We start from the raw sequence: 144,179 nt of genomic DNA, 5'->3' as shown, positions 1-144,179 counted from the left end.
TCAACTGTTTTCGGTTCTTAAACATTCTCTGCTTTCAAATATTCGGCTTTGAGCGTTCCTGTTGAAGGTAAATCCATAAAAGCGCTTCGGACGCATGAAATAATTTAACGTGTTTTTTTCATTTTTTTGTCTATTGTAAGAGGTTGGAATATTGTTCCAGGCTGTTTATAATGTGTCACAATATTAGCAGTATTATCTATTCAAAAACGTTAAAACGCTCGCTAGATTTCTTGATCTGGCACCGTTCGAAGGCCAGGTTGTCTCTGCTTCAGTAATTTTCACACTTTCTCTCCTGTAAAACACCAGCTGGACGTCTTGGTTTAGCAACGTCTGAAGGCCAGGTCGTCTCTGCTACATTAATTGTTACTATTGCTCTCCTGTAAAACACTCGCTGGAAGTCAGAGTTTAGCAACGTCGTCTCTACTACAGTAACTTCCGTTGTATTCTACAGTACAACATAATCTTATCAAACCGAAAGTATAAATAAACAAAATGTAAACAAATTAGAGGCAATAGTAGTTTACCGATGTTCAAATCTACTTAATCTACTAAAAATATTCTTATTAAGATACAAAAAAATTTGGGAAACACATTTCCGAAACCGTGATCGTCGACAGGAGAGGGATTTCCTGCTATACATGCATCACTCGCCATACAATGAAATGGTCTCTTGAAACATCTTGATGAAAGTACATCTGTAGTCATTAAAAATCTTCAATTCAACTTACAAACAACACCCTCATTGGACAAAGTAGAGACAATTTCTGCAAGTTTTGAGTTAAAACTTTTGATAAAAAAAGGCCCTAATTGGACATACTACAGAGTTTTTATATCATATTTCCTTTGTTTCACGGATTTGAAGGATTATTTCATACTTTCAATGTATGCGAGCCAATGCTGTCATAAAATACTATTAAAAGCTATTATTAAATAACTTCCTCATTGCTTTAACACAATGCTCGACAGTTCATTTGGACTGGAATAAATATTATCATTGATTTTCATGTCATCCTCAGATCCTTATTTATTGATGCCCAATCATGAATCTCAAACCGGTATTTACAGTATTTGATCACAGCTTTATTACGAAACTACTCAATTAGAAACACATAATATCTAGATGAACAATTAAAATATATAGAGAGATTGATAACTATCATTATTATACCTTACATATATTACAAACAATTCTTTTGGGTAACACGTTAACAGGTGACATCGAATAATTCGGTTAATTTTCATTTAATTGCAAGGAAGGACGAATAACCCATCCAATCTACACCAGCGGTGAATAACCCTATTATTCACCGGCGAATAACCTTTTGAGTTTCTTGATTTGTACAAGAGTTATCTCCTATGAAATGACGTCACAGACGTAAATAAACAAATTGCAACGTTCACGTTACAAGAAGCCCACCGAGAGACGAGGAAATAAGCATCTGGACAGGCAACTAGTGCCGATGATATCTCTTATAAACGGTCCTTTTCAGGGCCATCAATATTTTACAAAAAGATTCTACCTTTGTTGTGCATACGAGAAATTCTAAGACACAATTGTATTTTCAAACGCCAGCTTGTGTTTGTTACTAAAGTAGAATACAGTAAGTGTTGGAAAGGCCCTTCCACTGTTAGTTCGGTATAATAAAACAATTGTGGCCCCTTAGAATCGATGAATATCCAAAATTGTCAACCTTTAAAAGTTATTTCACTTCGGGCTGCGCCCTCAGTGAAATAACTTTCTCGTGTTGACAATTTTGGATATTCACCTTTTCTACGGGCCATAATTGTATATAGTTTCATATTCCAACATTATATCCTTAAAAAAAGATGCGCAATTATCTCAAACCGTTATTGGCAGTATTTGACAACAGCTATATTACGAACTTACACAATTATAAACATATATTACTAGATTAACCATTATATAATAGATAATTAAATGACGGTAGTCAGATATAATATTGGCAAACTACTAAAAGATAACTGTATTGTCTACATAATAAACTATATAACTAAGTATTTACAATAAATAAACATCAAATTAAGTCAGCACTTCTGTGTTCACAAGAGTTATCATTAATATTGTCATATTTATATATTAAATGTTTACAAAACTGAGTTGTTTGCAATAGTAAGGTTTCTACCCCAGGAATATATTACCTTAGCTGTATTTGGCAAAACCTTTCAGAATTTCGGGTCTTCAATGCTCTTCTTCTTCGTCATGACTCCTTGCATATAATCTTTGAGTTCTACAAACAAATATGTCAACAATTATTTTGGTGTTTTTTTCTTTGTTCATGCAGATTCGCCATGACTCTTTACAACGACGATATCGATTAACAAGGCAATGCTGGAATAGAAGATCACACATGGAGAAAACGATAACTTTCACGATCGTTTTAATGATTGGTGAGTCAGATTTTAATTTAAGTGGCTGCATGCATACTGTCAGCTTTCACAATCGTTTTAATAAATGGTGAGTCAGTTTTTAATTTTAGTAGTTGCCTGCATTATATCTGCTTTCACAATCGTTTTAATGATTGTTTATACACATTTTGATTTAATTTTGTGCATGCATGCATGAAGTCTGCTTTCACAATTGTTTCAATAATTGTTTAAACACATTTTAATCTAATGGTTGCAGGCATAATGTCTGCATGTTGGAAATCTGAAGTGATAACACACATTATTTTGTTACTAACCAAAGAAAGATAAAAAGGACCGGTCTTTTTTGTGGACAATTTTCTGTTTGGAAACCACAAAAAACCGGTAATTATTTTTGCATCTGAAAGTACGATGTGAGAATTGTAAATGGCAACAAGAACCAGACAAGAGTAGTATGTCTGAAAGTTAGGTCTACTGTGATGACATGCGTATTGTTGGATTGTCACTGGAAAATAAGGTTGTTTGGCAGCGTTTTTTAAACGTACACGGTGCGTATCATTTATCAAATACGGGGCGTACCCGTACAGCTTAACAACGATGAACTTTAGCAAGCTTAGGGTTTCATTACCGGAATTTAAGTTGCAATATATATATATATCAATATTCCCTTACCCCGGATCAATCCTTTGGTCGCAGAAGTATACAAAAATTAGTAAATACAATGTTTAATTTTCGAAAAAAAGCTACAAATTTTCAAATTGTTTGATTAATTTCTGCTTAACGGTCAGTGGAAACACAATATTTATGTATTTCACGTTGACTGTGAAATATACAGAATCGAAAATATTTAAAACATGTAAACAAAACTTATCAGATAAATATGTGTTTCAAATATCCAAACATCGATAACTTCAATGAAATGCAATCGATGTGTCCACTTACATCAAACCTACAATACGGGGCACTTGTTGACGAGATGTCTAAATACTGTAAACCAACTTATTTTCGCGGATACTTTATTTCGCGTTACGCCTTTTCTAGTCCACTTCGCGGCGATTTAATTTCGCGATTTTCTAATTTATTTGATGTAGTTAAATAGGGAAAGTTCCGAGTTTTACATATTCGCGTTATTTTTCTACTCGTGAAAGTCGCGAAAATTAGGTGGTTTATAGTAGTTCATCTACAGTGATAACTAGCCTGTCAACACTATTGTTGTAAGTTAGAACTTCGCTCGTTGTAATTGCGTTAGACTCCGATCTTAATTGGCTAGGATTGCCAGTTTTCATACTCGGTGGTTCTTTCGTGATACTGCGGTTTCCTAAAAAAAAAAAAATAATAAACAATCAAACGGATTTAACGTTTCTGTGTTGAGGTGTTTAGATGAAATTTTTAACTATTTCAACAACATCTAAACTTACAAATTGTAAACACTTTATAAATTTCGTGAGTCCGAAACGCTTTTCTAGATTTAACAGGAACACTCAAACCGAAACATTTGAATATCAGGAATGTATAAATTGTTACGTAGAAAGGTAAGGAGCCAAATGACAAAAAATTGCCAAAAATGGAATCGAGATAATAAAACATAAGTTTGGAATTTAACTTGTGGACTTCAAAAATTTATTTACGTCAACGCTTTATGATAATTTTATTTACACATTCCTTATTTGTTTGTATTTATAACTAATTTTACAAAAACCAAAAACAAAAACCAAAATTGTAACATATCAGGTCCTTTCTTGACTTAATAGTAACCCCTAACCTTGTGTCCGTGCACCCAAAAAAGCTGTTTGTTTTATTCTGTCCCTTTTTGTTTATCTGTTGCAAAAATTATATATTTGCATGTTTGCCTTTAAACCTGTGGGAATAAGTATTCCTGGTGAAGGTTACTTCAAGTGAAAGTGTGTTCAGATCATATAAAATTCTTCAGCTAAAAGTCTTTGTTCTCGTGGAGAATATTTTCGAACCATCAGGCATGTGTCATTGTGTGTCTTATCATGATGTCAGGTGTCTGAGATATTTTCGTATTTATACTAATTTTATTTTGAATTAGAATTACACAATCGTGATTATGTAGTAGACCCTTTTGTTTTATACAACATAATGTGACATTGTCATTGATTTATGATAATGTCATTCAAAGTGTTCGAGCATCACCGCTCTTCAACACTTTGTACTGTAGACCATTCATTGGATACTAACAACCGTTTGCCCTGCCTTCATAAATTGATTGACACCCTATTGGCCATTTGTTGTAATGAAGAGAACACATTTTAACAGATTTATGTCGTGTGCACATACATATTATGGGAGATGGTATTTTCGAGTAGCTTACCCAACACAATGAATTTGCTAACATAATGCGAAATGTTTTGAATATGGAAAGGAACCAGATACTGTATTTACCAATTTTCATATTTTATTGAATTTGTTGGGGGTTTCCTGCACTTGGTAGAAGGACATTTTTTGTTATCTCACTTTTCTTTCAGAGTTCTTCAAAACATTTAAATTATGACGATCCTCGGAATAAATCGGCGATATATAGAATGTTTAGCATGTTACTATTGTCTTGCCGGCATAAAAATCACCAAAAAAAAAAACAGAACACGGCAAAGAATATAGTTTTTTTTACAAGAGTTTGCCCCGTTTTTTAAATATGTGTATGTATTTAAATTTCTTGAAGAAGAATAATTAATTCATCAGAATATAGAACAAAGAGGGGCGGAAGGACCTTTTTCAGGACGTCGGGATTGGGCCTATATTTGTGCTGGAATTTGGGATTTACACTTACGGGAAAAGAATGCTTTATTTTTTCGGGAATTCCGGATTCAGAGTTTATTGTTCACGGAAATTATGATCCCCCCCCCTCATAACTCCCCTCAACAGACAATATTTTAATGTTGTTAAAAAGAAAATCATTGTGTATGAGGTTTTGAAATTGATAAATATTTTGAAATCGTACCAAATAAAAAAACTTGCAAATAGGTCATATTTTGTATTTCTTTAAGTAGAATGTCTAAAATGGCCGTACACGACATTCCAACACTTTGTCTACAATTTCATGTTTAACGTTACTAAACACTGTTATTACTGAAACAATTAGAAATATCAATAATGACTTTGTAAACTTTTGTCAAATATCGAATACTAGTGCCCAACCAAATCTCTAAATATATCTGTTTGGAGTATTTTCCACATATTGTCTGTTATCTGAAGACAGTTCATAGGACATCAGTTTCATTTAGGCGTGGCAATCTATCACTTTTATCCAATCAACTTTCCTATATGACAAAGATTGACGTGCGATAGTAATAGTAGGACACATTAATAACATCAAAAGGTAATGCACTTTATTGTGGAACTTGTGACTCTGTGGGAATGAGTGTTGAAGGTGGAGGGTAGTTCAAACGAAAAAGTGTTTAGAATATCTGACAAAATTCTTTAGCTAAAAGTCCTTTGTCTGGTAAAGATTATTTTTGAAATATTACTCATATGTCCTTTTTTATTCTTATCATGTTGACTGTGTCTGAGATATTTCCGTATTTAATTGACTCTTAAAGCATGTGACTCTGATTAAGTATATCCTTAAACAAAATAGTTGAGATAAATACTCTCTCTTTCCTCTTTTCGGTCAGGTTTGATCGTCTGTTCTGAGCCAACAAAACTAATTATTTATTATTTATTGTTGCTTACTAAACGTCCTCCTCCAACAACAGTTAACCATAATAAAACACCTGTGGTGATGTAAGTACAATATTTCTGTAATATAGGAACATGAGGGTCTTGTTGAGGTTTCCAGAATAGAAAATAATGGGTAAAAAGTGCAGAATAAAGAACAAAAAATTATGAAGAATAGAGAAAAATAGACAAAAAAAAACACCAAAAAAAAAAAAAAAAAACCAAAGAATAGAGAACAATGAGGTGTTAAAATATAAAGAATAGAGAATAACAGTCAAAATTGCATTAAAAATTAACGAATACATATATATTAATCTGGAAGTGAGAAATATTAACTTGAAAGTGAGAAATTTCAAGTTGGTAATGATATATATAAACCCGGAAGCGAGCAATATAAATTTGCTAGTGAGAAATTCCAACATACATGTAAAAGTGAAAAATGTCAACTTGAAAATTAGAAATTTTAAAGAAGGGTTTTTTAACTTTATGTCTTTTACGACAACATTTTAAAACAAATCACTATCTAGTGCCATAAACCTGAAATACAGTGTTACGTTGTTGACCTAATATGTGCGTTAATATAAATTCTACTACTGCATCGAGGGTGGTATGATTTTGTCAACTCTAGACACTGAAATTTTCAAATTTAACTGTCCAAAGGGGAGAAATATCTTATTGGACGAGATTCGGAAGTAGAATCTGTTTATCTGATGATTTTAGACGATGTAATAAACAATCTTACTCCCTCATTTTCATTGATCTGCAAAAAGATGTGTTCTTTCTATGGAACGTTATCAATCATTGTCGACTTTCTTTGTTACTTTTAGTCTTACTCGGTTAATTCACAACGGAAGAAAAGAAGACGGGATTGTGCCTACGACATTAGACAATATTAGTGGTCGTCTGTGACATACATATTCCATAACGATCAACCAACTCCGTCGTCTTCTGCTATATGTATTTCCTACCATACGAATGCAGATATAGAAAATAATATGACTGTCAGAAAAAAGGATTTAATCAGTTAATTTTCAGATCCGATTACTATTCTGGCGTCTTAAGAATGTTTGTTGCTATTGTAATTTTAATCTTTGTTAGATATTCGGAATCTCCTGGTTTTATAAATGTAATGCCATCGTTTATTAGTAACATATAGTTGAAAAAATCCAACTTGTAATGTTTTCATTGCCTTTAAAAGAAAATAAGTGCCAACGTTAAGTGCATGACAAATCTGGAGAAAATTATTTCCCGCCAAATTTTCAATGAATCATATCGCAAAAGAACAAGGACACGGACCCGTAATTGTTTCGGCTTTTTTGGTTCTGTTATTTATATACTATCAATTTATAACAGTCTTTCAAAAAGCTTGTGGTTTTGAAACAGAGTAGCAAACATCCTTTATATCAAATTTCTGTCTTTGGTTCTAATCTAATTTTTGTCATTTAACTGCTAGATGAAATGTATGTTTTTTTTAGGTTTAATGTCATTACATTTGTTAGGTTTTGGTGTATTTTATCGTTTCAGTTATGCCAATATATATTGATACCCTTTTTAACATGAAATTTTACTTTTTTCAGCTGCGTTTTCCTTGTCTTGGTTTCCCTATGCCATCGTCTGTCTTTGGAGTATTATTACAAGTTCAGAAGACATTCCTGTTGGTCTTGCTGTTTTTCCAGCAATTATAGCAAAGGTATCCGTCGTATGGAACCCATTGATCTATATTGCTAGAACAGAGCAATTCAGATGTGCCATGGTGAACACAATTCCATGTTTTAGAGTCGTCTCTGGTATTATTTGTGATAACAATAATTTTGCAATAGAAGACATAGAAATACCAGTGAATAATGAAAATCGAATTACAGTTGTAAGATATTCGAATCAGTTTTCACCAGGAGAGGATATGCTAGAATATCAACTTGGTCAACTTGGTCCTCCAAAAGTTGAAGTAAGAAGAAAGAATCAAAATGACATAAAAAGTCCTAAATGTATTCAAAACAATGTCGCCACGTTATTTTGCTCTGAATCAAATATTTCAGTAGACCAAAATAATGATGCCATTTCACTGTCGATTGGAAATTGTAATAAAGACGATGACAACAAATCTGAAGCAGACACAGACCATTTTAAAGTGTTTCATGTGCCAATCGAGAAAACTTTAGTGATTGAAAGTGGTGTGTAGGGGGATTAATATAGTTGTTTGTTTAAAGTAACTCTGCAAAATCATCCCAAATATCTTCATTTTAGAAAATTCTAAATTCTGATTTATGTGAAAGAGAAAAAGCAGTTTACGTAAATAAGAGGCGGAAGATACCAGAGGGACATTCAAATTTATAAGTCGAAAATAAACTGACAACGCCATTGCTAAAAAAGAAAAAGACCAACTGACAAACAATTGCACACAAAACACAACAAAGAAAGCTAAAGACGTAAGGCATTTTTCACAACGTATCATAAATGATTGGAATAGCCTACCAGTTGAAGTTATTTCTTCAAAAACTGTGGAAGCTTTTAAAATTAGTATAGACCGTCATTGGGAGTCAGTAATGTATCAGTTCATTAATTGATTAGGACACAAATAGTTTTTCTATAACTTTTAATTGTGTGAAATATTGCACCAAACCATGCAGGATTGATGTGTGTGTCAGTTATAAAAGTGTACCAAAATAAGGTGGGCTAAAAAGGATAGGATCCTTCCATATGAGCCCCACAACGATATTACAGGTATGTTACAGATAATTTTTGAGATTCATATTGAAATGAATGCAGTATGAAACATAAAGAAATCCATATTTTTAATCGGTAGGGAACATATTAAGAAAAGGATCAGATGTTAAAAAGAAATTAAAACATCGATAAAACACACAAGAATTTAATATAGTCCCTCTCCCAAAATGTAAAAAAAAAATAACTCAGGACCTCTGCTGTTCTAGGTATGGCCGCTATATCTTTTATACACTTAAATGCAATTGTAAGACATTATCGATCAATATTTCTAAATTCTACTAATTATAAGTATATATTGGATCAGGAATAGCTGTTATCAAAGTTTGAATGTTATTTAGTGCTTGTTAGTATTGAGGAATTTGTCAGAAATCTGCTTTTTTTAACACAATCGTTCGTTGTGATTTCCCCTGAATTAGTCGATTTATTTGTACTTGACTCTTAATACTTTCAGGTTTGGACATTGCGGACAACATGGTATCCTTGCATAAGTATATATTATTGCTTTTAGCCTTCATTGGGTTAAGACGTATCTCCTTTCATTTTTACTGATACCGGTAAAGGATACTTTATATTATACATGTTATATACTGTGGATTCATTTAATTTCGTCAGATGTTCTTGGATACCAAATCGTTTTGATTAAGGAAAACATATGTTATCGTGGATATTTGAGGTCGTGGTTTTGCTAAAGTCTGCATTAAAACTACAAAATTGTGTACTTTGTTGGAATTTAAATTCTTTATACCTATGCCCACTAGATTGACGCCATTGATAACCAACGAATAAAATTGCAAATTGTAATCAGTAATACCATCAACAGAACTGCATCGGAAAATTGGCAGATTTCCCAATGGATGGATGAGGAAGTTTATCTCAAGAAGACCAACATTCTAGCTTTTAATAAGTCTGGACGTAAATCAGACATTCAAATTAAATATACAAATGAAATAATTAAAATGTTCAAGAATGTGTATATTTAGGAATTATATTTACTGCCTCTGGTTCTCAAATATGGGGTAATTTCCCTCCAAATAAAATTGGAGATAGTGAGAAAAATAATATATTACTAAAGAGGCTGATTATCTCGTTTTATAAAAGCCTTCACACTCCTGTGTGTAAATATGTATTAGGCGTAAGTTAAATCCTTAAATGATCAATGTATTGGATATTTTTTTTGCCATGGCGTTGTCAGTTTATTTTCGACTTATGAGTTTGAATGTCCCTTTGGTATCTTCCGCCTCTCTTGGAGGTAATTTACCTATATAGTCTATTTAATATATTCAAATATTGGTGTCATATAGTTACAATTGTTAACAAGGCCAACGCTTTGCTACTTGAAGCATTTTATATGTCTAGTCCGCTGGCAAAAAAAAAGAAGACTGGGACGGATGTATGAAAGACATATCTAAATATTTTAACCTGAAAGTTTTATTCAAAAATCCAGAAAAGTTCAAAATCAATTTTATTACTCATAAATTAAAAATAATCTACGTTCTAAATGAGTTAACATATATTCAGTGATAAAGACAAAGCAAGAAAAAGAAGTAAATAATATAAAAAATATTTAAAAATAACTTTGCTTTTGAATCCGATCTCTTCATCAGTAGTAGGAAACATATGCAGTTATCAACAAAATTAGAAATCAGTGATCTTCAACTTGAAATTGAAATGTAGATGGTGAGCTCCACTTATTAATGAAATGCAAAGGGTATAGTGTAGAGCGAGATAAATATTCTAATATATAAGAATTTTTTTCCATAAAACAACTAACAAAATTGTCTAAAAAGAATACATTTATTTAGATGATCTCATCGTAGGATTAATCTGTAATCATGAATATATACCAAACTCTATTTAAATTATATCAAAAGCAAACGGAAATATTGGAAACAATATCAAGCAAAGATTTATTTTATATGTATTGATTGATTGATTGATTGATTAATTAGTGTTTGACGCAACTTTTTAACATTGTCATAAAGCGGGAGGTTTGGCATGCCATGAAACCAGGTTCAACCCACCATTTTTTTCTTAAAATGTCCTATACGAATTCAGGAATATGGCAGTTGTTATCAAATAGTTCGTTTCTATGTGTGTTGGCGTTTGTTTTTGTTGCACTTCGGTTTTCCTGTTGTTCCTTTGTTTTCCTCTTATAGTTGATGTGTTGCCCTCGATTTTGGTTTGCAACTTGGATTTTTTTTCTCTAAATCGATTTATGACTTTTGAACACAGATATACCACTGTTGCCTTTATTTATTCAACACTATTGTGCTATTTCCTGGCGGTGAGTTTTTATTGTTGGAGGAAGCCGGAGTGCCCGGAGAGAACCACAGACCTTTGGTAGGAACACTCACAATCCTAGTCAATTAAGATGCGAGTCGAGCGCACCTGCCACGTGTGGTAATCGAACTCATGAACCTCAGTGTTGACAGGCTAGTGATACAGTAGTTCGACCACAAAGACCACTCGTCCTTATTTTATATGGAATATACACATATATTGTTGTCTGTTGATCTGGTGTGGATGGTTGTCTCATTGGCAATCATACCACATCTTATTTTTAATTAGATATCTGGATTTATTATGATCGCAGTGCGATTAATAAAATTGGGACGTGAAAGGTAAATAATTAGATATTGTTTTTAAAGCAAATTGATATGTGTTTATTTTGGTATTGTATATCCTTAAATGGTTATTTATTGTTTCATTTTGTCGTTTCAATTAACTAATCAGTGTTCAAATGTTTTTAATCAAAGATTTTAATTTTGTTTAAAATTTTATCTTGTTATGAATGACAACTTTGCTCAATAAAGGGCGCTATAGTTTGTGCAATATTATAACTTCTATCTTGTATCTTATCGCTAAATCCAACAAAATATGCACACTTTCATATACACTTCCAGTTGTTTAAAACCAACCGTCCCTGCCAAGGGCAGCATTTGGTCATTTAGTGATTATAACAATTTCTACAAATTCCGTTAACACAAGGTTTATTAAAATTATTGTAATGAAATGTGTTTGTCATTAATGACAGAAATTTGTAACTAAAAGAGGGACGAAAGATACCAGAGGACAGTCAAACTCATAGATTGAAAAAAAACTGACAACGCCATGGCCAAAAATAAGAAGACAAACAGACAAATAATAGTACAGATGACACAACATAGAAAACTAAAGACTAAGCAATACGAACCCCACTAAAAACTGGGGGTAATCTCAGGTGCTCCGGCAGGGTAAGCAGATCCTGCTCCACATGTGGCACCCGTCGTCTTGCTCATGTTATTACAAAGTCGGTAAATAGTCTAATTCGGTAGGTCACATTCGTGAAGGGGGAACGGGATTGTAGTTACTACATAAGGAACATATCCGATATCAACTGTGAAACGGATATTCCATAACGGTCATTCAACTCGTGATGACGTCCGTAAAATTTACGAAGTGATGATTTCAACTGCACCATTTGGAACTCTTGGTTTAAAAATAAAAAGGTCACAATTGGGAAGCTGAAATCATCTCTTTTATCGTAAAGTTTTGTTTTCAACCGACCCTCATAGTCAATTTCTAGATATAAGTCCTAATCAAATAGCAAAATCAAAAGCTCAAACACATCAAACGCATGGATAACAACTGTCATATTCCTGACTTGGTACAGGCATTTTCTTATGTAGAAAATGGTGAATTAAACCTGGTTTTAAAGCTAGCTAAACCTCTCACTTGTATGACAGTCGCATCAAATTTCATTATATTGACAACGATGTGTGAACAAAACAAACAGAAACAATAGGTAAAAATGTCACAAATAGGGGTACAACAGCAACACGAACCCCACCAAAAACTGGGGGTGATCTCAGGTGCTCGGGAATGGTAAGCAGATCCTGCTCCACATGTGGCACCCGTCGTGTTGCTTATGTTATTATAAATCAGGTAAATAGTCTAATTCGGTAGGTCACATTCGTGAAAAGGGAAGGGTATTGTAGTAACGACACAAGGAACATATCCGATATCATCTGTGAAACGGTTATTCCATAACGGTCAACCAACTCGTGATGGCGTACGTAAAATTTATTCAGAAGAAAAATAAGCTTAAGCAGAAAAAATAATTTTTTAAAGCATTAATGCCACATCATATTGTGACATTGCTGTGGCTTTAAATTTATTAGAACATTTCGAACTTGTTAATGACTTATATGGTTCAGACAAATTGGTACCGTTAAAGTTATTAGACATAGCCAAAAAAATTTTGAAGGCTTTCGAAGAAAACGAAAAACTACAAATAGCAAATTGAAAATACGCAAACTTTTACCATGTTTTAACCAGACGTTTTGGAGTTAATTTTAGATATTAAAAAAAATTAATACTGGAATGTGTAAATATCACAGTAATCTACAAAAAAAGGCTTTAATGTACATTAGAGAAGGATAGCTGTTTAACGTGCAGTGACACATTAAATGCATATTCAGGATGAGAACATGATAATGTAATATTAAAATGTAACCCTGTGTTCTTTTAGACCGACACGGTGAGCCGGATTTTTAAAATGCTAGTTCACAAGATAAGAGTCCGCAGGAAGACATGTCACCTTATCGTGACATATTATTCTGATTCTGACTCCGAGTTGACTAGTCTTTGATCATGCTCCTAAATGCCGCGTTCTTAGCGGAGAAACAGAAAATACCAATGTTCAAGTTTTTGGTTTTACCCTGACGGGGTTCCAACCTACGGAATCCCGAACTCAAGGCGAACTCTCTACCACAAGACAACTATACCAAGGAGAATAGAAGCTGCGTTATCTTTAATTCTACCGAACTTGCCCTATGTAACCTAACAATGTTTTCTAATCTAAAGATATAGATTGAGAACGCTTTTAAATAAATTCACATGTCGTTTTGATAAGAAAATATTCATTCTTTCAACAGATTATTTAAAAAAGAGCTAAAACAATAAAAAATTTATATGCACCAAAGCCTTACATGCACTTCAGATGGCATAATTTGAAAAAAACAGCTTGCCAATTATCCAAATTCTGCTTAAATAAATTTGGACATGATTAATTTTTTCTTTCAAATGAATCAGAAAACCTCGAGTGCACTAGGTAAATCAGCTTTCAAAAGAATTTAGAAAGAATTAATTAATCACGAATAAGTGATCAATGCGGTAAATTGGAACACCCTCAAGATCTTCTGCAAAAAATAAACAGTATGTTTGGCGAAATAATTTCATAAGGTTAAATGAGCAATGTTTATTCTTTGAAGATTGGGGAAAATGTACCTTTTCTTCAAAAACGATTTTGTTTTAGATTTAACTACTAGTAATCAATCTTAACTTTAGCATAAGTCGGAGTCAAGCATTCTGATATCTGCTATTATTAACTTAATACCAAAACACTGAACAATAATTTAAACATATATCACTGTTCTTAAAACAACAAATGCTTATTAACGAAACTTGTTACGACGAAGTAGAGAACTAAGGAAACGTAGACGATTATACAGAAACAAATCAAACCAAATAAACATATAGGAGTCATAAAAACTTATCAAAGATATCAGGCTTGAAATCTGGTTCGCCAGACGTGTGCATAAATATAAATTATACTTGAGGAAACTTCAATTCCAAGAGTAAAACATTGTTATAACTTCATTTTACAATAATTACATTACATATATGTTTCATTATAATACGTTATTTTGATTGGCTAACAATAATCTCGCGTCATTCTGAAATTAACTTTCATTTCAAAATGAAATGTAACATTCATCATGTTCATGATGACACGAGCTTCCACAATAAAGTACACAGTCAGGTAAATAAAAGAAAAACTTGATAGAAAACGTGTTTTCATTATCCTAGCAAAAACAATTTAATGTAATTAATGTAATTATAAGTATTGAATGCTTCTTTTAGTAATTTTATAGGGTTGTAAAAGCGTTGACCGTGCGCACAATTATAGAATGAAACGCTTCCGCGCTTCATACACAATGTACTACGTTCAACGCTTTTACACCCCAATAAATTTACAAAAAGAAGCATTCAATTCTTAAATAAACTGAGATATTTGCAATTAATTGGTTTGATATTTCCATTCACTTTCTTATTAACGAAGTTGAGAACTCATATCAAAATATGCGTGTTATCTTTGAAGATTAAAACAAAACGATGAACATTTTTATCTCTATTGCAACTACAATGATATCATGACTTTAAAGTAAAGACAAATGAAATTCTTAATCGCTAAGGGTTTAATAAAATCAATCTAAATATGGATATTCTTAAGATCCATTTTGGTATATCATCTCTACAAACCTCTGTATTAGATTTTCAAATATTTTGGCCTCGAGAATTACTGAAGAGACTTTTATCACGTTTATTGTCAAGTTGCGCATCTGGTGCAGTAAACATGGTACCCGTTATGTTATTGTAGTAGGATATCAAAGTCATAATATTTCTAAATATTTTCTTACTTAATTTTTTTATTGACGATAATCTTGTTCTCAACTACAAATCGTATTATATCTCTGAATAAAATATTTATAAAAACACGGAACTCCAGGATAAATTCCAAAAAGTAGGATTTCAATAAACCTGACAATTCAAACGCTCGACTGTATCAATCAACGAAATACAATTGAAATACTTTCATATTACTGACTTGGTACAGACATTTTCTAAAGACAATGATGAGTTAAACCTGATTTTAAAGCTAGCTAAACCATAAACTTGTATAAAAGATAGGCGAAAGATACCAAAAAGATAATCAAACTCGTATGTCGAAAACGAAATGACAATGCAATGGTTAAAAACGAAAAACGACCAGGAGACAAACAACAGCATACACAACACAATATTAAAAACTTAAGAGAAACGCGAAGGATACAAAATGGACATTCAAACTCATAAGTCGAAAATAAACGGAACAACACAAATCGCACTTAAAACAGGGTGATTATCTCAGGTGTTCCGGTTGGGTAAAGAGATCCTTCTACACTTGATGCACCCGTCGTGTTGCTTGTACAAGTACAAACCCGGCGATAGGTCTAATTCGGTAGGTCACATTCGGGGAAAAAAGAACGGTAATTGGTTACACATGACAAATGCAACATATCTATCGTCAACTGTGAAACAGATATTCAATAATGGTTTACCAGCTCGTGATGACGTCTTTAAAATTTTCGATGATTTCAATTTCACTACTTGGAACTCTTTGTTTAAAAACGTCCTTGTAAGCTGCAACCCTCTATCGAAGAAATCCTTATAGAAAATGCAAGCTCTGGAATATCGTATTTACTGGGAGATATATTCCCATATACAGGCGCTGCTGGAACGGTTGTATAACAGTTGTTTATAGTTCGTTATAGTGACAAAGTTGGGTGAGCAATCCAAATAGACATGATTGGTAAACGTGACAATAATAAGGATCCAGCAGCCAAAACTATGAAAACATACATCACAGACATACAAACACAAATGATTTAAAAATTCAAACACACATACTAATAAATATGACAAAAACGCCATAAAAAATATGGTTTTTATTTTTGATAGTACACACAGTATTGAGGAACATAACTTCAAACACACTTTCTCAATAATTTGAATCCAGCAGTCAAAGCTGTATAAGAACACAGCACAGACATACACAAACAAACGACTTAAAATTTTCAACAAACATGCAAATAATTCTGACAAAGACGCCAATATTGAACGTGTTTGTATTTATATACAGTATAGTAACACATTATGTCGTATACATTTCCCGATGAAGAACGCATTTTAAATACAAGGAAAAATAACGAAAACAACACTATAAAAACCTCAATGTAGATATAGTTGGATTATCTATTAAGCCTAATCTCTTTATTCTTATGTTTTTGTTATTGTGGCATTTTTATTTAAATTGTGCAATAAGAATGGATAATCCTTTCTGTTTATTTGTTTTATCGACTATTTCCCGTGATTTAGAAGGGAACCATTACATTGCAAATATGTATGGCAACTTCCGCAAGGAATATGTTTCATATTCGTAAAATTTATTGAGTGTCAATTCAGAAATGGATTCAAATTAAATACATAATCTTTACACTTGAAAATGCTTTTTTTTTTACGTCATTTGGTCTTTGGTTAAAATTTGTCTAATTGGCATTTATACCACATCTTCTTATTTTTATCTTATTTGGCAATTACGGAGTCCGACACATTTCTGAACCATTTTTTGTAAGCTTTAATCTAAAATGTGAATTCAAGGTTTTGCATTTATAGAAATTATTTTTTGTATGTTCCTGTAATAAATCACCAACGTGACTATATACATCTAAATAATGATTTAATTTAGTGCACAATTCAAGTGAATTAAAGTAGTACAACATATAACTTTGATGTATTTGTAGAAGCAAAACAGTGTTGTCGATTTCCCATTATAAAATTAAATTAATAATCAATTATATGAATGAAGTAGTACAATTTCACATAAATTCAAATATGAGATTCGAAAACAAGTTTGGAAAAACTTTAATAAATCCGTCTCCCGAAGATGAGATTACAGTATACATGCGCAGTTCTTTATGATGAAAAATTTCTTACAAAAAAAGTTTTTCACCAATTTAAAAGTCCAACTTTTACCCTACGACTTAAATACTATTGCAATTAAAAACAAATGCATATTCGAAAGTTAAATAAAAACAAATTCTCGCATCTTCATATTGTTTGATTACCGGATTGATCTCATACACGTGTTATCTAAGGCCGTCATTCCGTTTATAAAGGTCTGTTGTATTGCAATTGTTTTGAGTAACATTATTAGAATAATCAACTCATCTGAGTGATGAATTGATCTGGATTTATAGATGAAGAGTTTGAAGATTAGTTTTAAATCTAATGTCGTCATCATCATGTGTTCGATATATTTCCAAAAGGGACCAGTTTATATAAATATTAACCTTTTCGAATATGCGTATACATTGGATTATGGTATCGTTTTTCTTGTTCATGTTCATATTCTCCATTGGTTATAACTGATTGTATTCCCCTAGAAGGTTTAAATATGTCCTCAAACCATTTGTTAGTACTAAATTTGTATCATTCTCAAAATTACAAAACGCTTTGTTGATGTCTTTTATAACGATGTTCGGTTTGTATAATTATCAGAATTTTTAATTAGTAAAAAGTGGTTTTGGTGTCAGATATTTGTTCGTTGTTGTTTAATTTTTTTACAGATTGATTCAATCCAGCGTTTTATGCCTCTGTCCATTTAGGAAAAGCTTCTTGTACATGTTGTAACCTTTAAACGAAGATGCCAACTGTGGTTCACGTTTATGTACGATTAATGTTTATCTCTGATCTCCTGGTATTTAGATATTATGATTAAAAAATATGTAAACACAATAAAAGTTCTTATTGAACTAAAATATAACAAGATGATATTTAGTCTTGGGCTTATTGGTTTATTTTAATCAGCAAACTGCCTGTAAAATCACAAAACGTATTCTTATTACTCCTCAATTACAATAAACATAATTATTCGAATAAAATCTTATATGTTGAACATTTTAAAAGTTTTGTAATAGCATTTTGAATTTGAAAAAAAAAAATTCTACATTTTTTCGACCTTTATTGTTATTTGATCTGAAAAATAGCTTATCAAAAAATTAGTTGTGGTTACATCACAAAACAGTTTTCTCTACTGGTGTTAGAAGGGCATTATCATTCAAATTCGTGTTCATCGATTTGACCGAAATTATCATATTTGAGTTATAACATGCTGAAACGTATATTCAATATACAAAAAAATTATTGATTAATTGTTGGTTGCTTAACGTCCAGTGGCCATTATTTCATTCATGTTAAAAAGAATTCAAACAGTACAATTAACGATGCAAGGACTCGTTACAATGCATTAGAATTATGCGCGTATTTGAGACTAGACGCCATATAATACAATATAAACAGACAGCCAAGCACGTGCAATGGTACAATGACGATTTTTCTGATCTATTTGATTTCATGTTATAGATTTAATATATATTCATATTATCGTTGTACCTAAGAGAATTTTTTTGTGGACCGGATGAGTCAAACAAATGGTTTTTCTTGTGTCTTTAAACTCGTTCTTTTTGGAATGGTGAACCTTTATCTTAGATACTTACTATTATTCTGAAGAAACAAAACCACAACGAACACTAGAAAATTGTAATATTTTACAAAATTTGTTTGCAACGTTTTACAAATATCTCTAAAAGGGTAAATAGCCTTCTCGACCAGCGAACTTTTCTCCTATGCAACGATATACAAACGTAGATCAGCAGACTGAGTCCTCAATAAACAGAATGACGCCCATGTTAACAACGTTCGGCAGCCTTGGGATTATGCGATCTATATTTTGCAGTTAAATAGCTTGCTTTACATTTACCTGTTTCAACCAAACTCTGTTATTACAGTTTTTATTATTCAAAAGGTTTAATTATTTACAAAATGTATCATTACTAACGTAATCAACGATTTTGAAAGCTTGTATCACATGGAGGTTATCTTCAAACATTTTTTATAGGATCTTAATAAACATATATACCAGGATTAAATGCTGTAAGCCAGACGCGTATTTCGTTTTACAAGACACTCATCAGTGACGTTCGAATCAAAAAAGTTAAAGCGAAAATAAGGTACGAAGGTCGAGAGCTTTGAAGACCTAAAAATCCGAATGGTTTTGCCGTATGCAGCTAAGGTAATCTAGTCCTGGGGCTGGGGTAGAACATCCTTAGTATTTCAAAAAAATTCTAAGCTTTGTAAACAGGAAATTTAGAATTATAAAAATATCAATGATAATTTATGTCAACACTAAGTGCTGACTACTAGGCTGGTGATACCCTCGGGGAGAAACCTCCATCCGCAATTGCATCGACCCAGTGGATGTAAATAAACTCATCATGTATACCAGGATTAAAATTTAGTACGACAGACGCGTGTTTCTTCTAAAAAAGACCCACCAGTGATGCCATAATAAAAAATAAAACAAAAAACAGTGAATAGTTCAGACGTCACAGTAATAGTTTTAGTGATCACCTGAAATCACAATAGGTTTTCAGTGGGATTGTAGTTTTGTATGCTGTGTTTTATATACTATTATTTGTCCTTTTGTTGTTTTGCGGGTTTTGTTTTGCCATGACGTTGTCAGTTTGTCCTCTGAGCGATTGTCTCAGATCTCACAATAAGCATATACTATGTTACCAATTTTAGGTTTGATATGGTTCCGTTTAATGCAAAGAAGGTTGTCATGGTATATATTCAAAGTTTTAATACTTGTTCCAGGGGTTGGATCTATTATTTTAAAAAGTAATTAATTACATTACAATTACTTTGCTAATTTAAAGTAACCGATTTCATTACAATTACACCTGAAATCAAATGTAATCGATTGCACTAAATTTTCTTGAAAGTAATTATGATCACATTGGATTACATATGATTATAGTGTATACTGTGATATAAACGACCTTGTTTAAACTTTTTATCCTCACATAAAAAGGATAATTTGAGTGCAAAATTGTGTTTTGAATAATTTTGACAATATATATGTTGTTAAGAACTTAGACAATCAGCAGTGTAATATGTATATTGTTTGATAGCTCAGACAAGTCACGTTTCACTGTAAAAGTTTGTATTAATATTTAGTCCAGTGTATATTTTCAATTAAAAACAAAAGAACTGAACACAAAGATTAACTAATGAATGATCAAACAATATTATTTTCTGTGGGGACATACTTAACATTTACATAATATGTTTTTACAGGTGTTAATCACTACTTCACTTTTTATGACCAACATTAAGTGAACTTGTGTAATAAAACTGATTGTATTAATTGCAATAATCAATAAGGTATATTTCATTATGTATATGATTGCATGAAAAATTTCAATGTTAGATAATTAGGGAAGACATATTAAAACTTTTATGGAAAGCTAAATTTATGCTAATTGTTGAAAAAAAAAGCATTTAGTTCGTGTAAGTATGTATAATGAGTCTTTATCACCCAGAATCATCTATATTTAGAAAACAAAAGATTCAGCCGAGGATCTTCAGAGATAATTAGCAGAATCGTACGCAATTAGAAAGATTTATCGTATCCGATATTTGCATAGCATATCCATTATACATTACAGTCAATAATCATATAAAACCAACCAATGTACTTTGCAAAGATAAATTGTTTGAGAAAGGTCTTATTCGTCGTCATAGGTGTTTCTAAATGAAATTACGTGTTGTGAGAAGAAATCATGACTTCCAAGTGATTTTAGCCTCTATGCAAAATATTATTGAGAGTATCAAAATAAGAAATGCGACGGCATTTATACAAATCTTCTTGTTTTCTTCACGTTTAATCAGGGGAATTAACTGGATATCTCATGTAAGACAGGGTTAAGATCATTTAATAGAATAGTAAACAATAAAATGTAACTATGATTAATCGTTCTTGGACTTGACTTTGTAAGATTTGGATGTATATTGGTTCTGTTGCATCCTCAAATTAAAAATTATTTTAATCAAGAATATGTTTTATGTGTATATATAAAATCAATTCAGGTAAACTATTTTGATAGCTAAACGATTATATAATTTTCTCTGTGAGGGGTAAACACATAATATTAATTTGACGAAAATTATGACATTACACAATCATATAACGCAACACACGTATTTTAGTTTTACTTGATTAGTTTTGGTATACTCTAATAATAACATGTCATAAAACTAATAAACAAAATGAAACATATACAAAATCAATAACAAAAATAATGATAATCTAAAAGAATGAACAAAACTAAGTAATGTCCAGAACAACCCGACAAAAGAACAGGCTGGGTTTATTTGTCTGTTAGACCTCTAACAAACCCATTTGCCAATTAAGATCCTGTCGGTATAAGAATGATTTATAATACAAAATTGATAGATGACCTTTCATTTGATGAATTTTCAATTAAACTATCTACAATGATTACATGTAAACCCCCTTTCAAATGCAAAAAATAAACTAGAGAACATGAAACGAGTTTCATTGCACAGAGCGCATGTTTCCGAAATTGCCAAAACAGAATAACAAAAATCGTCTGAAATCAATTTTGGCTTAGGTTTCACCTGTCAGACGGAAATGCACAACTAACAATGATTCTGGAGGATAAGTATGATATCTGATCTATAACTACTCATAGTTGTAGAAACAATTATGAGTTTATAGACTGTCTGCTCACTCGGAGGCGGTCATAATTGAATCATTGAATACATTGTCTAGCTCTTACGACTTAAGGGAAATTAATCTTTACAAAATACGTTCATACCGCCGGCTCAGGTCACATTTGTCTCATATTCAAACACCCTCGGCATAGTAAGGACAATACGAGAATCTATTCATCATCATTTTATAGTTGCTTCTTTTTCTAAGAAAACTCTTAGACACATATTTATATACAATTTGTAACAAGAGGTCATTAGATATAACATATATAACAAAAGGTTTGTTCTCAATTAAAAACTTTAAGATTCTAAAGAAGAAAAGCTATTTTCTAATAAGTATTGACAATTTCTTAAACATTTCTTAGTGCAAAGGGACAAAAGACCTTCCATACCAGCATAGTTTGGATGAATTATAAGTTATTGTGTTACATCTGTACTTCTTTGGTATAGGTTTTCTCACAATTGAAAGAAAAGGGTCAATTATCACAAATATCATTTGGCAAAAACTGCACATTTCTTCTTCTATATCATGTATATCATGATATCTGAATAAAATAAGAAGATGTGGTACGATTTCAAATGAGACAAATATCCCATAAGACCAAATGACACAGATGTATGTAACTATAGGTCACCGTACAGCCTTAAACCATTAGCAAAACCTATATCTTATAGCAAGATATAAAAGGCCCCGTTTGACAAAATGTAAAACAATCAAACGAGAAAGCCAACGGCTTGATTTATTTACAAAACAACAAACGCAAAACAAATAGATATACAGAAACAAACGATAACCACTGAATTACAGGTTCCTGACTTAGACATGAACAAACATAATGTGGTGGTGTAAAACATGTTTGCAGGTGCCGAACTAACCCTTCACCTTGGATAGAGGTGTAACGGAACAAGAGAAGAACAAATCAACAAAATCTGTTGAGACGGGCTTGACTCATAAGATCGATTTACAGCACAAAAAACGATTAACAAAGAAAACCACTTAAGACACATAGTACAGATTTGAGAGAACTTGCAGTTACTGAAAGTCAGTTCAAAGCCAATATCAACTAGTTAAACATCAGATATCGAAGAAGAAATATCAATCAGAACACATCCAATGGATTTAGTGTAAAGGCGCAATAAAAAGTTTAGGAAACATAGCATTTTGCAATGACAAAATAAAAGTATCGAAAGGATGTAGAACCGTTAGTGTTAATAACTGTATAACAATACCTATTTAGATATGTTTTAATTTATTGATAAAATAATCGATGTTAGTGCCGATAAAAACAATAGAATAAGTTTTTTTTTTTAAATGAAAAGCTTACATGAATCGTATCTTAATTTACGAGCACCAATAACAACATATCCGTAATAATGCTACAGGTACAGCCAAACATCCAAAGTTGAATCCAAATCTGTTCATCTATAAACAATTGTAGCAGTTTGTTAGTAACAAAATACCTGACATAATACCAACATCTTATGGTAATCGTACACAGGTACATATATAGTTCTTTTATTATGCTTTAATTTTGTTAACCGTAACCTGATTGTCACGAGCTCTTTGCATACCATCATAAATTTCAGACATAATAACAAAGCAATTTGCATTCAACTTACATCGCATCTTTAATCTTATCAAGAGGTCAGCTGTCTAGCTGGCGATTTTTTTTTTATTATTTAAAACTATGCAGAAAAATTAATGCTGATAAACTTTTCCCAGTATAAACCCTGTATTAAAACAAGGGAAAATTTCAGATCGGTCGCCATTTTACTGAATCCAAGACTTAATGTTATAGTACCAATTCAAGATTACTTTCAAATATTTATCTTTTATCAGACAGTTTTGAATGTTTTTATTTCTTTGTGCATCGGACGGTATTTAACGCTTTCCTGAAGTCGACGAAAGTTCTCTACAGTTGTTTGCCCAAATGCAAATCTCTTTATAAAAAAATACGCTGCCTTACGCGGTCGCTAAACCATGAAAACAAGGTCAAGAATAAACGCTACCTCCATTGGATAAGAATCCATATTTCGCAAGCGAGACAAACACTGGTTTTATGATTCCCCTGGTTCAGTTTTAAGAATACCAAGTGTATTTCACTAACAAAAAGCTGACTCAACACACAAATCGATAAAGAGGTTGAATATTTTAAATATTCTATCATAATTGTATCTGTATCATGAGCTTTAATGTGTTTTGATTACCCCGACATTTTTTATTTTTTTCATCTTACAAATTAATATCTAATTATTGCCTGGAATTTGTCAGAAATATCTTCACCTTTATCTACATTCATATTTATAAAGTAAAAAAAAATATTACAACTTTTGTATGATGAAGGTATATAAAAAAAGTTCACTTCTGCTACTGAAATATATGCTAAATTAGAATTTTATTTGAAGGTGTTTGGTGAGTTCGTGTTGCTCAGTCTTTAGTATTCTTTTTTGTTCTTTCGTTTCTTTGAAAATTTGTGAAATATATTCCTTAATATTTTTATTTATATGTATTTGATATTGCGTTAACTTCTTTAGCGAAACTATTGTATTTCAATGATTGTTGTCTAGCGATTGTTGATATTATTTGCGTTAAAATTCAGCAATGTTTTAACGGAAGCTTTTTAATTTATGTAAGACTTTGTATGATGAAGGTACATACAAAGGTTCACTTCTGCCACTGAAATATATGCTGAATTAGAAATTTATGTGAAGGTGTCTGGTGAGTTCGTGTTGCTCAGTCTTTAGTTTTCTATGTAGTGTTTTATCAGTTTTTTATTGTCTTTGTTTGGTATCTTCCATCTCTCTTTTAAAAAAATAAATATTTAGATGTTGATAAATAAAGGCAACAGTAGTACACCGCCGTTCGAAACTCATGAATCGATAGAGATAAAAACAAATCCGGGTTACAAACTAAAACTGAGGAAAACGCATCAAATATAAGAGGAGAACAACGACACAACAAAAACACAACATTAAAATGTAACACACACAGAAACGAACTATAATATAACAATGGCCATTTTCCTGACTTGGTACAGGACATTTTATGAAAAAAGTGGTGGGTTGAACCTGGTTTTGTGGCATGCCAAACCTCCCGCTTTCATACATATATTTTCCTTTATCAGAAATGCTCAAGACTCGAAACTCCTTTCTTTAGTAAATCAAAAATAAAAATTAAATAAGAAGACCACGTAAGAATATTAAAATTCGTCAATTACTATCAAAGGTTCTCCGTATAAGTGGTCACAATTTAATTTAGAACAAGGTTAACAAAAAATCATAAATATTAAACAACTTGTATCATTTTAAGATACTTTGTATTCATTTATGAAGTGCACGTGTTCCTTCATTGTCAGAACAGTTGTAGTATTAGAGAGATATTTAAATGATAATCATTTTAATAAGCTTGGCTCATTCTCAAAGTTTTTAATTATCTTTTGAATAGATAAGATGTTTGGTCATGTATGATTATAAATTGTCATGTTGTAAAAATGTTTCGTTTCCAATAACTTAAACCTTCAATTTTTTATGCAATAAAGTTATCATTATCATTGTTGTTGCTGTCACTGAATATAAGGGTGTTTTTTTTTTTTCGTATTGCATCCAGCGTACGTGTTATTTTTCCTAATTTGTTGTTAAATGCATTTGTTATTGATAATTTAAAAAAAAAATGCATCTGATAATATACATCTCATAGAACAATTTTGAAAATTAATATTTCAAATTCATACGCATTTTTAAAAATGTTGGATGCGAAGTCAGGTAATAGAATTTGCATATTCACAAGTGTTTTATTATCACCAAACGTATCTTGAAATAACCGTTCGTATTTGCAATGCAGAGAGAACAGCGTTTAACTATCTGTAATAACTTTCTTCTGTAACTATTTACACAGTAGTAAAAACTATTGTGTTGACAATTAATATTATTGATATTTTCAATTTTTGTAAATTCACTGTTTATTAAATGTTGAATTATTTAAAACACAAAGGTTTTGTACCACTAGCCATAAATTGCCATAGCAGAGAATTTTGTCACAACATTTCAGCATTTCCAATGGTAAATGCTCTTCAACTTCGCATATAATTCGGCCTTCTAACTGTTTTGATTCGAGCAAATCTGATGGTTTTATTTTGACGAAACGTGCGTCTGGGCGTGTTAATTTACAAGCCTGGTATCTTTGATCAGTTTTTTTTTCTTCCAATTATTCCTATCAAGGAGAACACCCTGTAGAAAGAAAATCATTTATATATGACGCATCATTTATTTCTTAAGCAATTACTAATATATATTAAACTGAAAAAAATAAATGATTATCATCTGTTTCAATACTCATATTACACTCCCTTTAGTTAGAAATACCAAAAGGAGCCACATCATTTACCCACGAGAAAAATTCTAGATCTTATATCTATTATGAATCTATAATGAAGATAGAAAAATTACATATCAAGACACAATTACAGCCTTTCCTGATATACAAATCTGTCAAAGGTTTATATAACGTATCTTGTAGGTCTGTGTATCCCAATAAAATATTCATCTTTTGTTATATTATAGGTTGTCTTTTGATTATCTCGATTAAAAATATATATTTTGAAAAACATCATAAACTTCTGAAGGATCGTTTACAATTAGCTGTGTTCTATTTCCCTATAACAATATTGCTATGGGATCATATATAATTTTTTTTTTAAATCTATACAACAACACCGTTTTGATTATTTATTCCATTTGATATATTTTTTGCATTTTCTTTATATTTTATCTATGGTTATGATATTCCAAGATTGTGTGTCAAATTTCGTTTGCTGCATAAGTAATTTCACATCAAATCTATGTCAACGTATGCCTTTTTAGACAAGAAGAAAGGAGGATCGGATGAATGCTGTGCTTATTGTATCCTCAATGACAAACAGCCCCTGAAGTTTAAATATTTGAAGTACATATTGAATCCCGTTTTAACCTTAAGTGCAATTTTGTTTTTATTTTATGTTATCAAGTTTGTATTATTATCAGACCCATACTATTGTACAAAAAATGACTACACATAAACAAAAACATCATATATGCCAGTTTATAATTTGGTACGACATACGTGTGTCTCGTCTAATTAAAAGTCATAAGTAAATTTGTCTATTTAAGGTTCTTTTTATGTGTTACTTACCGCATACAATCAGCTGCTGACGTTATTACATGTAGTAAAGTTATTAATTCATATTAAATTCAGTACACGAAAGAGACACATGATAAACTGATTAATGAAAGTAAGGATGTTCGCTCCTCTTGTTTTTGAATTTTTGCCAGATATTCGGAATCCTCTGGTTTTATCCATGTAGTACCATTAAAAGTTTTTGCCCACTGACCCCTACTTTTCTTTTCATAATTTGATTAAATATAGTTTGAAATGCCATCTATGAAAATCTTATTAAATCCTTGTTATTTTTTCATACTTTTAGACAGAAAAAAGGTGCCAATGTTAAATGTATGAAAAATCTAGAGAGAATCATTTCCCGCCAAATTTTCAATGGCTTATATCTCGAAAACAAGTACACGGACCCTTCATTTTTTTCTGCTTTTTTAGTTCCTTCATTTATATACTATCAATCTATTACAGTCTTTTCAAAAGCTTGTTATTTTAAAACAGAGTAGCGAACATCCTTAATTACCCATTTCAGAATCTAAAGGACTATGGGTAATTTCATTGTTCGTACCGCAAAGCGGAAATTACGTCACCCCATTGGTTGAACTTCCATTGTTTATGACGTTGTTAGCCAAATACACCTTTTGGTGTTCTCTTTTGAAAATTTCATATAGAATGGAGGCGAATCGAGTAATAATAAGAATCGACAAATGAGAACATCACTGTTACAGTATTCTGCTAATCAATTATATGTGTTTGAATTTGTAAATGGAAAATCCTACCGATTGTTGGAGAACGTAATTTCTATGAGGTCCTTTAAATTTCTTAATGTTTTTGTAATATTGGGTGTTTCTCTCTAATGGCGTACACTATATATAGCCTTATAAAATAAAAATGAAGGGATGTAGTATTTTTGCCAATGAGACAATTATCCAACATGCAGAGAAAAACAGGACGAGGATATAAACAAATATACGGCATTAGACGGGTTGTATCAATGAAAAAATTAATACCGTATGGTCAGCATGATGTGCTTTGACATGACAAAATGTAAGCATGTGTAACGAGATAACCCAAAGGCTTATTAATGACAATATAAGTAACGAGAAACAAATATGACAGACAGCAACAAGACTACTGAGCCCATAAATGTAGGTCGGTGCTAGCTTATCGATTCTTTGAATAAACTTATTCTTGACGGTTATCAATTTAAAATTGTCTGTAGTAATTGTATCTTTGAATATTGTTTTCATTTGTATTAGGATTGATATTCTTAGCGATAAATTAATACACAACTAAATATGCATTGTTTAACAATTATTATGGTTATTAACGCTTACACTTCTAAATCCGATCGATATATATATACTTTTGCATTTTACAATGTCATGTTTTTTTATACTGTTTTTGACACTAAATCAAAAAGATGTGTGTTGATGATATCTTGTTTTGATACATGATTTTTTATTACTTTTTTTTATCGTAACTGGTTTTCAGTAACTGCGAGTATTCTTAAAGAGAGACGAAATATACCAATGGGACATTCAATCTCATTAGTCGGAAATAACCAGAGAACGCTATGGCTAAAAAAGGAAAGAGACAAAAAGACAAACAACAGTACACAAAACACAACGTAAAAAACTAAAGACTGAGCAACACGAACCTTAGCTAAACCTGGGGATGATCTCAGGTGCTACGGAAGGGTAAGCAGATCCTGCTCCACATGTTGCGCCCATCGTGTTGCTTATGTAACTACAATCCCGGTACTTTGTGTCTTCGGTGTTTTCGTTAGTTGTTTGTTTTGCTTTGTATCGATCTAATGAACCAAGCCCTTATCACCTGCTGTTTTGTATTTTGTTCTTTTGTTTTGCTGTTATACCACTGTCCTATTTGAGATGAGGATTGTGCAACTGCAAACATGTTTTATCCCGCCTTCTTCTTTATGTACATGTTCCAAGTCAGGAGCCTGTAATGCAGTGGTTGTACATCTAACATTTACGTCATTTGGTCTCTCATTGGCAATCATAACATATCTCCTTATTTTCTTTTCTGTTTTTGGACTGGGAAGTAAGGAATCTAAATAAATAGTCCATCAACATCAACATTGATGGATGTTAGTTATTTCAATAATGAAAAATAAGAAATCAAAGCTAACGTTGTTGTTTTGAAATTTGAGTTATAGCTCTTTGGACATGAATCAAATTGGTACTTATCAAATTTATTGCATGTTTGACAAAAAGAAACTATATCTGTCAATATTTTAACAGCTACTGATCCACTACTGATGAGTCTTATGTAAACAAAATACGCGTCTAGCGTTGTATATTTGATAAATTTGTTTTCGTATGTCTTTTTAAATAATTTTGAAATTAGGTTGAAACCTAAGAAAATTAAAATCCTTTTAATACAATGATATTTGTTCATAAAGCAAACATTAAATGTAAATTACAGATTAACTGAAATATGTTCCAAGCTGAATGAAAATATTTATTGATATTCGAAATCCACCAAAAAATCAGACTTCACGAAAATGGAAGTAGTCAATTAACCCACAAATATTTAATACTTCGGTAAGAATAAAAAAAAAAACTTCGATAGTGAAATTTACTTGACTGCAAATAAATATGTTTATATTTAAAGACTTCATACCTTGAAAGAATTGATTTACTTATGTAAGATTTTATTGTTGTTTCGTTACTTCTTCTAATGTTACATTGTCAAAATACTTGAATGTTATCCATTGTTATCATCAATGATATAGATATTGTTTGAATATTTTCAACATGTTTAGCTATCAAATTAAATTCAATTAAAAGTTATGAATTATTATAAACAAATAACCAAGCATTGAATTATTTACTGCTCTATGAACAATTTTCAACCTTAGGTTATATATAAAAATAAGAAGAGGTGGTATGATTGCCAATAAGACAACTCTCCACAAGAGACCAAGTTACACAGAAATTAACAATTAAAAGTCACCGTACGGCCTTTAACAATTAGTAAAACCCATATCGCATAGTCAGCTCTAAAAGGCCCCGAAATGCCAATGTAAAACAAATCAAACGAGAAAAATAACGGCCTAATTTATGTAAAAAATAAAGAACGAAAAACAAATATGTCTTTCATATAGGCTACATATTCCATGATACCTGCATAAAAACAGTAAACGTTTCCAAAGTCGATGGACAGATTTCCGGTTTGTGAAATTTAGAAAATAATATATTGTATTGGAATAATATTTCGTGTAAAGAGACAAACAGAGATGGTCAACTACAAGAAATCAACGTTAAAACCGGAAAAAGTCCAAGAAGACAATCAAAAGTTGAGGAATAACAGACAAAATATAGCCCTAAAAAAACTACAAATGGGCAAATCAGGTATACTTACCCTTACAGAGCACCTGATATTATCTCCGTTTTTTAGATTGGGTTCGTGTTGCTCCGTCTTTGGTTTTTCTATGTTGTGTTTTGTGTTCTGTTGTTTGTCTTTTCATCGTTTTTCGTTTTTTTTTTTGGAATGACATTGTCAGTTTTTTTGTTTGTTAGGATGTCCCTGTGGTATCAGCACATCGGTAATTGTTCCTAATTTTAGTAAAATACATCATCAAGTTCTATAACCCACAAACCAAATGTGAAAGTAAAAAGCAGGATTTTCAAAGAAAGTAACAATAAGACATTGAAAAATTCAGGAATGACCACGACGGCAAAAGCAACAAAAACACTTTTAAAACGAAAACAGGGGCGAACTCAAATGTTCTGAAGGGTGTAGAATTTTAAGGATATCACATCTCTTAGCCAGTACCTTTAAACTAATGAAAAGAATTCTCTCCTTATTTTAGAAGTAAAATTAGCTTTTTATATCGTTCTTGATTTGGGCCATTCATCATTTTTTTCTACCTTCACTGATGAGACGAAACGCACGTCTAGCGTACAAAGTTATTAGCCTGGTATCTTTGAAGAGTTTATCATTTTTATTTCTAATTGAAATAGAACATACAATGCAAATATTCCCTGTAAATGGATTTTAAAGGAACATCCAATAGATGTTTTTACTGAAAAGCAAACCTGGATTTTTCTGTCGTATAACACACCGAGGGTTCAAATGAAAGACCGACCAAAGGGAGGTCTTTCTTTGGACAATCCTGACACCCCAAGGTAATGACTTATAAACCGTCAAAAAATATTATTTTCTGCAGGACATTGCATCCCATTTTACCTATCACATTAAAGTTGGATATTCCTTTCCTATGCGTTTATGTATAACAACGCCCAACGGCAAAACTATCAGGTGAAATGAAACTCACTAATCTAGATATAAATGTAAATAACGTTAACTTAGAAATTTTATATATTTTTTTTTAATTTTACTGTAACTTCATAAAGCAAGAAATATAACAATTGTTTCGATATATGAAATATACAAGTCACTTGGTAAGTAATTTATTATATTAAATTTATTAAAAAAAATGGGGGTATGTTTTTTCTCTGGTTTTATGACATTTGTACCACGAAAAAGCATTATCAATGAACCACTTCTCTTTTTTACTTAGCAATACAGTATTTCTTAAAACAAAATGAGAATCAGGATAGAATATTATATATTATTATACTTCATGTCAAACTGTCAGATTTTGATTGGTTAATACGAGGGAGACAATTTACTCTATCCCATGGAAAATACTCTATTAACCTTCACGGAGACGCTTGATCAAGTGTGCGCTTTAATAAATACGGATAATTGTTATGTACAAGACGACATAGTTTATTACTTTGAATTTGAAATTTAATAGACAGTAATAACAGAACATTCAGTATAATAAATTAAATAACAAATATCTGAGAGGGTGATAGAGCAGATTGTTACCCCTCGGAAAGACATTGTCAACTTCTGCTTCGCCACAGTTGAAAATGTTTTCTCGGGGTAACAATCTGATCTATCACCCTCTCAGCTATGTGTTATTTATATAATGTTATCTCATAGAATTGCGTGTTCTGGTAATAGTATTTAAAACTAATAAATGGGGTAAAGGAGTATTATGTTTCTGCCTATAGCTAAGTCCTTTAAGGAACATTTCAGGTGGAAAATTGTATAAAAAAAACTCCAATTGGCAAAAACACACGACTACTAGCAAAGGACATTTTAACAAACAGAAGTTTGTATCATAATCGGGGTTAATAATGACACGATAAACGTCATTATTTTATGCCTTGAAGCATTTTTTGAAACTTAGTATCTTCCGGGTTGTTAAACAATCTTAACAATGGAAATGAAAAAAAATTTATCTTAACATCCGTTTCTCTTATATTTTTCAATCCGCCACGATTAATTGTCAGGGTTTTTCATACACATGATGCGCAGCATGTATGAGAGGGGGAAATTCCTTAAATTAACTGCGTACATGTAAAAATCTCTTCAATTAAAATTAGGAAAACTAAAACCGCATAACTATTGATGTTTCTGGTTACTATATATCAGTTAAAATATTCGACCATGTATAACGATATTCAAGGTCACTTAAAGTAATTTCGGAAAAGACAATTAAATCAATGTATTTATCATTTCGTATCGAAGAATCCTTTAAATGAATGCACGTAAAATCTCCTTTTTTAACATTTTCTAATAGGAAAATGTTTTTCCCTGCCAACAAGTAAATGCATGCATTATTTATAATACAATTCAGAAGTGACAATGAATCGTATAATGCTTACCCTTAAAACATCTACCTAACTAAACCAATAAACTTAATTCACTTTTAGAAATGAAAACATTTAGATATTACGCTTACCCTTATGTTTTTCTTTCATCTAGATTTTTATTCTATACTTAGATAATTAAGAGATTAAACGTTTCTATACTGATATACTTACTTGTTACAATACTCGACAAGAATGTCTGAGATGAGCTGATATTCAGATGTATTGTAACAATTGCCGATAGAGAAGAAATAATAAAACCAGCAACACAGACTAGGATTTTAATTGACCTTCTAATGAATCTTCCAAATGCTATGTTCACTTTGGTTATGGTCATTTGAAAACAATTCGACTCTGACAGTAAAGTAAGTTTAATGAATAGCAGTATAGTCTTGTGGGCGTTTTACTTTTTTGCCATAGTGAAGACAATATACTGAAAAAAGCTTCACAGCCCATGTGTTTGTGTCTTTCAATTCAATTTGACGCCACCTTCGCTGCGATGATTCTTTTCCTAATACATGTACGAAAGGACTCAATCATCATGTTATGTGACAACTTGCATTGAATCATAAATGTATAATTTTTAAATCATTGAATCTTAAATTTATCAATGTGAAATCATTGATTGTCTAATGTTGAAAAGAATTGTGATTATGAGTAATTAACTTATTATCTCTTCTTGACATTGTCGTTGTTAAAAAAGTACCAAGCTTTCAACTTTGTACATTGGACGCGCCTTTTTTCTACAAAAGACTCACCAAATACGCTAGTCCCAAAAAAATTAAGAATGCCCGATAAAGTATGATGTTGAAGATTATTGATGATGATGATTTTCAGATGTTTTTCATACATTTACTGTAGATTCAATTTTTGTTCGTGGTATAACAATTTTCGTGAGTTTTGTGAATCAGAGCAATCGTTGAATTTAAGAATTCAACGAAGAATAATACCGAGAAATGTGTTTTAAGTCGGATGTTTATTTCCGGTTATGTTCTGCAATTTTAGTATAGTGTTGACTTCCGATAAACATGTTAACATAAAATGCGATTTTGAAATAAAATAGAAAAGTATTTTGATTAAATAAATAATAAAATCTTTAGAATATCAGTAAGTATTTTCCTTTTTAAATTGACCGAAATTGGTTATGGGAAATAACTACAAGTTGTTAATTACCGTATGATAATTTGGTTTATTGGGGATTAAAAACCAAACGGATAAAGTTCGGGACTTTGCCCGTGGGTAATATTGTTTCTGACAAGAACATTAAATTACACACATTTGACTTTAAAAATAGATAAACAAACCTTTAATAATTAGCTCAGGTAGGACACACGTTCCTTTTCAAATAAAATTTCGATAAATTGCCGTTGAAACATTTTTGTTTCTTTATTCTGGACAGAAACGACATTTTATCAAAATCATAAATTACCTGCACATGAACACTTGTAACCCATTCAATTATAATCCTTTATGTATTTATTGATCCTAATCATACATTATACAAATACAATTTATATTGCAAAATCGTTCATCAAAATTACATGGGAAATACACTAAGTTATTTTCCATCATGAAACTTAACACTTCGAATAAAATTAAATTTGTACATGTTCCACACATGTTCTCATAAAACCGCGAGATGAGAAAATTGTATCACTATTTTATGTTGGCTTGGCTGCAAACATTGTAAGCATGTTTCTTACTTTTGATAATTTTCTAGTGACTGTTATATCGGCATTATGGAAAATAACTTTCTGTTGTTTCATTATTCAATCATTTGTACATCAACAGGCTTTGAATACCTAATAAAATTCGGTGAGGAAATTATAAATTGTAAAACAACCAAATAATAGTTGCCTTTGTTCACGTTTGTAATCGAAGTTTTAAATGAACACTTTAACCTCTAATGACCCAAAGAGGATTTGAAAAGTACACAGTGGGGTTTACTCAACAAAAAAACAGATTAAAACAACCAAAATACGCAAAGAGTGTCATATTCCCCTGGTAAAATCAAACTGGAAGCAAATGTATACATCAACATTTTCAAAGACATTTAACTGAATGTTACAATAACTCATTTTGACATCCAAACTCCTTTCAGTGAATGTATTTTTTTTTGTGAACATTAAATAAGGTATCCAAATTCATTTTCCAAAATAAAAGTTTTCTACACTGCAGACATCAAGTATTTCAAGTCGCCTGATTACTTACATTCCTTTGGAAGCTGATGTAATGTGTCTAAAAGATTGTACTGAACTATCCTCTGAATCTTATTTCCTAAATTTGTTCGATATTCTGTAACCGATTTATTTTGATACTTCCTACATTTTGTAGCAGTTCATCCTCATATACTTAACACGATAATGTATTAAGCCACAACTTCCCCTTATTGTGAAGTACTGTACTCAAATGGAGATCCCAAATTTCCTATTCAAATCAAATATCTAGTATTAACTGGACTTATTCATGTTATTATTGTCCGTTATGTCTATGTATAGTTTAAATTCATTTATTTTACAGTAATCCTGTCATTACAACAAATTATGATGTTAACGTGTTAAATATTGGAAATTCCTTTTTTTCTATACGTCAAGAGGAATCATTTCTATTGGGTTTACCATCGCTTGAAAACTATATAACACTAGGTATCCGTCTTCTTAGTGACGAAAACCTTTACAGTGAACTAGTTGTAAGTTATTAATGGTTAAGTTATTGGATCTGTTTCATTTTTTTTTAAATATATGTTTAAGCTTGATAAGGAACAATTAACATACGCAAGCATTCTGACTTCGATCTGTTAGGTTGTCATATGATTCCCTCGTTTTTTGCAATTTGTTTAGTATAATCAAAGTGAATTACACGGTGTGTATTTTTCCCCGCTCTTCGCTATGCCAGTATCTGTAGTGATGTTAAAGATTTAAATGCACGTAATCTATAAATTTACCTATCAAAGATACCAGGCTTATGATTTGGTATGACAGACGCGTGTTCCATCCACATAAAACACATAAGTGGTTTACGAATTTGATCAAATACGAAGTTAAAGAGCCTTTAAAACTGAAAAAAATCGAAAACTTTTGCCAATTATGTATAATTTGTAGATTTTATCTCACTTTGACACAAAGCGCTTTTTCCGCGTTTAACTTTATCATGAACTTCTAAACTAAAAATTTAAAAGCCAATTTTTATAAATCTTTGCTGATATCTTTTATAGATACACTGTATTAGTTTGGTAGCTACGCTGTACCTTAAGATACCTTTATACAAACGAAATATCTAATCTTATTTTTTACTGTGATGTTGTTTAATGAGACTGTAAATTTATTTCCAAAAGTTATCAATTTCACACAATAGTGACATCATCGAATATTATCATAGCGGTACTAACAGTTATAAATGTTTTAGTTAAAACAAAATCGAAGTATATTAATCATACATGAATTGTCATATAGTTTTGAACACATATGTTCCTATATCCTATCGTTTCTAATATTTTGGAATTGTATAAGGTAACTATATCTCATTCTGTTTATGATATCTTTACAGTTAAACTGTTAGATGTGTACTGATTTATATTTCATCTTATAAAACATGATTTATTATCAGTTGACATTGCCTTTTAAAATGTTTTGGTTCCTACGAATACTTTATAATCGGTATTTCGTAATTTGTACCATTTGTTGAGCTATGCTGATCTAATGAGTCGAACCCTTTCCTAGTGATGTTTACAGTTTGATGTTTTGTTTGTGCTTTTTACACTACTGTTCAAGGTTATGCGGGTGGTTGAGCTCACACACATGTTTCACACCAAAACATTTGCCTGAAATTCGGAGGTTGTCGTTGTTTGCTGTTTGTTTTATGTGCTATGCACATAAATCAGGATTGCTTTTTTATATCATTTGATAAGTTTCACATTTTTTCATTGCTGGACCTTTTAAAGCTGGTTATACGGTATGAGGTTTGCTTATTGTCAAAGACCATACGGTGGCCTATAGCTGTTTATTTTCTGATTGATAGCTGCTTCATTGGCAATCATACCACATATTCTCGTTTGTGTATACGAGATTTAAAAACATTTAATTTACGGCGCCGTCTTGTTAACTTGAAATTGTATGTTTTTTGAAAAGCATTACTATTCATTTTATGTTTGTTGCTTAACAATGTGTTTTACTGTTCACAAAACAGGATAAATTCGAACATAACAATAATGAGTAACAATAGACCAAGGATACCAGTTTCCGAAACATTGCAAGGATTAAAAGTTAAACTCTTGGAAGGAAACGATTATGCGGACACACTACGGGATAAATTTGTAAGTATGATGTACATATCGTATACGTGTGTTTGGCTTTCACGTCAGATTGATTAAACAATGAATTTTGATACAGAAATGCATTTCAACGAATTGAAAGATACATCTCAAATCAAGATGGCATAAGTAAAAACAATTTGTAAACTAATAACTATAATTGTTTCTGCATTTATCTAAAAAAAAAAAGGGAGTACTAGGTTCTGAGTTGTATCATTAAAATTTTGAATTTGTATACAGGAGAAAGCACATCTAAGGAACATTTCAAGTTTTCTCAGAAACTAAGTAAAATATATCTATTGGTTTAAACCACATAAGTGTTACCGACAACAAATTCCAAAATTCAGGCTGATGCATGTAGAAAGATTACATTTCATATCATGTTTACAGTTCCCAACAAACCTGTGGAGAAATAATATACAATACAACTTAATGTTTATACTTACAGGAGAACTAACTTATATCATTTTTTCACTATCTAACAGTAAATTTGTTGACGACGCTTGTGATTTATATCAAATTGGTTTACAACAATAAAAATAATAGTAATGAAGTTGTAATCGTCCGAAGTGCTTTCTTTGTTTTGCTTCATCAGGACTGATCAAGCCCAACCATTTCACTAAAGGGAATATACATAAATCAGTATAAAGTCATGATGTCATAGCTCTGCTTTTATGTTTGAAACAGGGGATGACCATTGTGAATAAAAATAATTCTCGTTTATATTTTTTTTGCATAACTAAACAGATCCAAAATCCATTTCATCCCTATTATAACTGTGTTTTGAGGGAAAAAAAGACAGATGTATATTTCTTATTGCAAACATATTTTACACTGTAACGGTTTCATTTCAAGGGAAGAGAGAAGATACAGAGTGATCGAATGATCTCCCACATTCAGTACAATGTCAGGAGTGAGATTAAGATCAAGCGATTTACAAGGGAAACTGCCGGTCATTCAATTCACAGGGTAAGTTTATATTTGAATTGTATTGTTCATATTTTGATACCATAACTTTCAAGTAGTTATTGAAATTTGTGATACATGAAGTTTTGTCAACTTTGTGTATTGAACTTTGACTTCAATGTATATTAATTTGATATTATATATTGTCAAGTCAATACATCTATTCAAATACAGAATTTTAAGTTATAGTTTGGCTGAATTTGCCGAATGAGTTAATAACCGAATTGATTGCATATAACATTAACATTATTAACTCACTGTTAAAATATTTCACAAAAGCGAGGACTTAATATCTTAATTATATCTAGAAAAGTAATAAATAAATGAGAATTAAAGTGCAGCTTGCAGTATAGAAATGCTGATGACAAATACTGAAAAACATATAAACATAATGTCAAACTATCGAACGGTCTGGTTCAAAACGTTAGTCATGGTATTGTTAGAAAATTTTATTGATACCAATAGAACACCGAAGAAGTGAAGTGAATGAATAATGGATGAATGCTCAATGAAATAAAAGAGTCGGAAAGTACCAAGGGGGCATTCAAAACTCATAAGCCGAAGAGAAAGCGAACGAAGGCGAAAAGACAAGCAAGTCTACAGAACACTACATAAAAAAAACTTATGACTGAGTAACTCGAATCCAACACTAAAATTGATAATTATCAACCGATCCGGAAGGGTAATCAGCTCTTGCTCCACTTATCACTATCACTGTTCTCATGGTTTGTACAAATGTGATGATAAGTCACATTGGAATTTCGTTGATATCACAATCGGGGGAATGAGGACAGAATTGTGATTAGGACAACTGGAACATATCCGTAGTTATCTGTGACATTCCATAACGGTAAACAAAACAGAAAAGTCAGCCGATCTCGAGGATTTCCACGCAGAGAAAAAAAATATCCATGTGGATTCAGTTTAAAAAGTTGAATGTCAAGTTGATACTTTCAATGGCCATCGTATTCAAATGAAATAACACTTAACATAATTAATTGATCAAATTTATTGTTAAAACATATATGGTTTTCAATAAATATTTGCTAAGGTGAAATGGGTAAATAATAGCTTTAGAAAGAAATCACTGTACTTGCATTCACTAAACATGGTTGAATTGACTTTTTGTATGTGCTATGAAAACAATATATTCAAGAAATATTTGCCATAGCAAGATAAGTAATACAGGAATTAATCAATTGTAAAATGAAATTAAAAGCAAACAATGAATATTTTACATTGTCAAAGAATTATTTGGAATTCTTATACCTTGTCGGAAATTTGACCAAGAAGTTTTTAATTTTATTATTTCATACTTAGCTGAATCAAGTCCACATCAACTACTAGATGTCTATTTGTTCGGGTATTATTTTCCAATGTGATACTTGAACGTTCAGAGAAATATTGATTATTGAAATAGTTTTGACATTTTTAAAATCCTTATGAAAATACAGAGACAGAAACAAAATATTGTAGTCAAATATAATTGAGGAAACAGTTACTGTAAATCTGAAATATATTAATAATTATTTGTCTTTCTCTTAGCTTGGACATCTGTACAAGAAATCGAGGAAACATATATCAAAAGTACAAAAATACCTCGCACACGTTCATAAAAATGAAACCCGTTTTTTGGACGACCAGACAGATTTTAATGAACTACAGTTAAAGGTAGAATCGATTCTGCAAGAACTTGATTGCGCAATTCTTGAACTAAGACAATCTGAGGATGATACCGATGACGAAAATGATGAGATGAACTCAGATGATGAAACTTCCGGAATCAACGGCGGAAGTGCAGGGGCATATGTTAACGATAGTGAATTGATACGTCCTCATAGTCATAACCATGACCGATATAAAAAATTGAAAACAGATTTCAAATTTCTCTGTAAAGCTTCTTTCATATTAGAAATCGAAAGTAATAATTACAAAATGCTAAGACAGGTTTGTGTATGATAAATATGTGAGGATTTGTTCAGACCAAATGGAAATATATACAGATAAAAGTGATATTGCAATTGTTGCTAAATATGTAACCTTTACAGAAGAAATATGCATAATCTACATGCAAATATGTTTGGTTACGGTTATTTTCCCTGAAAAATTTGATCGTAAAGAGAATTAATATACTTCCACTGTAAATACGGAATGATCTGGTGCATAAATAGTGTGACCACTACTGAATCACTTTTGTGATTTACCATTGTTAATAGAAGAATATTCAATTGTATTTTACTAGTGTTGAAATTCTCTCAGACAAAATTAGTTGTAGACAATTTAGACTATACAGTGTATGTATTGTTGATGTTATTTTAGTAAAATTTTGTCTTTTACATGTTGTATTGTTTTTATATATTTGACTTCTGACACCTAATGTCTCGTGCGAACGTAATTTGGGTATTTCAGATAATCGTTTATTAATGCGTACCGTAATTAAATTATTACATCACAAGTAGTTAAAACATTTGTTAAGTGGTATAAGAAATCAATTCACATGTTTACCTTTTATAAGTAAATTTAATACTTTCAAATTAAAAGAATGAACTCAGCATTGTTCTATGTTTCATTATCGTTTCTTTTTTTTTCTCCATGTTATTTATTTGTAAAAAAAACCGTTATCAAGTCATATTCTGCATAATCGTGCAGAAATAAAAGTAAATACTCGTAAATACAAACATATCATAACCACCAACGATCAATCGCAATGTATGCTTTTGTTTGAAAACAAAGGATACGTTCTGAAAAAAGCAAAAGACTAAAGCAGCAGGACAACTAAGCTTGTACTTTTTCCAAATTAACATATTTTAATCAGTTGCTTAAGACTGTGTGTTTCCCTGTAGATGTGTTTTAGTAATAGGTGTCGTTGGATAGCTGTTTCAGTGAATTAATCATAAATTACTTTTAATTAACCCGATATTTTCTTTAAATAGGTCAACGCCCGCTAAAGTATAGCAAGCAAACTGAAGATCTATACACACAGTTTTAGTTTTCACCATTTTTTCCCTGATTAAGGTAGATCGGATGTCTTCCTCAATCTTGATTATAAAAAAGCAGAAAACTATCAGTTTAGATCTTGTATGAATTAGTCTTATCACCAGATTGTACTCAAATGAGAAAAAAGGAACTGCTTCTTGGGCACATGAGTTCTATCCCGGTTTTTGATAGGGTTCGTGTTGTTCAGTCTTTAACTATAACCATACAAGGGGTGATAACTTTGTTAAACTATTTTGTGTAGGAATGTACAGAAAATTTACTTTTTTTGAATTTGTGAACAGAAAATGAGTTCCTTGACCCAATTTTCTATTTTATTTCCTAAAAGCACAAATCCTCCTTCCCTTATTTTACAATAAATTGACCGTTTATGTTATTTTTTTCAATTCACATTGACAAAATGTAGCTCTAAAAAAGCTCCGTTATCCAAACATTTCATGTATTTTTGAAAAGAAAATGTTAAACACTACATTTTGACAAATTTTTGAAAATTCTATCGTTTTAATTATGACCTCATCCGCCTAAGTATACAAATATATTATGTGGTATGATTTAGAATAAGAACATAGACACACACAAACTAATATATACACGCGCACAATATGAAAGTCATTCATTTAATCATAGATAACATTAAAAATGGCCGACACAAAATACGTTACAATTGCATACCTTGAATTTCTCACCAGAATAAAGTCAAGACATAAAGGAATGCTATTCCTAAAAAGATGTGCATAAAGGAAAGTGCAACCTGTTTCGTTCATACAAGGATATTTGTTTTCGTATGCCTTCCGTCGTTCTCTTACATTCATGATAAATAAAGCATGTAATTTCAAACGGTCAGTATATATCTATTCTAGTGTCACACGTATACTGTTAAAACACTGGCATCGAATGTGTATTCGAGTAGTGTTTGGCGTACTAAACTATAAGTCTGGTATCTCTGATGAATTTATTTTTTAGTTTGAAATATATATTGTTATTAACTTTTTAGATTTATATCCATAGAAAATGTATATGATCTATAATTAAGTTCAGACCCTTTATGATAAATTCGTCATTGCTTATGCAGTGTATTTGCTCAATCCGAAGAAAAAAATTTAACAAATCAAAAAAAGATATCAGGATTATAAATTGGTAAAAACTACTAATCAGGAAATTTCATACCTGAAATTTTTTTTGTTTGAATTGATTATTATACATCGTCAAAGAAATTTTTTGGAGAACTGCTTCATGCTGTTAAACGAAAAAATTTCAAAGCATTCTGAAATAGTTCCCTAACCGTTTTCCCTTCAAAGATGTTTATTAAAATTTAGTTCATTAGTCAGTATCATGTGGCTCTACTTTCACGATTATAATTTTATTATTTTTCTTTTTATGTTCACAAATTATGTTTTTGTTAATATTAAAAGCTTTAGGCTTGAACGTAATCATTGATACATGTATCAAAATAAAATATTACTTTTCAATATTCACAATAATGTACATATACCAGAATCACTAACTAATAGAACTTTTTTTTTTTTTTTTTTTTTTAAATATGTTTAATATTTTTCTTCGCAAAAATTAGTTTCCTGAAACAACATGATCAGCTGAAAACGATATGTTTTATCGGTATCATACGGTTGCATTAAAGTACAATTTCCTCTATATGGAAATGTTCTCATTGACTTTTCGTAATACATGTACAGGATGCACTCTAACTAACAAATAATCATAATTATTTATACATGTATTTGTATATGGAAATATTATTCTGAAGTGCTGAGTTCCGTTATAGTTGAAACTTTATCAGGATATTGTCATTATCGTACCGGTGCTGCATACGTTGATTTTACTTTCAAAATTTTAATAAATACCTATTTATGAGTTCTACATGTAAGTATCATAAAAAACGCAGCAATTCGGATTTTCAATTCAATTAAAATTCTAGACGAACAGATATTCTGTTTAAAATTGACGAATCAGTGTGTTTAAGATTCCTTGGATTTTGTATACATAAGTACACTTTGGACATTATCAGTATGTTTTTAGTTTTGGATTGAATGTCACATTTTTACCCAAAAATGTCTTTGTATAGCAGATTACAATCATTACGATATCTTCCTACTTCAAGAGTTAGCATAATCAAAAATGTATGCAGTCAAACGATTATACGTTTCATTCGACTAACTTTGATCATATTAAATGAACAAATGAGATTTCTCTTTAGAACTCTATGACGGGTATCGCTGGTGTCAGAGGAGAAAAAAAGATGTAATATCATTCGATTTTGTACTTTATTTGGCTTTTTTAAAAACTTTTTTGATTAACCACTGATGAGTCTGTTTAGACGAAACGCGTGTATGGTGTACAACATTGAAATATAGTATCTATTGTGAGTTTAAACCGACCAGATATTCGAATAATACCTTGAAGGAACTATTTTGTATTGTCATTCAAATAATGACCAAAGGGTCTACGAATAGGATTTGTTTATTTTCCGTGTGTTTTTCAAGATTCAACACAAAATTGCGTTTTGATGTACTGGATAATACTTTTGTCAGAAAAAAATCGTTCTATCAATTAGTTGACGTTCTATATTAAACAAGCTTTCAGTAGATGTGTGTACTATTACATTGGTATATTGTGTATTTTTGAATTTAGTCATTTGTTTTAATTTGTGCTTTCAGTTGTGAACTGTTGCTCTAAGTTTTTTTTAACTTAGTTGTTATTCTTTTTGCAGTAACTACGTCGTCCCAGGTTTTGAAAAGAGTTGAACTGTAACATACATGTTTGGCATATTACTTTCTTTGTTGTCTTGTTGTATTCCGGCAGTGTGTAGTCAAGTGGTTGTTGATGGCCTTTGTCTTTCATGATTGTTTTTCGTTTTAAAATAATAGCTTAAATTATGCCTTCACATTTCTTGTTTGATTTTATCACATTATTTTATCCTGAGACATTTAAAAAAACATACCATACGGTAATAGTTTTGGTACTTTTACAAACCGCTCAGTAAGTGGTGGAAGTTAACATACTTGTCTATGGTTTGTTAAAGTGTAGTTGACGCGTTCCCAATCATACTACATCTTGACTTGATATTAATGAACTCCACAAATGACCGACGGAATGAAAATGTTTGACTAATGGGATACTATAAATGCTTTGCATTACAAAATAACTACAAGGTTTACCAAAATGGCTCCATCTTATGCAAAAAATATTCATGTGCAAATTCGAAAGAAAAACACTTCGAATTTCTATATATTACCTTAATCAGTTATCTTTAAATTCACTTCATATTCATATAAAATCAAGGGACAAGTCTTAGAAAATAGCAATCGACTTTCAAGTAATTAATCATGCTTCCCGATTGATTTTTTAAGCAATTGCTGGTGATTTTACTGGAAATGTTTTCTATTGAAGCAGGCCTTTTTGGTGTCTTATATGTGCTCCTGTTTAATTATGCAAGCATTTATTAACTGATATTCCACCTGTTTAGCCCCTTTGTAATGCAGTCTGTCTTATCCTATTATTATTACTTGTATCGTGAACAAAGCTCTTAAATATACAAATACTTTATCATATGAAGATGATATACGTTATCCTTTTGAGATTCACATTTTGAAAAAAGGCATTTGTTTGTCATTATTCATGCTCATTTCTTGAAGATTTTAAGGTCTTTGGGTGTTTGGTGTGGTATAAAAAAAAAATATTCAAAGTTACCAGGTATATAATTGTGTATACCAAACGCATGAAGTGCCTGCATCCGATTCATCAATGACACTCGAATCAAAACAGCTGTAAGGCCAAATCCATTTAGAACCTTTAAAAAAAGCACTGAAAAAAAAACTATATTTTTTTTTTCAAATTTGAATAAGGCTCTTTATGCAAGGTATATCGAATGATTTTGATATTTTCTGAACATTAAATATCAGCACAAGAATACAGGCTTCTGGACTGGTAATTTAAGCAAATTTAGGGTAATTCAATCAAAAAACAAAAACATTTATTCGTCGTGCTCTTTTATTTTATTATCACGCATTGATATTTTTAGATGATAAGTATGTAGACGAATGTTCGTATTCCAAATATTAATATATGGTTTCAATCATTTTTAAAACTTGCAGAACAAGCCAGAGAAAACTATACCATTGTTTATATAGTGAACATTATAAATGAAATCTTAAAATTACAAGTAATCGGTATCCTGCTATATATGAAATTTGAACATCGAGTATTACAGCGAAGTCGTCAAGGTGAATATTCAAGTTATTTGTAAATATTCTAACAAACCAATTGATACATTTAAAATTAAATATAAGTTGTTGCTTCCTTTATACTTAACAATCTTAATGTCGAATGTTTAGAAGATACTCAAATTGAGGCGAAGAAAAGGACACATTTTAACATAAGCGTAAATTTATATTATGCTGAATGACAAAATACATTCATATATGGACTTTACCTTCTGGCTTCATCAAACCTGGAAGCTTTAGTTTTTTTTTTCTTTTTACAAAGTGACTCACCTAATCTATAGTGTTACTGTAATTTATAATATCAACATTCAAACTATATGTATTGGACAATTTTAATTTAATAATGTATATTAACCTGATTTACCTGAGCAAAAATGCGATTATTAATTTCGGGTGATCACATATTCTCATTGGTTAATTCAACAATTGCAGCGTATATGATTTCCGTATTATTATTTAAAAACTAGTATACAAATTCATTTTCAAATTTTATCTTTTAAAAAAAAATGAAGGCATACACGGTCTTCACTTTTATCAATTTACATGTAAAAAAGTATAAAAAAAAATATCGAACTTCAAAGAGAATGCAAAACGGAAAGTCCCTTATCAAATGGCAAAATCAAAAGCTCATACAGATCAAACGAATGTTAAACAACTGTCATACTCCTGACTTGGTACAGGTATTTCCTTATGTAGAAAATAATGGATTAAACCTGGTTTTGGAGCTAGCTAAACCTCTCACTTGTATGACAGTCGTATAAAATTCCATTATATCGACAAAAATATTGAATTGCACTTGATTGCCTGGAAAATGGCACACTTGGTCGTTTCGTTTGGTTAATTTGAGTTAGTGGTTGGTTCAATCCTTTTAAACTTTAATGTATATTTAATGAAAAATTCATTGTCAAGTCCAAAAAAATAAGATTTTTTTAAAAACTTTTTTCGATCAAATGTTCTGGTCATTGATTAGTTGAAAAAGCCTTATATCATAGCTAACTTGAGAACAATGGAACAAATCAATTTTAAAATTGTAATACGTTTCTTCTGGTAAAAGAAATAATATTAGATTAGTTTGATTTTGACAAATTCAACGTAAATTCCATGATTAATGAAACTTTATTGTTTTATCAATAGATGTAAGTAAAATCAGTTCGCTGTCGTGTCAAATAATTTAAATCTTTTATCAAATAAACTCATATTCAAGCTGAAATTCGTCTACAATATAATAATCATACTCAACTTCACACTTCGTTTTGGTACTTTATTTTATCCAATTATTTTGAAAACTATTAACATTAAGTATTTCTAATTATAATGACACAAAAGATTATGTGATGTGTCTTTCTTTAATAGATCAATTGAAAAATCTGGTAGTTTATGTTTTCTAATTCCCCCTTCGACTTAAGCCAATTTAGTGCATTTTAAACATCCATTAACATTTTTATGCTAATATTGATTTATGACTTTATTCCCCGTCGACGAAAGCCAATTAAGTGCATTTTACACATCTAATTAAAGTGTGTATGTTTACACTGTATATGACTTTGAATTCTCAAACAAAGCAATTGAAAATTCTGGTAAGTTATGTCCGTTTTCTAATTCCCCTTCGACTTAAGCCAATTTAGTGCATTTTACACATCTAATTAAAGTTTGTATGTTTACATTGTATATGACTTTGAATTCTCAAACAAAGCAATTGAAAATTCTTGTAATATATGTCCTTTTTCTAAATCCCCGTCGACGAAGCCAATTTAGTGCATTGAAGTTTTAAGTTTTATTTTTACATTGTATATCATTTTCTTAAATAAAGCAATTAAAAAAATTGGTAATTTATGTCCGTTTCGAAATTCCCCGTCGACGTAATCCAATTAATGCATTGTACACATTAAAGGGGTACTAGCTACGGGATATAAAAACATTCTAAAATATGATTTTATTTGTTCAATCATTAATGAAAGTGGAATAGTGAAATAATAATTCGCTTTTAGCAGCCAGTATTGTCTAATTTTGTCAAAATAAGCAAATAAATATTGAAGATGAATTATTCACTTGCAAGTGAATAATTCGACCTCGTTGAATCCGTATTCATGTGAACTTCAATTTAACCCCTTAGATATAGTTGGATAACGCATGAATTGTGTGCATGTTTGATTATTTAAAGGAAAAGAATGTCAACATTGAAAGTAAACAAATGTAATTCATTTAATTGACTGATTCGATCCTCCAAAAAATCATTCTTATACAGGTAAAAATGATGATTAACATATATTTTTAATCTATAAATGAAATTAAATAGACCTAGAAGAATCAAATTGCACGAGTTGCGCTATCTTTTTATATCTTTATTTATGTTTCTATCTCTTATATGGGCATCGGTGATTTTCAGGAGGTCAACTCGACAGTTAATTAAATGGCATTTAGACTAAAATACACACAAAACGAAGCTACATATTATCGATCCTATGCCCTGTAAATTGTTTATTTTAGATTTTTTATACTTTGAATAAATGTTTTACATTGTTATATAACAAATATGAGAATTTGAGTCAAATCGGTGAACATAAATTTGACAGCTAGTGCCCCTTTAAACTAAAGTTTTTGTTTTTACATTGTATATGGCGTTGTTATATAAAGCAATTGGACATTCTGGTAAGTTATGTCCGTTTTCTAATTCCCAATCGACTTAAGCCAATTAAGTGCAAAATTAACAAACTGTACCCTCGATTTTAAAACAAAGAAGGGATAATAATTGTATGCCCTTTCTTCAATTTCGAATATATTCGATCCTGCGTAACTGAGATCTTGAAGGTAATATACTACCTCAGATGATTGTGTGGATGAACAAAGGTTATCATTTCAGTCAGATATTGTTACATTTATCCGTTAAAATACATAAAGAGTGCAGTTCACAACACGTTCGTTAAACATATAAATTTTATAGGTTAAAATTGTAGGAAAAGTTGCAATCACGATCTTTGTAAACAAATGAGTAATAAATATATAATTATTCTTTATGTAGATATATACTTCATACTAAAATATGACGAAGTCTACTTCCAAAACCTAGCTGTAGGACAATTTGATTTAATTTGTTCAAAAACTAAAACTATCTCAAGGGTTAAGTTGGGTAAAGAAATAAAGTAATCCCTAAAATTGTCCGGTCCAAAAGTAAAACCCTTTCTTACAAGAGTGGGATGTATAGATTAGTATCAGCAGGATGAATGTTACGCTCTCTGCATGTTAAATAACACATGCGACAACTCTTTGATGGAATACGCATGATATATTTGCCACTGAACGTTAAGCTAGCAACACACGATCAATCAAAACTTAAATCCGCGTGATATACAGGTGTCTTCAGTCTTGTGAGTATAAAACGCCAAAAAAGAACTATGAAACGTTGCAACATTGACTCACGTATTCATCTTATGATGGCGAACGTAATGACGGACATGTATGTCTCTTACTATAAAATAGCTAAAAAATAAACAGTTTGTAAATTCGAAATTGTTTCCAAGTCATCTGAAGCAACATATGTTCGGTTATTTTTGACAAATGAATTTTGGTAGAAGCGAAGAAAAACCCCCGTATTTTGCTTATACATCACCGTATATAGCTTCCTTGATGCCATAAATAACCTAGACATAATTCATTAACACAACGTTCTATTTAAAGAAGAAGACAGTTATGACTTTATTTTGACAAAAACATCTATATCTTTTAGAGAGACGATACATTTTTAGTCCGACATGGCAGATTTTATATAATTTTATAGTTCTCATTTGCCTTTGCGCGATGAAAAATGGTACCAATGTATTCTTTTTTAGAGTTTTATATCATTTTCTAAATAACTGGCAATTAGAAACCACCGAACTAAGTCGACTCACTTTATTTTCAACAAATTGATAATTAATCAAACACTCAATGAGACTAATTAACTGCTATCTGTTTGATGATAATATTTCTACCCATAATTCCATAGTTATAAAACGAGATTTGGGAAGAGCACCTTTGTCGCTTTTCACTGATAATGGGGACATCGTGATCGCCTTACTATATAGCACAACTTGCACACTTCCTCTAGTAATGGACTTCTGATGTTACACATTGGAAAAACAGTTTCATTCTTACATTGTATAGTATGCGTGAAATTTGCTAAAATAAATAGTTTTACCACTTAATAAAATTGAGAATGGAAATGGGGAATATGTCAAAGAGACAACAACCCGACCAAAGAGCAGACAACAGCCGAAGGCCACCAATGGGTCTTCAACGCAGCGAGAAAATCACGCAACCGGAGGTGGTCCTCAGCTGGCCCCTAAATAAAATTGTGTACTGTTTAAGTGAAAATGGACGTCACACTAAACTCCAAAACATATAAAGGAACTAAAGTTAAAAAAAACATACACGACTAACAAAGGCCAGTGGTTCCTGACTTGGGACAGGCGCAAAAATGCGGCGGGGTTAAACATGTTTTGTGAGATCTCAACCCTCCTCCTATACCTCTAGCCAATGTAGAATAAAGAAACACATAGCAATACGCACAGTACAACTCCGTTTAAAAGAAGTCCGAGCCCGATGTCAGAATAGGTAACAAAAGAAACTAAGCAAAATGACAATGATACATAAATTAACAAAGGACTACTAGCAGTTATGACAATGTATTGTGAACATGTTCACAATTGTTGACGTTTTAAATAGAATATATGTAGTATGTCGGCGTTTCAAAATATACTAAACATAAAAATGGATTGAATTGTATAAAGGTTGCATTATTCTACGTTTTCAATCATTGACCATTCCTATCCTGTTTTCAATATGTTCTGTATGTGCGCCTATTTATGACAGAATCATATAAAATTATTCTAACCTAAAATATGTTCTGTCTGTGTACGTTTTTATGACAGAATAAAATATGGTCATCATTTTAACAAAAACAATTGTTTACTGTTAGTTCACATGTTAAATACCTTTACATGAAAATAAACTCATTATAGATATCAGAATTGAAATTTTGTACGCAAGACGCGCGTTTTGTCTACTAAAGAATCATCAGTGACGCTCGAATAAAAACAGTCACAAAGGGCGAATAAAGTACTAAGTTGAAGAGCATTGACGACCAAAAATACCTAAAAGTTTTGCCAAATACAGCTATTCCTGGGATAGAAAATCCTGAGTATTTCAAAGTTTTGTTAACAGTTAATTTATACTTATGGCCATATTAATGATTATTCAATTATACTCATTTTAATTTTAAAAAAATATTCAAATTACACTTTCTTTGTGGGAGAATCCAACAAGTTCATCAATTAAGGCATCCAAATTTTTTTCCGGGATGATTAATTCTAATGTCAATGGATCCGTGTGCCTCTTTGTACATCGTATGATAATACGTTTGTTCAAGATCGTGACATGTGATTGAATATACTTTAATTGTTATCTTATTTTATCCTTAATATACGTGACGAAAGGAGGATTTCCTATTAAAATATAAAGTCGGTAAACCGGTACATGCAACTTTTTCCCACTATCCATTTTAGGTTTTCCCTGTATGGAATTTGCTTTACATTTCACACCTTTTCGGTTATATAAGCTCTTCAAAATTAAAAATAGAACTTTAATCTTGTGGCTTCGAGCATCACTAAAGAAACATTAATTGTAATCATGTGCCTCTGATTGAATAAGATTGGTGCCATGATGTTCAAGTTTATTATTGGTTAAAGGTTTAAGACTTTTGGTAATAACAACGTCTGTTAACAACCTATCCTTCAGTTGAAAACACACAGTGACATACAATTATAACAAAATACACAGTGACATATAATTATAACAAAACACACAGTGACAAATGATAATAACAAATACTAATAACAAAAACAAAAGTGACATACAATTATAAAAAAACAGACAGTAACATATAAGTATAACAAAACGCACAGTGACATATAATTGTAACAAACACTTATAACAAAAACAACAGTGACATAAAACTAAAACAATAGAGTGAAATATAATCATATCAAAAACAGTGAAATATAATCATAACAAAAACAATGAAATATTATCATAACAAAAACATTGAAATATAATCATAACAGAAATACAGTGACATATGAATATCACAGAAACACAGTGACATAATATTATAACAAAAATTCAAAGGCATACAACAGTGACATACCAACAACGACATATATATTATAACAAAACAAGAATGTGTCCATAGTACACGGATACCCCAATCGCACTATCATTTTCTATTATTCAGTGGACCGTAAAATTGGGGTCAAAGGTCTAAATTTGGCATTAGGATTAGAAAGATCATATCATAAGGAACATGTGTACTAAGTTTCAAGTTGATTGGACTTCAACTTCATCAAAAACAACCTTGACAAAAAACTTTAACCTGAAACGGGACAGACGTACGGACGGACGGACGAACGGACGGACGGACGAACGGACGGACGAACGGACGGACGAACGGACGAACGAACGTACAGATAAAAAACATAATGCCCCTAGGTGGTGCATAAAAACAATAACACGTTATTAAATTTTGAAGCAAATACATAACTTGCATGTTTTCTTTTAATTGCTTTTTAATAGGTACAAAATTTCTGTCAAATGGAATATAATATAAATTATTGCCCATTTTAACTATTCAATCTTAAAAGCGAAAATATCAATAATATTCGTATTATATTAAATAAGTGATTTGTACAGGAATGCAATTTTTTAAAGGTTCACATTTAACAGTATGCTTGTGTCCAGCGTATAAAAAAAACAGTCCTAAGTTCCAATGTTGTAATTTGTGTATTGTTGTTTGTCTTTTTGACCGATTTTCTGTTTATCAATGGCAAAGTCAGTTTGTTTTCGACTTTTTGTGGATATCCATTAGGTATCTTTTGCTTCTCTTTTACTCACATCTCAGAAAAATGAAGTGATAAAAAACTGTTGTGGAAATAATTCATTACAAAATCTGATCATCTCAGAAACATTTATACTGGTATGATATAACTCTCAATCAAAATGAAATGTGAATAAATTACTATCCACTTCTTTAAACTTGATATGTCAAAACTGCTTTTATGTTCTGAAACATCAACTGGTCACGTTATTGATTATAAAAAAAATTACAAATTTTAAGATTTTTTATGCTTTCTAATGTAATAGAAAGTAAAATAACAAAACAACAGAATTCCAAGGAAAATTCAAAACGGAAAGTCCCTTATCAAATGGCAAAATTAAAAGCGCAAACAAATCAAACGAATGAAAAACAATTGTCATATTCCTGACTTGGTACATGCATTTTCTTACGTAGAAAATGGTGGATTAAACCTGGTTTTATAGCTAGCTAAACCTCTCACTTGTTTAACAGTCGCATGGAATTCCATTAAATTGACAACAACGTGTGAGCAAAATTAACAGACGTAATAGGTAAAAATGTCAAAAATGGGGTACAGCAGTCAACATTGCGTTATAATCTTAATCACTATAAAACAAACAACTATGTCAACAAAGAAAAACAAAATGGCAAAAAACAATCTATAGACAACGCACATAAGCAAAAATGAAAGACAGGAATACAAAAAATGACCATAGCACAATAGCAGAATGGTGGGATGTATAAATACCGAGCCACGCCAGAAGGATATTACCAAAAAAGGACTAAACATTAAAGGTTAAAACTATACAAAGACAAATAAAAAGAACTTTTTAACTAAAGAGGGGCGAAAGATACCAAAGGAACATTCAAACTCATAAGTCGAAAACAAATTGACAACGCCATGGCTAAAAAAAACTCACACACACAGACACATAACACAACACAGAAAACCAAAGACTGAGCAACACCAACCCTACCAAAAACTGGGGGTGATCTCAGGTGCTCCGGCAGGGTAAGCAGATCCTACTCCACATGTGGCACTCGCCGTCTTGCTAATATTAGTACAAACCCGGTAATAAGTCTAATTCAGTAGGTCACATTAGGAACATATCCGCTATCATCTGTGAGACGAATATTCCGTAACAGTCAACCAACTCGGGATGGCGTCCGTACAATTTACGAAGGGATGATTTTAACTTCCCCACTCGGAACTCTAGATTTAATAGCTTAAAAATTAATTAAGATGATAAACAACGTCAGCACCAACAACCTATACTTCAAGACCATCATGTATTATTTGTGAAGTTGATACGGATAGACAAAGGTTTTACTAGATTTTGAGAAAGAATACTTTAAAAACGTTATAAATAGAACATTAAATAGTTTGTTCTGTTGGTATTTAGATACATAAGGATGCAGATGTTCAATTGTTGTTTTAGAGCATTTCCTAGAATGTCTCGGGAACAAACTTAATAAAGAACACTACTTATACCTAGTTAGCAGATGTAATGTTATTTGAAGGATTAAAACATTTCTGTATTTTCCATCAAAATTAAACAACAAATTATTCAAAATACAAAACTGTTACCCAGAAATCTAAAGATTTTGCAATAACATGCTGATATAGATAAACAAACTGGTATCAGAGACTAATGAAGGGTAATCTAATCCCAATAATTTTGCACTATTGCATTGTCATGAGGTCAGGGTCTATAATTTAACCAATATGGATCCCAATTCGGGAGAAAACATGACGGTTCGACTTGTACCGTCCAAAAATCAGTTCAACAAATAAAAATAATAGCTTCAAGGTCAATGTGGGGAAGTGAAACTGTTTCTTTGTGTAGATGAGCTTAATTACTATAATGGTAACAAGGGGTCATTGTTTTCATCATTCTGTTCATTAAAGGAAAACTTAAATTTTATTAAGGTAATGGCAGTTCGCTATTATCACAAGAATAACAACACACAACCTTACTTATTCCTCAATCCCCCCCCCTTCCCCCCCAAAAAAGCAAATATTTATCAAAGAGTTAGCTAACGACTGAATCAATCAAAGTTCCTGAAATGGAACAAGAAGATGGACAATTGGGGGTGAGACTCCCCTAATTTAATGATTGTGATAATTCCGACAATTCTTTGTGCATTTGTATCATTATCCTATTTAGTCACGTTATTTTTGGATTTTTTTCCTTGAAAATTATTCAGTAAAAGGAATAGAAAATTATGGTTTTTTTGTTATGTTCCTATAAATTCATTTCACATAAAAAATACATTGAATTCTCATTGATGCAAGCATTATTTAACTTTATTTATAATGTATATAAATACTAACTAATCGATTATGATTTTTTATTTATTAACTGTAAATATTTATCAGTCAATTCTTCTCATCATGGTTATGCCAATTTTTTGCAAGAATCATTATATTTTAAAAAGTATCTATAAAATGTTAAGCGAATTAAGCGAAATCGACAGCGTTATCAACGAAATTTGCATACTTTTTTTCAATTATCTTACATTTTGGAATAAATATATATGTTCCGCAGAGTACGTATGGAAATTGAAAAAAATATTGCCTATAACTAACTTAAAAACTTTAACTAGAATGACAATTTCCCAACACTTTTAATCATTTTTCAAATGTGTTTCATTATAAAACAACAAACACGTAAAACTATGTCATTAATCAAAAACAAGTGTGAAGATTGACAGGCAGGAAAATAACATAATCCAGGAAGCAGCCAATTACCATGAAGTATGACCAATATAAGAAATATCAACTAAACAACATGATGAAATACATAAGTTGATTACATACTATATCTGTGTACGTTAATATTAACTTTAAATTGTGTCAAGTGTCGTGTTTCCTATATCAGTCTTATTGTATTCGATGATACAAGTAATATGTGATGGTGTGGAAGGGGTTTACATAATGAAGAATAACTGGAAAAATGTGTAGAATAAAGGACAAAACAAAAAAGGAATGGAGAATAATGGGGAGCTAAAATATAAAGAATAGAGAACTACAGGCAAAATCTATAAAGAATAGAGAAATTAAAGAATACAGTAACGAAAACCCCCCATCCAGACCCTAATATGTAATTGATCAGCAGAGTGGGACTTTTAGAGTACTAAAATCCACATGCTAAATAAAACTCCTTATCCATATGATTCTTTGATATTAGGAAAACCCGTTGTTAGCTTTCTTTCACTATATATATATTCTTAAACACGAACTTACACACATCATATAATATTGGACATAACCAAATCTTGTAAGTAAAGCATTAAAGAATCTGCAGGTGACTTGTTAAAACAAAGAAAATCATATTGTACAATTAATATCCTATATCATATCAATAGCGTTTTTAGATTAATAAATATTGCAACAAACCCAAATTTAATGTACATGTACATGAATTATAACAGACATTAAAATTTTCTTAAATTGATGATTTTTATAAATTAAGAAATTAATTAGAAACTAAGGTTTCAACTCTCCTAGGAAAAGTTCAACTAAGATGGATTTGGCTATCATTTTATGTTCCTGTTGATGATATAGCTCTTGGTGTGTTTGGGTACTTATACACTCTTGGCTTTCACAGATACAGCGTTGAGCATTCCTAATGAACGCAAACTCAAAAAAGAGCTTCGGACACATAGAATTAATAATGTGTTGTGTTCATTTTTTATATATATAATATATTTATGTTATCGCAGCCTACAAAATGCATTATGCATTAAAATCTTTTTAGATATATGAATATAAATATTATCAGCCTATAGTTTTTATGTGTTTAAGATTTTTGTTTGTTATTATCTCTGCATGGGAAAATCGTTCTTTTCAGATTTTTCACGTGTAGTTGATATATTACTGTCCATTCGATTTACGGATAGTGTATTATACCTTAAAAGCCATTGAGATTGAAAACAAAATCTTAATTGACTACGTGCAAAGTTTCTAAACAGTATTGTTTTTTTTTTTTATCTCAGATAAGAAAGTTTAAATTAAATGAAAACAAAATTGAATGGACTTAATGGCGTTCACAGAATAGAAAAAAGTGCCACAAAAATAATAGAAATAGAGAAACATAGCCTACAAAAATTAAAGAATATAGAAATAAAATACCCTAATCAAGGCCATCATAATCGGTTACAATGTTAATAATCTTTAGTAGTTTCGTTTGGAAGCAGATTCACCAAAACATTATACAGCTATTTAATTTCGTCACCTAATATGGAACTTTTACAGTATAAAACGAGATGTAAATTTTAAAACATATTCTTAAATTTATTTTTTACGATTGTCATGTATACTGGTTAGTTGTTAGAAAAATCTTTACAAGGAATTCTTTAGGAAATGGGTGGACATTGAATATCATATTACTGACAATGTAATAGGCGTTTTAGATGAAAGTAACAGGATGAACCAGGTTTTACAGCTCGCCATTCATGTCAGTCCAAATTAATTGTGCATCTTAGAGTCAGAGTTCATAGTAGGACCGAGAGACTTCAATTAGGAATTGAATGCTTCTTTTTGTAAATTTATTGGGGTGTTAAAGCGTTGACCAAATTAAATTGTGTATGAAGCGCGGAAGCGGTTCATTTTAAAACTGTGCGCACGGTCAACGCTTTTACAACCCTATAAAATTACTAAAAGAAGCATTCAATACTTATAATTACATTTTTTTTTTTTGCTAGGATCAAGAAAACACGATTTCTATCAAGTTTTTCTTTTATTTACCTGTGCACTTAATTGTGGAGGCTCGTGTCATCATGAATGTTACATTTCATTTTAAAATGAAGGTTAATTTCAGAATGACGTGAGATTGCTGTTAGCCAATCAAAATAACGTACTATAATGAAACATACATGCAATGAAATAATTGCCCCTTAATATTTTCTCTCTCTTTTTTTAATATTTCTTTTTTTCACTGAAACAAATATGTATCATTTATGAAATTATCAATTTATAAAGATATTGAAAACTTCAAACTTGTTTACTTGATATGATAACAAACAAAATATCCTTACTTAAATAAGTTTACTGTTTTCCTCCGTTGGATATTTCAGCACAATACGATAATTACTCATATAAAAACATTTAAAGCAGACTAAAATAAATATATAAAATCATAATTACTCATTTTTAAAAATACATAAAATTTAAATTTTCTTTTAATTATGCATTTGAAAATTAGGAGGTCTTGTATGATTGATAATGAGAACGTGCATGGAAGTACGGGATTCAATAAATAGCAAAGGCCTTCCGAAGAGTCTATTCACAAGTTCGTGGCATGACGAAATGTGAAACAGCTAGTACGTATTTGTTGCTTTGACTTATTTATAAAGGTTACAGTACAGTTACGGATAAATATAAAAATCAGGAGATGTGGTATGATTGCCAATGAGACAAGAATCTATCAAATTCCGAATGACGTTAAATTAATCAACCATATCTCAATGTACGGGCTTCAACAGATAACAAACCCCATACCTTATGGTCTCCTATTAAAGGTCCGGACATGACAAAATACGAAACAATTCAAAGAGAAAACCAACTGTCAATAGCTGCGTATTTGTCTATTTTACTTATTAATAAAGGTAACAATTCGATAACTGATTAGTACAAAAATAAGGAGATGTGGTATGATAATCAATGATACCACTATCGATTAAGCATAAGTCACCGTACAGGCCTGAACAATTAGCAAAAACAATATCGTATAGTCTGTTACATAAGATCCCACAATACAAATTTCTAAATTCAAACGAGAAAACAAGCGGTCAGTTTTTACGTATTCAGTTGCAAATCTAGTGTCACAATATTATCTACACTTCAAAAACTGAATACTTGATCTTTTCAAAGGACGCTATTAATTATAAGTTCACACTAAATCGTTCTGGTAAATAGTAACAATGAAAATAAATTGAAATAAAATCAAATTTCTATATATTGTTATCTTATGAGATGAATTAGTTACTTAGCAAATTCTAACGGATGTTATCCTGATGTAAACATTGAGTGCGAACACATCTAGCAGCAAGTAAATACATGTACATACACGGCCGACTCAAAAACGTACTTATGGAAAATAGATATCTTTTGGGAAATTGTAACATGCTAAGGCAAATGTTTTTTTTTTCAATATGCAGCAAAGATTAACATTTTTCTAAATTTCAGTTTCACAAGCTTCTAATCAAATTATGTCAATAAACAATGAAAAATGAAACCTTATGTCTTTGCTTGCATATTTCTTAGATCACATTTTAACAAATACTTTCTTTAATATGTACGTTAATTGTTAAGAAATAACTTTTATTCAGTTACGTCAGCGGCATTGGTTTCCTATTAATTTTGTCGACTTATTCATCAGACGAGTAATTTTCTATCGATTTCGCGTTATCGGGTTTGTCACTGTATTTGTCCAATTTACTTATTTATGAAAGTTTCAGTACAGTAACTACTTAATGACTATGCGAATGAAACAAAACTAAACATGGAAAACATGACTACCAGATGCCATAACTTATTATCTTTTAGATGTTTGAAATAGATAGCAAAACCCATAACCGTATAGTCAGCTATTAAAGGTATTATATATATATATATATTTAGGAAAGAAATAATGGGAATCTGTTTCGGTTGGCTGAGTAGAGGGAATGCTCTTACTCTTCTACCTCCTCCTCCACTAGATCGTGAAGAAACATACAAAGATTTGAAAACTTATCTGCATGAAAGCCATGAAAAGGCTGATCAACTTCAGCAGAATTTTGTAAGTATGAATTTCTTTTATTAGCTTTTAATTTTTTACATCTGTTTAAGTTTTTATTCATTGCTTAAAGTGGTAAAGTTAAAATCATCCCTTCGTAAATTTTACGGACGCCATCACGAGTTGGTTGACCGTTATGAAAAATATGTTTCACAGACGACAACTGATATGTTACAATTGTCGGAACTGCAATCCCGTCCCCTTTCCCCCAAATGATACATACCGAATTAGACTTATCATCGAGTTTGTAGTAACATGAGCAACATGACAGGTACCATGGGATCTGCTTACCCTTCCGAAGCACCGGAAATCACCCCTAGTTTTTGGTGGGGTTCGTACTGTTCCGTCTTTAGTTTTCTATGTTGTGTTTTGTGTACTGTTGTTGTCTTTTTGGTTTTTTTTTTCTTTTTTAGCCATGGCGTTGTTAGTTTTTTTTCGACTTATGAGTTTGAATGTCCCTTTTGTATCTCTCGCCTCTCTTTTAAAATTTTAATTTGTATTTTTAGTATAGATGAGGAATACATTTTTCATTAATTGTGTGGTATGGACTCCCGAAATCATCGGTATAAGAACCAGGCCTTTTAATAGATATTCATAAAGATATGAGACGTCGGCAGTGTCTGAAATAAAAACAAGTTATATCTACACCATGTGGTTCCTATTTGGTAATTCTCTCATTGGCAATAATAACACACATCTTTATTCAAAATTAATATATTCATAATGGTTCTTCAAAATGTCTTGAATTGAACTTTAGTCAGTTACTTGATGGAAAGCGTTTGAATGTAGTGCGGATGTGTCCTAAGTTATCTATTTTTTTCCTTTTGGTTTTGCCTTACTATAAACTTATTGTCTTATGTTTACAATTGCTACTCTTTTATTATATTAAACAATGATTTAAGCAAACAAGCACACTTCCCGTAAAATGGGGACTCGGTAGCAGAGTGGTCTACGTGTAAGTAGTTCATCTACTGTATCACTAGACTGTCAACATTGAGTTTGTGAGTTCGAAACCCGTATGTGGCAGTTTACGATTCAAATCTTAAGGTGGTACATAACACTACAGGGAGATAATTATGTAAAAAATAGTTGAACGTTTTAATCACGTTCTATTGTTAAGGAAATATTAAGCTTCTCAGTGATCAAAATTATATTCAATGATTTTATTCCGATAAAGTGTGTGGTTCAAGTTTTTTTGTAAATGTTTATATTTTTGTCAAAGGGTCAAAGTAAATATTTTGTCAAAATTTTATGAAAAGTAAACGAGCAAAATTAATTTTAGTCAAGGTGTTTGATACCACCTTAATTGAATAAGATTGGCAGTTTTCCTAGTCTTATTATTCGCTTAAATAGGTCAATTGCAATAATTTAAGTTCATATCTGAACATTTTATTACTAATTGTTATTATGTTATCCTATTTAGTCTAATAGAGATATTGGTTTATCTTGAACTTAACACTAAAATATTTAAATGTATTTTGCTCGTCTTGCTCTTATTATATTTCAATTGATGTTCTAATATGACGACCTATTTATCGTCAAACGGTATAATCACAGTATATCTACTTTTAGCGCAAAAAGTTTTACAAAAAATTGGCTGTTCCGTGTTACGCCCATTTTCTTTGTACGACCAGGTAAACTAAGCTTTCAACAGTAAAACCCAAGTTTTACGTAGGTCAAACTTCAAATACAATGCGATTATCTCTATTCTCATGATATTTCTAACTGTTTTTTATCTATCGTAACTTGATCAATGAGAAAGTTTTTTATTAAACATATGAGCTGCGTCGACCTTATGCAAAGAATCTGTTCACCTATTTTGGGTTGAAAAAATCTCTACGGATAGTCTGTAATTGTTTGAAAATAGAGTTGTTATAAGAACCCTACAAAACAGACCAAAATTCATCTTTTATTTCGTATATGAATGTTCCAAAATCAATCAAAGTCTTATATATGTACATGTATACGTGCACTTGCATCAGGTCGATTTCTATCCGACACAGCTCATATTATGTTTTCATGTCATCCATGTAAATGGCCATTTTTGTTTTTCCCCATTGAAAATTTTAGTGCCTTGTTATTTGACAAAATAAGTGATGTCAATATCGCCATACGGTGTCGCATTGACAAAGTTTTATATGTTAACAATGTTTTCAAAGAAAGTTGACCTAGTACATGTGGTATTATTTCTAATTAATCCACCAAAAACGAACGCAGTGACAGGATAGCTAGCTTGACATAATCATACATTTAATATATTCGGACCTATTAGCGGGAAAACATATACAGATTTACCATTACAGGGAGTGGCAGCTTTGGCTGTTGTTTAAGTTGTTTTTGTTGATAATGCATTAATTGTCGCCTCCTTGGTAATTTTTTTATATGTACCTCTGAAGGACATTTATCCACAACAGTCAATTTCAGTCGAGTGTTGCGATTGCTGTTACATACACTGCTCAGTTAAAGAAATATCCAATCTAAGCTATGATTTTTTTGAAGATTTGCATAAATATTGGAGATCCTTATAAGTGTAAATCGATGACATATTTTCAAGTCATCCGTTTACGAAATAACTGATAGCACTATCTATTTTGGTGCTTACTATGCTAAAATCGTTAGTTTGTAAAAAATCGGAGGCGTTTGTTTTTAATATTTGTTTGTCTATGATTTTCAATAAATAGTTCTTGTTTTATTTACCTCAACAGTCATTTCAGTAATTTGGTAAGTGTTATGTGTTACAATAATTGTAAATAGTTAAAATGTTTAATCCACATTTTCGATTAAATTTACTAAGTTTTACCAATCAAACATGTTTAGAATATCATTATGTATATTCATCAGGCAGACAAAGTGATACAAAGTAAAAGAATTATTAAAAATGCCAGAAAGAAAATTGAAAAAGACTTAAGAAAGTCAAAAAAGACTAAACCGCTCCCAGAAAAGAAGGCAGAGGAAATAGTCAATCATATACAAAAGGCAAGTACATTTAAGTATCCTGTTAAATTCTAATGAGACCGTTTCCGGCTGATGCACACATTGAACTTGTTATAGACCATTTGGTGTTTTCTACCAAACAGGTAAGATCTTGACAATATTAATATGAACAAAGATCGTCAAAACAAATTTAATCATGCAGTTTGTATATAACATCACATTACGCTTAAATTTAATAATCAGGAATTTGCCGTCGGTCACAAAGATTCTAATATATAATTATTATCCTTTTGTTGCAAAGCGGTAAATTTAAAGGCTATGTTGTTAAAGTTTATTTCTGTCGCTTTGGATTTTATCTTTGTTTTTTTATGTTCCTATTAGTCTATGTTTTGAATAAGTCGTAGTTCCTTTCTGATGAAATTTAAATAAATGTTTGTTTGTTCGATTATTTCTTTTCGCCTTGGTCAGTGTTTTTTTCAGCATGATGTTTCAATCCATTCCATTATTTTTTTTTTTTTTTTTTTTTTTTTTTAAATAATTTTCCAAGTGTTTGGATAAACGGAATTGTGGGGTATACATAGACCAGATCTCAACACAACAACAAATACAAATTTAGAGGCCAACTCAATGACAGCAACTATAATGTGTCATTATAGATATATATATATATATTATTTTACCAAATTCCTAATAGCCCATAATCTAGACTAGTAGCGAATAAAACAGAGCAGAAGCTACCAAAGGTCTTCCAGCAACACAAAAAGGACGAATCGAAAAAAATTTAACATAAAAAAGTAATTTAATAAACATATTAACATTGGTTCAGTTGTCCAAGTTAGTAAGAGGAAATTAAAAATTCGAAATAACTTCGTGCCATAAAAAAAATCTTGAGGTAATTGAATTTGAAGTGGAAGGATACCGAAATTGCCGCATATTTTTCGTTTTCATTATATTGTGTACATGCAGAAAAAGAGAAAATAGTAAACATCAAGTGAGTTTTGTTGTTATTTTTAATGTTTTGGTTACTCTTATTTCCAGGAAAACGATTGGTTAAAAAGATCTTACAATAAAATCACAGATGTACTTGCCAGGCTTAAGGACGTCCGTGAACATGAACCTCGTTTTATAGATGAAAACCCTAATCATACTAATTACGACACATTAATTGAAAAACTAAAAACCGATTTCATGACTTTGCTTGATATTAGAATAAAACAAATCATGAATCCACCAAGTTGTTGCTTCCCAGACGCACAAAGTATTAACAGCGAAACAGACGAGCCAAGTCAGAAAAGTGATAAAGAATCTGGTAACAGTTTAGAACACGTTAGTGAAAACGAATCAAATCATGGTGTGGAAAGTGGTGACAAATGTGATATTCGTGAACGCCAGATGCAAGATTTCAAGTTGCTTTATGAATGTACATTAATATTGAAAACAGTACGCGACGATTATTCAAAAGTATACTTATTAATAAAGGGTACAACGTGCAAAGTAACACTTTAAGAGTTGTCATAGAGGAATATAATATTCTGTATCGTGTATATATTATTGCATCGTCGAGTAACTAATCAAACTGAAAGCTTCCTAAATCCATATTCATGAACCCTAGAAATTAATCAAAGGCGATGAAATGCATCCGTTAAAGAGCACCAACAAAAACAGCAAAAGGGACTGTTGTTAAGATATCAGATTTACTAGTAGTTCCAAGCTATCCTTGCTATATCCACCACCATTGATAGTTTGATAGAACTCTCATGATCCAAAAACTCATTTACGAATTTCGTGCTTTAGAAGAAAGAAAAATATTTGTTCTCAGCAAAATATTTCTCTACAATTGATGCATCTATTGTTTTTATTGTTATAATTGAAATACATATTTGTTTTTGTTATTCATAGTTTAACTAATGTTTTAAATGAAATTAAAAAAATACTCTACTCATTTACTTGCTTATTGATATTGAAGTTCAAAACCCTAAACTTATAATACCCTGAGAAAAAAGATTTAGAATATACAAAGGGGACATTCAAAACTTTTAAGTTCAGGAGAAACTGACAACGTCATGACAAAAACACAACAAAAGACGACGATAAGACAAAACATCAATTAAACATAATAGAAATCTAACTGGACAAAACGAAGGAACTAAAACGGAAAGGGGGGGTGTGATATCAGGTGATCCGGAAGAGTAAGAAAATCCTGCTCTACTGGTGGCATCCGTCTTGGTGTTGATTTTTTGGTACAAATTGGTGATTAGTCTCATTCAGTGTAGTAATATCAAGGAAAAGAGGACGGGACTGTGGTTGGAACATATCCGTGGCCATATGTGTCATATATGTTTACTCTTCAGAAACAAACAAACTTAAATGTGTAAACATTATACACAGTGATGAGTGGTTACTTTTACATGTACAAGGAAAGGGAAAAGTGCTCGTTCTGGAAACTTAAATTGTTTTATTTGTCATTACGTTTGATTATGTCCTATGGAATTTTATATATAACACAAAAAGTGGGATGAAGATGGTCTCTATCTGAATACCTATTCCTCTGATATACTATTTCAATCGTAGTATCTTATCAGCATTTAATTCTCTGTAATTGTTTTTTTTTCAATTGATATGGTACCTGACAAATTCTTTTGTATTTTTAAATCATGATATTACATACCGTCTTTGTTAGTGTATTTCATGCGACGCATTACAGATTAATGTCGAGTTTTGAATTCGTCATTTGATGGATTGGTTTGGAAAATGTACATTAAGGAATTTTTGAATGCTGTTAGAAATTTAGTGTCATAATCAACTGTGGAATCTAAAAATAGACTGGGCCGATCGTGACCGGTCAGGAGCAAAACGTATTTTATAGAACTGAATTTCTGCAGTAAATTCATAACTCGCTTGATATTGTACCCGATGTCGATTTAAAACAATGAATAACGAAGCCAAATGTATTCAAAAATTTGATAACACTTTTAGATATTTAGATGATATATTGGCTCTCAATAATGACGACTTCAGTATGTACACTAAAGAGATTTATCCTGCCGAACTGACTTTAAATAAAGCTAATACTAACAATGAACACTGCCCTTTCCTGGATCTTGATATCTTTATCTTCAACGGGAAGCTTAATACCAAAATTTATGATAAAAGAGATAATTTTTCATTTCCTATTGTTAATTATCCATTTTTAAATAGTGACGTTCCCTTGTCGCCATCTTATGGTGTTTATATATCTCAACTTGTTCGATTCGCTCGTGTATGTAACAACGTATTTGATTTCAACGAAAGAAATCTCTGTATTACTGAAAAATTATTACACCAGGGTTTTCGATATCACAAACTAGTCAAAACATTTACTTAATTTTATAATCGGTACAAGGACATCATTCGTAAATATAAATCAACATGCAGACATCTTATACGTTCAGGTATTTCACATCCAATATTTTATTGTAATATTCTTTAAAAGTCACAAAAATGTCGGCATTCACCTCAAAAGCTGACCAAACCTTTAAACAGACTTATTCGGAAAGGATATAGTTACGATATTGTTGTCAAGTCATTAAGGATTGCATATTTTGGTATTAATATTGATTCACTCATAGGGTCTTTGCATCGGAAATAAACACATTTATTCTAAAACCAGTTGTTGGCATGATACAGGTTATGTTCTTCTCATATATTTTATGATGGTATGATACCAAACGCCTAACGGGAGGGATTGTACTTGATTTTCATATGATGAAGACATAATCTTTCAATCAGTTTAATTGAGGTCTGGAGCTGGCATGTCAGTAACTGTTAGTAGTCCTTTGTTAATTTGTGTATCATTGTCATTTTCCTTAGTTTCTTTTGTTACCTTTTTTGACATCGGACTCGGACTTCTTTTAAACTGAGTTTTACTGTGCATATTGCTATGTGTTTCTTTATTCTACATTGGCTAGAGGTGTAGGGGGAGGGTTGAGATCTCACAAAACATGTTTAACCCAGCCGCATTTTTGCGACTGTCCCAAGTCAGGAGCCTCTGCCCTTTTTTATTCTAGTATGTTTTTTTTAATTTTAGTTCATTTATATGTTTTGGAGTTTAGTGTGACGTCCATTTTCACTGAACTAGCACAAAATTTTATTTAGGGGCCAGCCGAGGACCACCTTCTGGTGCGGGATTTTCTCGCTACATTGAAGACCCATTGGTGGACTTCGGCTGTTGTCTGCTCTTTGGTCGGGTTGTTGTCTCTTTGACATATTCCCCTTTTCCATTCTCAATTTTATTAAGAACATCAATCAAACACTGATATAAAAGGGAAAAGAACATTTTTATCGTAACTAAGTTTCATACTCTGTAATATCAAACAGATATAACGCTAAAGTGCATATGAATTTTAAAAAATTGTGAATTAAACGTCAACTGGAAAGCAACTCAATTACAAAAATAGCGTAAAGACATCTAGAGGCCAGCATTACAGTTTTAACATGTGTTATGCAGTGAATTATTCAAATGTAAAGATTCTAGTGTATTTCAGATCTTTAATATAAAGAAGCGTTTGTTATCTTCATAACTGCACAAATCGGCTCAGCATTGATTAGCATGATCCTGAAGTTAATAACAGGGCAAATTGCAAAAGCAGGAAAAAAAATCAAGGATGTGATATAGATAAAATGCATACCAAAATACAGTATTTGTCGTAGAAATAAAGATGTACGTTTTAGCGGCGAGAAAAATATTGCGAAAGGACAAAACCATATTACTATTTTTTTAATTTATACAAAAAAAACCTTCTTGAATAGAATGAATAAAATATTTACGAAATGAGATCAACGACTAGCACATATTTTTGTGACAAAAGGCTCTAAAACGTGGTGCATATTCCCCTAGGGCCAAATTAATCTAGTGAATTAAGGGTCAGACAATGAATCGGATTAAGATGGAATGAATGAGATATTAAAAGAATTTTCATGAGTTTGAATATCTCAGTTATCAGAGGATATTGCACACCCTTCATTTTTTAAACATAACGTCCTTGACAGTTTTTCAAACAATATCATATCATAATTAAACTATGCAATATTCACAAAATTGTCCCCTCAAAAAACGTTTTTTTTTACACAAAGAAAAAAGGAGTATAAACACTAAAAATCAAAATATGCGAACAAATAGTTCCAACCTTCAACCTTATAATAAATGATAAAGATTTCGTATTCAGTTAAAGAGGTATACATTTCCTTAAAATATTTTTTTTTGTAATTGTGCTATTAAAAAATATTTTTATAAGAAGACGTTAACTTTTAAAGATCAATCAAAGCTCAGGTGAAAAAAAAAGTATTCAAAAGCAAAAACAAATAAACCAATTAGCAAACACAAAGCAAGTAAACATTTACATTTCTAGCCGTTTGTGACAGGCTTTCTTTTATAAAAACTTTATTTTTATTCATTTTCTAATCAAAACCCTTTTTGATTCATCAATTATTTAATCGTTTCCAACAATGCTGTGCTCAGGTGTTCGTTTGATTAGCCTATGTTTCCAGCGATTCTCTGTTGGTAATCAACAGTGAGATGAAGTTTTTCCAATCCACGAATCGTCCTCAGGTAATCAAAACTGTTTTTCTTATCTTGTTGAGTAATTTGTAAACTTGAGAAAACTTGTTTCAATCCCTCTGACCTAGCCGTCTCTAGTAAAGCCGTATAATTAGCCTGAGCAATCGATTGTATCAAGGCTGCCTGTGCTGTAGCATTCTGACTAATTTCTTTGGCTTCATTTTCTATTTCCGCAACCTAGATAAGAGATATAAAGTAAGTGACTGTTATTGCATTTTGAGATTCTCATTCTGATAAAAGCAGCCGAATGCGAAGTATCTTGTCTGTATATCTTCAACATTTACAAGCAATAAAAATTGGAATTTATACTGATCTCAAAAATAAAAATAATAATAATTGTTATTATCATTGTATCATTATTATTAGTATGATAAAATATATTTCAATGTTTAATATGCGTGTCTGTTATTATCGGTTATTTACACACACCATCCATCGTGAAAGCTAAAGTTAAAAAAATATTAAGGACTAGCATCTAAAATAAACAAACACCTGCATTATATTGATGCTGTCCACTTAGTAACACTCTTCAAATCATATATTGTTTTGTATATATCTATTTCCCTTCTATTGTCAATTTAGATCAATACAAATCAAAACAATTTTACATGAGGGGGCATCTGAAAGAGTCTTATGTAGACGAAACGCGCAATTGGTGTACCAAAGTATAAGCCTAGTATTTTGGATTAGTTATTACTTATTTAAAAGTTACTTCAAGCCTTTTGATCACATTTTTATTATTTATATGGTTTTTTTTACCCAAGATTTGGTATCAATTATACCAGTATTACAAGGGGAATTGTGTTTTCTGAGGGTTAAGAGCCCTAAAAGCATTGCTTATTGATATACTAGTATATGAGATTTACTTCACCTTTTGGTTCGTTTCCTTCCTGACGATAACAGCTTTCTGCTTTAACTTCTCTTCCTCATTTTGTTCCTTTAATGTAGATCCCCGTATAAACTGTTTCTCAACTTCTGATGGAATCTGTATCCTCCCCAACTGGAAAAACTTAACTTCAACATTCAGTCCTCTATGAGACGGTGAACAAACTGTCAAACAATTTGTACATACTGGAACAAAAATAATATCTTGTAAACATTTGAATAAATGAAGCATGTACATATAAACTTGTTTATGAACGCGACCGGAAGTTAATGAATACTGAGTATGACTATTTTTCTGATAAAATTCCTTGTAATTGTCGTATCTGTATGGTTTATCTAGCTTAACGCTTAAACCGTAATAAAAAAAACATAGTTTAATGGTCATGTCCTAGAGGTTATACAGATGCTTAATTGTTTACAATGCTAAAATTGAAAAAGGAAACGGGGAATGTTTCAAAGAGACAACAACTCTACCAAAGAGCAGAAAACAGCCCAAAGCCACCAATGGGTCTTATGTACTTATGACTTGTTAATACTTAGAGGGGTTAGTTTTACCACGACTATAGATGACTTTTTAATACTTACAAGGGTTAGTTTTACCACGACAATGTATGACTTTTTAATACTTACAGGGGTTAGTTTTATCACGACTATGTATGACTTTTTAATAATTACAGGAGTTAGTTTTACCACGACTATGTATGACTTTTTAATACTAACAGGGGTTAGTTTTACCACGACAATGTATGACATTTTAATACTTAAAGGGGTTAGTTTTACCACGACTATGTATGACTTATTAATACTTACAGGGGTTAGTTTTACCACAATAACTGTTACAGCAGGTTCCACCTAATCTCTCCCGGACAGATTTCCAAACTGTTTGTTCAATCTCTGACCTGTTGTTAATCAATTCTCTGACATTGTATACCGTTATTGCACCCTAAAGAATAGCAAACATGTTTTAGTATAAAAATAAGAAATGTGGTACGAGTGCCGATGAGACATCTATCCACCAAAGTTCAAAGTGGACGTAAGCAATTATAGGCAACCGTACGGTCTTCAACATTGAGAAAAACCAATACCATACCGTATACCATAATCGGGAATATAAATAAGAAACGCATTTTTTCCTCGTCAAAAATGATTGGTTTGAAGAAAGGAAAGTTTATGCTGGCGAAAAATGTATGTGTTGAATACCGCGAAGTCCTATCACAGAGCAGTTATATATTTAAACAAATCAACTCCTATTCACAACTCAACCACAGGTACTGAAAATTTCTATGGTTATTACTTCGAACGGTAGTCGATGTTTTCTGTCGCCGAAAAAGACATTTTTTGTGGGAAAACGACTGCAGTCTACAGAAATGATTAAACTAAAACGACTAAACAAATGATTTTTTAGGATTTGATAAAATGTTAATGTACTATGGTATATCTCATATTCTGATGTTTTTCGTGATTTTCAGTTGTAAATTTGCTATGAAGCATTTGAAAACTTCTGTTTTGTTTTTCCAAGGCGACAGTAGTTTACCAATGTTAAAATTTCGTAAATCGATTAGGAAGAGAAAAATCAAGGCATTAAACAGAAATTGAGAGAGTCGTATAAACTTCAAAAGAAAATAGACCTGGTGCGTCGACAGGGTAAGCGTCACCTATTATAATGCATCACCCGCAAACCGAATTCACACTCTTAACTATCGTTCCAGTACCCAAACTGCATCGGATACCCAAATTGCACCAATTTAGCAAGAATAGCAGCGGAAATCTTACAAGTTTTCTTAGAGACTAAGCAACTAGTACTTTTATGATTTGACATTAATCACGTATTCTAACATAGCTAAATATATGGAAGTATATACAAAACGTTCACAGAATATATCAGCAGATGAAGTTTTCACTGGAAAAAGTGAAATCTACGGAAACGTTGATATGCGACGCCCACAAAAAGTCAAGTTTTAAAAATGAGCAATTCAAATATGTTCTAGACATCCATTCCTTAATAATGAATGAATAGTAAGTATGGACTGTTTTCAAATTATTCTAACTATTTGGAGAAATAAAACAAAACATCAGTTTTTCGATTTTTAAAGATGTAAATTTAAGCATGGATCAAATTTGGGTACTCCTCATTACAAAATCATGGATCGTTAGGAGGTCGATTCAAACTCATTTTTCAATGATTAAATATGGATTCAACATTAAATTGGTGGAACTGTATAGTAAACAAAGATGCATCTACGAAATAAACACAGAATGGAAACTTTTGTCTGGATCATAAATAAACGTAGGTGAAAAAAACTGTCAAAAAAGGTGCAATATGGATACTATCACTTTAAAGATCTATGTTTTTGTTATATGGAAAGAGACGAAAAAAAGGCATGACTTGCATTGTATGGAGAATTGTCTCATTGGCACTCATACCACATCTTCTTATATCTATGTATTGTAGTCAATTCTTTTCAAACGATTGTCATAGGGTAAAGGGCGATTAAATGTAACCATTCTGACAGAGTAAACACTTCCAAATAAATGTTGAGCCACATTTGACAGAGCATTAGAGACTGACTACATAACTTTTACTTTGCCTAAATATCTTATCTACTTTACCTAAATATCTTATCTATCTCATATACGTATAAAGGGAGATCCTTTATTTAGACTGGTTCCCTGTCCTTTATCTGTTTGGCTCTGACACAAAGGTATATGTTGCAAGGGAGAGGACCAGCCTATCCTTTATTTTCTTTGATTTTCTGAGGGGGGCAGGTGGATTAATAAAATGAATATTCCGGCCTTGAAAGAGGTTAATGTCAATCAGCAAAATAACCTTCTGCAACTCCGTTCCCCCCTCCCCCCACGGAATATTAAATGAAATGATCGCGTCCTAATGCTTTACTGCTGTTAAGTTATTGTAATTTAATTTTTTTTTTCTGTTAAACGGGAGATAACCCAATGTCTATGTTTGTATTTAGAAATTATAAACACTACATTTATTTAGATACATGTTTGTTAAAAAATATATTTCAATATATTCAGCTTTTCTGATGATCCTCATTGGAACTATAGGTGATTCACTATCATGTTTCTGTCTTTACCGACACAGTAATTGCTATTTATTACAACAACGGGAAGGGATAAGTATTGCATTTGCATGACTTTTCATTTTAAGCTTTAATAACATTCTTTTACAGCATTTTCTTGAAATTAGATGTAATGACACATTTTGGACAGCTGTTGATCAAAAACTAAGCAAATTGTAAAAAGCAATGAATTCTGATTTTGCATTAATATATTATTGCGTAACCAACTACATTGTAAACAAAAAGGCATGTAATATAAGTTGAAATTTATATGCGACAATTCGCCATTAATACGTTTTGACCATCATGATATTTGGAAAACTGGTGTAGTTAACTACATCAATTACTAGCATACGTCTTACTGCTATAATTTCAACTCAAATACGATTAAAAATTGTTACACCTGAATTTGTACGTTCTGTTGTAGTATATCGCCTACCTTTACAGCATCTAACGCACTGGACTTCATGACTTCTTTATAGCCTAAATCGTATGCATCATGAAGACTGATCAATTCATTCTTCCTTATAGCGTATTGAAAATGAGCTGTTACCTGAACCTGTTAAATGATAAACAGATGTAAACACTTATGAAGCTTCTTGGCTGCATGGATCGGGTAATTGCTTGTTTAAATACGATGACAGAAAGAGATATATTAAGCCAAAGAGCCCCAGAATAATTATGCAAAAAAAAATCATTTGTATCACATAAAGCATACATTTTGTAATTGGTAATGTGTTTTTGTAGTAACATGTTATGGAAACATTTTTGATTTCAGTGCATGTACGTTTTTGGTTTGTTTCCTTTTATTTTTCATTTATGTTCGTGTACTGTGTTAGGACAAACGATAAAACAAACGTGGAAAAGAGGCATTACGCTACTAGCAAAGTTGATCGAGTGGTCAAGTGCGCTAGACACAGTGCAGACAGAATTGCCCCGATATCACAAATGCATTGATTCATACATTTAGCTGAGGAAAACATAAATGTGCAACCGCAAATAAGCACATCTAAAATTGTCTGGCTAATTCCCGTTTATCGGTACTACTGCAACAACAAAAATGTAAAACATTAATTTCCAAGACTTACTTCCAATTTGTCAGAAGAAAATACTTTTGCGTTGTCTAAATCAACTTTATGGAGATCTGCTGGAAATACTTTAAATTCAAAATCTGGGCCAATAAAATGTCTACCTCCATCGTACACTTCTGATTTATCAACACTCCCTGTAGATTTCTGCCGTTTCAAGCCATACTGAAATAGATTTATAAAAGGACATGCAGGGCAACTATATGCACAGGATTTTTTGGTTTATACAGTTTTAATTTAGAAGAAAAACCGAAATTCTTAGAAAATACAAATAATAACACCATTACAAACACAATTCCATTTTAATATTCTTGTCATGGTGAGAAAATACATAAAATAACAACATAACAACATAACAAACTCAATACCAATCAAATAAAACAAATCTATGTTATTTTTAGAAATTTACCTGTAATAATATAAACGTCACAAAAAACACGTCGCTTTTTGTGACGTTGGTCCATTCATGTGACGCGCAGTTTATATTTCGTTTGTGGTGTCCTGGTGTGCTGTCGTAAATTCGTGGAAGCTGTCCGTTGTTAATCTGCGGTTAACATGTTGTAATGTACTATTGTATTATTTATTTATTTATGTATTTCTCTGTGCTGAGTGTTCTTGCGTTTGTTTGTACTGTATTCCTGTCACGTAGTGTTGTCATGTTTGCGGTATTGTTAACATTGTCATATAAGCGGGAGGTTTGGCTAGCCATAAAACCAGGTTCAACCCACAATTTTTTCTAACAATGTCTTGTACCAAGTCAGGAATATGGCAGTTGTTATCTACAGTCCGTTTCTATATTATTTTGTTTTGCGTTTGCTTTTGTTGTAGTTCAGTGTTTCTGTTGTTCTGTTGTTCCGTTGTTTTCCTCTTATAGTTGATGTGTTTCCCTCGCTTTTAGTTTGTTACCCGGATTTGTTTTTGCTTAATTGGATTATGTCTTTTGAACAGCAGTATACTTCTGTTGCCTTTATATAGAACTGATTTAAGTATTTTTAAATAATTGACCGTTATAGAAGCAGATACCGCATTGCTATGCTAACCCATCTTTGTGACTTTTACAGAAATCCTGGCTTTCTTCATTAGCTCGTTTTGGTGACCTAGTTAAATGTTCCAATACCTCTCAAACGCTAATTGCCACACTAGCTTCTTAAAACAGAGGCGAAAGACACCGTAGGGATATCTAAACAAACTGACAATGCCATGGAAAAAAACGACCAAAAGACAAACAACAGTAAACAAAACACAACATGGAAAAAAAAAAAAAACACAACATGGAAAACCAAAGACTGAACACACGAACCCCACCAAAAAACGGGGTTGACCCCGGGTGATCCGGATGGGTAAGCAGATCCTGCTCATAACATACATTACGTGACGCATTGTTTTTACTAGTCAAAGGAAGGCGATCCAATGATTTAGAAGTCGCGTCTCCAATTTCAATGCATTTTACATATCACATACTTATGTACAGTTGAATTACTTCCTAATAATTTTCTAGTTTAACTTTAACATGTTTAACGCTTTCACTCAGACGTAATACTACATGTATTTTCGGACTTCCTTCTATGTATGCAATCCTCCAATACTTTATCATTTTTACTCTCGGACTTTCTTGTATGCCAATGAAATCTGCGATACTAAAACAGACTTGATCATTTATACTTCTTTCTGAATTATTTATTCAATATTAATGTCGTTAAAATACCACGGGTACTGTACTTGTTTTTTATAACTGTGGTTACGTACAGCTGGATCTGTGGAAAAGTACTAACAAAATACCGAACTCCAAGATAAATTAAAAAAGGAGATGTCCATAAAAACCGACAAAATCAAATGTTTTCAACTAAGGCCACACCAATTTGATTTTTAGTTCTTCGGACAAAAGCTTCAAAAAATATGGGGCGAGCGAGCGAATTTTTTTTTTTTGTATTTATTTCTTGAAAATGAGTTTTGTTGAGGCGGGTGCTCTTCAAGTGGAGCGAGCGGTATAATTTTTTTTTAATAGTGCGATTTGGAATTTTATGTTCATGGAAAAACTGGGTTAATTCAAAGAAAAAGGAGGAGAAACATGCTCTTATGCATATAATATGATGTATTTGTGCCTGTAGTACAGTCTGTACCATACCCAACTTTCTGGTTCGCTTTGGTTTAGTATAATTTTTGATTATTTTCGTCAAATAAGCTTTGACTACGTGAATTTTCATTTAAATTTATATATGTGTATATATTAAGGAAGCATAGCAGGTCATTAATATGTTAGTTAGGTAAATGAAATGTGTTGAATACAATTAAAATATGTGTATGAACTCCAAAAAATGCCCTTGAAAAATATTAAATATCTTTTGATATACATGTAGTTGTTTTCATTATATGGTAATGATTGTTTATTGGCTGCTTGACATACAGTTGGAACTATTTATCCATAATATGATCAACATAATGAGTGTGATGAATATTTCAACAACATCCTGAGTAAGATAGTTATATTGCTATGCAATGCCATGTAGATTTAATGTATTAAAACATTCCCTTAAAATACCTTTAACCACATTCACATGCATTATTCTGACTTAGCAAAATACTTTTTACTTTTGCCCCTGAAACCTGCAATGTATTTCAAACTGGAAGTGGTTGCACCAATAACACATCCCTAATTATTATTAGCATGTCAATCCCAATACCACCACTATGGTCTCGAACGTTGGAACTCATAAATTTTCCCTTACAAAAGAGTTCTGATTGCATGTCAACAGACTAACAAAGGGATATGGGGTTATCATCAAAATAAGATAAATTTTTCGTTTTCTCAAAAAATTATGTGAATTAAATATTAATTTCATCCAAGACAAATAGCTCTATCTATGTCTCTTGTAGTCCGGGATTACTCTGACGTCCAACGGTGTTTCGCCAGACAAGCTGGGGCCGTGGGACAACAGCGCCCCAACTTGTATTACAAAACAGCCGTTGGACGTCAGAGTAATCTCGGACTATGTCTGTTGAAACAATGATCGGAGATGACACTTGTTCTAACAAGTACTGATGTGAACGTGGTCATCTAACGATTTTTGTCTCCTAGAACAGGTCTTCATAGGTAAAACGAAATGCATTTCAAATAACTGTGTGTTTGATAACTACTTGTCCTCGGCAATGATCTGACACAACTTCATGTTGGCATCCCGATTTTTGACCTCTTATTTACAAATCGATTTATCACACGTGCGTTTGAATCGATTGGAGCAATATATGCACAAGAAAAACGTCTAAGAAAAAAAAATTTCAAGGATAAACTCATTTTGGAGCGGCATGCGGCCCAAAAAATTGGCGGAAGCGGTAATTATTTTTTTTTATTGAAAAGTCAATTTCTCCAAATCAGGAGCGGGAAAATCCAAAGAACTATTAATCAATTTGGTGTGGCCTAACGGAACGAGTGAAAAACAACTGTCATATTACTGACTTGGTAGAGGCATTTTCCGTAGAAAATGTTGGGTTAAATCCGATTTTAAAGCTAGCTAAACCTGAATTGTTTATAGATCCGTTATATAATCTCTCTTAAAATCTGTCAGGAAATATTAAGAAAACTGTTCTAGAACGTTTCTGGTAAAGTTCTCCTGAAACCTGGACAGTTTCTAACATACGCTGGTCTAACCTACGACAGTTTTGTTTATTTCTGACCTAGAATAGTTTCTGGCAATTCTAGCTTATAACATATTTTGACAGATCTATCCTAAAACAGCTTCTGACACAATATTTTTTAAGTTCTACACCAGAACAGATCTTGGCAGTTTCACTAGTCTCTAGAACAGTCTTTGGCAGCTCTATCTGTTATATAATTATTCATTAACTTATGCTTTTTATATCATTTTTTCTAACGTGATGTATTTATTTATTACTACTTACTTTTTTTCAATTTATCCTTTCCAGACAAAACTTTCAATAACATCTGAATTATTTTTCTTATTTAGTTAGAATTAGATTTATCACTGGGTTTGTACTAACATGAGCATAACGACTGGTGTCACATGTGGAGCAGGATCTCCTAATCCTTCCGGAGCATCTGAGATCACCCCCAGGTTTTGGTAGGGTTCGTGTTGCTCAGTCTTTAGTTTTCTATGTTGTGTTTTGTGTAATGTTGTTTGTCTGTTTCTCTTTTTTCTCTGTTTTACGTAATTTAAATCTGTTCTTCCCTAGAACTGATTCTGACAGTTCTACCCTAGAAAAAATTCTGACATTTTACCCTACAACAAATTTAGACAATTTTATACTTAAATTGATCCGGACAATTGTACCACCCTAAAATAGTTTTTGACAGATCTACCTTAGAACATATTTTTGATAGTTCTACCATAGAGTAGAACTCCTCTAGAATAGTTCTATGCGATATTATTCTGACAGTTCTGACGCGGGGTTTCCAACTATATGTAACTCCCATAAGGATTAACTAAGAACATTGTGTACTTATTACGTTTCCAAAAGCCTCGAACGACAGAAATTCGCCTGAAATTTTTTTGACCTCAAATAGGGTTTTTACTTTCTAAAGGGAACCGAATGACAGCACATTTTGATACGTATGTACAATGTGTAATGAAGTTGCCTTATATTTAATTACATTGATATTTGCTGAAATGAATATAACGAAGACAAAGGTCAGTTACTTCCATAACAATCAATTTGTTTTTCACAAACATTATGAAGCATCATGGATATACTTTTTATCATAGTTGATCAGCGGCCAGTTATGCGATTGTGTTGTGTATACAAGGCCAGTATCCAGAGTGAAAGTTAACTACATCGGAGTGGTGCGTCAGTATCATAGGCACGGAAAGCTTTATGTTTTAGTGGCACAGAATCTGAATTTTGATTGCAAGTGGTTAGAGGTTAGGTTTTATGTTTGTTGGTGCAAGAGCCAGGGTAATGTGATTTCCTAAATTTCATCAGGAAACATGTTGTTTCATTTGTAATCGTTAGTTTCCCGTAGCTTTCCGTTATGAAAATATAACGTAGAAAAAGTTGACCTTTGTTTAGCTGTTTGAATGATAATAGATAATATTATATATTCGAACATCGAAATATAAGCTTGGGATAGTTTTACTTTGAACTCATGGATATGAAATACTTTTATTGTTTCGGTATAACAAGATTGGTTAATTGGTAAATAATTATTTGTTTTGTAATCCAGGTCGGTGATTTATAGTTGCTTACAGATGAACTCTGGTCGTCTCTTCTGCAATCATACATAATCTCCTTATGTTTTGTAAAATAAATAGTTATATAACGTAAGGAGATGTATGTACGATTATCGTTATTTTTACAATCCACCAGATTCCAACTCAAACTATATGTATTACATGAAAAATATTGCAACAGAAAAATGTGGCCGTATTTTTGACGTGAATAATTCTTTGTTGAAAATTTCAAAACAAATCGATATCATTAAAACAAACCAGATTTATTTAAAATAATGAAAATGATTGCAAAATGTCTAGTTATGATTTTTGAGATCTTCGATGTTATACATGCAAATGAGTTCAAGATTATGTGATATCTTGTATCTTTCGTTCAAGCTATTAAATTCAAAATTCAAATAAAGAACTACCAAATTACTTTGAATAAATCTCACCTCGTAATAGTCCAAGTAACTATACGATGCCACTATAAGAATACTGATTAATCCAAGAAAAATAGCTACAACTGCTACAATTCCTTTAATTAGGCCCGACCCCATAATTAGCACGTGTAGTGATCAATCGTTTACATCCATATACATAACAATTATTTGTATCCGGTGTGTCAATTAAAAGTACACGTAGTTGTTTGTTTGCATATTATTTGTTAATAACAGTAAATTATTTGAGAAAGGATTGTCTGCTTTCCAATGTTAAATGTTTTTTTTTCATTTATGATAACTATGCTTATCAAGATTAATGTTAGATATGTATTTTAAAAGTGCTTTGCATGTATTTCGATATGACTGTGCTGTTATATATCCTGTCTGCATGTTGTGTGTTTTAATGTTGTGTTTGTGTTACCTTATATTCGGTAAAAAGCTCTTAAGAGCTTATGTTTGTATTGTTATATGTGAACCGAATCAAAATAAAACTTTCGTATTCGTATTCGTATTCGAGTGTAACGTACGAATAATTTTATGCCAAAAATGACATGACCATATCTTAATAAACAAGTCATCATATGTACCCCTTGCAATAAACAATTAGTTTTGCTCTGTTCTCACTCAGGTTTTCGACATTTTAAACGTTCGGGCAGTTCGCTCATGGCCATGCACAACTGTTGAGTTTTTTGTCAAAGTTCTAAGAAGCTTATCTTTTATTTACTAAGTCACACTTACTGGAATGTCCTGACCAAATCTTGATTGAATGTAGAAAATATTTGTACAATACCTCATTGACCCGATTGGAAAAATCTGAAGTATAGCTTTTAACTTTTTAGGCCATATCAAGATCGAAACAGAGGCTTCTGACAATATGTCATTTACTACCAAAAGGTAACAATTTGAACGCATTGAAATCAGAAATATTGGAAATATTGCAGATGCGTAGAATTCAAAACTGTCTAAGATTATCAAAAGCCTACTCAAATGACTTAACACACAACAGCATAGGCTGCTGACTGGGTAGATTTCTCCTAGAATGACTGTCCTCCAGCAGCAGTACAAGCTTTTAAAACAGCTCATCACAGATCAAGCCAGACGCGCGTTTCGTCTACAAAAGACTCATTAGTGATGCTCGAATAAAAAGTGTTAAAAGATCAAATTAATGACGATGTTGAAGTGTCTTGAAGACCCAAAATCACGATAGTTATTCCGAAAGTAGTACATGTACTAGTAAATAATTATTTGATACTAATTTCAATGTAGAAGATTCCTATCTGTTGCCAGTTTTGACCTTATATGGATTGGGATGATCTGTTTCGTCTCTTTTAGTTTCTGTGCTATATGTTTTTCTTATTAGGCTTTATCGAAACATTGGTTTCAAGCATGCGGAATCAGTATCACATGGTTAATTTCGTGATTGTCAAGTCGAACAATGTTTTGTAAACACCGCTCGAATAACAGATGAAACAATAAGAAACAAGAATTGTAATTATGCGCACCTTCCAAATCTTTCGGCTGTAGAAAACTGTTACAGAAAAATACTGTATAACAAGGGGAGTGGTTTACCGACGGAAATGCGTGTACTTGTTGTATGGTAAGTGGTGTATGATACTAGTAATTATAGCGAGAATTAAGATATTTTTATAGATATGGCAGAAAATCTCTACATGCATTCGACAAACAAAAAAGGAAGTGAAAACACTTTGAATGCAATTCATTATCTCATAGTTACAGTGAGGCCATCAACGCAAGGTAAACCATCAGAACTCATAATAGGATCAAGTTTGTTTTTCATGGAAGAGGGTCTTGATGGGGTCCTTCATTTCTTTATTCTTTTAATTTTTTTATGTCAATATCCCCTTTTCTTTATTTATGTTGGCCATTATTCTCTTTATTTCAGCACCCTATCATTGTCAATTCTATTTTTTTTCTCTTTTTTTATGTCATTTATTCTGGACATTTAACCCATTATTCTCTATTCTACAACCCCCATCCAGACCTTCATGGAAAGAGAGTCTGCCACAGAACTATACTGTTGACATCCAACATACCAAGGTTTTGTATTGGCAGTCCAAATTTTCCTCCCTTCAACCCTGTCCTTCCACCTTACAGAACTTCCCTTTTGTAAAAAATTGTCAAGTTTCTGTTCTGAATATGCATGACATAATTGCCAGGTGACATTAAGCAAGAAAAAAAACCAATCAAATCAATAAGAAGTTGGAATAATTGTCAAAAAAAATATTCAAACAAATGTGAAAATATTTTGATAAGAATATAATATAAAAATAATATTTACATTTTATATAAAGCACACAAATACACATACCAAGGTATTTAGTTTAAAAAAAGTTCTTACTACTAATAATCACAAGTGTAACCATTCTTAAATAAGGTATATCCATACACTGGTAGACCTGGAGATGTAATTCAAAGTTTCTGACAACTTAAAACAGCAATGTACTATATCATATACATATAATATTCTTCATTTCATTGTAAAAAAGTGAACTGTTTCCAGCACTATATTTTTCCCTGTGCAATATATTACTCAAACATTTTCTACCTACACAGACTAAATAAAGTGTGCCAGTGCAATTAATACATTGTATAAAAATAAAAAAATAAATGAAGTATTTAAAACAATGTTTTTTTTATCTTGAGTGACCATGCTCACATTTTCAGCAAATAAAACAGAACTGTATGAAGACTTGAGAGTAGTTACAAATATCAATCCCTGTTTTCATGGCATTAAACTTATTTTTTAACCAACCATCCTTACAGTTCATTTATTGAAATGACTTCGTCTTTTGTCCAAATCAAAGTGATATTCTTAAAATCTAAAAACACATCAGTACATTCATATGGATTTTTAACAATTTAACTTACTATAAAACAATTATATAAAAGTAACAGTTATATAAAAGTACCTATATATTGTACACACAAACATGAGTGGTGGATTTCCTTGGTTTACCATAACTTTAAATACCTTACATTTGAATGAATTTGGGGGAAAAAATAAAAAATCGCAAAAATAAAAACCTGAAAAATAACTTGTTCTTCACAACACAAAAGGTTAAAGTTTTATAACCAACATTTAAAAACTACATGTGTAAACGTGTTAGGAAAAACTCAAACTTAGTCTTTGCAATTGATATGTTAACACAAATTTCAACGATTCTATTCTGTTACAAATATAATAAATTTTAAGACGATTTATACAATATTGGCTCCAATTCCATTTCAAACGTGTGATTTTCAACAAATGCATTAAATACAATAAATTTCAGCAAAACAACAACAATAACTGTGCGTTAACATTAATATAAAAGCAATCACACATGCTTTTTTTTTTTGTTTGGTTCAAGTAAATTTTCCAGTGAAGAAACTTTTGAATATGCTCATTCTAAATTGTTTGATAACATTTTGGATTCATTAAAGGGTAACATACAACTGTTATCACATGAACAGATATATAGAGTTTCAGGGACACACTTTAAATCTACGACATTACAAAAATTATGTATCACATGGTTGGTTGTTGTTAAAAAATGTTTCTGTACTGAAATAAAAAATTATATATTATCAGTGACATAGTAATAACTATATTTAATATGATAAACTGTTGACAGAGATATGTCTTGACTTGAAAATTAACTCATTATAGATACCAGGAATAGAATTTTGTACACCAAACCCGAGTTTTCGTCTTCAATAGATTCATCAGTAATGCTCGAATTAGAAAATTACAATATTCCAAATAATGTACGAAATTGAAGAGCATTGAGGACCCATAATTCCGAAATGTTTTGCCAAATATAGCTAAGGTAATCTATCTCTGGTTTAGCATAAATTTTAGAAAAGTTCACTATGAACATGTGTACCTGGTTTCAAATGATGTGACCTCAACTTTGTGGTTAAGTTCCTTAAACCAACACTTTAATCTTAAAATCTTAAAGGAAAAATTTAACTGTGAGGTCTGTGTGGAAACCTTAATTTGGTATATACCTAAAAAAATCTATTATATAAATGAACATTTATAAGTTTCAAGATGATTTGACCACAACTTCATGGTAAACTACCTCGAACCAATATTTTAACCTGATAGCTGAACCATGACGTTTTGGTCAATCTCTTAATATGGCATATTTTTTTTTCAAAGTTCACATCATAATGTCGGATTGTCCATTTTTATTAAGGAAACAGAACGAATACACCCACCAGAAAACATAATGCCTCTACTATTGTAGATAGGGGTATTAAAACATTGAATAAATCACACGGTTAGTTTGAGCCAAGGTTTCCTGCAATTTTTTGCTGAAAGTTAACTGTCAGATGAGTATTATCTTGTCCACGTATTGTCCGAAGGTAATCGAAACTATTTTTATGCTCTTGTTGGTTAAAATTTAAGTCTATGAATGCTTGTTTTAATCCATCTGAACGAGCTGACTCCAAGATGGCTGTATAATTAGCCTGAGCAATCGATCCTATCAATGTGGCCTGGGCTGTTGCATTCTGACTTATTTCTTTTGCCTCATTCTCAATCACAAGGACCTGAAATTAAATAGTTTGTTCATGTTTAAAAGAATATGAATCTAGTTAACAAAGCTATCTAAGAGTTACAAGTTGAATTGCAAAGGAGAAAGTACAATATGATACGTCACTGTTAAAATTTTTAAATACCCATATTTTGAGATTTTGTATTTGGATTATCAAAGGCTTTACCCAAAAAGATATTTTTCTACAAAATATATTTTTGTTATTGGTTTTTAGCTGTCTCATGGTGGTATACCAATTGTCTCCTTTATTTGTTTTAAGCTGTCTAATGGTGGTATACCCATTGTCTCCTTTATTGGTTTTAGCTGTCTCATGGTGGTATACCCATTGTCTCCTTTATTGGTTTTTAGCTGTCTCATGGTGGTATACCAATTGTCTCCTTTATTTGTTTTTAGCTGTCTCATGGTGGTATACCCATTGTCTCCTTTATTGGTTTTAGCTGTCTCGTAGTGGTATACCCATTGTCTCCTTTATTGGTTTTAAGCTGTCTCATGGTGGAATACCCATTGTCTCCTTTATTTGTTTTATCTTAAAGACGTATTATAATCATCCTTAAGAATTAATAAATAAGCTACAGGGCATTTTACAGCTTGCTATGTGGTATGATTTTTGCTCATTATTAAAGGCTATATGGTGAACTATGTTTTCTAACGTCTTTGTCATTTGGTCTTTGGTGGGTAATTGTCTCATTGGCAATCATATCACATCTCCTTATTACATACAATTGCATTTCCAATACCCTAAGGCTTATAGTATTTATCGTGGAGGAGAATGCAAAAGGAAACGTCCATAGTCCTTAATTAAAAATATCACATTTATTTTTTGTTCAAAGTATTAAAAATTTATAAATCTATCATTTGCCACTCTTTAAAAGCTTACAGTACATCAGTTTTTCAAATACCAAGAATTAATATCCAAGTGAAACCTAGTTGATTATTATTGATGGGGACATTGCCAGTGATCAGATTTTCAGTGGGCCAACTAGTGACTCTTCTCATAGTTACTTGTTTTTGAATGATGATATTCATGGATAGTGTGTTCTGTCAAAAACGATAAGCTACACCTAAAGTCCTAATCAGAATTTCTTAATTGACCCTGTACGTGGACCAGAATGTGTTAACCAAGCATTCAATTACAAACAACAAGAAAAGTTATGCACAGCTTGCTTTCTATTGCTTGAAGCCATGTAAACTTCACGTAAAGGTCAGCCGCTTACGTCTAATCGAATTATAGTTTAAGGGTCACAAAACTGGCTTTTAAAGTACGCCAATAATACCTTTTGACTTGTTTCCTTTCTAACGACAACAGCGTCTTGTTTAAGCTTTTCTTCTTCATTTTGCTCCTGCAATACTAATGCCTGTATAAATTGTTTCTCAACATCTCTAGGAATCCTAATTCTCCTTAACTGGAAATATTTCACTTCAACATTCAATCCTTTGTCCGAGTCTGTACACACTACTTTACAGGTAGAACACACTGGAAAAGTGAGATTATAATGGTAATATGAGAGTCTCGATGGGGGGACTTCATTTGTGTATTCATTAATTTTTATTTCATGTTACTCTACTATTCATATGTTTAGCCCATTATTCTCTATTCTTTATATTTTAACACCCAATTATTCTCTTTTTTATTTTTTGGCCGTTTTTTTTTCTTTTCTTAATTTCTTAGGCCATTTTTCTGTTGGCCCATTATGCTCTTTTCTGTAAACCCTCTCAAGACCCACATATATGGCTTTATCTCCTTCAATATTTAAGAGTTTTTGTTAAAGTGATAGTTAAAGTGATGTCAGAAGATATGACAGTATATTTACATACAATATATCAAAAACTACCTTTGCAAAATGAATAAATAAGCTTACAGAATCTGTTAAATTGATTGATTGATTGATTGATTGGTGTTTAACGCCACTTTCATCACTATTGCGCTATTTCGTGGCGGTCAGTTTTTATTGGTGGAGGAAGCCGGAGTGCCCGGAGAGGAACACCGACCTTCGGTAGGAAAACTGATAATCCTAGTCAATTAAGATTTGAGTCGAGTGCACCTGCCCCGTGCGGGATTCGAACTCACAACCTCAGAGTTGACAGGCTAGTGATACAGTAGTTCGACTATTTAGACCACTCGGCCACCGAGGCCCCCAGAATCTATTAAAGAAAAAGTTTCTAGCTTAAAGGAGGAAAAAATTTATCAAAGAAAAAGTTTCTAAGGAAGTAGAAATTTATAAAAGAAAACGTGTCTAAGGAAGTAGCAATTCATTAAAGTAAACGTGTCTAAGGAAGTAGAAATTTATTAAAGTAAACGTTTCTAAGGAAGCAGCAATTCATCAAAGTAAACGTTTCTAAGGAAGTAGCAATGTACTAAAGAAAAATTCCAAAGAAAGTAGCAATTTATTAAAAGAAAAAGTTTCTAAGGAAGTAGCAATGCCCACACCATGAAGTCAATTTTAAGAGCATTGTCCAATATGACACCCATATATTTGTAAAATCTATTTCACAGAGAACTGTCCAATATGGTGACACCCGTATATTACACGGTTGCCTTACATAGGGAAACATGTTCCCTCTTAAGTACAATCTGTTTTTTTTATAAAATTATTCCTTGCAATAGTATTAACAATTGATTATGTCCTAGATTTGTTAAAAAAAAAACATCTTAAATTGAAAATCCGCTTCCGCATTTATGACATAATAAACATTTGAGATCAGTGAAATATGAAACCTAACGAAACCTATCACGGCAAAATGAAATGTAACTTTTTTATCAGACTCCATTAACTTACATGGATTTGAACGTCCACAGTAACTGTTACAACAAGTGCCACCAAGTCTTTCCCTGACGGATTTCCAGACTGTTTGTTCTATAACGGCTCTGTTGTTAATAAGTTCTCTCGTCGTGTACACAGTTATTGCACCCTAAAAATATAAACAAGTTTAAATAAATTTTTATTTAGAAATTTTGAAATACCATTGAAATACACGAAACAGATCGAAAATAAAAGGTTATAGGGTCACAAAACCCGAGTGACTCGAGAATCAATAATCTTAAAAGAAAATGTACAGTTTTAGTATTGCCTTCTAGCTTCTTAAGAGTAACAAAATTGTAAAGGATTCGGGGGACCCTGTGTCCCGCCTGTAATTGCTGCTGTCAGTGTAAATGTCCAGTGTTGACTGCCATAAACTCAGCCCATTCATTAGTAAAATATGAGAAAAATTAAGCTTTTGCATTAAATGCTATTTCTTGGTCACGATGAAGCTTCTGTCCATGTTTTATAACGTTCCAAGAAGAAATATTTGATGATTCTAAAATATTAACCGTGTGTGAATGTATCGGCAAAGCAGTCCATTCATCAGTAACAAGAAAAAAACATATTTTCAAATTCTGGTTCAGATGTCATTTCTCAATCATAAATAATAAATAGGCTTCTGTCCAAATTTCATAAATTTCTCTGAAGGTTTGATAAATTTATTGATTTAAACAAAAACTTTAACCAAAGATTGTATCTAAATGTTAAGTGCAAAAAAAAACTTTGTCCGTTTATCAGAAAAAAACGGATAAGTAAGTATTTTGAAAAAAAACATGATTGCACAACCGCCATCACATTTAAGAAAAAACATATAAACTTAATTGAAAGATGACAAAAAAGTGCGGGCTGAATTTGAATGTGTACTATACAAATCAGGAGCCTATAATTCACTAATTACCGTTTGTTGTTGTATATCATCTTTGTTTTTCGTTTATACATAAATCAGCCGTTAGTTTTCTCGTTTGAATTGTTTTTACATCTTTTATTTCGGGGCCTTTTATAGCTTGCTATGTATGTGGTATGGGTTTTTCTCATTGGTGAAGATCTAGTTGCTGCATGGCGGTCTCTGGTGGATATTTGTCTCATTGGCAATACCACAGCTCCTTATTTTTATTTTATTTTTTACACTGTCGCATAACATTAGGTATAACATCAATTAGATTTGATTCTAGCTATTTTCCTGATGAAAAAAAAAAATCTTTTAAGACTGAGCCTTGACGATTTTACAAAGATAATGATTTTTGAAAAATGTGCATGTAAATATAACTGCTAAAAACCAAATTCATTTCAAAAGCTGTCAAATAAAGAAACATGAAAAAAACAATTTTCTAAATTTTGCTAAAGATGTTATCATATGGTATATCTAATAGCCAACAGAAAAACATAATGTCATATTATAGTGAAAAACACACAGGCGACATACTTTATTCTTTACTATCCGACGTATTTCGGCTGTATGTATACATATATATATAATAAGCAAGTCTAAAAGGGTACAAAATAAAATCATGAACAAATGTTAAATATTTCGGATAACTAATATCCTTCATCAGTAAGATATCAAATGGTTCTTATCTTGACATGTGGTAGTCACACTGTAATAGTAATCTTGATCGTTATACAAATTATCACGAATCAATACGCTGGTAAAATTTTTCAATATTGATATTTGGGAGGAGGAATAAATTTCTTAAAACTGTAAGAGTCCTGTACTGAAGCCTGAGTTACTGGAAACAAGTGTTGGGAAGGACTCATTCTATGTTTTTTCATTAATGCCATCTGGGGAAACTGTCCTTAACTTCCTTATCCAAAAACTTTCCCGAGCAAGTATGTCGGCCCTTGACCAATCCTCGTTGTGGTCTATGATAGATGGTAAGGTTTTTGAGATCAGCTTGAATGTGCCCCTGTGATCTCAAATGACGACTTACGAGGAGGTCGGGCTTGTAGGTGTAATCATTTCGATGACCATTCATGCGTTTGTTGAATGGCTGTTCTGTCTCGCCAACATACTGCATGCCACATCGACACTGAAGAAGGTATACAACATTCTGGGTTTTGCGAGTTACATTGCAATATTAGTGTATTCGGACCCAGTAGAGTGGCAAGTAAATGTTTGAGTGTTCAGTATTTGTTGGCAAGTCAGACATCGTCTGTTACCACACGACTTGCACCATCCTACAGTTGAGGAGCTTTTATCAGAGGATACATCAGCTCTCACAAATAAGTCTTTCAGACTTGCTAGTTTCCGAAAAGCTAAGACAGGAGTTTGGGAAAGATCTTGGATAGTTTTGGATGTTTGGTAATAATCTGCCAATTGGCACGGATCAAACGGCAGAGGTTAGCAAAGGCGGGATTGTATGTTAAAACATACGGAACTATTGTGTTGCGCCTCTTCTGTTTGTACTGTAATAGGTCATTACGGCTGTTATTGTTAGAACGCGCAAATCCCTTATCGATGTCCAATTTCTTATAACCTCGTTTGGTCAAAAATCCGCGAAGTTCCTGTAACCGTTTAGTGACAGCCTCCACAGAGGAGCAAATTCACTTTACTCTGAGAGCTTGACTGTACGGGATACTTTTTGTACAGTGTTTGGGGTGACAGCTTTGGGGAGAAAGGTATATAATGCATGTGTAATGTTGAGTTTCTTTTTAATTGAGATCTATTCTGGAAAACATAAGATAACCCAGTTTAAACCTTCTTCCATCGCTCATTACAAATGATTGATTGATTGTTGATGTTAAACGCCATGTTCAGCACTATTATATACCTATGTCGCGGTGTAAACTTTTAATTTGAGAGAGGATGCCGGACAGAGTGCCCGGAGATAACCAACGACTTTCGGCCGAAAAACTGACAATCCCATAACAAGTGCATAATATGTCTGATACTTATGTTTAGGAATTATAATATGAGCTGCGTCGGATAGAAATCAACCTAATGCAATGAATATCAAATATGTATCTCTTAACCTATTTCGGGTTGAAAAAAAATCTCTCTGCAAAGTATGCAACTGTTTGAAAATTGTGTTGATATAAAAATCCTACAAAACAGACCAAAATTCATCTTCTATTTCGTATTTGAATATTCCAAAATAAATCCAAGTCTTATACATGTACATGTATACGTGCACTTGCATTAGATCGATTTCTATCCGACGTAGTTCATATATTATAGTTTACGTAAAGTCGTTTGTGTGTTTTTCTCTAATATACAATGTGGACCTCCTGAAAAAAGTCACCATGAATTCAACATGCATATATTTCTGAAAAGTCTTCAATGACCTTTCGATGTAGACGTTATTGTATGATATTTGTGCTTTTCTATACATAGAGCCCGATATAGGGAACTGGCTGTGAACTACGTATTTGTATTTTCCATCTATAATAGAGTTTGAGAGAGGGAACTGGCTGTGATCTACTGGTGCTACTCACCGATGCATTAACCTGATTACTGAAAACGGACTGACAGTCCAAATGGATAAGATACTAGTCAATGTAAATCGAGACTCCAAGACTGAATAAAATGTAACAAGTCGCAGATTAACTTTTAAAATACCAGCTTGTAATAAAATTGTCTTCAACTTAATTATTTTTATACATCTTCTTAAGTTTTCTTCATATAATCATGATAACAGAGATTGGCAATTCTATTAAATGGCAATATTACTTATCTCCTAAAATATTATCATATATATTATACAACTCCAGTTATCTTTTAAACTACTTTTTTTCATACTGACGCATCACTTTATTTTAAGCTTTGTTTATCTTCTTGATATTTCCAATGACATGAAATTTCGCCTAGTTGTCGATCTCTGGTAATATATGTCTCTAATATCTATAAACAAAATTGAGCTCTAGGCAGGTAATCTGCTCAATGTGATGATATATATTGCCATCATCTGGCGTCCTCCGTTATGGGACGACCATTTCGTTTTGTGTGTGGGGGGGAGAGATCAGTTGATTTTCATAAAATTAATACCATTGTCTGGTACAATGTACATGTAAGAGCTGAAAATAAATAGTCTTGCCAAAGACATGCAGTAAATGAATATTCTGAAACACAAAAAACAGTAAATAATTGTGTACAAAGTTGAAAATAAATTTTCCGCGGAAAAAAAGAAGCATGCGAAGCAACAGCTAAAAATGAATATTAAATCTTCAAAAAAATCCCCTCTTCAACACCCATCACGATGATCACACGATGTTCTACATAAACACAACAGTCCACAAATTGACAATAAACTCACGTGCACGCTCTTTTTATATATTACAACAGAATACTTGTATTTTTTACGAGGAAATATTATCTCTGTTGATACATACCTTCAAGGCATCCAAAGCACTGGATTTCATGATTTCTTCATATTCCAAATCATAAGTATCATGCAGAGAGATTAATTCATCTTTACGAATAACATATTGGAAATTAACTGTCACGTCAACCTGCAAGTAAAATTAAAACTTTAGTGTAATAAAAAATGTTCTCTCAGTAGCATGCACTTTTATTAGAAGAGGATCCAAGGACATTAAAAAAACTGCATAGTACTCTTTTTGAAAATCGTTTGCATTTTTAATGAGATTTGAATATTAAACACGCCATTATTTGGACTAGAAACACGTTTTCGTTCATGTCAGGCCGGAATTGGGACGTTAAATATTATGCCCCAGCGTGTAGTCAGAGCGAGTGCAAGGCTCTCGGTCCGTTAAAAAAAACCTGGTAACAACTCTCTGATAGGTTTTCCTATATATACATGTATATAAATGAAAATAACTTCGCTCTAAACTGAATTTTTGGAGTATCGCATTTATTGTCGATTTGAATGTTTTCGTCCTGAATATGGATGAAATATTTGTAACTGCACGTTAAACAAGAAACAAGAAGTTGTGTCAGTAACTGGGTGCAACTTTTCATCGGTAGTTCCAAGTTAATCCCTAAACTGAAAGGAAAGGTTGGTGAATTTGTTGTTATGTAAAAGAAGGTACTGTAAAACTGTAAACACTAGTAGATATATGTTTATATAATTATATGTACCAAGGAAACACAATTTTCGAAAAATAAGGAAGCGGATCTTTTGCATACCCAGCCTTGAATCCACCTCTACCTCGGAGATAGAGTTTAAAGTATCGATCCAGATTAAGGTGCTGGAAGGTCGACTTGTGTCCTGCAGTTGACCATTTTACTATATAGATACAAAATAGTATACGCATAGGTATCCTGTATCCTGCTTCTATTGTAAGCGAACGAATACATTTGATTAAATCATTGTTTACGTTGCAGTTTACTTTGCAGTCCCCGTTAAAATATTGTCGATTTTATTGAAAAGTAACATCGGTAAAATAAAGGTTCATGTTTTCAAGCGTAAATTATAAACTGTCGTCTAAAACATAGTTTTTACATTGTACAGAGGAAAATAAAACATGTATGTGTACTCGCTACGAAAAAGGAGAGAGCTCGGCAAATTTCGCGACTTTCGCTCGCATTTAAATTAAAGCTTGTACAAATAAATGTTACTGATATTCCGATAATGATCGAATTTTGTATTTGTAATTTACAAAGACGACTGTAAGGGGAGGTGTTCACATTATTGATAGACTGTGTGAACGGCAAGCTACACTAATTATCCAAGTTTTAATCATGTTTAATACGCCCGAATTGTTAAATAATCTTTCACAGGAAATAAAGTATTTTGGGACACCTAAATTACCTTTTTAGCAATTATTACGTGATCGGTCTTCTAAATTTAGAAACAATCACTTAAGCTTACCGGTAAATTATAAATTAAAGCCTGTCACATATGTTATACCTGTGAAAAAAGACTATTTTTTAACATCCATGTATTTTAACGTTTTAAGCCATCGAACCTTATCCTATTGATCCATCGCACTTTAGCGTGACATACCATCGTACTTTAGCAAAACAAACAACCATCGCACTTTAGCGTGATTCACCATCGTACTTTAGCGTAGACCATCGCACTTTAGCGTGACCATCGCTAATTGGTTACCATCGCACTTTAGAGTCCTACATATTTAAAGCTTAACACGCCTTTAATTCGCCGGTCATGTCTGTTGTATATGAAAATGACGTCACGCATAACAATTGTGTTTCCATAAAGTAGATAGAGGCCGGTAACCCAATCCGATATAAATTCTTTCAGGCAAAACTTTTCGAAAATCGCTTATTTGAGGTCTTTAGACCAAGTACCAAGTTCCTGCTTTTAAAATAACTACAGACACTTTTTGCTTTATTGCTGAGCTTTTACGAATACAATTCCTGAACATTTTTAAAAAATTGATATCCGTCAATAAATCAAGCGACATATAAAAACATCTGTACCCGGCAATATGTTTGTCTGCTTGATTAGCTGTCTCAATTCTTGACCAGTATTTTGTTTTAACTTAAACTAAAATTTATGAAATACCTATGTTTACACACATATCGGTCATGTCGCTATATTATGGAAAGCCTCAGCTGTCATATATTAGAGATTTACAAAACGTTATGCTGAACCTTAAAATGTAAAGCTAAGACAGCGTGATGTTGAATTCAGTCACCAAAATGCTAACTCTAAATTACAATATGCTAAGTTGAATTGCGCAATGTTGACTTGCAATGACAAGTGCTTTAGTCGTGATAGTATAATGATAAGTCACGATGTTGTGATGATATGCCAAACACGCGTAACGTTGGGTTTAAAGTACATGATGTAAAGTTGACGTTGCATGATGTTAGCTTGCAGATTGATACTGCTCAGTCATCCATATCGACAGCTATGATAACAAATAAAATGAATAGCTAAAATGTATGGTGCTGACTTGTTATTAATAAATGTTGAGCTGAGATAGTACGATGTTATATCATTGTGATATTACGATTGGTCTATCATGCAATCTGTTGATTTACAACACCATGATGCACAGTTGAAAGTGCATGATGTTAAGTTAAGATAACACGATGCTACACCACTATATTGAAACGAAAGGTTTACCATACAATTTGTTGACTTAAAACAACACGATGCAACGTGTTAAGCTAAGATGCTCACTGGAAACTACAGGACGTACAGTTGAAATTTTGTAATGCTAAGCTACGATAGTACGATGTTATATCATTATAATGTCACAATAGGCTTATTATACAATTTGCTCATTCAAAACTACACAACGTACAGTTGAAAGTACGTGATGTTAAGCTTAGATAGCACGTTGTTATATCATTAGAATGTCACGATAGGCTTACCACACGATATGCTCGTTTAAAACTACACGACGTACAGTTGAATGTACGTAATGTTGAGCTATGATAGCAATATCTTATATCATAATAATATCACAATAGGCTTGCCATACAATATGCTCATTCAAAACTACACGACGTACAGTTGAAAGTACGTGTTGTTGAGCTAAGATAGCACGATGTTATATCATTATGACGTCACGAGAGGCTTATCATACAATGTGTTGACTTGAAACTACACGATGTAAATTTGAAGTAGTTTGGTCTTGACTTGAAACAGTAAAATGTTAAGTTATAAAAACAGAACGTAAAGTCAAAATAAAACAATGATAGGATGACATATACTTGTGCAGAATTGAAGATTTTTGGTGTTGACTTCGAATATAGTACAAGTATTAGATCGTTTTTTGTTAAATTGAAAGACAATAATGATGCGTAAAACATTACAGAATTATGTGAATTGAAACTGCAATTCTATGGAAAAGAATGAGGGACAAATCCCCAGGATTTTTTCTTCTTCATTTGCAAGTTCGGCGGCAAAATGATATACAAAGAAAGTTTTCCATAAATTGATAAAGCAAAAGAATTACCCATCGCTATATATTACACTTGAATATAGTTTTGCCGTATATTTTACATGTTTTGTTTGGATTTTTTTTTTTTATGATTAAAAACCAGACTTTTTTTATGAACAATATTTAAGAAAATATTTATCTATGTTGTGTGTTAATATATACCACATAATATTGTGCTTATAAGACTCATGACTGTGAGGGTCAAATTTTACTCATATAAAATCACATCTATGTAAGAGTTAGCGGAGAATTTGTATTTACCACTCCCGTTTTCCACGAAATAAAACATAAGAATCTGGAGTCTTAATCTTAAAAAAACAAAGATCAACTGATATGACAAATAATACGATTATAGCGCAGGACTGAGAGGGTCAGAGCTATATCAGAATGTGACCCCCGGTCTTGTTAGAGGTATCTGAAAATTTGAATTTTCTTTTCCATGAAATAAAACAAAAGAATCTGGACTTAATCAAAAGCGATGCGATTACGATTTCCATAGAATGTCAGAGACAGTGTGTCGACTATTTCGTTGAAAATTCGGCTAGGCAAGTAAAGAATGTCTTGTAACAAAGAAGGGTTTATTCATATTCATATCACACTTACATGTTCTCGTCCTGATATGCATGTAATATTTGCCACTGTACGTAAAACGCACCCCTTTTCCCCGAAATAAAACCAAAAAATCTGGACTTAATCAAAACCGATGCTATTTGGATTTCCATAGATTGTCAGAGTCGGTTTGTCAACTAGTTTGTTAAAAATTCGGCTAAGCAAGCAAAATATGTCTTGTACAGAGCCAAGATTTATTCATATTCATATTACACTTACATATTCTAGTCCTTATATGCATGTAATATTTGCCACTGTACACTAAATACAAATACATTTTCATCAATTCTTTTTTATGAAAAGGAGCCTATCTTAAGCACGTTCATCGATTTGACACCCTGTAGTTCATGTTTTTTTTTGGGATTTCCTCGAAAATTATAACACATTCCTTCTTTATTTGCAAAATCGCCAAGTGACGGTTGCCACATATGAAACAGGATCTGCTTACCCTTCTGGAGCACCTGAGATCACCCCTTTTTTGAGGGTTTCGTGATGCTCAGTTTTTGGTTTTCTATATGTTGCGCTTAATATACTGTTGTTTGGTTTTTGATCTTTTTTCTCTCGTTTATTTCGGCTCATGAGTTTTTGTCATGACATTGTCAGTTTGGTTAAGATTTTTACTATCCCTTTTGTATCTTTCGCCTTCTTTTATCCATTTTTGTGTATTTTTTTTTCGATTCTCCCCTCCCCCTGAACAGTATAATAGATAGATAAATGAAAACAGAAACCCTTTTCAACAAAAGGAGATCTACAAGTAACTCGACGTGACCGAAATTGTAAATTTCTTCCTCATTAGACATATTGCCCTTGGGGTAGATCGAGTGTCTTCCGCCATCTTAGGGAGCTACCATGTGATTTTTATTGGGGGCTAGAATGAAATTTGAAAAAAGGCAGGACAGGAATTTTGTGTAAAATAAAGGCAGGATGAGCAACTTGGCAAAAAAAAGGCAGGATGACAATTTATGTAAAAACAAGAGGCTCTCAAGTGCCTGAATCGCTCACCTGTATTTCAGAGGAGAAGATTTTTAAATGTTAGCAAACTTGATGAACAAATTGTGTAAAATTGTCTTTAAAGGGCAATAACTCCTTAAGGGGTCAATTGACTATTTTGGTCATATTAACTTTTTTGTAGATCTTACTTTGCTGAACATTATTGCTGCTTACAGTTTATATATATCTATAATGATATTCAAAATAATAACAAAAAACTGCAAAATTTTGTTAAAACTACCAATTCGGTGGCAGCAACCCAACAATGGGTTGTTCGATTCGTCTGATAATTTCAGGGCCGATAGATCTTTACCAATTAAACAATTTTACCCCATGTCACATTTGCTCTAAAAGCTTTAGTTTTTGAGATATAAGCCAAAAACTGCATTTGACCCCTATGTTCTATTTTTAGCCATGGCGGCCATGTTTGTCGATGGATCAAAACTTCGGATACAATATATAAACTAGATACCCTAAGGAACATTTAGTTAAAGTTTGAAGGTATTTGGCCCAGTAGATTCAGAGGAGAAGATTTTTGAAATAGTTTACGACGACCGACGACGACAGACGACGGACGACGACGGACGCCAAGTGATGGCATAAGCTCAGAATAAACTAATAAAAAAAAGCAGGACTGAATAGAGTGAAAAATAAAAAGGCAGGACAGAGATTACAACTAAAAAAAAGGCAGGACAACATTTTTCGTCCTAGCACCCCCCCCCCCCCCCCCCCCCCCCCCCCCCCCCCCCCCCCCCCCCCACCCCCCCTAAAAATCACATGGTAGCTCCCTTAGATTCTCATATAGCTCAACACAATCGGTCTAGATCTAAAAAAATATAAACATTTTGAGAGAGGAATGTTATTCATATGTAGTACTTTTCATCTTGATGAAGAAAATTGTGAGATTTATCTGATTAAAACGACTATTTGTTGTTGAATAAAAGAACGTTTTTTGCATATTTTTTTTAATTTTTTGCCATGGCATTGTGAGTCTGTTTTCGACTTATGAGTTAGAAATCCCTTTGGCATATTTCGTCTCTAATGATGGAATGTGTAGGGACTTTATCTTTTTTGTTTTGTAGACAGAAAACGAGTCTCGTGATCCCAATTTTTATTTTTATTTTCTAACATTGAGTTTTCCATGTATAGTTTATACAAAATCTGACAATACTGCATAACCTGTAGCGTGCAAAATATACTGTGGCCCAAACTTTTTATTATGTTTTTCAAAAAAGAATAAACTACATTTTGGCAAATGATAAACCGATTTTAATTTAGACCACACTCATGAAATCCATAAGAGAGAGAGAAACTGTTGATACCAAAATAATTCATGGACTTTAACAATTTTTACAGATATTTGATTTTTTTCTTTTTCTTTGAAAACACATATAGATAGAGAGAAGCTGTAAAGAACCAAGAAAATCACTATGGACAAGAAAATAAGTGACGGAAATCATTAATTGGCTTCTTATTATAAGTTTTAGGGGTCATTGTCCATTAATGACTTTACAATTTAAAAAAAATAAAATATTCTCCGAGTGGATATATACACAAACCTGGGTACTATCTTACTTGGTCCTGGAAAAATGGTTGGCACTGCTGTAAATGATGTATTTTTTTTTGAAAGTTGACGATTTAGACTGGAGGCTGTAGGTCAAATTTCATTAGGTTTCATATAGACCATGTATGAGCGAAAAGTAACAGAATCTACCATACTTTATGTTTGGGTTGGCCCCATGCAGTAGGATTCAATCACCTATTAATTCTTTTTGTTTTATTTCGTGGAAAAGAAAATTCAAATTTTCAGATACCTCTAAACAAGGCCGGGGGTGGGTGTCACGTTCTCATATAGCTCTGACCCTCTCAGTCCTACGCTTTACCGTATTATTTGTCATATCAGTTGATCTTTGTTTTTTAAGATTAAGACTCCAGATTCTTATGTTTTATTTCGTGGAAAACGGGAGAGGTAAATACAAATTCTCCGTTAACTCTTACATAGATGTGATTTTATATGAGTAAAATTTGACCATCACAGTCATGAGTCTTATAAGCACAATATTATGTTGTATATATTAACACACAACATAGATAAATATTTTCTTAAATATTGTTCACAAAAAAAAGTCTGGTTTTTAATCATAAAAAAAAAATCCAAACAAAACATGTAAAATATACGGCAAAACTATATTCAAGTGTAATATATAGCGATGGGTAATACTTTTGCTTTATGAATTTATGGAAAACTTTCTTTGTATATCATTTTGCCTCCGAACTTGAAAATGAAGAAGAAAAAATCCTGGGGATTTGTCCCTCATTCTTTTCCATAGAATTGCAGTTTCAATTCACATAATTCTGTAATGTTTTACGCATCATTATTGTCTTTCAATTTAACATAAAACGATCTAATATTTGTACTACATGTATATTCGAAGTCAACACCAAAAATCTTCAATTCTGCACAAGTATATGTCATCCTATCATTGTTTTATTTTGACTTTAAGTTCTGTTTTTATAACTTAACATTTTACTGTTTCAAGTCAAGACCAAACTACTTCAAATTAACATCGTGTAGTTTCAAGTCAACACATTGTATAATAAGCCTCTCGTGACGTCATAATGATATAACATCGTGCTATCTTAGCTCAACAACACGTACTTTCAACTGTACGTCGTGTAGTTTTGAATGAGCATATTGTATGGCAAGCCTATCGTGATACTATTATGATATAACATCGTGCTATCATAGCTCAACATCACATACTTTCAACTGTACGTTGTGTAGTTTTAAATGAGCATATTGTATGATAAGCCTATCGTGACATTCAAATGATATAACAACATGCTATCTTAGCATAACATCACCTAGTTTTAACTGAAAATCATGTAGTTTTAAATGAGCATATCGTGTGGTAAGCCTATCGTGACATTCTAATGATATAACAAAGTGCTATCGTAGCTTAACACCACGAACTTTCAGCTGTACGTGGTGTAATTTTAGATGAGCAAATTGTATAATAAGCCTATCGTGACATTATAATGATATAACATCGTGCTATCGTAGCTGAACAACACGTACTTTCAACTGTACGTCGTGTAGTTTTGAATGAGCATATTGTATGGCAAGCCTATCGTGATATTATTATGATATAAGATATTGCTATCATAGCTCAACATTACGTACATTCAACTGTACGTCGTGTAGTTTTAAACGAGCATATCGTGTGGTAAGCCTATCGTGACATTATAATGATATAACATCGTGCTATCGTAGCTTAGCATTACAAAATTTCAACTGTACGTCCTGTAGTTTCCAGTGAGCATCTTAGCTTAACACGTTGCATCGTGTTGTTTTAAGTCAACAAATTGTATGGTAAACCTTTCGTTTCAATATAGTGGTGTAGCATCGTGTTATCTTAACTTAACATCATGTACTTTCAACTGTGCATCATGGTGTTGTAAATCAACAGATTGCATGATAGACCAATCGTAATATCACAATGATATAACATCGTACTATCTCAGCTCAACATTTATTAATAACAAGTCAGCACCATACATTTTAGCTATTCATTTTATTTGTTATCATAGCTGTCGATATGGATGACTAAGCAGTATCAATCTGCAAGCTAACATCATGCAACGTCAACTTTACATCATGTACTTTAAACCCAACGTTACGCGTGTTTGGCATATCATCACAACATCGTGACTTATCATTATACTATCACGACTAAAGCACTTGTCATTGCAAGTCAACATTGCGCAATTCAACTTAGCATATTGTAATTTAGAGTTAGCATTTTGGTGACTCAATTCAACATCACGCTGTCTTAACTTTACATTTTAAGCTTCAGCATAACGTTTTGTAAATCTCTAATATATGACAGCTGAGGCTTTCCATACTATATATTTACTTACTTCAAGTTTATCAGAGGTAAATATTTTTGCATCCTCCAATTCAACATAGTGCAGATCCGAAGGAAAAACTTTAAATTCAAAATCTGGACCGACGAAATACCTGCCACTGTCATATATCTCTGTTTTATCAACACTTCCTGTTGACTTTTGTCGTTTTAATCCATACTGTAAAATATAATAACTTGCATTAAAAGAATACATATAACCCTAAAGGTAATGCTACGGATATTACAATTAGTATCAAACTCTTAACCAAACAAAATATGTGCAAATGATAAATAAACGTCATCGATCCTGTCTTCAGACTATACAGATTTGCATATTGTATACTTTGTGAACATTACAGAGATGATTTTTATTTTTTTTTTTGCCTGCTTTATTCAGTATATACGTAATAGTTATTGAACAATCAAAAAGGTATATGTCATTTAATCTGCACGGCTGTGGTAAACGAGCCGTGCATATTAACCAATCAGGTCGATTGGACAAAAGGGCCGGGAATTTGTATTGCTACGCGAAACAAGGGTTTAGTAAACACCAGCCACTTTGGAATTAATGTCCCAATCCGACCGGACGTGGTTGCGTACAATAACCGCACAGCCCAATGAGCGTCGTTTTACCACAGTGCACCACGGAATACCGGAAAATACCACAGACATGACACAACGACCAAAATATACCACACAACTTCGAAATATTACTACTCCAGACAATTGTTAATTCTTTATATAATTTGACATTCATCATTTCAAAAACAAACAAAAATCGATCTAGGGGGAACACGTTATCGGTACGCCTCAAACTTAATCGGTCTGTAATTGCTTCTATATATAACAAAAACACCTATTAACAACATAGTACACAAAGTTAAATTAAAGTTACACCAATTAAAATTCTGAGATACATGTGCATTCGTGGCATTTATTTTTTATATACAAGAACAAATTAAATTCTATGAATTTTATCTTTTCTTTTTTTTTTATTATTTTTTTAAATGTTTAGATGCACAAGGATATATATGTTTGTATTTTATATTGGATAAAATCACCGTAATCATCTCGTATAACGCTATTACAAATCTATCCGGACGCACTCGAATCGAAAACATTGTGTACCACTGAGTTAGGACTTTTAAGGAAAGTCCAATAAAAATTATGTATTCTTCGGATATTTTGCTTCAATATATTCTTTGTTGTATTACTCGTTACTTACTGCAAGGTTTTTAAAATATATATCGGGAAAATATTACAAAAAACACATATATAATACACACGACCTTGTCACTGATAAAAGCATGCTTACTTTTTTTTAATAGTTATAAATTTTAAATTTCCTGTGCTTCATATTGTTTTACAACATACACTTTTGAAAATATCATCGTGCAAACTTAACAAACTAATAAAGATTGTAGGTTTATTTGCTATCTAGAAACAACAAAATATGTTTTTACGCGTCTTTATTTTCAAATTGGTGTACGCTTCGTTATCTATACATAAGAATGTCAATTTTTTATACTGTACGATTCGTTGCGAAAATATTGTATTAGACAAATGAATTTTGCATGTATTAAAACATGTTTTCATATGTTGATTACAATATACATAATAAAACAATTTAATTTACAACCTAAGCCAACTTATAGTCTCCGTTGTATAGTTGAAAAACACTTGTAGGTATTTGAACTTTCTTTGATTTAGGTAGTATCTCAAGATTTAGGAAGGCTTAGCCCTTAAAGACATTGAAAAATGTAAACATTTTCATTCATTGACCGTTACGTTGTATAAGCAAACTTTTAGTCTTGAAATACAGGACTAAGTACGGACATATTGTCACCTTCTGTTACCATGGTTACGGGAAGTCATCATTCATAAACATCTATCGTCGTCAGTACTTTTGGTTTAAGGAGGGGGGGGCTCTCAACAGAATTCTCATTTAGGATTTTTTAAGGCGAGTCCAAGGACTCGTCATTTTTGGTCAAGACGAGTCCAACTGAGAAGATAAAATGTTATTGCTATATGGTTTATCATTTCAGTCACCATGACAAAAATAGAGCAAGGAAATGACATCAAATTTGATTATCTTTGAACTTTTGTAATAAAATGATGATATATGTGGTACAATCTTGATGCATCTTTGGACTCACCAGTTTTGAAAATAATGAGTCCAAACAGATTTTCATAGAATCCAGGACTCATGGACTCGCCTTAGTGAGAACCCTGCTCTTAGTTGAGTGATTCTAAATCCTTTTATATCATGTATCTAGATTAAAAATTTGTTTTCTCTTTGTCATTCATATAAAATTGAGAATGGAAATGGGGAATGTGTCAAAGAGACAACAACCCGACCATAGAGCAGACAACAGCCGAAGGCCACCAATGGGTCTTCAATGCAGCGAGAAACTCCCGCACCCAGAGGCGTCCTTCAGCTGGCACCTAAACAAATACGTATACTATTTCAGTGATAACGGACGTCATGCTAAACTCCAAATTATACACAAGAAACTAAAATTAAAAATGATACAAGACTAACTAAGGCCAGAGGCTCATGTTTAATACATAACTGGATAGGATAATAGGAATTACCAAATTATTGGACAATACAATCACCAGCACCCCGACTCCTCCGAAAAAAAAGTAGAGACAAACAACAACGAGCGACACATAATCAAGATATACGGTTTGTTTATCTTGTCAAAAAATAATATCGGGATGATTTACATGTAGCCTGAGACATAATTATGCAGGGGCAGATCCAGGATTTTTTAAAGGGGCCGTACTTCCGTAAAAGTAAAGAAATAGCGCCTAGCGTAGCGAGACAAACAAAATTTTGGACGATTTTGGTGCGGGATTTTCTCGCTGTGTTGAAGACCAATTGGTGGCCTTCGGCTGTTTTCTGCTCTTTGGTAGGGTTGTTGTCTCTTTGATATATTCTTCATTTCCATTCTCAATTTTAATGATATATTTTCCAATCAAAGGGGGCGTACCCCTCCCCCTGAACCCGCTACTGTAGTGTTATAGTATACTATTCTCAGATGTAGCTAACAATAAACTTTAAATATAAAAGACATATATAGTAGTGTGAATATGAGTGAACAATGTCATTGAATGAAGCGTGTAATTAGCCTAGGATACGAACTATAGGACAGAAAAAGTATACATGCACATATCATTAATTCAAACTTTTACATGTTTTAATCGTCCGATGATTATTTTTCTTCTCTCCCAAAGCCGGGAAGAGAACACTCCGTTACTGGTCGGTTAATGGTGGTAGCCATTGTCATTTTGTGAAACAGGGATTTATATGAACGCATTTTTTAACGACAACTAGGTAAATAAAAATAGATTGTTTGGCGAAGCGTGGAATGTGACATATACAAACAATTAATGATTAATTCTACATGTTGTACTCACCTCCCAATAATCCAAATAACTAAATGAAGATATAATAAGAATAGCTGCTAATCCAAGTACAGCCAAAACTGCTATCACAATAATTTTTATTGTACCACCCTCCATCGTTAAAAGAATTGTATATTGATTAGCGTCATAGGACAGGTATTAAAAATTCGAAGTTAATATTTTGAAATACACAACACCACATCCGTATCCGGGTAATTAAGACAAGTGTAGTGTAACACTTACATGTAAACACACCCTATTTCACCCTGTACACTATTTATTAATCTTTAATCCGATCACAAACAAGGAATTATGTTTACAAAATGAAAACAATGATTAAAGGGAGATAACTCAAACTTATTTCCTTGTTCGATCAATTTACGCAGGGAAAATGCTTATTGAACCAGACTGACTCTACAGTTTATGTTTTTGCGTCCAGGATATCAACATGTTTGATATACTAAAATTCTACCAAGATATTAATGTTCGAAATTAATGATTTGGGTTAAAAATAGCGTTTTTATATATTCAAAAAAATCATTGAACACGGGGAAATCATCATTGATATGCATACAGTAACATCTTTTACAAAGTAACTATTTGAAACATAAAAAAAAAACATGTTTGTATAAGAAATCCTATAAAATTTCATGAGCAAAAAATAGTATTTCGAGGAAAAACTAAGATATTTATCATGATAAAATCTCAGAAAACAGGAAACCGGAAGATTTGTAAAATGTAACTGTATTTGAAACCTCACAAACAATATCGTGAAAGGACATTGCAAATATTTCATAACCAGAATTTAGTATTGTAAGGCAAAAAGTTAAACTTGAAGATGTATTTGTCAGCAATGCCCCAAATATATACGATTAACATGAGACTAATAGTATGTTTATTTCCTTCGGGGACCTTAATTGGAATAAAATAGTATTTAAATCTCTCATGACAAAAATATTTTTGATCATATCTTAGTCAAAAGCTTCCTTTATTCAAAGTTGTAAAATCAAATAAGATGTATCTATAATTATAAAAATATGGCAGCACATTTCTATGATTTGAATCTTTTTAGAAGTATATCGGTATCAATTTAATTAAAATTAAAAAAAAAATAATAATCAAACAGGCCCTAAAAATTAAGCTGTTATCATACATTAATGATTTTAAATGATTAATTTGGATGTAAAACAGGGACCTTAATTGGAATAAAATAGTATTTAAATCTCTCATGACAAAAATATTTTTGATCATATCTTAGTCAAAAGCTTCCTTTATTCAAAGTTGTAAAATCAAATAAGATGTATCTACAATTATAAAAATATGGCAGCAGATTTCTATGATTTGAATCTTTTTAGAAGTATATCGGTATGTTTATTTCCTTCGGGGACCTTAATTGGAATAAAATAGTATTTAAATCTCTCATGACAAAAATATTTTTGATCATATCTTAGTCAAAAGCTTCCTTTATTCAAAGTTGTAAAATCATATAAGATGTATCTATAATTATAAAAATATGGCAGCAGATTTCTATGATTTGAATCTTTTTAGAAGTATATCGGTATCAATTTAATTAAAATTAAAAAAAAAATAATAATCAAACAGGCCCTAAAAAATTAAGCTGTTATCATACATTAATGATTTTAAATGATTAATTTGGATGTAAAATTTATATCTCATTCTTTAGTGGACAATCTGTGAAACATTAACACTTTTAGAAAGTCTTGTATATCACCTACACACAGACACTATTTGTTTTTATTCTTATTATACCGTCTGTTGCATCTTACATCAGTAGAGAAAATATTCCTCCTCCAACATGAGACTGTGAATTATATGAAACCTATGTACATGTTATAAAAAGGACTTCCCCATACTAAGGAGGTACATACTTCCATTTCCTAGTATGTAGCCAGATAAAATGCATGTTCAGTGGTTATCGTTTGTTGGTGTGGTTCATAAGTGTTTCTCGTTTCTCGTTTTTTATATAGAATAAACCGTTAATTGGTTTTCCTGTTTGAATTGTTTTACACTAGTCTTTTTGGGGCCCTTTATAGCTTGCTTGTTCGGTGTGAGCAAAGGCTCCGTGTTGAAGGCCATACTTTGACCGTAATTGTTTACTTTTTACACATTGTGACTTGGATGGATAGTTGTCTCATTGGCACTCATACCACATCTTCTTATTTATATCTGCTAACTCCAAAACATGATCAATTTTCATTTCCAAACTAACACTGTACCAGTCGGGGATCGACCCCATGACCCCTGACATAGTAAGAATCATCTGCTCTGATTTAACTTATGGAGAATCATTTAAATTCAGTTAGTAGATTAATAGCTTATGGTGCCTTGGAACCAGGTTCGATAACAGGTCGTAATAGAAGTAACTTTAAAACAAATCATGTAAAATTGTGAGATGTGGTATAATTGCCAATGATACAACTATCCAGTAGAGTCTAAATTTAACGTGGATTGAAATAACGTGGAAGAGAAATTGTGGTCTATTTTAACATATGGATATATTTCGGGGCATTTTATAGCTCTATGCGGTATGGGTTTTGCTCATTGTTGAAGGCCGTACAGTGACCTATATATAGTTGTAAACTTCTATAATATCATTTGGTATTTGGTGGAGAGTTGTCACATTGGCAATCATACCACATCTTCTTATTCTTATATAAGTTCTATTCGATCGCAATATTTTCTACAAATAAGAGTTTAATTAATTTTGTTAAGTTGTGTTGTTGCAGTCCACTCGTTGACTTTCATCTCAACTCTTACATTGTCTTAATTCAAAATTTGTGTTGTTGAGTTAATGTCTCAATAGTGACCTTATATAGATAGTATTGTCCAAATTTGCCTGACTGATGTTTGTTACTGTGTTACATGATTTAGTTTAATGCATCGCTTATTCTACTTCGTCGGTCAGTTAAGTCCAAGTCAGTACATAGGTGAAGAATGCATTGGTTATATTAAAAAAACGTTTTGGATAACAATTTTGTATTATAAGTGTGTTGAATTTCCTATTTTTCTTCCTAAATAAATCAAAATTGGTATTGAGAGAATATGACCCTCTTATTTAAACATGCTCTTTAAACTTTGTGACTGATTGTGATATCATCGAATGTGACGTATCACAACCGTTGCCACATTTGGAACAAGAACTGCTTTCCTTTCCGGAGTACCTGAGATTACCCCCGTTGTTTGGTTGTTTTTTGTGGGGGGAGGTTTTGTGTTGCTCAGTCTTTAGTTTTCTGTGTATTGTTTTGTAAACTTGATCGTCTTATCGTCGTGATCGTTGTTTTTCACTATGGCGTTGTCGGTTTTTTCAGACTTATGTTGGGGAGGGGGCATTTTTCTTCTACTTTTCGTTTTATATAGGATGAGAATGGAAATAGAATTAAATATATATATTTGTTTGGTTGTCTGTGTCTGTTGTTGTTTGGAGAGGGGACTTAGGTACGAGACAAAACAAGACCTTCTTATCTGAACATGTGTAAACCCGGATTTGTTTTCCTACTGACTGAAATTAATGTGTTCCTTTTCAGAGGCGACTGACTTTACCAAGATAAATAAAGATGCGTTATGGTAAAAGGAAATGGCATAAAAGGAACAAATGGTGCACATTTAATATTCACAAGAAAGACATGCGATGTCAGAAAAATCTGAGGGATGATTGAATTTGAGCTGAAACTTACCTCGTAATAATCAACGTATGCAAAAGACGAAATTACAAGAATAGCAGCCACGAATACAAAACAGACAACGCCCAACAGAAAAAACTTGAAGCTTTTCTCCATGATTATCGATTATGAAGTCACATGTTCAGGTAGCATGCCTTGAGTGACAGACAATAGAATCTGAAGTATCAAATTGAACTAAAACATGTAGTGTGAACTATTCAAATGACGAAAATGGCTAATATTTTGAAATCATCTTTTGTGTATCGGCACTCGTATTGCATTTTTATACTTTCGGATCAAAGTATTATGATACACATGTATACACACTTACTATCTAGGGGTATGATAACAACATATTAACACTCAATTATCAAACATAATCAATGTATAGGATACTTGAGACTTCAGATCGGTTATTACGAATAATCAATAAGAAAGATAACGGTTGTGGAAACATGATTATTGAATTATCAAATATTTGAATTTGAGGTAAACAGCCATTACGGTATCTGGTATGATTCGGTGGGAAAAGGTAACCATAGATAAAGTGCAATGCTCAAGTTGAAGCACAACTATACGTAAACTTTGTTCTCCATGGTTTAAATTTTTTTTAGATAATAATAATAATAATAATAATAATAATAATAATAATAATAATAATAAAATGATAATACAATTATAATAAAATCAAAAAAGTAATTAAACATCTTTTGTAAATTGTAAGTTTATTTATTATAGTAGTTTTCTGGGGCAGCTTCAGTTAGGAGGGACAACATATACTTTAACACCTCTATGCTAATTGGCTTATACGTATAGGCCCTCATATTAAGGAAAGGGGGGGGGGGGTGATTATTTGTAGATTGAACATTGCTGGTTGCTTACCGTTCAGTGGAAAATGTTAATAATTAGGACGGTGAAATTATTTGTTACATAAGCTATTTGGTACATAAAACAAAAAATGAAATGGACAGTTAAGGAAGCCTTAATTGATGGAAATAAGATTCCTTTTATACATGTGGAAAGACGCACAATCAATTGTTTCTAGCAAATGACATATGATGGTCATGAAACTCAAGAAAATCCAGTTAGAAACAGAGTCTTAACACTGGTTATACAGAAAATGCATGTGCAACAGCACAAACTTTATATGATACCAGGCTTATAAGTTGTTACGCCATGCAGACGCGCGATTCGTCTACATAAGACTCATCAGTGATCCTTGAATTATTTTTTTATGGGGGGAGGGTTTGCTGTTTTTAGTCTTCTCGTTTTTTCTATTGCATAGTGGTATACAACTTATAATTTTGCTGTTGACTAATTACTTTGAAAGATATTTCCTTCTATAATAATTTCATGTTAGTTTCAAACCAAAAACTTACATCGTTAACAAAATATAGTATTTTCTTATAGCATTATATCTTATTACATTAGGGTAGGAATGCCCTTTACCGCCAAACCGTCATTTTCGGCTACCGTTAGCGTCAAATTGGTTACAATTTTACCGTGATTCTTCAAAATATCCTTATCGTGATTCGTCAGAGGTCTCAAATAATTATCGTTATCGTTATTTTTGGAAAAAAATTAACGTGATTCGTCAAAATCAGTCGACTTTTTATCGTCTATAAGAAACTGTATACATTTTATCGTCATGCACCAAAAGTTACCGTTTATGTAATTTGGCAAGATTTTTTTACCGTTAATCGTCATGATTGAAGGTACCCTCAATACGACCCTCTTACATCAGTGCATAATTTGTTATTCGCTGATCTTGTTTGTGACATTTTTTCAGATATTCGGAACCCTGTGGTTTTATCAATATAGGGCCTTTGACAATTTTGAACACAGATCCCTACTTTTCGTTTCATAATTTTATTACATATAGTTTTAAAAGCCATTTTTGAAAATCTTATAAAATGTTTTTTTTATATTTTTGAAAAAAAGGTGACAAACTTTTAGAAAAAAAAAGGTGACAAACTGCATGAAAAAAAAGGTGACAAACTGCATGAAAAATTTAGAGAGAATCATTTCCTGCCAAATTTTCAATGGTATCTCAAAAACAAGGACACTGATCTTTTGAATTTTTCTGCTTTTCAAGTTCCATTATTTCTTTACTAACATTTAAAAAGCTTTTATAAATAGAGCAGCGACCATCCTTAATTAATGGCAAGGTACTTTTAGTCAAGGCATAATAGTTCAGGGCTGATATGCAGAAAACAACTTAAGTTAAGATTTGTTCCGAACGGACGGATTTTTCTACATGTCCTACGATAAATTAGTACTACGATTTGATATTTTAACTTAAGTGGTTTTGTGCATATCAGCACAGATTAGTAAAACGTTACTATGAACAATGGAATGGATGACCTCATGTTTACGCTGGTTACATATCTAAAATTATCGTCCTGAATATGCATGAAATATTTGCCACTGGACGTTAAGCAACCAACAATCAATCATATCTAAAATTATGTCTTACTTCGTAGTAGTCGAGGTAACTGAATGACACCGGGACCAGTATAAGTATCATAAGTGCTCCTACAGCGACAACTCCTATAATAATTTTACAAATCTTGGAATCCGGCAGATTGATGTCATCGAACGCCATTGCAGAGTCAGAGATCTGAAAATAAATTAGATTTTTTAACAAAACAGTATATTTACTTTTTTAATGAACATGTTAAATAGCGTCGACAGAAAAGCCGGTTCCTGGTCCAAGTCTAACAAACAGTCACAATGACATCCGCAATTTGTTGGAACGCCTTGGTAATGATGAAAGAGAGTCGGAAGATATCGAATGGGTATTGAAACTTATAAGTCAAACTGACAACGCCATGGCAAAAAACGATAAGCGATGAGAAGACAAACAACAGTCCACGTTACACAACAGTGAAAACTAAAGACTGAGCAACACGAACCCCACTACAAACCCGGTGTATATGTAGGTCGGGGATTACTTATTTACTGTTGCTTGTTCGTCCGTCCATTTATCTTTCATTTTGATTTGTAGTATTAAAGTGTAGGAAGGTTTGATTTCATACCAACAGGGGGGATTTAGAGGGTGCCCCCCTTTATGAAGCTTTATTTATGGTTAATCCAGACAATTTACCGGTTCCACTACAAATTTTGTCAAAGTTCTGCCCTCGGGCACCCTTTTTCAAAATCCTGGATCCGCATCTGACCAACAGGTTAAGAACTTTGAGCGTGCTTTCAGTAACAACGACAATTCATTGTTACGGTATTGTTCACTATTGTTTTGATTGACATCTGTTTTGTCATGCCCCGCCTACTATAGTAGAGGGCATTATGTTTTCTTGTCTGTGCGTCTGACCGATAGTCCGTAAATTCGACAGTCCTGTATCACGTTAAAGTGTCTAGGTCAAAGAAGTTTAGTACTTTGAAGTTGTAGTCACATCAACTTGAAAGTTAGAACACACGTCCATCATGATGTGAACATTCATCATTGTAACTTTTTCAAACTAAGGTTTTTCTTCGCACAGGCATAGATTGACGTAGCCGTATTTGGAACAACATTTCGGATTTTTTTGGTTTTAATACTCTTCAACTTCGTATTTGATTAGCCTAGCTTTCAACTGGTTTGATTCGAAAACTACTGATGAGTCTTATGTAGAAGAAAAGCGCGTCTTGCTAATTTCAAGGCAGGCGATTTTTTAAAACCTGTTTTCTTCACGGTTCACTGAAAATGAGATAACTGTGGTGTTGATTTTTAAAGAGATTTGGGATCTACAAACATCCATGTATGTAAACATAAAAGACGGCATGTAAACATAAAAGACGGAACGCACCGTATTTTACATTTTTAGAAAGTTCGTGAAAGATAAGAGCACGATTAAATCACAAATGAATAGAAGATATAATTTAGATATATATATGCAATATTACAATGTGCTATTAAATTAACATTGTTAGAGGAAAATATGACTAATTTTGAAATTCTAGTTGATACTGAAAATTTGAAAATCAATAATGTGCAGTCAGATTTATTCGGGTGTAGCCCGTTCTCCACTTCTGGCAAATTGCATATGAATTATTTGCTATTTCTTATATACCCCCTTTTTTTTCATAAAAAGTTTATTCATTAAATATATAATACTTATAATTATGTAACATAGCGCAATTTTCAAGAGGATATGCCTGCTTTCGTTGATTATTACTGTTTTCTTCTATTCAACTAAAATTTCCTCCTCCGGATCCCCCTTTCTAAATTAATACCAATTACTAAATGAATTATCCAGGTTTGCAGTATATAAAGTAAATTTAGTATACTGCAATCCAAATATCTGCTGCATCGTTGATAGCAAATCTCGGCTACATATTATACATAATATATATAAGGCTTCCATCTTATCTTTGATTTTTTAGTTAGTTTTGTTTATAGATTTCAAATATTGTCCCTTCACTGAAAGCTTATACGTCGAAAATATTCTTTTTAATGTTAGAATATAGCAAAGTGCTCTCGACACATGAAATTGTAGGATTTGGTGTCTCTTAATTGTGAAAAATGAATGTAAATCATGTTCTTAGTAAGGGATTATCCTATTATTTGGGTCTATTTACATTTCGAAACAAAGAGTTTCTATAAATGATTTACAACTACCCCGAAGCACATTTATCAGATTGAATGAATTTGTGATTGAAACTGACTAAAAGTTGAATTGTGAAACAAACAAAAAAATCAAAATAAGTTGAAGTTTACTGGTGCAGTAAAATTTGTACCTTTAATGTTATTATGAAAATATTAATTACTTCAAATTACTAAAAAAAAACATAAACGATATCACAGCAATGCAAACAAAAAAAGAATGAAAAAAAGTTTTAAAATAAAAAATAACCTTAATCTTTAGCTTTCCGAAACTCTGATTACTAAACCAGCGGTTTGGAAGAATAGTTATTTCCAATATTCCGATAAAATAAAAAAAAAACAGGAATTTTATTTAAGTTTTTAATATATTTAAAACTTTTAAAGGCATTTTATTAGAACATTTTTCCGACATAATGAAATAGTATTTGATTTAAAAAGCCGGACCAAAATATTGGCTGTGAAATAAAATTAGTTGTAAATCAAATGCATTTATTGATTTAAACTGTAAAAAAAAGGATAATTCCTCAATAAAATATTACATGATTTACATTCATACTCACAATCGGGAAACATATACAATTCTTACCTTTTCTTTGTACTGTTGTGTCACCTAATGTCTTTAACGCATTTTTTTTTAATTATTTCCAAAATTATAAGGAAGTCCTTACATCACTAAAACTAACCCATAAATTATTTGCTGAAAAATGAAGTCATGCATCAATTATAAATATTTAATTTACACTGACAATGGAACTCATTTTTGAATACAACCAATCAAGAGACCATTTGTGCATTGAGCACTTTACAATATTCTTAGTTTGTAAGAGAATGATAATCCTTTACTTCATGATAAGTACTCGTTTACGTTCGTACTTAATCATGAAGACAGGGATTATCATTCTCTTACATATACCTAGAAAATTTGACGCGTACTGGTGTTATGAACATAGACAATATCTCACTTTATATTCTATCGATCACCCATTATTAAAATTCTATAAAAGTTCTAAATACTTAACCTGTTAACTGTTCAACCCAATTAATAAAAAATGCACATATCTGTGTTTTATATACCATAATATTGCTAACTAGAAAATATAAGAAAATATGAAAAGTCTTACTTGTTCAAAAGAATTCACCAATGCCCGTTTGGATTTCTTAACTAATACGATTTCAAAATACCATAAGAAATATCGTAAATTGTGGTTGTTGCTATCAATTATTGAACTTTAGATTTGACCTGGAAATGATTTAAATTTTACATTACCTGAATAGCACTAATACTATAAATAAATAAACCATGTAAAGTCACTTTAACTCTTACTACATTTGTTTATATTTAAATGTTGAAAGCAGGTTTAGGTTCTACAAAATGTATAAAGCACTAAAATGGATCAAGTTAGATTTTTTTTGTAGGGCTGATATCTTTTTGTAGTTGGTGTATAAATAATTCTAGGTTGATGAGTGAACATATACAATTTATATCATGATGTTGGCCCGAGAAAACAGACGTTCAAGTATTTATCGATTTTAAGACATTGTGCTTCTGTAAATGTTTACTTTAAATCGTTATTTAATGGATCTATTTCTCTGTAAACAATCCCGATTTTTTTAAATCATAAACAAAAATTAATTAAGATTTTCGACCTCAACTTAATATCATTGGTAATCGTAAATAAATCATGAAACCAAAATTTATAAAAAAAAAAAAAAAAATACGGGACAACTTTTCCTTCATATTGTCTAAAAGAGGTGAAAGATACCAAAGGGATATTCAAACTCATAAGTCGAAAAATAGACTGACAAATCCATGGCAAAAAAGAAAAAGACAAACAGACAAACAACAGTACACAAAACACAATATAGACAACTAAAAACTGAGAAACCCAAACCCCACCGAAAACCGGTGGTGATCTCAGGCGCTCCGGAAGGACAAACAGATCCTGCTCCACTAGTGCATTAATGTGTTTGTCCTTGGTGGTGATGTTATATTTGCTCCTTTAAATATATTTGACATATACTGGTCATATTTACAGAATTGTATACATATTCTAATTAAATTTTACATTTTTATGGAAATCTGATTCAACTGAAGGAAATTTTAAATGAAAAAAAAATGGTAGGATCTCAAAACACCTGTTCAACACCACCATGCGCATGTCCCGTTAGGAATCTCGTTATCGGTTGTCTTTTATAATATCTTATATAATACGTTTGTCAACACACATCGTCCTGACCCCTGCGGGGTTCGAACTCTCAATCTCAGTGTTGACAGACTAGTGATACAGTTAATGATCCACTCGGCCATAATTTGTTTTTGGTTATTTATTTGTAAGAAAATGATAATCCCTTTCCTCATGATTAAATTCGAACGTTAGTGTTTTAGTTAATTATGTGATAAAATAATTAAGAGCTAGCGACGATTTATTTTATATTTTACATGGTCAGTGGTGGATCCAGGGGGAAGGGGGGGGGGGGGCGGAGTTCTGGGGGTTGGAACCCTCGCTTTTTTTACGATCAATGCTTTTAAATAGGGACATATGGTTGGAACCCCCCCCCCCCCCTTTTATCCTTGGTTGGAACCCCCTTTTAAAAATGGCTGGATCCGCCCCTGATGGTAGCTATTTCTATGCAATATGTTTTTGATACATTTTACGGTTTTTTTTTAATTTTGAAGGATCAAATCTGATAAAACAATAGGTTTGTTAGCCAGCTTCCCTATATCCTTATGGTGACTATGTTAAAATGCATGTCAAATATGACGACAAAAGACCCAAAAAATTTCAACAAAAAATTTGTAAACATTTTGAGATGATCTGATAGCAACCAAACTCCATGGAAATGATAAATGTTGGGTCCTCTTTCGGAACTACTCGTGATGCTAAGTTACCCGGTCCCTGTATGCAATTTTAATCAAGTCATAATTCAGGCTCAGTGGAGTTTCTAGTTGTATACCTAATGAATAATTATGTATTTAGTGATAGAGATGGAGTGGGCTTCGAACCAGAAAAAAGCTATTCGAAGGTCGAAATGGAGCGTTCTGACAAGTTAAAAAGAAATATCGATATTAAGGTTTCGTAATTCTGTTGCTTCGGTTAGTGAATTTACTCTCATTTAGTATGGAACATGCAATCGAATTTGAGTTATCTCTCTTTATACGTAATATTGCATGGAAGCCTATGAACGATAAAATGAAAATCATTTATTCTATTTATTGGAATTATGTGCACAATTTTGATTTTGGGCATTGCACACAACTCTTCTTTCCAAATTTTACACTAATTTCTTTTGAGAGAAGAAATTTAAGAGGAAAGAAACATGATCTGACATTACACCAGATTATTTTTTTGAATGGCATGTATATAAAACATTGTCATTATCCATCACACGATAAGTGTTTTCCTGTGGTTAAAACTGCTTTTATCTCAGTTTAACTCTTGGCAAAGTGTAGTATCTTAACTTGACTGGGTTGGACTGGACGCTTGGAGTGGACTGGACTGTGGACTGTGGATTGTAAACAAAACAGCATCAAACAGTCGTTGTAAACAACAAGATAACAAATAAAGAAAGAAATAATAAGTGCATTAAAAAATAACATGTGAGAGTCCAGTCCAGTCTAGTTTAGTATATAGTTAAAAGTCCAGTCCAGTCCAGTCAAGATATTACACTTTAAAATTGCATTTAATTGTTTAATCCCCAAAGTATTACATCTGCACATACTACTTTAACAGTGGCGGATCCAGAGGGGGGTTCCGGGGGTTGGAACCCCCTTTTATTGACGATCAATGCATTTGAATGGGGACATATAGTTGGAACCTCCCCTTTTTTTATCCTGGGTTAGGAACCCCCACTTTTATAAATGTCCGGATCCGCCCCTGATTAATGTTCTAAATCGATGAAAACAAGTTATCATGATATATTGACATGTTTCTGTCATTTAGATATGAATGAATATAATAGAGGTAAGGAGCATTTCTCCTTTTTTATATAAATATTCTAAATAATTTTATGATAATGTTTATGGTAATTTGAGGGGAAGAAAAGGAAAAAAACTAACTAAGATTTTTTATTTTTTTAATATTTGTTAAATGTTTCATATTTGTATTGCTTATATGTGCTATTTCATGTATTTAGTAGCAATCCGATTGTTTGGATTTTACATTTATAAATATATTATCTTATCTTATCTATAGAAATTTGTTTAATGAAAAAAAATATAGCTGTTAACTTGTGTGTCGTTTGGTCTCTGGTGTAGAGTTGTCTCATTGGCAATTATACCACATCTTCTTACTTTTATATTACATATATTAAAATGCTGTGTTTCTCTGTTGTTGTTTTTTGTAAGGTTTTTTGAACAACAATATCATATATTGTATTCGCAAATTATGCTTGTTACATAAGTTAAATTAAGAGCTCCTCTTGATGTATCCTGTAATGTTTCACTGATTACCCAGGTTATTAATCAGCTGCTGACTCATATGTATATTGAAATACAAAAGTATTATGCATTATGTATTATCTATTCAATTTTGAATACCCCCAGGAACAGAATGATTTTACTGTTTTGTTTTCATTAAGTCTTTTGATGTAGTTTCGAACAAAAAATCGGGAAACTTTGATATCAAAATGCTGTTAGAATGACACGCACTTTTAGCGTTTTACGATTTAAGAGTGTTTATGGGCTTCCAATCTGATAACATCAGTATCAGAGAAAAAATAAAGTTAGTCTTGGTGTTGAATCTGGCTACAGACAGTTTGTTTACAATGATGTTATCAAATTTTGGAAAATGTTATTGTCTTAATTTTTCGTGATGAATATATATAAACTCATCATAGATACCAGGATTAAATTTTGTATTTACGCCAGACGCGCGTTTCGTCTACAAAAAAATATTCATCTTAACAACTTTTTTTTCAAAACATAAACAATCCATTTCCATCTCAGTCTGATATCTTTCAATGATATAGAAATAACCTTTCCTGAATTATTGACAGAAATGTACAAGATATGCATTAGTTGAATACTCGATGAGGCTGTTGCTCTGACTTGTCATAACGCTCTTCGTACTAGTTTCATGCATGTCCCAGGTTAGGGGAGGGTTTGGCGCCATTTAACTAGTTTAACCCGCCACATTCTGTATGTGCCTATCCCAAGTCGGGAGCCTGTAATCCAGTGGTTGTCGTTTGTTGCTATATATCATATTTGTTTTTCGTTCATTATTTAGTACATAGATCAGGCCGTTAGTTTTCTCGTTTGAATTGTTTTACATTCGTCATTTCGGGGCCTTTTATAGCTGACTATGCGGTATGGGATTTGCTCATTGTTGAAGACTGTTCGATGACCTATAGTTGTTAAATTCTGTGTCATTTGTCTCTGGTGGAGAGTTGTCTTCATTGGCACTTATACCACATCTTTTATTTTTATATGGAATATGACAACACCTGCTCCGACGTTAACGTTATCCAAGAAAAGGTACGAATTAAATTGAATAAAATTATCTTTGGTTATATGTCTATTATAGGACGTTACCAATACCTAGGACAATTCATGGAAAGACATGCTTATTGTTGAAAATCGTTTTTAACGCGAGCAATATTTTGTTATGGTTTTATTTTGGTTGTTAGTTATATTTGTCATAAATAATGCCTTTGTTTTAAGGATGTTCGCTACTCTGTTTCAAAATAACAAGCTTTTAAAAAGAATGTTATAAATTGATAGTATATAAATAAAGGAACTATAAAAGCAGAAAAAATGAAGGGTCCGTGAGCTTGCTTTCGAGATATAAGCCATTGAAAATTTGGCGGGAAATGATTCTCTCCAGATTTTTCATACATTTTAACATTGGCACCTTTTTTCTGTCAAAAAGTATGAAAAAATAACAAGGATTTATTAAGATTTTCAAAGATGGCATTTTAAACTATATGTAATCAAATTATGAAAAGAAAAGAAGGGGTTAGTGGGCAATAATTTTTAATGGCACTACATGGATAAAACCAGAGGATTCCGAATATCTGGCAAAAAATCAAAATCAAGAGAAGCGAACATCCTTAAACCGGCGTAACGCAATAAATATATATGATGACGTTGTACTAAAACAATCAAATCTTACGTTTCCTTTTACTTCATGACAACGGCCCCTAACATTGCGTAGCCACTTACCAATGCATTTGTTTCCATATAAAATAAGAAGATGTGGTATGATTGCCAATAAGACAACTCTCCGCAAGAGCCCAAATATAGGAGTTAACAACTGTCTGCCATCAGTGGCTTTAAAAATGTTCATGGACACTACCGCACTGTCGCTTAACTTTATTTTAGTTCACGCATGCAAAGTGTGGATTACAACACATACTATGTTTTTTTTATTTGAGGGAAGGCTTATGATCTGGTATATGTTTGCTGTTCATTTTCAGTGTGACAATTTTCTTTTGGACACAGTAGCTTTGATAATCACTACAATGGACACAGAATCATAACCTCTGACTTTTTTCACCGTAAATAAGTCAAATGATTTGTTAATCATGCTTACTTATGGTATTCAATAATTGTAGAATAATATTTGATTTTTGTTCTCTAAGGTTAGTGTTCATCTCCGATGCATGTGTGTAATGAGTAGTGAATACCCTTGCAATATTAAGAACATTAAGCTGAACGAAAAGAACATTTAAAAAATTCGGTTTTTAAAATGCGTTGGAATGTGACCATTGGAAAAATCTAATTAGATGTCTAAGCCTCGAGTTTTCAAAAAGAATTTATAGAACTTAACAAAAACTTATCAAAGATACCAGGCTTATAACTTTGTACACCAGACGTGCATGTCTGCTTTGGCGACGCAATACATTTCAACTACAGACAATTTGTGTTTAAAATACTCTTGTTTATCTTATCTTATGTTGACATAAACGTAAGCCGATCTCTGAGTCATAACACTTTATTAAAGGAAAACATTGTATACTCCAATTTTGATGAATTCCAATTTAGCAGCAGCAGATCAGATAATTGAAATGTAAAAAAAACATTTTTTTTTAATATATTCTTTTTTTATTCAAAAGTACACTTTGGTGAAGACAAGTATCAGACATTAATAAACTATCCTTTTTTTCACAGTAATATCATAAAGATGTTAGTATATAAATAAATTTTGTATCTTTATCTTGTTTATTTTATTAGCTTCCAACATTTATGTTCGATATCGTCTTACTAGTAAGTTCTGACATTGCCTGCACGACTTTCGACTGAGAGGTTATTACATGATTTAGTCGGTTATCACTACCAAAAGCTAACATGGTCAAAAACTTAATAAAAGTTATCTGTTGTCACTATCAAAGTTGTTTATTAAAAACATGGTCAAAGAAAACTTTAAACAGTTAAACTTGGTCCATGTCATCGGTTGTCACTATCAAAGTTGTCCATTAAAAACAATGTTTTTTCATAAAAAGTTTGGTCAAAGAAAAAACTGCATTGTGAATGGATAATTCCCGTCCAATCCATCCAAGTTTCAAGAAAGAAAGCATGGGATTCTATTCCATCCAAGTCCGTCAAAGTTTTTTATCAAAATGTTCTTTGATGGTTGTAACTATCCAAAAATTCCTTAAAAACTTTGACTAAGAAAACTTGTACAAGATAGTTACAACGGGCCTTTAAACTTATTTATTCTAGAGGTTATATTGATTTGAAAACGAGACCGATGCCCTCACATATAGATTTAAGTTTGTGAGTGCATTTGCCCTGTTTACACAACAATAGAAAGGTATTTCAAATATGCAATGCGGGCATTTCTTTTAAATCTGAATATTCCATTTTTTAACGTGTGCCTAGGCCGATTTATCTATTTTGCGGGTCACAATTATTTCTTGCCTTTTCAGGGGCAGGATATTCATTCTCATCTCGTCTTGGGCAAGATGATTTTTTTTAGTTCATCTTAGCAATCCGATATATTCATTTCCAACCCCCACAAAGTCAAATGGTCGCCTTCTTATAAATTGAAAAATGTTTTGAGAAAAGCAAATGAAAGGAACACGACACGAAGATGTGGTATGATTGCCAATGAGACAACTCTCCACCAGAAAACAAATGACATAGAGGTTAACAACTATAGGTCACCGTACGGCCTGCTCTTTCTTCCTGTGTATAAACATTCATTTGTTTCAGTTCTGAACTGACAACCATTAATTCATCATATTCAAGACATGGCAGGCTTCTTAACCGGTAACATACCAAGAAGTGTTCCGGAGAAGACATTACTAAGTTGTACAACTTGTGTCTCATCCGTTTGTTTAGTTTATGAACAATAACATATGTTTAAACTATAAAGTGCTCTTGTAAAAATCCTTTTTTCTCAGTAATTTAGTGAATTTTTAAGCAATTTTCGTCATGTCACACTTTTATGACTGGTTTGATTATAAATGGCAGCTATTATATAGAATATCTCACCTAGACTGGAAGATGTATAAAATGTGAGATATACGTCAATAACACATCAACCCACAAACAGAAATAACTTTAGGATGTTCACTTCTGAGGAGCCAAAAATTTCTAGAATTAAACTTTTTTCTTAACCTGATTTTTGGGTTAATATGACTGTAAGAAAGTAAATTAATGAAGAAAAAATCATATGGTGGTGCACTTCTTTTTTTACTACGGCCATTTGAAAGTACAACATTTTAAATGATATTCACATTTTTCATCAACTTTTACCCATTTTGGGCTATTATGAAAAAAAGTTTCACAATTAAACTTTGTTTTATAATTTCACTAAAGATGAAGTGGACCAATCTGAATACATTTAACTTAAAAAAGAACTATAGGTTGGTGTTAATATTAGAAAGTTTTATAAAATTTTGTTGCTTTTTCGTGTCAAATTGACCATGCTGTCAATTTTGTAATTTTGTGATTTTTCTCTTTTTATAGAACCAAAAGCATATTATTTCAACTTCTTTGTTATAAATGATTGAAAAAATACATATCTAAGAATTTTTAAAAGAAAAAATTGATATGGGATGTACATATTTTTGGTAAAATCATTTCTTTGTACTGCGTCGACAGCGGTTCCTAGTCCAAGTCTAACAAACAGTCACAATGACATCCGCCATTTGTTGGAACGCTTTGGTAATGATGAAAGAGAGTCGGAAGATACCGAATGTTTATTGAAATTAATAAGTCGAAACCAAACTGACAACGCCATGGCGATAAGCGACGAGAAGACAAACAACAGTCCAAATAACACAACATATAGAAAACTAAAGACTGAGCAACACGAACCCCACGACTACAAACCCGGGTGTAGGTCGGGGATTACTTATTTACCTTTGCTTGTTCGTCCGTCCCTTTATCTTTCACTTTGATTTTTAGTGTAAGAGTGTAGGAAGGTTTGATTTCATACCAACATGTTAAGATTTGAGCTTACTTTCAGTAACAACGACCTTTCTTTGTTACGGTTGGTTCACTATTGTTTTGATTGACATCTGTTTTGTCATGTACCGCCTACTATAGTAGAGAGCATTATGTTTTTTGGTCTGTGCGTCTGTCCAGTAGTCCGTCAATTCAACAGTCCTGTATCACGTTAAAGTTTTTAGGTCAAAGGAGATAAGTACTTTGAAGTTGTAGTCACATCAACTTGAAACTTAGAACACATGTCCATCATCATGTGAACATTTTACATTGTAAGTTTGTCAAGCTACGGGTTTTCTACGCCCAGGCATAGATTGCCTTAGCCGTATTTGGAACAACATTTCGGAATTTTTTGGTTTTAATACTCTTCAACTTCGTATTTGATTAGCCTAGCTGAAAATGAGATAACGATGGTGTTGATTTAAGAGATTTGGGATCTACAAACATCCATGTATGTAAACATAAAAGACGTAACGCATCGTATTTTACATTTTTAGAAAGTTCGTGAAAGATAAGAGCACGATTAAATCACAAATGAATAGAAGATATAATTTAGATATATATATGCAATATTACAATGTGCTATTAAATTAACATTGTTAGAAGAAAATATGACTGATTTTGAAATTCTTGTTGATACTGAAAATTTGTAAATCAATAATGTGCAGTCAGGTTTATTCGGGTGTAGCCCGTTCTCGACTTCTGGCAAATTGCATATGAATTATTTTCTATTTCTTATATACCCCCTCTTTTTTCATAAAAAGTTTATTCAATAAATATATAATACTTATAATTAAGTAACATAGCGCAATGTTCAGGAGGATATGCCTGCTTTCGTTGATTATTACTGTTTTCTTCTATTCAACTAAAATTAACCCTCCGGATCCCCTTTCTAAAATTAATACCAATTACTAAATGAATTATCCTGGTTTGCAGTATATAAAGTAAATATAGTATACTTAAATCCAAATATCTGCTGCATCGTTGATAGCAAATCTCGGCTACATATTATACATTATATATATAAGGCTTCCATCTAATCTTTGATTTTTAGTTAGTTTTGTTTATAGATTTCAAATATTGTCCCTTCACTGAAAGCTCATACGTCGAAAATATTCTTTTTAATGTTAGAATATAGCAAAGTGCTCTCGAACAATGAAATTGTAGGATTTGGTGTCTCTTAATTGTGAAGAATGAATGTAAATCATGTTCTTTGTAAGGGATTATCCTATTATTTGGGTCTATTTACATTTCAAAACAAAGAGTTTCTATAAATGAGTTACAACTACCCCGAAGCACATTTATCAGATTGAAAGAATTTGTGATTGAAACTGACTAAAAGTTGAATTGTGAAACAAACAAAAAAAATCAAAATAAGTTGAAGTTTACTGGTGCAGTAAAATGTGTACCTTTAATGTTATTATGAAAATATCAATTACTTCAAATTACTAAAAAAAAATAAACGATATCACAGCAATGCAAACAAAAAAAGAAAGAAAATAAAGTTTTAAAATAAAAAATAACCTTAATCTTTAGCTTTCGAAAATTCAAGATTTTCAAGATTTATTGATAACGCTCGGACACATAAATGTGTAACATGAGGTCAAAGTATAATACATAAATAATTGAATGACGAAATGAGCATGCAGTACTATTTAAACACATAGAAATACATTTGTAAATATTTTAGAATAAACAAGCAATTTTCTTAATCAAAAATGATAGTCGTTTGTAGACTTCCATGTTACATATGGACAATAATCCTTCCATTTTAATGTATTGCGGATTAATAGTATAATATTTAGGTAAGTATTGGTTTCTATAATTAACAATAGAATCATGTTGACATACAAATAAAATTTGAAATTCATCACCAACAAATTTATGACATAAAGTACATATTCTCTCTGGTCTAGGTATATTTTGCCATTGGCCTATCTCGATTGGAATACGTAAGTTCGATGTCCTTAATTTAGTTACCCACCCTCTGTTCTGTTCAGATAGTCTGATCAGTTATTTTTCTAATCCAAAGTCCTTTTTAAATGTCCCATAAAATTGTCCCCGAGATGAATTTTCTATATCGCCAAACCATGATGTAATAAACTGATCACTCAATATTCGGTCGAGATAATTTTTATCACAAAAGCCAATTTGATTCATGAAAATGTATCCTAGACCAGTATTGTTAAATATTGATTCTACAGAATCAATCCATTTGAAAGCATAATGACCATGATTCTTTAATGATAACATCAGCCTGTACAAAGCACTACTAAGTTTACTGCTATTATTTTACAACTTTACACCAATACGAAATAATTCTACATTTAACTCGAATTTGCAGAGGAAATCTTCCCAATTCTCCATACACCATAAAATTGGGTGTAGTATTTCGACCTTTAAAAATTTCTTGCAATATTTCAAATGCATCTGTTCAATAATTTTCAAATTCTCAAAACCCCAAACTTCAGAACCATATAAAAGAATTGGTTCTATTATGGAATCAAATAATTTCAGTTGCAAATTTATAGGAATGTTTTCGTTTCTAATAATTCTATGTATAAAATGCATCGATTTTTGTGCTTGATCAATAAGTTTCTTTTTGGTATCTAAAAAAGTACCGTTATATCTAAAGATAACACCTAAATAAGAAAATTTTTCAACAATCTCAAGTTCTTTGTCTTGTAATAAAAATTTAAATTTCTTTTTACTTTTCCTCTTTCTAAAAATCATAACCTTTGTTTTATTTAAATTTACTTTTAATTTCCACTTTTCAAAATACAACTGAAAAATGTTTAGTGATCGCTGCATACCTTCTTCTGTTTCAGATAAAATTACAGTATCATCTGCATATAATATAACAAATAATTCAAAAAATATGTGCAATTCACTTTGAAACTTCTCTTTTACAGTTTCTAGTGGAATCCCATCTATACTCTTAAAGTAGTCTTCTAAGTCATTAAGAAAAATTGAAAACAAAAAAGGCGATAAATTCTCCCCCTGTCTTACACCTGCTAAACAGGGGAAACAATCTGACTGACATCCATTATATTTTACACATGATTTGATTCCTTGGTACATATTAAAAATAACTTTGAAGCACTTCCCTTTGATATTACTCAATTGAAGTTTTCCCCATAATCCAGATCTTGATACCGTATCAAATGCTTTCCGAAAGTCTACAAAAGTACAAAAAAGTTTTTTGCCAAATGAGAAATACAGCTCTATGAGTGCATGAAGTACAAAAATATTGTCTACAGTTGAATACCCCTTTCTAAAACCAGCCTGATTTTTAGGTATAAGTGAAATTTCATTTGCAAAAAAATTCAATCGAGTATTGATTATGGAAGTAAATAATTTCCCTATACAACTAATTAATATTATAGCTCTATAATTATCTGGATCCTTTGGACAACCTTTATTTTTTAAAAACTGGTATAATTATTCCTGCTGTCCAAGTTTCAGGGATGATACCTGTATCTAATATCACATTAAATAGTTTAGTGTGAATACATATCAAAAATGGTGGAGAGTTTTTCAAGAACTCATTCAGTATCCTGTCAGTACCAGAGGCTTTACCATGTTTCAAGTTCTTAATGGCATCCACAACCTCTTGTTCTGTAATGACGCCATTTAAAATGCATTATAAATTGGGTCACTACATAACGCATTGATGTCAATGCCATCAAGATCTTCTTCGTCACTTGCATTCATGTTTTTAAAATATTCATGAAATGCTTCAATACTGATAGAGGGATTGTCTTTTTTGTAGCCAGAATATTTTTTAAGTGTCTTCCAAAATCCCTTAGAGTCATTTTTTGATAGTGCTCTCAGTTCATCCGAACATTTTTCTTTATACTGCTGATAGTTAATGTTAAGTGTCTTGTGGTATTCCTTGGCCTTACTATTCATTGCCAGTTTATTAACACCTGATTTCGCTCTGCTATATAAGTTTCTAGCCTTGTGAAACTCATTACGTTTGTCTTGACAATCTTTATCAAACCATGGGGTTTTTTTGCGGTCGGGATAAACCGGTCTTTTTTTAGTCTTGCCTAGTACTCCTTCTGCCGTATTTAACAGTACATTGCCAAGGTCATCAACTAGACCGTTTATCTTTTCAGGAGTAACATTATGTGTGTCAATACTACTCAAAACGTGATCAATCTGTTGTAAATTACCTGATGCACTGGATAACGCTTGAAAATATTCGTCTGCTTTTCTACAGTCCCATTTAATGTGAGTTTCTGTGTTACCTGTATTATTTTCTGTGTTCGCCTTATTAGTGTAGTTACTATCAGTATTGAATGACAATGTAAAAAATATGCTGTTGTGGACATCTGAAAACATGGGATTAAACTCATCTATTCTAAATTCAGAGATATAATCAAACATGTGAGGAGATGCAATTAAATAATCTACTACGCTCGAGTCCTTACATGTAGTATGACCTATAAATTTGTCTGAAAAAATACAACCATTACATATAAAAATTCCACATCTTTTACATAGTTCTAAGAGAAGAGTACCATATTTATTCACTCTACCTTGATCATAACTGTATCTTTCCGAAACTCTGATTACTGAACCAGCGTTTTGGAAGAATAGTTATTTCCAATATTCCGATAAAATAAAAAAAAAAAAAAAAACAGGAATTTTTTCATATATTTAAAACTTTTAAAGGCATTTTATTTGAACATTTTCCTGACATAATAAAATAGTATTTGATTTAAAAAGCCGGACCAAAATATTGGCTGTGAAATAAAATTAGTTGTAAATCAAATGCATTAATTGATTTAAACTGTAAAAAAAAGGATAATTCCTCAATAAAATATTACATGATTTACATCCATACTCACAATCAGGAAACATATACAATTCTTACCTTTTCTTTGTACTGTTGTGTCACCTAATGTCTATAACGCATTTTTTTTAATTATTTCCAAAATTATAAGGAAGTCCTTACATCACTAAAACTAACCCATAAATGAAATGCTGAAAAATGAAGTCATGCATCAATTATAAATATTTAATTTACACTGACAATGGAACTAATTTTTTAATACAACCAATCAAGAGACCATTTGAGCCTTGAGCACTTTACAATATTCTAAGTTTGTAAGAAAATGATAATCCTTTACTTCATGATAAGTACTCGCTTACGTTCGTACTTAATCATGAAGACAGGGATTAACATTCTCTTACATATACCTAGAAAATTTGACGCGTACTGGTGTTATGAACATGGACAATATCTCATCTATCGATCACTCATTATTAAAATTCTATAAAAGTTCTAAATACTTAACCTGTTAACTGTTCAACCCAATTAATAAAAAATGCACATATTTGTGTTTTATATACCATAATATTGCTAACTAGAAAATATAAGAAAATATGAAACGTCTTACTTGTTCAAAAGAATTCACCAATGCCCGTTTGGATTTCTTAACTAATACGATTTCAAAATACCATAAGAAATATCGTAAATTGTGGTTGTTGCTATCAATTATTGAACTTTAGATTTGACCTGGAAATGATTTTAATTTTACATTACCTGAACAGCACTAGTACTATAAATAAATAAACCATGTAAAGTCACTTTAACTCTTACTACATTTGTTTATATTTAAATGTTGAAAGCAGGTTTAGGTTCTACAAAATGTATAAAGCACTAAAATGGATCAAGTTAGATTTTTTTGTAGGGCTGATATCTTTTTGTAGTTGGTGTATACATAATTCTAGGTTGATGAGTGAACATATACAATTGATATCTTGATGTTGGCCCGAGAAAACAGACGTTCAAGTATTTATCGATTTTAAGACATTGTGCTTCTGTAAATGTTTACTTTAAATCGTTATTTAATGGATCCATTTCTCTGTAAACAATCCCGATGTTTCGAAATCATAAACAAAAATTAATTCAGATTTTCGACCTCATTTACTATCATTGGTAATCGTAAATTAATCCTGAAACCAAAATTTATAAAAAAAAAATACGGGACAACTTTTCCTGTATGTTGTCTAAAAGAGGTGAAAGTGAAAGATACCAAAGGGATATTCAAACTCATAAGTCGAAAAATAAACTGACAATGCCACAGCAAAAAAGAAAAAGACAAACAGACAAACAACAGTACACAAAACACAATATAGACAACTAAAAATTGAGTAACCCAAACCCCACCGAAAACCGATGGTGATCTCATGTGCTCCGGAAGGGCAAAAAGATCCTGCTCCACTAGTGCATTAATGTGTTTGTCCTTGGTGGTGTTGTTATATTTGCTCCTTTAAATATATTTGAAAATATACTGGTCATATTTGCAGAATTGTATTACATATTCTAATTAAGTTTTACATTTTTATGGAAATCTGAATCCATCTGAAGGAAATTTTAAATGAAAAATGATAGGATCTCAAAACACCTGTTCAACACCATAATGCGCATGTCTCGTTAGGAATTCCGTTATCGGCTGTCTTTTATAATATCTTATATATGCGTTTGTCTTAATTTAGATAATTAGGTGTGTTGTAGAGGATATTTTCTAGTCTGTTGAACTGCATTTTGTTAAGACCATGAGCTTGACTTATTGTATAGATATTGTCTATTGTTGAACACTGTTAACTTACATTAATTTTTATGTCTTTGAGGTTTTTCTTTTGTGGCGTTTGGTCACTGTTTCAATAACGTATATTCAAAATAACCATTCTTCTTATTGATTGCTTGCTGGTGTTTTAGCAACCTTAGATATATGACCTGTTGGCTAATTTTAATTGTTGGGGGAACTGGAGTACCCGGAGAGTACCATCGACCTTCGGCAAGAAACTACCGACCCTAGTCAATTAAGATTGGAGTCGAACACACAATGTCCTCATAATCTCAGTGTTGACAGACTAGTAATACAGTTAATGAACTATTCGGCCATAATTTGTTTTTGGTTATTTATTTGTAAGATAATGCTAATCCCTTTCTTCATGATTAAGTACGAGCGTTATTGTTTTAGTAAATTGTGTGATAAAATAATTTAGAAATAGCGATGAATTATGTTATATTTTACATGATATAGCTATTCCTATGCAATATGTTTTTGATAGAGGTCCTGAAACATTTTTACGTTTGTATTTAATTTTGAAGGATCAAATTTGATAAAACCACAGATTTGTTAGCTAGCTTCCCTTTATGCTTATGATGACTATGTTTATAAAATTTATGTCATAGTGATGCTAAGTCACCCGGTCACTGTAGGCCTTTTTTTATCAAGGTGATCCATAATTCACACTCAGTGGAGTTTCTATGTGTATATACCTAATGGATAATTATGTATTTAGTGAAAGAGATGGAGTGGGGTGTAAATCAGTAAAAAAACGATTTAAAAGTTTAAATGGGGTGTTTTCAATAGGTAAAAACAAATATCGATATTAAAGGTTTCATAATTATGTTGCTTCGGTTACCTCATTTTGTATCGGAACATGCAATCGAATTTGAGTTACCTCTCTTTAATTGTAATATTGCATGGAAGCTATGAACGATAAAATGAAAATCATTTATTCTATTTATTGGAATTATGTTTGGGCATTGCATACAACAATATTTTTCTACTTCTTCTTTCCAAATTTTACACCAAATTCTTTCGAGAGAAGAAATTTAAGAGGAAAGAAACAATTTCTTTATAACTGTATTATGATCTGACATACACCAGATTCTATTTTGATTGGCATGTATATATAACATTGTCATTATCCATCACACGATAAGTGTTTTCCTGTTGCTAAAACTGCTTTTATCTCAATTTAACTCTTGGCAAAGTGTAATATCTTAACTTGACTGGGCTGGACTGGACTCTTGGAGTGGATTGGACTGTGGACTGTGGATTGTAAATAAAAACAGCATCAAACAGTCGTTATAAACAACAAGATAACAAATAAATAAATAAATAATAAGTGCATGTTATTAAAAAAAACATATGAGAGTCCAGTCCAGTCTAGTTCAGTATATAGTTAAAAGTCCAGTCTAGTCCAAGAGTCCAGACCAGTCAAAATATTACACTTTAAAATTGCAGTAAATTCTTTAATCACCAAAGTATTACATAATATACACATACTACATTAATGTTCTAAATCGATGCCTTTATATATTTTAACATTTTTCTGTTTTTTGAATATGAATGAACATAATAGAGATAAGGAGCATTTTTCTTTTTTAACACACCTGGCCCGAAGGGCCAAGTGAGCTTTTCTCATCACTTGGCGTCCGTCGTCCGTCGTCGTCGTTAACTTTTTACATTTTGAACTTCTTCTAGAAAACCACTGAATGGAATGAAACCAAACATGGCATGCATGTTCCCTTTGAGGTGCTGACCAAGTGTTGTTATTTTGAAGCCGATCCATCATCCAAAATGGCCGCCAGCGGGGGACTTCGTTTAACATAGGACCCTATGGGAAATACATACAAATGTCTTATTTTAGAGAATCACTGAATGGCAAGAAACCAAACATGGCAAGAATGTTCCTTATGAGGTGCTGACCAAGTGTTGTTACTTTGAAGCCGATCCATCATTCAAGATGGCCGCCAGCGGGGGACTTCGTTTAACATAGGACCCTATGGACAATACATACAAATGTCTTCTGTTAAAGAACCACTGAATGGAATGAAACCAAACATGTCATGAAAGTTCCTTATGAGGTGCTGACCAAGTGTTGTTACTTTGAAGCCGATCCAATATCCAAGATGGCTGCCAGCGGGGGACTTCCTTTAACATAGGACACTATGGATAAATACATACACATGTCTTCTTTTAGAGAACCACTGAATGGAATGAAACCAAACATGACAAGAATGTTCCTTATCAGGTGCTGACCAAGTTTTCTTACTTTGAAGCCGATCCATCATCCAAGATGGACACCAGTGTGGGGCTTCGTTTAACATAGGACCCTTTGGACAATACAAACAAATGTCTTCTTTTAGAGAACCACTGAATGGAAGGAAACCAAACATGGCATGAATGTTCCTTATGAGGTGCTGACCAAGTGTTGTTACTTTGAAGCCGATCCAATATCCAAAATGGCTGCCAACGGGGGACTTATTTTAACAAATGACCCTATGGACAATAAATACAATTGTCTTCTTTAAGAGAACCACTGAATGGAATGAAACCAAACATGGCATGAATGTTCCTAATGAGGTGCTCACCAAGTATTATTACTTTGTAGCAAATCCATCAACCAAGATGGCTGCCAACGGGGGACTTAGTTTAACAAAGGACCCTATGGGAAATATATACATATGTCTTCTTCTGGAAAACCGCTTAATTGATTGAAACCAAACATGGCATGAATGTTTCTTTTGAGGCACTGACCAAGTTTTGTTACTTTGTAGCGGATTTGTCATCCAAATGTTTTCTTCTAGAGAACTACTAAATAGAATGAAACTAAACATGACATGAATGTTCCTAATGAGGTGCTGACCAAGTGTTGTTACTTTGTAGCCGAATCATCATCCAAGATGGCCGCCAGCAGGGGACTTAGTTTAACACAAGACCCTATGGGAAATACACACAAATGCTTCTTCTAGAGGTGCACTGAATGGAATGAAACCAAACATGACATACATGTTCCTTATGAGGTGCTGATGAAGTGTTGCTACTTTAATGCTGATTTACTGTTCAAGATGGCCACCAAGATTTTTTTATTAAATTACGGGGCCAATATTAAACCAAATTTGGCCTTATTCATTATTAGGGTATCTGATATGATTGTAATCTATTTTTACATGATTTCCAAAACCAAATTAGAATCAGGTGAGCGACACAGGCTCTTGAGAGCCTCTATTTTATACAACTATTCCAAATATAATAATGTTTATGATAATTTAAGGCGATGCATGTTGTCTAGAATTTAAGGGAAGAAAAGGTAAAAAAACTAAATAAGATTGTTTATTTGTTTTAATATTTTTTGTAAATGTTACATGTTGTTTATTGTTTATTTGTTTTGATTCTAGTATTTAGTAGCAATCCAATTGTTAGGATTTTACACTAATAAATATCTTATCTTATCTTATCTTCAAAAATGTATTGAGTAAACATTACATATATTACAATGCTGTGTTTCTCTGTTGTTTTTTGTGAGTTTTTTTTAACAACAATATTATAATTTGCATTCGCCAATTATGCTTGTTACATTAGTTACATTAAGAGTTCATGGTCCTCTTGATGTATCTTATAATGTTTTAATGATTATCTAGGTAATAGCAAACATGTTTAACCCCGCCACATTCATTATGTACCTTTCCCAAGTCAGGAGCCTGTATATATATATATATGAATTAGCAGCGGACTACTTACTTCAAAATATTTTAGGAAAACAAAACAATGAAATCCAATTCGTGTCTGGGGTCACTGATTTTTTTTTTTTATTAAAAACTAAATCGAAAATAGACAATGCATAATACTTTTGTATTTCAAGGAATATATATATATACTGTAAATTCAGAAATTAATGCGATGTCTTTATTATTGCGAAAAATGCGACAGGGTAATAATCGCAATAATTTAAACTCGCATTTTGAAATTTTTTATATGAATTAAACAGGATTTTTCTCAATATCGCAAAAATTAAAAATCGTATTTTAGGCTAAAATGACAAAATCGCAATAATAAATGCACGCAATAATTTCTGAATTTATATATATTCCTTGAAATACAAAAGTATAATGCATTGTCTATTTTCGATTTAGTTTTTAATATAAAAAGAAATCAGTGACCCCAGACACGAATTTGATTTCATTGTTTTGTTTTCTTAAAATATTTTGATGTATTCATGAACAAAAAAATGGTAAGCATTGATATTAAAATGCTGTTAGAAGGTCAAGCACTTTAAGCATTTTACGTTTTAAGAGTGTTAATGCTTCCAATTTGGTAACTCATTAGTATCATAGAAAAAATAAAGTAAGTGTTGAAGCTTGGCTACAGACAGTTTGTTTAAACTGATGTTATCACATTTTGGATAAGGTTATTTACTTAATTTTACGTGATAAAACAACATTTTTCTTCAAAACATCAACAATCTATTTCCACCTCAGTCTGATATCTTTCAATGATAAAGAAATAACCATTCATAAATTATTGACAGAAATGTACAAGATATGCATTAGTTGAATACTCGATTCGGTTGTTTAAAGCTCTTTGTACGAGTTAAAACCGCGGATGCACGACATTTCACAGCGTTAACAACATACATTAAATCTGAAAAAGCGTATTGATATTGCATTGAATGTTACAACACCCGGCAAAGATGGTGAGAGGTTATGATAAATATAAATAAAATCATATTTAGGGTATCTGTCAATTAGACAGCAACCCGATGTCACAGAAAAGTCCAAATGCACATATATATAGAGGTCTTGAAGATAAAGATAAATGGTATACATTTATCAACTGATTTAAAAACGATTTTGGCTTTTAATAGATATAAAAAGATGTGGTATGAGTGCCAATAAGACAACTCTCCATCCAAGTCACAATTTGTAAAAGTAAACCATTATAGGTCTTCAACACGGAGCCTTGGCTCACACCGAACCACAAGCTATAAAGGGCTCCTAAAATGACTAGTGTAAAACTATTCAAACAGGAAAACCAACAGTCTAATCTATATAAAAAAAACGAGAAACACTTATGAACCACATCAACAAACGACAAACACTGAACATCAGGTTCCTGACTTAGAACAGGTGCAAACAAATGCAAACAAATGCAGCGGGTTTAAACGTTTTAATAGGCTCCAACCTTCACCCTACCTGAAACAATAGTGTAACATCACAACACAGAAAGACACACTATAAAATATCAATTGAAATGGCTTAACTCAATCAAAAGACATATTTTAAGCCCATTGTACAGCTGTTCTGTTTGATGGCTCCGAATATGTCTATGCAATGAAAATCCAGAAAGCGCTGAAGGATGCAAATTCGGTATGATGAATCTTATCAACAATAAGTCTTGACCAAGTGAATTTCTTGAACTTTGAATATTTAAAGTGGTTAATGTATTATTGACTTTTGTTTCGTTCTGAATATGTCTCAGTACGAACATATATATTATGTGAGTTAATGGCGGTTGTAAAACAATGCAAGTTCGAAAAAAAATACAAATATATTATTATATGAATGTACATTTTTAGGAACACTCAAATATCTATTCTTTATTATCTGTTGCAGCCTTTGTTGAAACATACAAGACGTTACCAATACCTAGGACTATTCATGGAAAGACATGTCCACTGTTGAAAATCTTTTTTAACACCAGCTATACTTTGTTATGGTTTTATTGTGGTTGTTAGTTGAATTGGTCACATGTCTTTGTTTTTGTTTTAAACAGGCGTACCACAATAAATATAGATATGATGACGTTGGACTAAAACAATAAAATGTTACGTTTTCCTTTAACCTCATGACAACGGCACCTAGCATTGCGTAGCAACTTACCAATCCTTTATCTTAATATAGAAATAAGCTGTAGTATGATTGCCAATGAGACAACTCTACTCAAGAGACCAAATGACATAGAAGTTAACAACTATAGGTCACCGTACGGCCTTCAACAAGGAGCAAAACCTATACCGCATATTCATCTAGAAAAGGACACGAAATGACAAATGTAAAACAATTTAAACGAGAAAACTAACGGCCTGATTTATGTACAAAATAATTAACCAAAAAATATGATATATAGCAACAAACGTGTTACTACCAAAGCCAGGACTACAAAAGCCATCTTTTGCTTTAAGAACGTTCACAGATACTACCGCACTTTCGCTTTACCTTATTTTAGTTCAAGCATAATTTCCTTATTCAAAGTGTTATTTACAACACATAATATGTATATATATTTTTTTTTATTTTGGGGAGGAAGGTTTATGGTCTGGTATATGTTTGCTGTTCATTTTCAGTGTGACAATTTTCTTTTGGACACAGTCGTTTTGATAATCACTGCAATTGACACTGAACCAAAACCTCTGATATTTTTTTGACCGTAAATAAGTCAAATGATTGTTAATGATTTTCAGTCAGTCCAAACAAAATGGTGAAACATCACATATTTACTATGGGAATGAAGTCATAGAGAGCGTATCAGAATATTCATTTTTGGGAATGTTGATAAAATGCAATGGAAATTTATCACAAAGTACTTTAGAGCTGACAAAAAAGGCAAACAAAGGATTTTTTGCAATAAAATCTTATACTAAATCATTGAATAATCTACCTATAGAAGTAGCAAATAATCTTTTTGATTCTTTAGTAAAACCAATTATGACCTATAATTCAGAAGTAACATATTTGGATACATATATTTCTTTTCAAAGAGCCAAAAACAGAGCCTTATCTTCAGGTAAACAAATTAATCAACTTGACTTTACAGACAAAACCCCGATTGAAAATATGCATCTTAAATTTTGTAAATCTACTCTAGGAATAAGAAAAAAATGCATCCAATTTAGGAGCAAGAGTTGAGTCAGGAAGATTGCCTATAGAATGTTTTATTAAAACACAAACCGTTTTATATTCAGCCAGACTATATAATAATAATATTAATCCATTGATAAAGGAAGCTTTTTCTTTAGCACAGTCTCTAGATTTGACTGGAACTTATTCATGGTATACATATGCAAAAAATATTGTTGAAGAGACTAATATTGACCTTAATATTCTTTCTACTTGTAAGGACATAAAAGATGTAAAAAAAATAAAAAAAACGATATAAAGTTAAAAATGAAAAATAGATATGAAGATTTAATTGAAACAAAATTTGAAAACATTGATGATAAAGGTAAATGTTATCTATATAAAAAAAACATTAAAAAGATTGCAAACTAGAATCTTATCTAAATATATCCAATTTTTTGATAAGGAGATTGATCATTGAATTTAGACTAAGTGATCACTCCCTCTTAATTGAAAAGGGAAGATATTCTAAAATCCCAAGAGAGGAACGACTTTGTCATAAATGTAAAAAACTAGAGGATGAGAAACATTTTTTACTCTATTGTGATTATAATAAAACACTAAGAAATGCCTTTTTTTAACACATATGTACTGAAAATAATAACTATAATAATTTAAATGAAGAAGAAAAAATTAATTATTTACTAAATCCATCAACGCCTTTACAAACAAATAAGTTAGGATCCTTCTTGAAAAAGTCATTAGAACTGAGGGCAGGGGACTCTTAACAGCTTGTTTGTTTTTATAAATTTTGATGCTGTTTTTTATTGTGCATGTTTGATATGTATGTATATATGTTTATTGTGTTAATACATGTTGGTCACAAACTGTAAAGTTTATACGACAATAAAATATTTGATTTGATTTGATTTGTTAATAATGCTTACTTAAAGTATTTAATAATTGTAGACAGATAATTGATTTTCGTTCTTTTAGGTTAGAGTTCATCTCCGATGCAAGTGTGTAATGAGCAGTGAATACCCTTGTAACATTAAGTTGAACGAAAAGAACATTTTAAAAATCCGGTTTTTAAAATGCGTTGGAATGTGACCATTAGAAAAATCCAATTAAATGTCTAAGCCTTCTGCTTTCAAAAAGAATTTATATATAACTTTCCAAAAACTCGCTTAGAAGTTTGTACATCAGATGCAAATGAAAGGTTTGGCGCCGCAATACATTTCAACTACATAATATTTGTATTTAGAATATTTCTGTTTATCTTATCATATGTTAACATAAACGTAATCCGATATGTGAGCCATAACATTTTTTTCAAGGAAAACATTGTATACTCCAATTTAGATGAATTCCAACTTATCCAATTTAGCAGCAGCAGATAAGATAATTGAAATGTGAAAAAAAATAATTTGTTTTTTATATTTCTTTTTTTCTTAATTAAAAGTACACGTTGGTGAAGATAAATATCATAAATGAATAAACTGTCCTTCTTTTCACAGTTAAATCATAAAAATGTCAGTAAATAAATAAATTTTGTTTCCTTATCTAACTTGTTGATTTTTTTTATATTAGCTTCCAACATTTATGTTCAATATCGTCTTACTAGTAAGTTTTAACATTGCCTGTACGACTTTCGACTGAGAGGTTATTACAGGATGAAGGCCCGGTTATCACTATAAAAGTTAACTTGGTCAAAGTTTTCTTTGACCAGGTAAGCTTGGTACAAGTCCAAGTCATCGGTTGTTACTACCAAAGTTTTTCATCAAAATCTAGGTCAAAGAAAAAATTGCAATGTGATTGGATTATTCCCGTCCAATCAATCCAAGTTTCAAGAAAAAAAAGGGTGAGATTCTATTCAAAGTTTTTGATAAAGTTTTCTTTGGCGGTTGTCACTATCCAAAGTTAACATTCATCAAAAACTTTGACCAAGAAAACTTGTACACGAAAATTTGATACATTTCTTCTAGAGGTTATAATAATTTGAAAACATGGCCGATGCACTCACAAATTGATTTATGTTTGTGAGTGCATTTGCCCAGTTGAAACAACAATTGAAAGGTATTTGAAATATATGCAATGCGGGCAAGTTTTTAAATTTTAATATTCATTTTTCACGTGTGCCTAGGCCAGTTTATTTATTTTGCGCGGCAAAGTGTGAGAAAAATTATTTTCACTTTTCTACACAATTATTTCTTGCATTTTTAGGGGCAGGATATTCATTTTCATCTCGTCTTGGGCAAGATGATTTATTTCAGTCCAGCTTAGCATGCGGGGATATTCATTTCCAACCCCTACTTTTTCCTCTAACAAAGTCAAATGGTCGTTCTCTTATAAATTGATAATATTTTGAGAAAAGCAAATGAAAGGAACACGACTTAATTAATCCTTTTTTTTTCATTACATGTATTTCTGATCTTTATTGTATTCCTTTATTTTTTCTATTATTTAGTATCTAAATAATGTTCATTATTTTATGTATTTGACCGTAAATGTTAAAACAAAATCACCAATTAGCTTCAATATTTTCCATTCTAACCTGACCACGAAATTTTAAGTTTCAAACGTCAAAATTTAAATTAAATTTATTCTTACTATAATTAAGTAAAATTTCCCGATTTAACAAGTGAAAATTTTAAATTATAGTAGAAATTAATGACCTGATTTTATTTTATTATATTTTTCATTTCTATACGTTGATAATGTTCCAAATACGCTTCCAGAGAAACCTTCAAACATAGCCCAAAATAGATTTATCTTTAAATTAATTTAGATATCTATGATTTTCAAGTTTTTCTTTTTAAAGACATTACTTTTAAATTGAACGGATTTACGTTACTTCATAAGCACTACATTTGTATTTGCCTTCCGTTTTCATTTTAACTCTCGGAGAGTGGTTGAGAGGACACTTGCACGAAAAAACATTAAATAAATTTCTCGGGGAACATGATTTAATTTCTTCCAGGAACGTTACACGAACATGATGAATAAATAAAGGCAACAGTAGTATACCGGTGTGCATAGCATATGGATAAAAAAAGGAGAAACCAATACTTTAGCGATATTTAAATCTCTTAAGTCCATTTTGAATAACTCTGCTGAAACAAATGTTGGTTTATAAGCTGCTAAAGAAACCGATAATATATTAAGACAACACTAAAGGTTAAATGACTGTTCCATAGGCTTACATACAAAACAGCTGATCTTTGAAAATGTTCGAAAATAAAATGATCCAGAGAATTTTTTTTTCATGTACATAATTTGTATGCAGTAATGAGAAATTGTGATTTAATGGGGGGAAAAGTGCCTTATGCCACGAAGAATAAAAAACTATGGAATCCTGAAGTAAAAATCAGAAAAAAATGGACTATTTTATTTTATATGTTTTTACATGCACTGGGAAAATGGAGTTTGTAATACAAGACTGGTACCTAAACGGGGTGATAAAATCAGATAACACCCATGGCGCATAAAATGTCGAAAAGACGAACAGTATTCCGCATATTATTTCGCAAAAAGCTAAAGATTTAGATGAATAAACAGGAATCTAACCAATATTCGGAATTAACCTCGTGCTGTCCGAAAATCCGATAATAATTGATATATTATACAATAAGTCAGATTTAGACATATCACCAGGATTGTACTTACACGAGCAACACGACGGGTGCCACATGTGGAGCAGGATCTGCTTACCCTTCCGGAGCACCTGAGATCTCCCCCAGTTTTTTTGTTTTTTTTTTGGGGGGGGGGGGTTCGTGTTGCTCAGTCTTTGGTTTTCTATGTTGTTGTGTGTACTGTTGTTTGTCTGTTTTTCTTTTTCTTTTTTAGCCATGGTGTTGTCAGTTTATTTTTCAACTTATGAGTTTGAATGTCCGTTTGGTATCCTTCGCCTCTCTTATTCAGGACTATAGAAAAGTTGATAGAATTGTAGACTACAATGGAAATGACCAAGTTTAAGCATTCGAATCATGGTTTATTTCGTACTTTATATCTGACCCGAACAATTTAAGCATTCGAATCATGGTTTATTTCGTACTTTATATCTGACCCGAACTAAAGAAAATCTAATTTCTATTAACACCTTTTCCCAGACGGGGCCCAAACCACAGTCCAAGACTGTAATCAACAATTAAGCACACCAGATCCTTTCTTTACTGTGCTGTTTACTGCATTGTATTTCGCACTTTGTGACAATGTATCAAGGTCCTTTCATGACATAACAAAATATATAATATGCTACAAAAATGTCAAATAAATATCTCATGAATAAAAGTCCTTTTTACAATAGCAATCACAGCATTTCAGGTAAAAAAGCAACTGCCTTGACCTTAACAGTCGACACACATATTTGCATTTAACCTACTGCTGTTAAGTTTTTAACATGGTTTGCCAGTCTGACATAAAATTACATTGTTATCTGTGATAGACATTTTTTTATCTTAGTGCACTTATTCTTGGAGTACTCTTATTACTAATATTCCACTAGTCTGCCAAAAAAAGTAAGATTTAAGTTTGTATCTATTTGTTTGTCTCAGATCAAATATATTTATTTGAGTTTAATTTGACGTCATTAATATTTCAATTCAATGTCCGAATAAATCATCCTCTAAGAATGGTTTTTAATGTCATTATTGTTTCTTTTTAAAAACAAATGTATGATGTTTATGAAATATATAATCTAGCATTGTTTGTAAGACAAAATAGACTTGGCCTATGTCCCGGTGTTGATTGCTGGTTGCCGTCTGTTAGATTTTTTTCTTTTAATAAATAATCGTGTCCATGAACCAATCTTAGCAAATTCTACTAATATTATTGCCTATATGATATTTTATTTCTTGTCCGTATCTAGTTTCTATATTGATTTTCCATGTATCGCTGTGTATACGTTATATGCAATTTTATATGCATTTAAATGTTTGTCTTCAATTATTACAGGTTTATTCTATCATTGCTTTGTTAATGCATGATTTGGTGATTCATATATATAGCATTTTTCGCTTATATATATTTACTTTAACTTAAATAAATTATCTTTAACTGTTAAAACCTGATTTGACCTTTTCTCGGTAGATTGTTCTGTGGTTAATTATAAACTTTTACACATCTATTTATTTGAAAGGATTTTCCCAACGTAAATGATTTGTCTTCTATTGATGGTATTACACCTGGTGTTTTGGATATCATTTAGGTCAAGTTCGACCGAGGCCGTTCCTCCTCGCTAATTTATTTTTATTTACTATAACATTTGATTATAAATACTTTTTAATTATAATTAATATGTTTCTATCGTGTAACGTATCAAATGCAGTTACATTTTTGGGGCACTGCTGGTTGCCGTCTGTCAGAATTTTTTTCTTTCGTTTAATACTATTATTAAAAACTTAATTCAGGCCTTTTATCTCAAGAATTGTTTTACGTTTTGTGATTCAGGTGCCCTTTAGCCTACATCATTTACCTGGTTTTTGTTCTCATTGTGGAAGGCCGTATGGTAATATGTAAAATTGAGAATAAGAACGGGGAATGCGTCAAAGAGACAACAACCCGACCAAATAGCAGAAAACAGCCCAAGACCTCCAATTGGTCTTCAACACATCGAGAAAATCCAGCATTCGGAGGTGGGCTTTAGCTGGCCCCTAAACAAAAATGAATACTAGTTCAGCGAAAATGGACGTCACACTTAACTCCGAGACATATAAATGAACCAAAATTAAAAAAACATACAAGCCTCACAAAGGGCAGAGGTTTCTGACTTGGGACAGGTGCAAACATGCACCAGATCTTATGTTATTTTTGTAATGTGGAATAAACAAACACACAGCTATACGCACAGTAAAATTCAGTTAAAAAGAAGTCCGAGTCCGATGTTAGAATAGGTAACAGAAGAAACTAAGCAAAATTACATTATAAACATAAATTAACAGAGGACTACTAACAGTTACTGACATGCTTGCTGCAGACCTCAGTTAATCTGATTGAAAGATTATGTTTTCATCATGAAAATCAAGCACAATTCCTCCCGTCAGGGGTTTAGTACCTTGGTTGTTGCATTGTAACATCATTGAATCGAAAGTGCCTATACCAAGTCAAAAGTAGTTATCTATATTTTTTCCTTTTTTGATACCAGCGTAATAAAATTCTCGATAAATCCATATTTTGCTGTAAACAAGTTATCATTATTATTATGTACAAATACCATGCTGACATTTAATCATCAATTTACATAAGTATTGAAAACAGGAGAGCAAAGCATATTTATCTGATGATCATGATTAAGAAGAAACAGACATGTGAAGCATAAACAGAACTACATGAAAATATGATTGAATTCAAATGAAATACAGAAATAACCAGATCTTATGTTAGTTTGTAAAATTATATCTAATTTTAAACAGAAAGTTGTGTAAAACATGCACTTTAATTTAGCGCTACAAAAAGTGGAGAAATCGCATATATTCTTCAGTTATACATTCACTCAACAATTTAAATAAAAATTAACATTTATGCAGCACTTTCGATTGTTTCAGTATTTTACGACTATTGACCTCAATCTTAGGGTGTTCGTTACTCTTGTTTTTGACTTTCCTACATATATTCGGAATCCTCTAGTTTTATCCATAATGGTTCAACTTAGCGAAGATTGGCCTCATGAGATTCATATTACAATTCCTTTTGAATCAAAAGTCTCTGTACCAAGTCAGAAATAAAAACAGCGTAATAAATTCTCGATAAATCTATTTTAGCGCAGAATTACATATGTACCCCCTGCTTCCCAACACAAATTTACATGTGTAAAAGATGAGAATAACGGAGGCTACAGGTTAATATGAAAAAAAGAAGATGTGGTATGATTGCCAATAAGACAACTCTCCGCAAGAGACCAAATGACATACAGAAGTTTACAACAAAAGGTTGCCGTACGGCCTTCACCAATGAGCAAAACCCATACCACATAGTGAGCTATAAAAGGCCCCGAAATGACAGATGTAAAACAATTCAAACGAGAAAACGAACGGCCTGATTTATGTTCAAAATAATTAACGAAAAACAAATATGACGTACAGTAGCAAACGCGAATCACTGCCCAGCATATTACAGGCTTCTGACTTGGGACAGGCACATGCAGAATGTGGCGGGGTTAAACTAGTTTGAAGGCCCCAACCCTCCTTAAGTCTGTTTATGGAAGTTATCCCACTAATACACATGGAAGTCATTATCTCGGAATGAAGACTTCGGTTTTGAAAAAAAGTAGAAAAAACATATCTGACCAGGTGCATTGCTTTCAGACCGAGCTGGTTCTGCGTCGTGTTACTACCAAAGCCAGGACTACAACACTCAGCCATCAGTGGCATTTAGAATGTTAATAGACTACCGCACTGTCCCTTAACCTTGTTTATACATCATGTCCTATTACAACACATACTATGTATTTTGTTATTTGAGGGGAGGGAGGCTTATGGTCTGGTATATGTTAGCTGTTCATTTTTCAGTGTGACAATTTTCTTTTGGACATAGTCCTTTTGATACTCACTGCAATGGACATCGCATCAAAACCTCTGATATTTTTTCACAGTAAATAAGTCAAATGATTTGTTGATAATGCTCAAAATATTCAGTTATTGTGGAAAAAATATTTGATTTCCTTTCTCTAAGGTTACTGTTTATCTCCGATGCATGTGTGTAATGAGTAGTGAATACCCTTTTCTCTAATATTCATGCTATTTTCACATGTCTCGATCAGTTTGAGAAAAATATTTCTCATCTCTAGAGAAAACGTTGTTCTCGGTAAATGATTGGTCGAAATTTCAATTATTACGGCAAATTTTCTTGATTATTTCTGAATTTCCCATTGTTACGTTAAGAAAAAAGGCGACCATGCCTGATGACGTCACATATAAATAATATAACTGTCTGCAAATCTTTGAAGAGGAAGGATAAATTTGTTTAGATATCGTCTTAAAATCATATGAGGAACATATTCCACCACTATACCTCGTATATTACGATATTACTTCACTCTCAACTGTTAGATTTTAAATATTTAAAATTTAACTGTCTCGAGTGGAGAAATATTATTATCGCTCTATTACGAAATTTTCCTTTGATCTTACTGACTGATAATTTCCTTTCTCAGCACAGTATAGAGTGATATGAACAATTATCGCTAGAAACTAAGGGCGCACGTACCGTTGTCAATGAAATTAACAACGTCGTCATAGGTAAAATAGCGATAAACAGATTATCATTGATCATCTCAACTCGATTGCTTTTCTCACTTTCGCCGCAACGGCTCAAGCGAGAAAATCAATCTCGTTGAGATGACCAACGATAATCTATGATTACACACTTGATGCAGTGCTCGAATCTATATGTAATATTAAGGACATTAAGTTGAACGAAAAACAAAAAAAATATTTTACAAATCTGGTATTGAAAAATGCACTAGAATCTGACCATTTGAAAATCGAATTAAATGTCTAAGCCTTTTGCTTTCAAAAGGAATTTATAGAACTTTATGAAAATTGATTAAAGACACCAGGCTTACAACTTTGCACACCAGACGCGAATGAATACTTTGGGGCGCAATACATTTCAACTACAGAAAATTTGTATTTAGAATATTTCTGTGTGTCTTATCATATGTTGACATAAACGTAATTCAATATGTAAGCCATAACATATCTTTTTTTCAAAGAAATCAGTGTGTACTCCAATTAACATGAATTTCAATTCTTCTTTTCTTAAATTAAAAGTACACGTTGTTGGTGAATTTTAATATCAGACATGAATAAACTATCCTTCTCTTCGCCGTTGAACCATAAAATTGTCAGTAAGTAAATAAATTTTGTTTCTTTACCTTGTTTTTATTTAATATTAGCTTCCAACATTTATGTTCGATATCGTCTTACTGATAAGTTCTGACATTGCCTGGACGACTTTCGACTGAGAGGTTATAACAGGATGAAGGCCCGGTTATCATAATCAAAGTGAACTTGGTCAAAGTTTTCTTTGACCAGGTATAAACCTGGTACAAGTCATCTGTTGTCACTATCAAAGTTGTCCATTAAGAATCGGATTAAAGAAAACTTTAACTAGGTAAACCTGGTCCACGTCATCGGTTGTCACTTTCAAAGTTTTCCATCAAAAACATGGGCAAAAAAAACTTTTACCAGGTAAATTGGTCCAAGTCATCGGTTGTCACTTTCAAAGTTTTCCATCAAAAACATGGGAAAAAAAACTTTTACCAGGTAAATTGGTCCAAGTCATCGGTTGTAACTTTCAAAGTTTTCCATAAAAAACATGGTAAAAAAAAACTTTTACCAGGTAAATTGGACCAAGTCATCGGTTGTCACTTTCAAAGTTTTCCATCAAAACATTGGCAAAAAAAACTTTTACCAGGTAAATTGGTCCAAGTCATCGGTTGTCACTTTCAAAGTTTTCCATCAAAAACATGGGAAAAAAAAACTTTTACCAGGTAAATTGGACCAAGTCATCGGTTGTCACTTTCAAAGTTTTCCATCAAAAAACATGGGCAAAACAAAATTTTTACCAGGTAAAATGGTCCAAGTCATCGGTTGTCACTTTCAAAGTTTTCAATCAAAAACATTGGCAAAGAAAACTTTTACCAGGTAAATTGGTCCAAGTCATCGGTTGTCACTTTCAAAGTTTTCCATCAAAAACATGGGCAAAGAAAACTTTTACCAGGTAAATTGGTCCAAGTCATCGGTTGTCACTTTCAAAGTTCTTTTCATAAAAAAATTTGGTCAAAGAAAAAAACTGCTCTGTGATTGGATAATTCCCGTCCAATTCATCCAAGTTTCAAGAAAAGAGGATGAGAGTCTATTCTATCTAAGTTCGTCAAAGTTTTTATCCAAAAATTCATCAAAAACTTTGACCAAGAAAATTTGTACAAGAAAATTTTGATAGTGACAACGGGCTCCTAGACACATTTCTTCTAGATGTTATATTGATGTGAAAACATGGCCAATGCACTTACAAATTGAATTGAAGTTTGTCAGTGTATTTGCCCAGTTTACACAACAATTGATAGGTATTTCAAATATGCAATTCGGGCATTTTATTTTAAATCTAAATATTCATTTTCACGTGTGCCTTGGCCGGTTTATTTATTTGGCTGGGCCAATTGCCAAAAAACAATATTTTCACTTTTGTACACAATATGTCTTGCATTTTTAGGAATAGAAAGTTCAATGTCATTAAGTCTAAGACTTGGGGAAGATGACTATTTTTTCAGTTTAGTTTTGCATGCTGGTTTATTCATTTCTAACCCCAACTTTGTCCTCTTACAATGTTTGATGGTCGTCGGCTTAGAAATTGAAAAATATTTTGAGAAAAGCAAATGAAAAGAAGACGACTTAGTCGTTTTTAAAATGGTTTCTGATCTCTATTGTATTCATATATTGGCATGACACGGGTTATGTTCTTCTCATATATGTTATGATGGTATGATACTAAACCCCTAACGGGCAGGATTGTGCCTGATATTCATATGATGAAGACATAATCTTTCAATCAGTTTAATTGAAGTCTGGAGCTGGCATGTCAGTTAACTGCTAGTAGTCTGTTGTTATTTATGTATTATTGTCATTTTGTTTATTTTCTTTGGTTACATCTTCTGACATCAGACTCGGACTTCTCTTGAACTGAATTTTAATGTGCGCATTGTTATGCGTTTACTTTTCTACATTGGCTAGAGGTATAGGGGGAGGGTTGAGATCTCATAAACATGTTTAACCCCGC

General features: G+C 31.9%; 2 protein-coding genes and 2 long non-coding RNA genes across 7 annotated transcripts; 2 read left to right on the top strand and 2 right to left on the bottom strand.

Annotated features, from left to right (window-relative positions):
- The first annotated feature begins 35,307 nt into the window (after window positions 1–35,307).
- Window positions 35,308–40,458, top strand: LOC127719074 (uncharacterized). The gene is made up of 4 exons (XR_007990151.1): window positions 35,308–35,536; window positions 37,033–37,159; window positions 38,012–38,125; window positions 39,668–40,458. It is a non-coding gene; the product is annotated as an uncharacterized LOC127719074 (long non-coding RNA).
- Window positions 40,459–55,482: 15,024 nt separating this feature from the next.
- Window positions 55,483–61,996, top strand: LOC127719073 (uncharacterized). Of its 2 annotated transcripts, none has more exons than XR_007990150.1 (3): window positions 55,483–55,521; window positions 58,866–59,022; window positions 61,861–61,996. It is a non-coding gene; the product is annotated as an uncharacterized LOC127719073 (long non-coding RNA). The 2 variants fall into 2 exon arrangements; XR_007990149.1 differs by lacking the exon at window positions 55,483–55,521 and adding an exon at window positions 57,441–57,565.
- Window positions 61,997–66,250: 4,254 nt separating this feature from the next.
- Window positions 66,251–80,389, bottom strand: LOC127717991 (uncharacterized). Its single transcript, XM_052223867.1, has 6 exons — window positions 78,220–80,389; window positions 72,603–72,767; window positions 71,954–72,073; window positions 69,245–69,377; window positions 68,421–68,620; window positions 66,251–67,726 (listed from the first exon to the last, which is right to left on the bottom strand). Exons 1-6 carry the CDS (start codon window positions 78,322–78,324, stop codon window positions 67,463–67,465), a joined length of 987 nt encoding a protein of 328 aa, XP_052079827.1. The 5' UTR covers window positions 78,325–80,389; the 3' UTR covers window positions 66,251–67,462.
- Window positions 80,390–80,469: 80 nt separating this feature from the next.
- On the bottom strand, window positions 80,470–125,486 carry LOC127717989 (uncharacterized). Of its 3 annotated transcripts, none has more exons than XM_052223864.1 (7): window positions 125,383–125,486; window positions 108,460–108,603; window positions 98,906–99,070; window positions 89,897–90,016; window positions 85,547–85,679; window positions 84,044–84,243; window positions 80,470–82,764 (listed from the first exon to the last, which is right to left on the bottom strand). In XM_052223864.1, exons 2-7 carry the CDS (start codon window positions 108,586–108,588, stop codon window positions 82,495–82,497), a joined length of 1,017 nt encoding a protein of 338 aa, XP_052079824.1. In that variant the 5' UTR covers window positions 108,589–108,603; window positions 125,383–125,486; the 3' UTR covers window positions 80,470–82,494. The 3 variants fall into 3 exon arrangements, with proteins under 3 accessions (XP_052079824.1, XP_052079825.1, XP_052079826.1); XM_052223865.1 differs by lacking the exon at window positions 125,383–125,486 and adding an exon at window positions 111,705–111,802; XM_052223866.1 differs by lacking the exons at window positions 108,460–108,603; window positions 125,383–125,486 and adding an exon at window positions 102,316–102,648.
- Between the last annotated feature and the right edge of the window lie 18,693 nt (window positions 125,487–144,179).

The sequence above is a fragment of the Mytilus californianus genome, unplaced genomic scaffold (genome assembly GCF_021869535.1).
Source record: "Mytilus californianus isolate M0D057914Y unplaced genomic scaffold, xbMytCali1.0.p SCAF_10, whole genome shotgun sequence".
Taxonomy (NCBI): Eukaryota; Metazoa; Mollusca; class Bivalvia; order Mytilida; family Mytilidae; genus Mytilus; species Mytilus californianus.
Note: the sequence above shows the minus strand (reverse complement) of the source record. Positions and strands in the feature narration are given on the sequence as shown.

Bases quoted from the DNA above. Each gene is read 5' to 3' on its own strand.
- LOC127717991 (XM_052223867.1), bottom strand. From the start codon at position 78,324: ATGGGGTCGGGCCTAATTAAAGGAATTGTAGCAGTTGTAGCTATTTTT. The intron at 69,378-71,953 runs GTAGGCGATATA...GCTATTCTTTAG, and splicing joins GTGCGTTAGATGCTGTAAAG to GGTGCAATAACGGTATACAA. The intron at 68,621-69,244 runs GTAAGTATTAAT...TTTTTGTTCCAG, and splicing joins TTGTGGTAAAACTAACCCCT to TATGTACAAATTGTTTGACA.
- LOC127717989 (XM_052223864.1), bottom strand. From the start codon at position 108,588: ATGGCGTTCGATGACATCAATCTGCCGGATTCCAAGATTTGTAAAATT. The intron at 99,071-108,459 runs GTAAGACATAAT...TATATTTTACAG, and splicing joins GTTACCTCGACTACTACGAA to TATGGATTAAAACGACAAAA. The intron at 84,244-85,546 runs GTAAGTTAATGG...TCACTTTTCCAG, and splicing joins CTGTGGACGTTCAAATCCAT to TGTGTTCTACCTGTAAAGTA.